The following is a 144,179-nucleotide window of genomic DNA, read 5'->3' as shown; positions in this document are numbered from 1 at the left end:
AAGTAGCCCTTAGTGGGTATAAAAACTGATTTTATTTTTGTGTCAACAGCTAAAAAGGGGGTAGCGCAATCATCCGTTCTTTTTTTCCATTTTGAGTGCCCTATCTCAAGAAGTAATGCTACGTTCTGGTTGAAATTTGGAATATATGTGAATCCATATGTAAACAGGCTTTGGTTCTATTTTGACGCCAATCGCTCCAAGAGGTGTTTATTTTTTTTTTTTTTTTTTTTTATGCGAATAAAAATATTTTTATTAATGCAACAATAAGAAAGATAAATCGTAATAGATTGTCGTCTGCGTATTTTTCGTGATTTTAATTGTATGGAAATGGTAGGAAATATTATCTCAATGATTTAAAATTTTTAACTGTTGCCACCTTATGTTTGTTAACAAATAAAATATTTGTAATTCATTCAAGCAAGGCTTTTAAAATAACTTTCAGTTTTCGCTCTTTTGCTTTGCTTTTAAAATAATTCAGACATTGGGACTTTTTTTAGCAGGGTTAATACTTTCGGCTCACTATTTCTTTCGTGCCAATAGGGTACAATAAAAGAGAATTTATCAATGGCTTGAATATTCCTTTTATTACGTGATTCATACACACAAAGCATTTCGCACATGATGTACAAAGCTATTTGAAAGGTGTCTCAGAATAATCATCTTGACAAGACAAACGGGTTTGTTTACGAAAACAGCAGATAAAGTTCAGTCAACTATCTCGGGCACATTCAAAAACAAAAGATTCATACAGTTCAGGTCCTGATCTTTATTTTCTTTTTCGCCGGGGACTAGAGCTCCGCGGCCCGGGCGAAGTGCCTCAGGTCGTCGTCCGCCAGGCACGCGAGGAGGACGTCGGTGCAGGTGGGGGGCAGGGGCGGGCAGAGGAGGGGGAAGCAGCGCAGGAAGCGATCCTCCAGGGCCCGCCTCTCCCGGACCTCCCCCAGCCGGACGAGGAGGAGGTCGCCGAAGAGCGGGAAGTCCCGCGCCAGGAGGTCCCGGTCCGAGAGCCGCCGGATCGCCTCGTCGGAGAGGCGCCGGGCGAGGCGGGAGGGGTGTCGGCGGGCGAGGTCGCGGAGGGAGAGGCGGGACCCCTCCGTCAGGCCCACCCTCATCTCGGCCTCGCACTTGGAGAGCAGCCGGACGCCGCGCTCCTCGTCCTCCTTCCGGAGCTTCATCTCTTCCCAATGTACCTCGATATTCCTCCAGGCGTACGTCGCCAGAAGCACCCTCGCCACATCGTCTCGTCTCCACCGCAGGGCCAAGGACAGGGGACAGCGTCCACCTATATCTTTAAGCTTCAAACGCGCACCCCTCGACAGCAAAGATTGAACTATCCGCGGGAGACCTCCTCTCGCAGCGTAGTGCAGGGGGGTGCGGCCCCAAGTGTCCGGCCCGTTGCATTCGGGGGCGGCCCCCAGCAGCACCTCCACCGCGGCCTCCTTCCCCGACGACACGGCGTGATGGAGGGGCGTGCTTTCATACCTGTCTTTCGCACTTGCATTCGCCCCTCCCGCGAGCAAGATACGAACGACATTCACACACCCTCTTCTTGCAGCGACATGCAGAGGGGTGCTCTCTTCGTAATCCACGAGATCATTGATGCAGTCGGCGTCCGCCAGCAGCTCCGCCGCGGCCTCCTGCCCACAGTCCAGGGCCAGGTGGAGGGGCGTCCTTCCCCATGGATCCCTCGCCCTCGTGTCCATTGCTCCGTTCAGCAGCTCCCTGATCCTCTCCGTGTCTCCTCTCAATGCTGCATGATGCAACGCGGTCCGCCCGTCCTCGTCCGTCTCCGACGCACCTCCGTTCTCCGGCCGGCGTCTCCTGTAAGAAAGAGAGATTCACGTTCCGTTCATATTGAAAGCGGGAGGAATTTCGATCACTTTCCCACACATGGAATCTAATCTGAATGAAGTCGGAACTAGAAAACCTCTAAACTAAAAGATAACTTAAATCTAAACATATTTAGCTTGATGCAGGTACGGGACATTTGGATTCAATGTCCTAAATTCGTACTCCAACATGAATTTTACTGGATTGGAGTTTGAGAAATAGCACACGATTTCCACCAAACTATATTTATTACTAGTGGTACCCGCGCGGCTTTGCCCGTAATAGAAAAATTGAAAGGTCCTTTGGTTCGCCTGTATATTTACAAATAATGTATGGTGAATTTTCTCGCCAATTGGCTCGTGCCCGTGTTACGGTTCCACGTTATGCTAATTTCGTCATTGACTCGTCCATCTTCTGATAATTTTGTTCTTAAAATTGGATTAGGAAAAGAATCACATCGAATTTTCGAAAAATCGCTTCGAGGTGCACACCCCCATGCTGAAAACTAATTTTGTGTCAAATTTCATGAAAATCGGCTTAACGGTCTAGGCGGTATGCGAGTCACAGGGATCCAAACATCCATACAGAAAGACTTTCAGATTTATTATTACTAAAGAAGAAAAGAAAAGAAGAAAGATAAAGAAGTAAAGAAAAGAAGAAAGATAATTTTCAGAACAAATCCTTTCCCATTTTATTAAATTTCTGTGAAAAATGGGCTTAAAATTAGAATAGAAAAAGAACAAAATCGAATTTTCGAAACATCGCTTCGAGGTGCACACCCCCATGCTACATACTAACTTTGTGCCGAATTTCATGAAAATCGGCCGAACGGTCTAGGCGCTATGCGCGTCACACAGACATCCTACAGACATCCTCGGGACAGAGAGACTTTCAGCTTTATTATTAGTAGAGATGAGCATATTGAAAACATCGTTACAGTTCACAAGTGCTTGTGTGGGAAAGTGAAGCAAAAGTCCCTGACCGCCACAACAGCTTTACACATTGGACAACACTCTGTGGCCACACCAAGAGCAATGGTGGTAAAAAATGCAAACAAGGTTCATTTGCATAAACATCAACGATTTAACGACGTTGGTCACTAAACATGAACACAAAACATGAAGAATATTCTATTTAAATTATCTACTTTCAGTTTCGACAACAACAATGATTTATGAGTTGAAACTAGGGTTGTTTATACGCAGATATATTTTTCGTTAAACGATCTGGGGCTCCTCTCTTTTAGTGTTTCATTGAATGTGCAGAACGACTCGTACACACCCTACATGAAAATAAAAAGGTTTTAAAAATTATTTTTAAATGCATTTAATTTGTTTTTGAGGAAATGATTTGTGAAAAAGCTCGATTCCTTATTCTGAAACAGCATTTCGTAAAAATGAATAAAGATGCAATGTTTTACTAAAAACAACTGTAGAGCCGGATATCCGAATCCGGCAGACAAAGCGCAGGATGTCCGGTATCATCGCTATCCGGCGCATCCCTAGTACGCATGCGAAGAAAACTGCATCGATGAACAGTTTTCCAAACATTACAAGAACACTTCAATATATGAGATCTTCACCTCTTTCTACCCACTAGTGTTCGCTCAGTGGTCGAAATTGGACGTTATTCATAACTGAATATTTGAGAAACCTTGTTTGAATTTAACTGTTCCCAACATTTTTATTTCTACTTTTGCTCTCGTTTACTGCATATCCGGAAACAGACAACTTTTATACGTACACGCAGTAACAAAAGGTAATTTTTTTCCAATTTTGCCTTTTGTCCGTCAATCTCAAAATATATCGATGAGAGGGGATATTTCGGCAATGGGGTCGTTTCCGAAACTCTTAAAAGTGTTTTTTCCGAAAAAGCAAGTTTAGAAACATGGATTTTAAGCATTTTTTAAAAAGTTTTTAAAAATTTAATAATTTTTAACAATTATTTTAGTCGGTGCGCAGATTGAAATTCAGTTTTTACGCTTCTGCACATGGCATCAAAGGCGATGAAATGCCATTCACTGATGCCATTAGCGCATCGCGCAAATGGTCACAGCACAGGAAAGGCGGTCGACAGCAGAGCGTACACATTTAGCACGGCAATGGAGTAGTGCGCCAGTACATCCCTTGTAACGCCATAAAGATCACGCTTTATATCCAAAATCGAACGTTTAAAATATGAATAAAAAATAACCGTCGAGAAAACAAAAGTTTTTTTTCTGGCCCCATGAAATTATTTGATTTTTCACAAAATTAATTCATTTTTCACAAAATTATTTGATTTTTTAAAAAAAATTTAACATTGTCATCCCATTACCAAAGCTGAGAACTTCGAACATGACTTTTGTCCACCCAGCCAGCACTAATCGAAGCTCTGTGATTGTTAGCGTCCTCAAGAGAACAGTGGACGGTTTGTTGTGGGAAGAGAACCAGAAGCCCTTTCGAATCTGTACTGCGTGTGGATTGTAAATAGCAGTTCCCTTAGCTCTTAATCAGAGAATTAAAACTGAACCACCCCATACTCGTTGATTAGTCTCGACAGTATCCGAGAATCGGAAGGAATTCGAGGAGGCCTGCCAACAGAGGAGGAGAAGGGAGAAAGAGAAGAAGAAAGGAAATGGGGTGAAGTTTTTAAAAAAAAAACTTAATGAGAGGAGCAGACACTGCGCAAGTTAGCATAAGAGCTGTTTACCAATAAAGGGCAGGTATCACAAAGATAAAAAACTTCCTCGAAAAACTGATGATCACTGTTCACATTTTGAAAACTAAGCCTTTCTAAACTGGACTTCTGTCATGAATCACAAGTTGTATTGGACCACAAAAAGATATTCACAGATCACAATCAGTACCTGCAGTTCCTTGCCAGTCTCCCCTTTTTGGAGGCCTGCATTCGTGGGCAGGGATCGTAATTTTGCCTCCGATTCCCTGCACCTTGCGCTGGAGAGTTCAAGGTCACGCTGGGCCTGAAAGAGATTTGCAAACAATCAGAGCGAAAATATGGAACACACAGCAGAATTCACGGCTGCACCCCCATCACTGCTATCAATCAAGGAAAGTTAAACACTTAAGTTGCGTTCTTTGAAAGTATATAAAATTTTTGAGTTTCGATAACTAAAAAACGCTTATAACTGTTTTTCTAATGGATTTAGGTTGTCGGACCTTGGGCGCCCTGACAATTTTTTCGTTAGGAGTATTTTTTAAAGACCTTTCCAACCATTAAAATTCGAAAATATTGTACCATCCGTTCGCGTAGAAAGAGCCATTCAGGACGAAAAAGCGTTGTTTATTAATATCAGTTAATTAACGTTCGATTTCCAAAATTTTTACTGATGACACTAAAACTCGGCAATAGCTACCGAACAAAGAAAGAATGAAGGAAATCGGTTCACAAACAGAGGAGGAATCGGTACAGAAAGAAAACGGCTCGCCTATTAATATACAAAGATACCCCCTTTAAGTTTGCATTCGTCCTTCACGGCTTACAAGAACTAAAAGGTGCGGGAACGTTATTGGGGTTGGAAAATACGTCACATGTACGAGTGGCAGTGGCGTGAGTACATACCGCAAGGCCCCACAATCCGGGGGCCCCGGATTCGCAAGGGGCCCAAAAATGTTTGAGGTTTGTTTTCATTTAATTTTTCCGTGAATCAAACCTAGTTTGAAAAGCTTAAACATAAGAGCGTTAAAAAAGTTAAGGAATTCATTAAATTTATGAACCTTAGGGACACAGTGAGGCACCTAGAATCCCAGAACCTATTGATTTAGGACCTCCGATTAAGATATCGGGGGCCTTGGCCAAACGCATTTTCGGGGCCCTCATGTAGCCAAATATTACAATTTTTTGCCATTTTGGGCCCCTAAATAGCAGGGGCTCAAGGTCACTGTTTAGTCGGCCTATTCAGTAAATAGGCCCCGAGAAGAGAGAAGGGGGCCCACGGTCCAACTTCCAAACGCGAAAACCAAACCTTGGCAGGGTACAGAGAGTACCACATGCCCTCCCTAGACCATCATTGGCCACGGAAAGAAGGGAAAATTCCTGAATGAAGAGGAAAGGAAGGAAACAGTCCTGACCGTACCAAAGCCAGTTAAAAGAAGTTTTTGTGTAGGATCTATCTTTGGGGGGTGGAAGGGGGCGAATCGGAAGAGGTCGGAAATTTTTTGAGCTTTGTTTTCATTCAATTTTATTAACTTTTTCTAAAAATCAAACAGTTTTAAATGCTTATATTGATTCTGGGCCCCTGAGCCTATTGGTCTACCCCCCCCCCCCAGTAAGATATCAGAGGTCGTTGGCCAAACACATTCTCCGGGCCCTCTTATAGCCATACGTTTAAATTTTTGCCACTTGCTAAAACAGTTTTCGCCATTTGGGGGCTCCCCGAATGGCCCGGGGCTCTATGTCATAGCCCAGCTGGCCTATTTAGTCAAGAGGGTCCCTGACATTAGAAGGGGAAATCGAACCAACTCTTGACCTCCCAACTTACAGAAAAGAAATGGAATAGCATCTTCGTTTTAAGATTACTTTTTTTTGCAGGCAGTTGTTATTATATTACCTACTAAGTTTTCTCATTTTTTTTTTCCTCAAAACAAATAAAAGATAGGGACTTTACCAAGAAAGTGAGAAGGAAGAGATCCTCTAAATAATTGCCTTTAATTCACCAAAAACAGCCTATTGTGTTTTTAAACTTATATTTTGGAAACATTCCTGAAGAGAGTGCAGAAAACCTCTTTCTTCCCAATATTCAAAAATTGCTTAAAATTACTTTTTTGGAACTTCGATTTTGAAAAATTCCGAAACCTTCCCAAAAATTTGTGATTTTTAAACTTTGATTTTCAAAAAAACTGGAGCAGTCCCGGAGCCTCATCTCTTATCGTCATGTCATCAAAGGTGGCCTACAACTGTGTTTCAGGAGTTTAAATTCGGAAAATTTCCGGGGGAGAGCCTCCGAACCATCCGATCGTTTTTGAATTACCGAAGATCATCTAAAATTGCGTTTTGGGAACTTCAATATCAAAACAGTTTTTCGGAAGTCTCATCTTTGAACAACTTCCCCTTACACCTTACATAACATCCTATAAACGCATTTGTGGACCACATTGGATGAAGTTAGGGGAAGGGATGAGGGAGTTCGGAACTTTTCCTAATAAATCGAAGTTGCAAAAAGGCAATTTGAGAATGGCTTACATTCGCATTTTTAAATCTTCAATTTCGTAAAATTTAGAAAGAAGGCCAACAAAATCGAAAAATTGTGCTTCAGATTTACATGAATACGATTTTTAGTAGGGGGCCCAAAATCAGATTTGCTGGGGGGAGAGGGGCAGAAAATTGAAGTTACACAACTGACCATTGGCATGGCTAACCGATGTTTTTTACTTTCTTCTATATCTAATACATAGAAGAAAGTATTGGATTCGTGCAAATTTTCGAATTTCGACGGATTCGAATGTTTTGAGGTGTGCTGAGTCCATTTCGACTATTTTTGGAAAATGTCTGTCTGTCTGTGTGTGTGTATGTATGTGTGTATGTATGTGTGTGTGTATGTGTGTGTGTGTCACGTCTGTGTGTGACCAGTTTTTTGTGGCCGCGCTACAGCAAAAACTACCGCATGAAATCGAACGAAACTTGGTACACATATGTGCCCCTATGTGAACTTGTGCCCATTGGTTTTTGCCGCGAATTCCTCCAAGGGGGGTGGAGCAATGGGACGTTTTTTGAGTTACGCGTGATTGCTATTCCTCAGGAAGTAACTGGCGGAATCAAACAAAATTTGGTCCATATGTTGCCATTAACAAGAACAGGTGCTGATTCAATTTTGGTGTCAATAACTCAAACGGGGGTTGAGCTATAGAACGTTTTTCGTCGTCAATTGTGCCTTCTGTATCTCAAGAAATAATGAACGGAATGAAAGAAAAATTTATCGGCAAGTACCCCTTAGTGGGTATAAGAGCTGATTTTGTTTTGGTGTCAACAGCTAAAAAGGGGGTAGCGCAATCGCCCGTTCTTTTTTTCCATTTTGAGTGCCCTATCTCAAGAAGTAATGCTACGTTCTGGTTGAAATTTGGAATATATGTGAATCTATATGTAAACAGGCTTTGGTTCAACTTTGGCGCCAATCGCGCCAAGAGGTGCTGATTTATTTTTATTATCATTATTTTTTAGCGAATAAAAATAGTTTTATTAATGCAACAATAAGAAAGATAAATCGTAATTGATTATCGTCTGCGTATTTCTCGTGATTTTAATTGTATGGAAATGATCAGAAATATTATCTCAATGATTTAAAATTTTTAACTTTTGCCATCTTATATTTGTTAACAAATAAAATATTTGTAATTAATTCAAGCAAGGCTTTTAAAATAACTTTCAATTTTCGCTCTTTGCTTTGCTTTTGCAATAATTCAGACATTGGAATGGTCGTCAAGTTTTTGCATGTGTAATTTCGTTTTTGTTGGGAATATTGCTTCCTCGTCAAGCATGGGGAGGGATCAGAAAAAAAAAGAAAAATATAGAAGAAAGTTTCGTGATGGCCACAACATACTAGTTTTTAATTGGGCGGGGGGATTCGGCGGGCATTTAATCTTTCACTTTATATACGTACTAGCTGTACCTTCACGGCAATACCCGTGCAAAGAATTTAAAGCTTAAACTAAGGTTCCATAACGTTAAACTAAGCCAACAGTTGCTCCGAAGCAATAAATAATCCCCCAACTCTATTTTTTAACCTCACTAGAAGGTCGCCCGTCATGGTATGAGGGGTGGAAATTTGCTTCCATGTACATTTGAAAGCAGCGATTGCCTGTTTGGGGATATTTTGGTACTTTTAAGTTTTAACCCAAACTCCAGTGGATTAACCCTTAACTCTGGCAGATAGCAGATAATGAGGATAGACAATGATGCAGTGGCTAGTAAACAATTTTTTTTTTATTTTACAAAATGATGTTTCCGTGTTTCACTTTAAAAAACTAGCACTTCAGCGACTATTCGTTTTGAACAGGGAACATATTAAAAGCATGGATATTCACCGTGGGTGCAAAAATGTCAGTTTATGATTTGACTTACAAGAAAACCCTTAAATATTCAAGTGGAAAGCAAAAATGAAATTGACGCAAGACTGGCTTCGACAGGGAGTGGAGATGAAGCACTAAATAACAAGTTGGATTGAGGAAAGCCTTCGAAATTTCTAAACCATCTGATGATTAAACTAATTAATCCCTTAGAATGTGACACATTAATTGACAAAAATTCAATTTTTCTATTTTCCCCCAAAATTCCAAAGAATTTTTTTTTTCCTTACCCACCACTTTAAAATTTCTATAATTGTTACATCTCCAAATGTGACACAATAGGGAAGACTTCCCTTCCCGTTCTGAATGAACGACAGCACAATGTCACTTCATCCACAGACAACTTACTTGGGAGGTTGTCCTTCGCCATCTGGGGATTGACGCTTGGACGTCGATGGCAGCTCCCCAACTGCTCCTCGGCCACTCCCCTGGAACAGAGAGAACACAGGGTTCTTAGGATGGACAGCAAATCAGGCAATGCATCTACCAGTGTATATTTTACCTTACGTGGACCATTTCGAGCTTTGAGATCAATAATCCTAAATTTTATGAATTCACCCCTTATAGTTATAACGCTTTTAAGATCTGAAAAGCTTCCTTTTTACGCTGACTGACTGACTCATGGCGCGATTTTGAAATGTTTCCTCAAATAAATTGCAACAAAACAGTTTTTCAAACGTTGCAAAAACAAGGCTGCTAATGTTTAAACTCAAATGTGTAATTTTCAAACAGAACGGGACTTGTAGCAATACTAAAAGTTAAATTAAAGTGAAAAATTATCTGTCCAGTAATTTAATTCGCAAATCTAAAGCTTGAATTCGTCACCTTGAGATGATTATAAGACTAATAGTTAAAACATTGAGTTAACTATTTTTTTCAATTGTCCCTAAATTTGTAAACTGCAAAAAAAAATAAAAAAATAAAAAAATAAAAATAAAAAAAAAAAATAAATAAATTTAAAAAATAAAGACCGTTAAGTCAAAATAAAGACTATAGCTTTTGATTAGCTTTCAAAAAACAAATGATCCCAACAAAACAGACATGTGAACAATTTTTTACTTTCCTTCATAATGGATTAAAGACGTGGCAAATTGCTTTATAGTTGGAGTACTCAAAGATTTTGAAAATAGTTTATTCACGACTAAAACTCGCAGGAAGTTTACGATCCGGTATCAAAGAAAGTTAAAAATTGTTTTCAAAATGACGAAACGAAAATAGAACAATCCGGCATTCTGGAAGAAATGCCGTGGAACTCGGTACCCCTTAACTCTTTTATCGGCGACCCCGTCTACCCAGAACCTCACTTTGACTGATCTTGGCTCCTTTTTTCATTTTTATGACCTGTTAGTTTGACCTGTCTGTGGCACTGTAGCGCCTTAACAGATGGACTGAGTTTGAAAAAAAAATTGTTCGAAAGGAGAGTTGATTGAGTGTCCTTAGCTAGGTTATGGATGACACTAATTAGCGAAGATGTTGATTAAAAACGTGCAAAGGAGTTTTTCCCCATTTTTGCATTGAAAACATTTAAAAATTTAGTACCAAAATAAAGTTTTTTTCTTGCGCCTGATAGAACATGTTCGGAACTTCCATGTAGTATATAGAATTACAATTATAAAAATAATATAATGAGTTAAAATTCGCGTATTTCATATAGGTTATTAAATAGGCACTTCCCAAAATATTAACTAAAACAGCTGACTTGAACTTTCACTACTTTTTACGGTGGAAGCATTTTTGTACATTTTGTGTTTTTGATGGGACTACTATTTACGAGTTGAAAAAGGATTTAAAACCATCTTCGGACAACAGAGCTTCCATTCTGCCGTCGTAGGAGTTCGGAGGACTCGATCAGGTGCATTGGCAGCCACGCAGAAACATGCAACACAATTGAGGTCTACACAGAAGGCTGGGAAAGTCCCCAAACACGAAACAGATTGAAAGAGTTTGAAGTCGGCACCACAATTCGGAGAAACGACACTTTCGGTGCAAGAAACGCACAGAGCTCCTTATCCTCTGCTCATTCTTTGTGCCCGAGACCGAATGATGCAGGAAATTCTTGACGTGGAAAGAGTTTCTGTGGAGAATTAATCGCTCCATGCCAAACTCCAACTCCGTGGAGGAACGGAGAACTTTTATCGCTTGGAATTTGGCAACACTTGAGCTTTAGAAGCGTTGCACAGAGTTTCGATTAATGGGAGCTAGGTGGACAAAAGCCAAGTTCAGAATTCATCACTTCATCATACAAAATTAAAGTGTTCCTAAATTCGCATGATTTCACTGTTCAAGATGGATATTATTTACACTGGTAAGTGCTTTTTTTTCTCCAATTCAATGACTCCATCTGATAATCAAACAATATTAAAGTTTTTTAAAAGATAAACCAAGGAGTTCTTGCTCAATTAAATCCTTTAATGTGATGGTAATGATTTTACCCGTTTGTACCCGGCCTAAATTTTCTGTAGATAATAGAAGCATTTTTACAATTATTAATAAGGCGTATTATAGTCAGCTAGGGCTGGGCGATACATCGATACATCGCAAAACACCGGTGTCAAGCAATCATCGCCACGCCGGTGTTTATATTTGCTGTTCTTCCGATACACCGCGATTCCCGGTGAAACGCGATGTATCACGATACATCGTGATGCGCCGCGATGTTTCCAACGGCATCAGAACGTCTGAGCGAACCACGATGCTTGCGAAAGACCGCGTTCGTTGAAACACCGCGATGCGTCGGAAGGAAGAACGGCTTCATAATGATTCGGCGAGATTGCGCTCGCTCGGGGCCTTCGCGATTCTCCCCGGCTCGCTTATACATCGCGATGCGTCGGAAGAACGATACATCGCGGATGACTCGGCGAGACTACTCGCTGATACACCGCGATGCATCACGATGCGTCGGAAGAACTGCCTTTGAGAATACATCGCGGCTTATGATGACTCGGCGACTGAAGTCGAAGCATCGCTTCTCGCAGCCAATGGCGAAGCATCATGATATTATGTCGACGGCAGGGCCGTAGACAGGGTGGGGACCGTCGGGACAAATACCCCCCGAAATTCTAGGACACAAACTTTTTAGTCCTTCCCTTTTTTTAGTTTTTCCTTCTCCACACGAAAGAAAAAAGAAAAGAAACAACCAAGACTCTGAATCCTCTAATCAAAACGTTTCCCCTTCACCTTGACCTTGCTACTTTTTTCTTTCAGTCAGACCCCTTCTCCGACTCCCCCCCCCCCGCACAAAAAATGCGCAGTGGGCTAGGGTCATTGTTTGAAATGGGGAATGACTTCCAAAATATGAAATTAAAATGAATCTTCTGTGTTTTTTGTGACTCATGCTTTTGTAGGCCTTGCGCCTTACCCCACCCCCTCCCCCTTCGTGGACACCCTTGATTTAATGAAAAGAAAATACATCGAAATATCGCGATGTTTACTGGCGATGTTAAAATCTGCAACATCGCCCAGCACTATAGTCAGCACACTCGAGTACAACATTTTTTTCTCTCTAGAGTACTTTCTTTCGAGTAGGGATTTCTTTGAAGAATGATTGAAGCACCCAAAGCTTTGAGTGAAAAAAAAATGTTGTACTCGAGTGTGCTGACTGTAATACGTCTCATTAATAAAGGGAAAGCTGCAGCCACTATATACGGAAAATTTAGCCCGGGTACAAATGGGTACAAGTCATTACCATCACTTGAAAGTTTTGAAACAGGCAAAACATCCTTCGTTCATCTTTAAAAAAAAATTTAACATTGTTTAACTGTCAGATAGATTAATTAAATTAGGAAAGAAAAACACTTACTCGTATAAATAATATCCATCTGGAACAATAAAATCATATGAAATTAAGAACACTTTAATTTTGTGTGATGAAATGATGTCTGAAACTCAACTGATTTATTCTGCTACAAGCGGATATGTACCTTTAAACTTATTACTAGACAAAAATAAATGACTAAGCATCATGTTTTGGTTTACTGTTTGCATCATCCCAATAGCAAAGCTGAGAACTTCGAACATGACTTTTGTCCACCCAGCCAGCACTAATCGAAGCACTGTGATTGTTAGTGTCCTCGAGAGAACAATGGACGGTTTGTTGTCGGAAGAGAACCAGAAGCCCTTTCGAATCTTTCGAATCTGTACTGCGTGTGGATTGTTACTAGTAGTTCCCTTAGCTCTTAGTCAAAGCATTAAAACTGAACCACGTCCAACTCATTAATTAGTCTCCACAGAATCTGAGAATCGGAACGAATTCGGGGGGGCCTGCCAACAGAGAAGGAGAAGGAAGAAAAGAGAAGAAAGAAAATGGGGTGAAGTTTTTTAAAAATATGAGAAAAGCAGACAATGCACAAGTTAGCAATAAGAGCTGTTTACCAATAAAGGGCATGTATCACAAAAATAAAAAACTTTTTCCGGACACCAGGGTTGGCAAAAACCCGGGGTTTTTTTTAAAAAGCCCATGGACCCAGGGTTTTTTTTAAATAAAACCCAACTAAAGCTGGGTTTTTTAAAAGAAATGTAGGTTTTTTTTTATCTTTTTTTAGGGAAAATGTGAGGTGCAGCATATTGTAGCGTAAGTATATGGACAATGCACAAAAATTGTCTTGGGGTAAAAAAAGCTGGAAAATTCAGCGTTTTCTGAAGAAAAGTATAAAAGACAAAAGAACCCAAGAATGGTGAAGTTTCAGATTTTTTAGTTTGTTTCTATGATTACCAACAGTTAAGGCAAAGTTACTTCTTGAGTGATAAAATCTATTGTTCGTTCGTTCGTTTTTAATTACATTTTTTTTGTGCATTTTACTTTATTGTATTTCATTTTGTAAAGCAAAACTACTGTCGAAAAATCAAGCAGTTTAAATCCCTTTTAACTGAATTCCAGCTTAATCAAGACATTTCTTTAAATTTTATGTTGCCCGTTTTTCTATTTCTGTGTACAGAGTAAGAAATATTAAACTTTTTCGTAAGATAATGAAAATACTGTACATCCTATTCTGTTTTCTGTCTGACCATTTGTGAAATCTGTTAATTTCTAAAAAATATACCTTGTTTATTCGAGATTTGTAGCAAGATTTGTGTTGGTTTGCAGAAAATAATTCACATGAAAACCTTTTAGCTAGAGTAGTTTCCTCTGTACAATCTACAAATATTGAGAAAATCTGATGTGACAGGACTTAATCAAGATAATTTGAGTTATTTATTGACCAGTTAAAGAAAAAAGGTAAATATATTTATTTAAAATCTTTGAAGTATTTTTTTAATGCCGTTAAGAGTTAACAAATACTATTAAAGTTCAAAATTAATTTTTATGTCCATTGTCTGTGGTGAAGAACAAATAAAAAAGTTTAAATTCTGAAAGTATTTAAATTAATTAAATTTTCAAAAAATTCTCAGAAAATTATAAAAAAAACCCGAAAGTGGGCTAACTAATGGGTTTTTTCGAAAAAATCCATTGGGTCCAGTCCGGCCAAACCTGCCAGAAACTGATGATCACTGTTCACATTTCGCAATCTAAGCCTTTCTAAACCGGACTTCTGTTATGAATCACAAGTTGTATTGGACCACAAAAAGATATTCACAAATCACAATCAGTACCTGCAGTTCCTTGCCAGTCTCCCCTTCTTGGAGGCCTGCATTCGAGGCCTGGGATCGTAATTTTGCCTCCGATTCCCTGCACCTTGCGTTGGAGATTTCAAGGTCACGCTGGGCCTGAAAGAGTTTTGCAAACAATCAGAACGAGATATGGAACACACAGCAGAATTCACGGCTGCACCCCCATCACTGCTATCAATCAAAGAAAGTTAAACATTTAAGCTGCATTCTACGAAAGTATATAAAATAGCAACGTTTAATCTAACTCGCGAACAGGGTTGAATTAAAACAATGACCAACCTTTGAAGATTTATAAATGGCATCAACACAAATTGGGTTCGTTTTGCGACCCCTTCACAAAATTTTAAATACTAAAAGAGGCTTCTTCACAAAATTTGAAATAGTAAAAGCGGTCTCAAAACCAGAGCCCAATTTAGCTCTATGCCACCTCAAGACATGGATTTTAAATCTGCCCCCCCCCCCCCCCCACTGAAAAGGGAGAAAAACCTTGATTCAAAATCAGGGAGTTTGCAGTGTTTATAAAAATTAAAAACTATTTCAATGTCCAGCAGGGGGTCTAAAATTTACAATTTTCTTCAAAAAAAAAATTGCATTTTTCTATTTATTTTTTGAAAAATGGCTTACAAGTTTAATTAAAATATCAAGTTCAAAAATTATTAGCAAACCCATTTTTACATCAACATTTGGAAATGAATAACACAAAAATGGAATATTAAAAATCAGTACATTTAAGAAAAGTAACAAACTAGTATAAATCCATATCTTTGAGTACTATGTGCAGGGTTCATACCCTTTAGGGAGAAAAAAATTCAAGCACTTTTCAAGTACTTTTCAAGGCAAAAAAAATTTTTTTCAAGGCAATATCATAAATTTGTACTAAAAATATCGTATGCAGATTTTATTTAATGCAAACGTATAAATAATAGGTAATAGTATAAAAAAGTTAAGGAAAACAAAATTGCCAATTCTACAACAAGAGACTCTTTGATAAAAAAAAAAAAAGATCAGCGTCAAAAGTTTTTTCTGCAAATGTCTGAAAAGCTCGATCACAAAGAGAAGCAGGTTCAATGAGGTTTAACTTTGCAATCTTCACATTCAAAGAAGCATATTTTATAGATTATGCAAGTTAATATTTATAAAAAATAATAAGAAATAAATAAATAATAAAAAAAAAACTTTCATGAACGATTTTAACTTTTAACGGAAGAAACCAAAATACCTAAATTCAATGGAATAGTCAGAGAGGAGGTTTTGAAGTCAACCCCCCCTCTCCCCCACCCCAGGTTTCAACATTTAATTCTTATATTGATAGTGGTTTATACCACGGTTGGGTTTTGGACTGTCCGAAACTGGTTTTGGACAGGACAGGTGGTTTTTACCGTCCAAAACTGTCTAAAACTGCTCAAAAGTGTCCGAAACTGTCTTAAACTGCCCAAAACTATGCTAAAGCTAAAGGGGTGAAATCTAATCACTTCATATTTACTACAATATTTGTAATGCATAAATATAGATATTAGTGAGGTTTAATTAATAAGTATTTGATAACATTTTTCTCCAAAATGATCATTAAAAAAATATTTGACTTGAAAAAAAATTGTCAATAACTCTATTGCAAAAACTTCCTTATGTAACAGTTGGTAGTGTTATGAAAGGAAATTCACAACACTACCAGGACAACTAATTTCAGTTCTATTTAAAACTGAAAGGAATGTTATTAAATGTGCAATATTTAGGTGCAAAAAATATTAGGTGCAATTAAGTTTTACATGATGTTTTAACAAAAATTATTTTTTAAATCATAGATTAAAGAACAAGAAATTGATAACTGAACACTTATATTTTAAACTGTGCTATTCTTATTTAGTTCATATTTTTAATATATTACATTTATTGCACCACATTTTGAACACTTTCTTCTGAACACACATGCATAAATGTCAAAAAATTTGATTTATAGAACGAAAAAAAAAAACTCATGCATACAAACTGAAATTTTTAATGAAGAATTTAATTTCTACCTAACTAGATTAAAATCTGCTGTATAAATAAGTTACGTATATATTTATATTCTTGAACATTCACCTTGAATAAATGTATTAAATAGTCAAAAAAAGCATAATTTAACACATTTTGTTCTGTTTTTGATATTTTCTCACAAAATATAGTTTCTCAAAAATAGTTTTGGACACTTTCGGACAGTTTTGGACACATGAGTTTTGAACAGGACGGTGAAAACCTCCACAACTCTGCTTTCATTTGCACACATGCATAAACATAAGGAAATTTGGTTACTATTATTAAAAAAAAACTCATGCATACAAATTGAAATGTGAATCAAGAATTCAACTTCTATGTAACTAGATTAAAATCAGCTGCAACATAAATTGAATGTTCACATTGAATAAATGTTCAATATAAAACATTACTTCGATACATTTTATTCTGTTTTTGATGTTTTCTCATAAAACACAATTTCTCTAAAAATATAGTTTTGGACACTAGGGTTTTGGACAGGACGGTAAAAACCAGGGTTTTTACTGAGGTTTTTACCGTAGTGTCCAAAACCTTGCCAACCCTGGTTTATACACATATATAAGGGCGGTTAGGATTAAAAACAACACCCAGAAGGAAATTTCCAGTAGCACTATTAAGTTCAAAAGTATTAGACATTCGATAATTATTTATAAGTATTCAAATTTTTAATCAATTATTCGTATGTATGTATTAGTTGTTCAGGCAATATAAGGCATTTCAACTGTTCTCAAGTAAATTTAAAAATAAGTAAGAAAGAAAACATTTTATGAAAGTACCCTGTCCAGTCTCCGAACCCCAAAATTCGCAAAAGTTGCTTAAGAAGTGATAAATACTCTGAATGTAAACTTGAGCCTGCTTTTACTGAATAATTTGTAATAGTCAATAAATATACAAGTTCTGATTCACAGAGTCATATTTCCAAATTGAAAAGATTCATAAGAAGTTGACATACATTATGACAAAAGTAGTTTTATTTTGGGAATAAATGGGTTATTATTGAAATTAGAATTTAAATTTAGAGAAGTGATAATTATTCAGGTTTGATTGTGATTTCATAAAAAATCACCCGTAAGTTTTAAAGAGCTAATCGGGGGGAGAGGAGGGGAGATGATTTTTAAAACCAAGACCTCTATTCCTTAAATATACATGTGTACAACAATTATTTTTGATATACATACAATTCATTTCTTATGTTAAAATAACTTATGAAGTCAAAATATTGTACAGATAAATACCAGGCCCAGTGCCTGTTGATAACCAGTAACAGGTAATGGGACTAGCTAGGCTGGTCCTGGTCAATTTATTAGACCACAATGAAGATTAAGGACCCTCCTTAAGTTATCTACCCCTTTGGTGATTACAACCTCTTATGGTAAGCTGTTCGAAATGCCCACAATCCAACAAAAGTAGTAATTTTGAACATTGGGGTAATTTTAAGTTTCAGGGAGAAAATTGGAAGTAGGGAGGTGAAAGCATAACAAACACTACCGGATTTCCAGTGAATAACCAAAACACAATCACTCCTGTTACATACCTTAATTATTTCAGCAGATATAAAGAAAATGACAAACTTATAAATTAAACTTATAAAATTGTATAATTCAACTTATCTTTAAAATACAAACTTTTAAGTTAAAATGTTAGGTGCTCAATTGTTTAAATTTTTTTCAAAAAAAATCTCTAATAACCAAGAATTAGCTAATGATAAATTAAAAAAGTATGTATGTAATTAAACAAAACAAAAGTAATTAATTTTTTAGGTATTAAAAAAATAATGTAAAACAAGCTAAACTGATGTAGCACGTGTCAAAATAATTTCTAATTGACAAAAATATAAAAATATTTACAAGATGCAAAAGAGTTGAAACCTCAAACAAGGGAAGCAAATTTTCGCAAATTAAGTTCAATGTTGGCATGTTTCCCATAAATTCATTTATTTTATACTAAAATTAGACATAAAATATGATAATCTAAGGTAGCATATTTGAAAATAACATCTGATTTGCCAAAATATTTAAATATTTGCAAGATGCAAAAAGATTGAAATTTCAAACACGAGAATTAATTTTCCGCTAAGTCTGAGTAAGTTCAATGTTGGCTTTTTTTCCATGAAATACATTTATTAACTTTTTACTAAAATTAAACATAAAATATGCTAATCTGAGGTAGCATATGCGAAAATAACATTCGATTAGCCAAAATATTTAAATACTTGCAGGATGCAAAAAGATTGAAATTTCAAAAACCAGAGAAATTTTCCCTCGAAATCCGAGTAAGTTCAATGTTGTCATGGTTTCCAAAATTATTCCTTTTTTAGACATCGAAATTAAACAAAAAATAAACTAATCTGAGGTACCATAGGTCAAAATAGCTTCCGATTGTAAAAAACTTCAAAATATTTACAAGATGCAAAAGGATTGAAATCCCAAACACGGAAGCGATTTTTCGCGACGTTGCAAATCGAACGCATGTTCAGAAAATTGCATTAGTGAAATACTTTTTTAAAAGTTTTGAGCACAATCCGATTATTTTTGAAAGAGTTTAAGCACTAAGAAACTTTTTCAAGGTTTTAAAACTTTTTCAAGGTTTTCAAGCACTTGAAAATGAACTTTTTTTTTCCAAGCACTTTTCAAGATTTTTCAAGGGCGTACGAACCCTGCCATGTGGGATGCTTAAATATTGCAGGAGAGCAAAAAGTTTATTTAATGCTCATTACGTACTTTTGGCTTTTTGTATTTTTCAGCTCTAAAATTTCTTAAAATTTACCTTACATTTAAAAAAAAAAATGCAGGAAAAAAATCAGTTAGTTGAAGAATATTATAAGTTTTAGATTCAATGTCAGATACCTAAATGTTTTTTAATTTAAATAAATGTTTTTTGGGTACAAGTACATGTCGAGTTTCTGAAGATAGTTTTGTTCCGATTCGGACAATTGTACAAGTGCTGGTTCACACTTTTAGATGCAATGGCCACAGTTGTTCAAATTATATGAAATTATATATATTTTTATACTATTTGTTTTGACGTAAAAGGGAAAATATAAGAGGGAGTGCGACTCGAATCAAAGTTGCCATGCACCGGCAACTTTGCTATCTACGACGTGTGCCTCTATTCCAAATAACAGATCCATTTATTTAAAAAGTATTATCCATTAAAGATCTTATTTTCTGCCTTTTTTGAGTCATGTCACCATTTTTCTCAAACAACAAAATATTTTTTGACTTTCAATTTAAAGAAAAGTTACTTGTAAGAAAAAATCAAACTTTTATTAAATTTAAAACTTTTTTAACTTTTATTAAATTAACTTTAACTTTTATTAAATTAAAATGTTTCCATATTTTGTGTCTGTGATCATTTTCATGAGTTGCAATATTTTGAACTAAAAATGTTACTCACAAAGCTTAAATTTCTTTACATAATGGAAATTCATTTCTGCAATCGGATTATGAGTACTTTAAAATATCGGGATAATAAGAAAACTGCTGGATATAAGTCAAATAAACATATGTGCTACACATTAACCCAGCACGTTTCAGTTAGGTGGGCCCAACCAGGCAGGACTTTTCAGGGATGGGCACAATTCCCCCCCCCCCCCGGATAAGGATCACGAATGTCATTTTTACACGATAGCCACTCCTCAAACGTGTTGTGTGGTTGCCAGTGAAGTCGAGTCTGTTCACGTGCAGGACACCTGACCCTCCCCCTCATACCCACGATGCCAGAGAGTGGAATCGGGAGAATCCTTACCTTGCCGAGAGCCTTTCTCAGTTCCTCATTCTCGAGAGCCGTATTCTCGGAGAGTTCCCGCAACTGCTCTCGAAGCTCAGCCTAAAAGAAAGCAGGGTTGGTAAAAAAAACCGGTTTTTTTCAAAAAAAAAAAAAACGGTTTTTTTGGTTTAAAACAGTTTTATTTTAATTTAAACCTTTTTTTTTTTGGTTTAAATACTATTTGCGAGAAAAACAATTGATTTTTGAAGGTAATTAAGGTTTCATTTAATTAACAGTTATTCAATAGTCACATTATACCTAATTTCTTGATTAATTAAAGAGATAAGAACAAAATCTTGTAACTAAATTAAATAATTAAAATAGCTTTCTGCGGGGAAATATTGATTGAAATGTTTGACTTGATTAACATATTAGTATGCATGTATATATAGACCCTTTATGATACGAAATACTTCAAGAAGTGGTTGTGATGCAGGTTAAGATAAAATATAATGAAGATCCAAAAAAAAACCTTTATAAAACCAACATAATATGAATAATTATCGAATAAAGGTAAAAGTTATATTTTTAAGCATAATCTTTTCGAAAGAACAATTTTCATATTTTTTCTTTCTAATCTTACATAATGCTGATTTTTATATACACAATGTCGCAAATATTAAAGTCAAGCAAAATGTACAACAGTACATGATTGAACAGTCAAAAAATCGATTGCTGTTGTACTTACTGAGAAAGTTTTAAAACAAAGTGCTGCTCTATATTCGACTCCGTTCTTATTTTGGAAAGACTCGGAAAAAGATATCGACTATCGCTAAAACAAAGAACCGAATCAAAAATACAAAAATTGGTGTAACATGGCTTAAATTACAGCGTATTTACTGGCATACATGTTGCATCCAGCACTGAAGTTTAAAAAATATTAAATGCAAACTCTTTAGAACAAATAAATGTGTAGCAAATTCTATTTTAAGAAATTTTTTTTGCCAAAAACGTTATATACGTGAAGTATAAACTTTTTTTTTTAATTTGATTCAAAAAATATTATTTGTGTTCTGCAGAACAAATCTTAATTTTTAGGTGCAAACAATTAAGTTAGACTGTCGATTACCTTACAAGTCGAAGTTAAAATTCCAGGAAAGTGCAAATAAATGGGCAAAAATGTCACACCCCTGCAACAGGAGTGAGCAATATAATGGATTGAATCTACAATAAAAGATTCAATCCTCAGTAAATCTTAACTAACCATGCAAATTGAGCGTAATGATGGAAGTTGACTGAAATCTGCTTTATGGCACATATATAAAATAAAAAATATATTAATATTTTTTTTCGATTAAAGCTTGTAAAACATTTTGAAGAAGCAACTTTGCATAAATGTAATTTTACATTTTTCAATATGTGTGGGGAAGTCAATGTAAACCTGTAAAATGGATTTTTTTTTTTTTTTGGCTTTTTTTGGCCTTTTTTTAATTTTTTAAAAAACCGCATGGTTTAAAAAAAAAAAACAATTGGTTTAAATCATGGTTTAAACCAAACAACCCTGAAAGAAAGAAGATGGAATTAAAAGACAGGGAAAACACATTCGGAACGAAATGCCTAAGAGATTGATTTCATTCGAATGCACCGGCACATTATACGCAATTTGGAATCGGTAAGGGATTTGGTTCTCCCTCCCGACGACCTCTAATAAACTCACTTTAAGGGGTAACAGTACCTTTCAAAAATTTTTTTTTAAATTTAAGTAAATTTTATTTTTCTTTGAAACCATAGCATGCATACTAGTTTCAAAATTAATAATTTACTATCAAAACTTTAAAATATTGCCTTTTTTTAATTCAAAAAATTTAGGAAAATTTCAATTTTTTAAAATTCTGAAGGCTTTTTTGTTTTTAATTAATGTTAAAAAAACTTTTTGCTAGACGATCACAATCACCATCTCTAAAAATCTGTGCATTCATTTGCTTTTGTGTTTATTAGAAAATTTTCTGTGATTAATTATGTAAAAAATCATATTTTTTTTAAATATGGTTCTTAAAGGTTTAACTAATCTAAACATTTGAGTCATTTATAAAATGCTAATCCCATGCACAGTTTGTTAAATATATTATCCTTATTGCAAAAAGTATTACTTTAAAGCTGCATCGTTAATAGAAAAAAAAAAGCCTTAGGGATTTTTATGACGTGAAAACACAAAAAAATGATCATCGAGAAAAATCAATTTAACGTTTTTCTTTTGCATAAGAAAACATAGCGAGCATGACCTAAAACCACTCATAACTTTTTAAATATTTGAACTAAAGCAATGAAACTTTTCCCCCGTGTTTGGACTGGTTTTTAGTTCTGAAATAAGCAATAAAATTTTTCCCCTCGTTTGATCATTTTTGAGGTACTGTTACCCCCTTAAAAAAAAAACATGATTTTGCAAAAAAAAAAAGTAAAATTAGCGATTTCTTTTTAAATTTTTTAAAGAATCATTCAAACACATTTTGAATGTGTTTTTGAATATGTTCATTTGAACAAAAGAAAAGAGTCCAGATCATGGTCGTGCCCCAGTCCACCCCATCCGCCGGGGCACTAAAGTAGAAAAAGGAGGAACTGGTCTGTTGGATGGGCGACTACGAGATTTCGACAAAAACTCCGATGGGTCCCTTCATCTTCGCGCCCCGGTTTGAAAGAGTGAAAAAGTGAAGAGCAAATGACAAAAACACGAAAGCAAATTGACGAAAAGTGAAGTCGATCGGTGGTTTTCAACAGACACGAGCGGGGAAGAGAGGGATACAACGGGCGTCTTTTTCTGCTTAGAGTCGACAAAATCTCATCTCTGCTCGGGAGGAATTCGGTAGGGCCGCAAGGACAAAGGCAGCAGGAAATTCTTCACCCATCTTTTCTCACAAAGAAAACCTAAGCGTTGTAAATGAAGGCAAGTTTCCTACAAATTACATGAGGCTTCCTAAAGGAAAATGGGGGCAAGTTTTCACCTGGCCACTAAAGTTTACATTCTGTTAGTCCTATGAAGTCTTTGATGACTCATACTGTCGACCAGCGTCATTTTCACCCGGATTGAGAAATATTCCAATCAATAGTTTTTTTTCCTTTTTAAATATTTTTCCAGTCTCTTGATGTAATAGAAAATGGAAGATGAACCCAGTACACTGCCTGTATTTCAAGTATAAGTAGACACGCAGTCCCACACATTTTCGTAAATACTGTTTCTGACTAAGAATAATGGTTTGCAATTCAAATTATTCTCATAATCGCATTTGCAAAAAAAATAATATGCATACAGTATAAGGTAAATAATTAGGAATATGTTTTATTTAAAAAAAGATCTCTTACATATTTTTACACAAAAAAAATTAACTTAAAAACCCTGCAACGATGCACAAAAGCCTTCTCAAAGCACTCGGGCAGAACAGATATGTGAGCACATGTTCAGCTAAAGGGAAAACGAGCAGATAAAAAGTTTCACTCACATTTTCCTGGGCAAGTCTTGACACAGCACTGACAGCTTCTTCAGCCTGAAAAGAAAGATGGAGCCCGTTAACATCGGTCGGCTTGAATAGAAACGAATCGAATGGGCCGCATCGCAGTTTGCGATTCGAAACCTCTGGAAGACGGTGCAATATCGTAGATTGCATCGAAACTTTTGCAATGCAAAGAATAAATAAGTGAATACTTTTGGAAGGAGAAAGACAAAACTAGATGGAGATAGTTGCAGTGAGCTTGATTTTAGATGATCATTTTTATTAAACAGGGAGCAGACAGTTTTTATTCTCGAAATGCTATACATTTACTTTCTGAAAGTCTCATATCCTAAATATTCCTGCATTTGTAGAACCAATCATTTGCCCCACTTCTTTCATTTTGTAAAAGAAAAGTGATAATACCCAGGGTCCGTTGATTTAAATCAGCTTGATTTAAATCAAGTGATTTTTTTTTAAATCATTGATTTAAATCGATTGATTTGAATTAAGTGTAACAAAATCATTAATAAAAATCAGTTTGATTTTACTTTTATAGATTAATTTTGCATTTTTAGAATGTACTGCTCTAAATTTAACGACACTGCATTATAATTTATTAACTTCAACAGGCTAAACGACATAGATCCCTCTTTCTGCGTGTGTAACAGATTTTCACTCTCGATTACTTTTACTCCAAAATTACAGTTTAGAACAAAATAAAAAATTTCATACACCATGACTAATACAGTTCAGAAAAGTAATTGTTCCACATATTATTTTACACTAAAACGTGCACGATAATGGAAACTTGTGGAATGGAATCCGTGGAGGAATGGAGAACTTTTATTGCTTGGAATTTGGCAACACTTGAGCTTTAGAAGCGTTGCACAGTGTTTCGATTAATAGGAGCTAGGTGGACAAAAGTCAAGTTCAGAATTCATCATTTCATCACAAAAAATTATAGTGTTCTTAAATTCACATGATTTAACTGTTCAAGATGGATATTATTTAAAAAGGTAAGTGCTTTTTTTCTCCAATTCAATGGCTCCATCTGATAATCAAACAATATTAAAGTTTTTTAAAAGATAAACAAAGGAATTCTTGCTCAATTAAATCCTTTAATGTGATGGTAATGATTTTACCCGTTTGTACCCGGGCTAAATTTTCTGTACATAATAGCTGCACTTTTCCCATTATTAATAAGGCGTATTACAGTCAGCACACTCGAGTACAACATTTTTTTCTCTCTAGAGTACTTTCTTTCGAGTAGGGATTTCTTTGAAGAATGATTGAAGCACCCAAAGCTTTGAGTGAAAAAAAAAATGTCGTACTCGAGTGTGCTGACTATACTACGTCTCGTTGATAATGGGAAAGCTGCAGCTACTATATACGGAAAATTTAGCCCGGGTACAAATGGGTACAAGTCATTACCATCACTTGAAAGTTTTGAAACAGGCAAAACATCCTTCGTTCATCTATAAAAAAAATTTAACATTGTTTAACTGTCAGATAGATTAATTAAATAAGGAAAGAAAAGCACTTACTCGTATAAATAATATCCATCTTGAGCAATAAAATCATATATAATTAGGAACACTTTAATTTTGTGTGATGAAATGATGTCTGGAAACGTTCGGTTAGAGACCGAAAGATTCTGAAAGCGTCAGGGTGAAATAGTGCAATATCTTCGCTTTTCAGTATGATTTTCTTATCGTTCATGCTGCCATCTAGTGGATAAATGTATGAGTATCGATCAATAATTATTATAAAAAATAAGGTTGCAAAGCCCTATTAATGGAGGTTCTCCTTTCTTTTTTTGGTATTCATTTGTTCTTCATAATTAGCAAAAACATAAATATTCGAATAATTAAAATGGCTAATAATTTTGTTTACGGTGGAAAAAAAAATGAAAAAATACTTTTTCATTTACATGCATGATTATTTACATTAGATAGTGCAATCTTATAAAGGAAAGAGAAGAAGAATGTATTTTTTTGGTTATTCCTGGTATAAATGGGTGAATAAATAAATTTTCAAATTCAGTAATATTTTAACATGATAACATTCAAATCGCCTGCAATTGTTATTAATAGTAAAATTATTCAAATAGACAAGAATAAGGTGGATCATTATTAAAGGTTTTTTTCATTTGTGTTATTCTGAATAAGTATATCGCGCATTCACATGAAATAGACTTAATATATGTAATAGCTGCGATTCATGAAAACAGTAATTTAAAATTGGACGAAAAACTGCAAACATTTGAACGTTCTTGGGAATTGGTATTTGTCACATATGGAGGATGTAAAATTAACCCTCTGAACAAAAAAGTTCTTGTAACCTCAGCTGATGAAAGTATTCAGTCAACTTCGCTAAAAAGTATTTTAGAAATGAAAAAAAAGCATTAATAGAATTATTTTCTTTCTATTCATTTACTTTTTACAATTAACATTCATATGAATAAATGCCAGGTGAAAAATAACTACTTACAATAGAATAAAAGTTATTGAACTAGTTTGTTGATAATCATATTTTTTAAAAATGAAAATGGTGCTGAAAAATGTCTGTTAATTAAAAGTGAACAACGAAAATTTTTGAATGAAAAAAAAAATTCAAATTCGTTTACAGCAAATTTAATGATGAACATATCAGTTAAAAATATGAGTTTCAGTTTTACATCAACTACAGACAACAGCACTCAAATATTTTACTCTGCAAGAATATATGTAAAAAACATATGTGAAAAACATTTTCTATGTTAAAATTCTTTATGCAAATAGTTTGTGATAATGATAAAGGTTAGAAATGACTACTTAACATCAGGGATTGTGATTTTTTAATTTTTTTTAAATAAAAAAATTCGGATTTTTTTATTTAGATTTTTTTAGTCTTGAAACATTTGTAGATATCCATTATCATTATTGATCTTTTAGTGCAAGTCCAGAGGCATAGTTCATAGTAGATTTTTATCATACAATGTTTGGACATTGTGCATAGCAATCTAGAATATTTTCTAAGTCCCTTCTCTCCCCTTTTTCACGCAGTCTTCAAACGGAATTTTCTCTTTTTATAAAAAGAAAACTAACACACATGATGATGGAAGTTTTACAATGACAGTTAGAAATCCTTGTGTACAAATTTCGTTACTACTAGGTTTCAACTCTAGCTGGTCTGCCCCTCTCCCTTTCCCCAGCTACTATATTTCCTGGAATTATAACTTTTACACTTTTTCAAGATAAATTCTTAAAATTTGACAATTTTCTATGTTTATCAGCTCAGAGTCGACTAAAGTTCGGAAATAAATTCAATTGGGGTGAATAAGGCAATTGTTAGTTAATTAATATATTAATACTTAAAATGATTGAATAAGTAAGCGAATTGAACTATGTCACTCTGCCCAGCATGCACTTGTCTAATTTAAGAAAACGTAAAAAAAAAGTTCTTGATTGACAACAAAATATTAAAATATAAGCACTATTTTTTTTATCCTAATTGTTATAATTTTTTGATACTCAATGTGTTTATAATTTGGATTAAATTAAGTAATTTAGAAAAAATAAACCGTTGATTTGAATCAAGAAATTGTTTTGACAAAATCATTGATTAAAATCAGTTGATTTTATTTTTAATTAAATTTGAATTTTTAGAATGTATTGCTCTAAATTTAACTGCACTACATTATACTATCTTAACTTCAACTGGCTAAACTACATAGATTATTCTTGCAATTTTTATTTCAAAATTACAATTCGGAAAAAAGTATACATAAAAAATTGCATTTTTTCTTATACACCATGACTTTAAGTAAAGTAGTTGAGTAAACTTATTAAGTAAAGTAATTGTTTAACACATTATTTTACACTAAAAATGTACGGGTGCCCACCAAGGGAGAGGAAAGGGTCATGCCGCAGGCTGATCCATTGAAATTTTTAGGGGGAAGTGTGTTTTTAGGACTATTTTTCTCAATTTTGGGGAGCTCTTGGGGGGGGGTCACTTTGTGACATTTAGCGGGTGTGTGCTCATTCCCTTTAGGATGAGGGGCACCCCTGATTAAGCAAAACGTTAAACAAAATCGCATCTTATCTAAACGTTATTATCGTATTTATGAATCTTAAGAAATTATTGAATATTTAGAGAACTAATGCTAATTTTAAGAGTAAGCTAAAAAGTTCATCAGTTCAGACTGGTTTATCATCAAGTTTTAACAATTCCTTATTCACCCCAATTAAATCTATTTCAGAACTTTTGTCGACTCTAAGCTGATAAACATAGAAAACTGCCAAATTTTAAGATTTTTACTTCTAAAAAGTATGAAACATATAATAATAGGAAATAGGGGTACCACTGTTTCCAAGAAGTATACAGTTGAAGGATTGGTGGTAGTAGCTGAGGGAAGGGGGGAGGGAGCAGAGCAGCTAGAGTTGCAACCTAGCGGTTGATAGTCAAAATTTGTTTTGAAGGATTTCTAATTGTCATTAAAGGACTTCCATCCTCATGTGTGGCAGTTTTCAATCTAAAAAAAGAGAAAATTATACTTGAAAACTGCTTGAAAAAAGGGGGAGAAGAGACTGGGGGAAAATTGTAGATTACTATGCACAATGTACATGTACAGACATTTTATGATAAAAATTTATTATGGACTATGCCTCTAGACTTGCACCAAAAGTTCAAAATAAAAATTCTAGGATGAACCTTTTTTTAAATTTTAAACGCTAAATTTATTTTGAATCATACATTATTTGCGTTAAAACTGGTCTACTTATTATTCAAACATAGCTACTGCCATGAAATGCTAAATAGCTAAAAAGTTGCTGTTTCACTTATTGTGTGGGAAGTATATTATGTTTTTAAATGTAAAGTAGAGTTGGTTGGGGTAAGTGGGACCCCTTTTGAGAATAGTTCGTTTTTGAAAACTTATGCATAAGTTTTGAAACAAAACATTTTAAACTTATTGTCTTATTTTATCTTATATATTATTAATAAACAAAAGTTCTTTATTATTTTCTAAAATAATGCTTTAAATGTTCTTAACGATTATATTTTTTTAAAAATCGGACGGGGCTCTCGCTTACCCCATAGTAAGGGCAGGGCCGGCTCTAGTAGTTCTGCCGCATTAGGCGATATTGACTAGTGCTGCACTCCAATCACCCCCCCCCCCCATTGAACAATAATAATCATAATATGAAATAATAATATGGGTTTTGCATATCCAAGCTGTGGTACACACTTTAAGTTGTCTTTTTCATTAATAAAGTAGTGCATCTTATATCATTGAAACGGATGTTAATATTTTCAAAAGACTTTTAAACCACGCAAATTGCCGCCTCTAAAATTAAATTGAATTTTCATTTATATTCCGAACTATGCTTTGCATGTCCAAGCACTGATACACACTCTAAATTATTTGTACTTTTAGCCTTGAAGCAGTGAATCTTATGGCGCTGAAACAGATTTTCATACTTCGATATTTGGCGTCCCTAAAATCTGCCACACTAGGCGGCCGCCTACCCCAGAAGCCGGGCGTGAGTAAGGGGTAAATGGGTCACCTCATTAATTTAAATTTAAATGAAGCATATCTAAAAATGCGGTGCAGTACATTTTTAGTGTTTTTTTTTTTTTTTTTTGTAAATGCATCATCCATTTATAAGATATTTACTGTCTTTTAAATCTGTATGACGGAAAATTTTAAAACGAAAAACAAATCAATTTTATTTGTGAAATTTATTGAAAGTCTATAGGAATATATATTTTACTTTTATGTATAAAGGTGTGTTTAATGGACGTTATAGAGTTGATTAAGATCAATTTGAGTAAATTTGCCAAAATTATAAGTTAAAAAAAATAATTGGGAACACTAAATGACTGCGCCTTTGTAAAAAAGAACCATTATCGTTTCATCCTCAGTAATTATCCCAACATCATCTGCACAATGCCAATAAAAACTGTCACTATTTCTATTCGTTCTTGAAAATTCAACACTATTTTTAATTTGTATCATCAATTTCCAACATTAGACCTACTTAAATCGAACGTTTCACAAATACATAATCACCAGCTTTAGCAGTTTTTATCTCAACTATACTAAGTCGTCATAGTTGTCTTGTATTTCGCCAATACCAATACTTAATCAGAGTTGCTCTTTATTTTGAAACCCCCATTATTATAGGGGAACGGTAGATGTAATACCCACTTACTTAGTAGATGGGTATAATACCACACTTACCACGCATAGCAAAAATGTACAGGGTAAGTGGGACCCCTCCTCTTAAACACTTATTAACAATATTTTATTCAGAAATTCTTGTTGCTGTATGAACGTTAAGTTATACTATAAGTGAAAAATTAACTATCATAAAAATAATAAAAACTAACCTTGAAACACTTCTTTGAAAAATGTTGCTTGAACTCGCAAAAAAAAAGAAAAAAATCAGAATTTTTTTTTGACTAAGTGCTATGACTTTGAAAAATTTCACGAATCCCAAATATGTGCTAAACCAATTACTGTGTTGGAATTGAACATGACCTGTGCAAAAGAGTTTGAAGAGTTGTTTATCCCTATTTCAGTTTTAGGGGGGTGACTCACTTACCGCAGTGATCCAATACCTCAACCAACCCTAATCTACAAATGTTTCAAGATTTAAAAAAAAAAACTGAAAAAAAAAAATGAGGGGGAGTTTGAAGAGTTGTTTATCCCTATTTCAGTTTTAGGGGGGTGACTCACTTACCGCAGTGATCCAATACCCCAACCAACCCTAATCTACAAATGTTTCAAGATTTAAAAAAAAAACTGAATAAAAAAATCCGAGTTTTTTTATTCAAATAGAAAATTAAAAAATCAAACCCTGATGTTAAGTGGTCATTTCTAATAACCTTTATCATTATTACAATAAAAATATTTTCATGTAGAAGTTTAACATAGAAAATGTTTCACATATGAGCGTCTTGCAGACTAAAATGTTTGAGGGCTTTTTTTTGTTTTTTTTTGTATTTGATGTAAAACTGAAACTTATATTTTAAACTGATATGTTCATCATTAAATTTGTTGTAAACGAATTTGATTTTTTTTTCAATTAAAAATTTTTGTTGCTCACATTTAAAATTAACTGACATTTTTTCAGCACCTTTTTCACTTTTTAAAGACATGATTATCAACAAACTAGTTTTATAACTTTTATTCTATTGTACATAGTTATTTTCACCTGGCATTAATTAATAATGAATACTAAGTGTAAATAGTAAATGAATAGGAAGAAAATAATTCCATCAATACTTTTTTTATTCATTTCTTAAATATTTTTTACCGAAGTTTATTGAGTACTTTCATCAGTTGAGGTTACATTAATTTTTTTTGTTCAGAGGATTAATTTTACATCCTCCAAATGTAACAAATACCAATTCCAAAGAACGTCCAATGTTTGTCGTCCAATTTTAAATTACTCTTTTAATGAATCGTAGCTCATACATATCCTAAGTCTATTTCATGCAAATGCACAATGTATTTATTCAGAATAACCCAAATGAGAAAACGTTTAATAATGCTACTTTATTCCTGTCTCTTTGAATAATTTTATTATTACTAACAATTATAGGCAATTTGAATTTTATCATGTTTATATGTTACTAAATTTGAAAATTTATTTATTCACCTATTTACACCAAGTGTAACCAAAAATAATACATTCTTCCTCTCTTTTCTTTATAAGATTGCACTAAAGTAAATAATTATGCATGTAAATGTCTATTTTTCATTTTTTTCCATCATAAACGCTAAATGTAACCTTTTTAATTCTTGAAATATTTATATTTTGGCTAATTATAAAAAAATAAATGAATACCGAACAAAAAAGAAGACAACATTAAGGGCTTTCAACCTTATTTTATAATTAATATTGATTGATACTCATACATGTGTTTGCTAGATGGCAGCATGAACGAAAATCAAGTAGAAAAGCGAAGATATTGCACTATTTCACACTGACGCTTTCAGAATCTTTCGGTCCCTAACCGAACGTGTCTGGAACTCAACTCATTTATTCTATTACAAACGGATACGTACCTTTGAACCTTATTACTAGACGAAAACAAATGACTAAGCATCATGTTTTGGTTTACTATTTGCATCATTCCAATACCAAAGTAGAGAACTTCGAACATGACTTTTGTCCACCCAGCCAGCACTAATAGAAGCACTGTGATTGTTAGCGTCCTCGAGAGAACAATGGACGGTTTGTTGTCGGAAGAGAACCAGAAGCCCTTCCGAATCTGTATTGCGTGTGGATTGTAAATAGCGGTTCCCTTAGCTCTTAATCAAAGTATTAAAACTGAACCACCCCAAACGCGTTGATCAGTCTCGACAGTATCCGAGAATCGGAAGGAATTCGAGGGGGCCTGCCAACAAAGGAGGAGAAGGGAAAAAGAGAAGAAAGGAAATGGGGTTTAAAAATATTAATGAGAGGAGCAGACACTGCGCAAGTTAGCATAAGAGTTGTTTGCCAATAAAGGGCAGGTATCACATAAACAAAAAACTTCCACCAGAAACTCGTGATCACTGTTCACATTTCGCAAACTAAGCCTTTTTAAACTGGACTTCTGTCATGAATCACAAGTTGCATTGGACCACAAACAGATATTCACAAATCACAATCAGTACCTGCAGTTCCTTGCCAGTCTCCCCTTTTTGGAGGCCTGCATTCGTGGCCAGGGATGGTAATTTTGCCTCCGATTCCCCGCATCTCGTGCTGGAATTTTCAAGGTCACGCTGGGCCTGAAAGAGATTTGCAAACAATCAGAACGAAATATGGAATACACAGCAGAATTCTAGGCTGCACCCCCATCACTGCTAAACTTAAACATTTAAGCTCCATTCTAAGAAAGTATATAAAATAGCTACGTTTAATCCAACTCGTGAACAGGGTTGAATTAAAACAATGGCGACATTTGAAGATTTATGAACGACATCAGCACTATGGGTCGATACAGAGACAAATTGGGTTCGATTTGCGATCCCTTCAAAATTTTATACAGTAAAAGCAGCATCTTCAGGAAATTTCATGCCTCAAAACGAGAGCCAAATTTAGCTCTATGCCCGCCCCAAGACATGGATTTTAAATCTATCCCCCCCCCCCCACTGAAAAGGGAGAAAAACTTCCTTGACTCAAAATCGAAGAGTTTGCAGTATTTATAAAAATTAAAAACTATTTCAATGTCCAGCAGGGGGTCTAAAATTTAAAAATTAAAATGCTAATTACGTACCTTTGGCTGTTTGTATTTTTCAGCTCTAGAATTTCTTAAAATTTACCTTACATTTAAAAAAAATGCAGAAAAAAATCAGTTAGTTGAAGAATATTTTAAGTTTTAGACTCAATGTCAGATACCCAAATGTTTTTTGGGTACAAGTATATGTCGAGTTTCTAAAGAAAGTTTTTTTCTGATTCGCACAATTGTACATGTGCTGGTTCACACTTTCAGATGCAAATCGGCAATGGGCGCCGTTGTTCAAGTTATATGAAATTATATTATATTTTTATATTTGTTTTGATGTAAAAGGGAAAATATAAGAGGGAGTGCGACTCGAATCAAAGTTGCCATCCGCCGGCAACTTTGCTATCTACGACGTGTGCCTCTATTCCAAATAACAGATCCATTTATTTAAAAAGTATTATCAATTAAAGATCTTATTTTCTGCCTTTTTTGAGTCATGTCACCATTTTTCTCAAACAACAAAATATTTTTTGACTTTCAATTTAAAGAAAAGTTACTTGTGAGAAAAAATCAAACTTTTATTAAATTAAAAAAATGTTTCCTTATTTTGTGTTTGTGATCATTTTCATGAGTTGCAATATTTTGAACTAAAAATGTTACTCACAAAGCTTAAATTTCTTTACATAATGGAAATTCATTTCTGCAATCGGATTATGAGTACTTTAAAATATCGGGATAATAAGAAAACTGCTGGACATAAGTCCCATTCAAATAAACATATATGCTACACACAGGGTTCATACTCTGTTTGGATGAAAAAATTCTATGACTTTTCCAAGACTTTTTCATGACTTCAATAAAAATTTTCATGACCTTGTTCACAAAGAGAATAGCACAATTAAATCTCAAACTTGCTAAGTTTTGGAAATGAGCTTTAGCAAAAAGTATACATGAATGCCACAGCCTCATTGAAGCACTTACTTGTAATGGAAAAAAATATGAATGTACACTAAAAAACTGAACTATTCTTATTTGTCTTCATCATTTAAATTTAAGTAAAGTAAAAATGCGGAGAAACGAAAAGTATGATGCTTAAATGGCTATTTTTTTTTTATAAACAGGCAGAATAATAATGAATGAGACAAAGGTTGAATAATTCATCACTAAGTTCCAATAAATTTGCTTCAAAAGTTGCTTTTTAGTGTCAACAGTGCATTTAATCATCCACATAACTTGAAAGTATTTTGGTTCTCTAAAGTAAAGCCACATAGTTTAGTTCTTTGTGTTTCTAAATCAGATATCTTTTGAAAAAACCATTCAGTAATGAATCAATCTTCTGATTCAAAAGTACTTGTTTTGTTTACTTATTTGCAACATTTTCAAATGCATATAAAAGAACAGATTCAGAAATTCCAGAACATGTTTGATTCCCGACATTGAACGTAGCAGAGGGTCGCATGGATTGGTTTTGCGGGCTGTATGTTGGGCACTACTGTTTTAGAGTATTAGGATTCCTCTCTTTCTGTATTCTATCGCCTGAGTAAAGGTCTTTACTTTTTAAAAACTTCAACAAATGAAGATAAACTCTGATAAATTTAAACACAAAGTTCTTACGAGTGATGGAATCAAACTGTGATGCAATGGAATTGCTTTTTTTGAGTGGGCGTTGCAAAACCAAGAACGTGCAAGTTCGCTACTAGAGAATATAAAACATAAGAAGCGTTGAAAATAACAGTAAATTCAAAATGAGAGATGTCCAAGCCAGTAAAATCACATCACAAAACAGGCAAGCGACTGCGACAGAAGTAGATGCAATGATTTTTCAAAATAACTCAGATTTGATTTTGGGATCGTTCAATTTTCCACTTTTAATAGCTTTTGTGTGCCATACTGTTAAATCACTCAAGATTTCTAATGCTCTTTTAGTTACTGTTACTTTATCTATGTCCAGGACATTTTTCCATGACTTAAAAAAAATTCCAGGACTTTCAATGGAAATTTCAATTTTCCATGACTTTTCCAGGTCTAAAATTCAATTATTTTTTTTCCATGACTTTCCAGGATTTTCATGAGCCGTACGAACCCTGTACGCATTAACCCAGCAGGTTTCAGTAGGTGGGATCAACCAGGGAGGACTTTTCAGGGTTGGGCACAACTGCTTCCCCCCCCCCCCCCCGATAAGGATCAGGAATATCATTTTTGCCACTCCTCAAACGTGTTGTGTGGTCGCTAGTGAAGTCGAGTCTGTTCACGTGCAGGACACCTGACCCTCCCCCTCATACCCACGATGCCAGAGAGTGGAATCGGGAGAATCCTTACCTTGCCCAGAGCCCTTCTCAGTTCCTCCATCTCGAGAGCCGTCTTCTCGGAGAGTGCTCGTAGCTCGGCCTAAAAGGAAGGAGATGGAATTAAAAACCGGGGAAAACACATTCGGAACGAAACACCGAAGATTGATTTCATTCGGATGCACCGGCACATTATACGCAATTTGGATTCGGTAAGGAATGTGGTTCTCCCTCCCGACGACCTCTAATAAACTCACTTTAAGGGGTCACAGTACCTTTCAAACACTTTTTTTTTAATTTAAATAAATTTTATTTTTCTTTGAAACCATAACATTCATACTTGTTTCATTATCAATAATTTACTATCAAATTTTTAAAATATTGCCTACTTTGTTTGAATTCAAAAAATGTAGAAAAATTTCATTTTTTGAAAATTCCTAAGGTTTTTTTGTTTTTAAACTAATACGGTAGAACCTCTCAATAAGGGAGACTGAGGGGAACGGCCAGTCTGTCCCTTAAACAGAGGTGTCCCTTCTTCGGAGGTATTTTAGTTTGTGCATGCGATGTGTTAACTCAGTATATTTTTTTTTATAAATTTAAACCATTAACATTTAAGATTAAATACGATACATTTTTCATATTTTCTTAATAAAATTCACACCTAATGAATTTTTTAAGTTTTTTAAATTTTATTCTTTATAATTTAGTTTAAAATTTGGTAATTACAAAGTTTTGCAGCATAAAACAATTATTTTGAAGTATATCGCTGCATGAATTTGCTTATGTCATGTAATTTACAATGCAAGATAATATGAATTACAATTAGTGTTCACAGTTCAATTTTATTTGAAAAGCTAGTCAGTTTCTGTGTCCTCTCCTTTGGCACTGATCCTACTTGAATAAATATCTGGGTGGGCAAATCAGCAAGACTTTTACAATATATACTTGTTTCTTTAACGCATGTTAATGCTAAACTCTCCTCGATGTTTAGAGGAAAAGTGAAACTTGAATTCCAGTAAATAAACTCTTTCTTATTCTCTTGCACATATTTTTTTTCCTTCATGACTGTCCCTTGAATAGAGTGTCCCTTAATTAGGGACAAACACATGGAGGTCCCTATTCAAAGGGATGGGACCAGAAAAACTGTCCCTTACTCGGAGGTGTCCCTTAAGAGAGGTTCTACTGTATTAAAAAAACTTTTTGCTAAACGATCACAATCATCATCTCTAAAAATCTGTGCATTCATTTGCTTTTGTGTTTATTAGAAAATTATGTAAAAAATCGTAATTTTCTTTTTTTAAATATGGTTTTTAAAGGTTTAACATGCTCTAAACATTTGAGTCATTTATAAAATGCTAATCCCATGCACAGTTTTGTTAAGTATATTGTCCTAATTGCAAAAAGTATTACTTTAAAGCTGCAGCATCGTTAATAGAAAAAAAGCCTTAGGGATTTTTATGACATGAAAACACAAAAAAAAACGACCATCGAAAAAAATCAATTTCAAGTTTTTCTTTTGCATAAGAAAACATAGTGAGCATGACCTAAAACCACTCATAACTTTTAAAATATTTGAACTAAAGCAATGAAACTTTTTCCCCCGTGTTTGGACTGGTTTTTAGTTTTGAAATAAGCAATAAAATTTTTTTCCATCGTTTGATCATTTTCGAGGTACTGTAACCCCCTTAAAAAAAAACATGATTTTGCAAAAAAAAAATTAGTGATTTCTTTTTAAATTTTTAAAGAATCATTCAAACACATTTTGAATATGTTCATTTGAACAAAAGAAAAGAGTCCAGATCATGGTCGTGCCCCAGTCCACCTCATCGTCAGGGGCAGAAACGTAGAAAAAGGAGAAACTGGTCCTTTGGACGGGCGATTACGAGATTTCGACGAAAACTCCGATGGGTCCCTTCATCTTCGCGCCCTGGTTTCAAAGAGTGAAAAAGTGAAGAGCAAATGACAAAAACACGAAAGCAAAATGATGAAAAGTGAAGTCAAACGGTGGTTTTCAACGGACACGAGCGGGGAAGAGAGGGATACAACGGGCGTCTTTCTGCTTAGAGTCGACAAAATCTCATCTGTGCTCGGGAGGAATTCGGTAGGGTCGCAAGGACAAAGGCAGCAGGAAATGTCTTCACCCATCTTTTCTCACAAAGAAAACGAAGCGTTGTAAATGAAGGCAAGTTTCCTACGAATTACATGAGGCTTCCTAAAGGAAAATGGGGACAAGACTTCACCTAACCCCACTAAAGTTTACATTCTGCGTGTCAATGACATCTTTGACGACTCATACAGGCGACCAGCGTCCATTTTCATCCCGGATTGGGAAATATTCCAATCCACATTTTCTTTCCTTTTTAAATATTTTTCTAGTCTCATAATGCAATAAAAAAAATGGAAGATGAACCCAGTACACTTCCTGCATTTCAAGTATAAGTAGACACGCAGCCCCAGACATTTTCGTAAATACTGTTTCTGACTAAGAATAATGGTTTGCAATTCAAATTATTCTCATAATCGCATGTGTAAAAAAATAATATGCATACAGTATAAGGTAAATAATGAGGAATACGTTTTATTTAAAAAAGATCTTTTATATTTTTGTAGACAAAAAAAATTAACTTAAAGACCCTGCAACGATGCACCTCAGCCTTCTCAAAGTACTCGGGCAGAACAGATACGTGAGCACATGTTCAGCTAAAGGGAAAACGAGCAGATAAAAAGTTTCACTCACAATTTTCTGGGCAAGTCTTGACACAGCACTGACAGCTTCTTCAGCCTGAAAAGAAAGATGGAGCAGGTTAGCATCGGTCGGCTTGAATGAGAAACGAATCCAATGGGCCGCATCGCAGTTTGCGATTCGAAACCTCTGGAAGACGGTGCAATATCGTAGATTGCATCGAAACTTTTGTGATGCAAAAAATAAACAACCGATTGCTTTTGGAATGAGAAAGACAAAACTAGATGGAGATAGATGCAGTGAGCTTGATTTTAGATGACCATTTTTATTAAACAGGGAGCAGATAGTTTTCATTCTTGTAATGCTATACATTTAATTTCTGAAAGTGTCCTATCCTAAATATTCCTGCATTTGTAGAACCACTCATTTGCACCACTTCTTTTATTTTGTAAAAGAAAAGTGATAATAACTGAAGTCATTGTTGAAAACGTTTTACACCTTGTTTGTTTACTTGTTAAAAATGTAATGTACCAAATGTCGTGAAACTGCTCCTCAATTTTACAGAATGCCGCTCAAAGTCAAAATTTGAAAAAAGTTGAGCAGTATTGCTCCTCAACTTTTTTTCCACACTGCAAAGGAACCTAGATTTCGACACCAAAATTTTCCCCGACGCTTCTCGATGTAAGGAAATTTTCAGGGATTGACCCAATTTTTTATCTTTTGGTTGCATTTTGTGAGAAAAGGAAATTTTGTGCACGTTTTTCTTTCGGTGAGAAAAAACAACAACTAATTTTTGGGCATTTTTCAAAAAAAAAAAAAAAAAATGCTGTTGGATCGTATACGGCTTATTTTAATTGTCACAACTCTAATCTGAAATCCCTTCCATCTGAAAGACTTGCACTCGGAATGACTTGAAAGCCGGAGGTTTTCTTTCAACCGCAGTGATGGAGCTCAAAAGTGATGAAAGAACTGTTTTTACAAGCAAAATTTTGTAAAAGGTTTAGTTTTGAGAATTTAAAAGTGGCCGCTGGTACAATACAGAATTTTATGAAGAGTCGGCAAGGCCAAGGCAAACCCAATCTGTGTCTTGATCTGTTAAAAAAATAGTTTTTCTTGTTCTTGGAGACAACTCCTAAAGTTTTTAAAATGTTTTAAAAGTAATGGAAATTACATTTTCGATTCGAACTCTGCGAAAAAGTCATCCTGTCAGCTAGCCTGCACGCAAAATCAAGGTTGGCAAAAACCCGTTTTTTTTTTTTTTTTAAAGCCCATGGACCCAGGTTTTTTTTAAATAAAATCCCTTCAAAAAAAACTATAGCTGGGTTTTTAAAAAGAAATGTGGGGGTTTTTTTTTTCTTTTTTTCCGGAAAAATGTGGTGTACTTGTACATGTTTGAGCCTAAGTATATGGACAAAGCAAAAAAATTGTCTTGGGGGAAAAAAAGCTGGAAAACTAGTTAAAATTCAGCATTTTCTGAAGAAAAGTATAAAAGATGACAAAACGAAGAATGGTGAGGTTTCAGATTTGTTAATTTCCATGATTACCAACAGTTAAGGCAAAGTTACTTCTCGAGTGATAAAATCTATTGTTTGTTTTTAATTGCTACATTTTTTTTTTTTTTTTTGCATTTTACTTTATTGTACAGTGAAATCCCGTTACAACGAATACCGATACAACGAAATATCCGTTACAACGAACAAAACGTTCGGTCCCGTTTAAAACCCCATTAAGATAATGTAAAAAAAATCTTGTTATAGCAAAAAGAATTTTTACAAAAATCCGTTACAACGAAAGGTTTTTCTTGGCGTCAGTTTGAATATTTTTCATTTAATGCTGTTTTTGGAAATAAAAAAACAACTTTCGTTAGTCGTAACGTGAAAACTCCGTTTGTACTTCTGAAACAGAGCCATTCAAGGTGGAAATCCACTCATGCTGAAACGTAAGCCAAACAAAAGCCAGTGTCTAGCCATGCGCTATTGTATGGTACCCCACGAATTTGTCAGGGGGGAATCCGCAAGATTTCAACTTTCTTGTGGCCAGTGACTCACGTCTGTAATATGCGAAGAGAGAAATCGGACAAAGTGGCTCCTGATTCGTCAGCGCGATGAGAAGACAAGCATACGTCATTCTTATTGCCAACGGGTGGTCTAGTTTAGAATCACTAAAATTCTGACCAAGGGTCACGGAGTGTTTTTTTGGTGAAAATGGCGACTCTCAAAAGAAAGCAGTTTTCTCTTAAAGAAAAGATGGCTATTATCATAGAAGTGGATAATGGATTAAAGAAATCGGAGGCAGCGAAAAAGCACGGCATATCCCCGTCGACTTTATCTACGTTTTTAAAAGATCGAAAGAAAATTGAAGCACAACTGCAATCATCGTTGCTTGGACCGAGTTGGAAGCGAATGCGGCCAGCTCGATTTCAAGATGTTGACTCTGCTGTGTTTCAGTGGTTCCTGGATGCGCAACATTCCCATCAACGGCCCACTGCTACGAGAGAAAGCTTGCCATTTTGCAGCAATGCTTGAAGTGGAAAATTTTCAAGGAAGCATTGGTTGGTTGAATCGCTTCAGAGACAGATATGGTGTAGTTGCGAAAGTAATTTGCGGAGAAGCAAGTGATGCACCTGCCCAATCAATAAGTGAATGGAGGTCTGGCGAAATAGCCGCTTTAATAGAAAACTACAGTCCAGACAATGCAGATGAAGCTGGTATCTTTTATCAGCTTGAGCCGCAAAAAACATCGACATTCAAAGCAGATAAATGTGTCGGCGGTAAATCTTTGAAGCAAAGATTAACGGCTCTCTTCTGCTGTAATGAATCAGGAACGGAGAAACGAAAAATTTTAATCATCGGTAAGTCAGCAAAGCCTCGATGTTTTAAAAACTCATTCTTTACCTTGCAAATACAGGGCAAATAAGAAATCTTGGATGACGCAAAGCCTTTTTAATGATTGGTTACTTAATTTCGACAAGGATTTGAAAAAACAAAACAGAACAGTACTCCTTCTTATCGATAACTGCACCGCCCACAATGATCTTCCTAATTTAGATTTTGTTCGTGCGGAGTACTTCCCGCCTAACTGCACCTCCGTTCTTTAACCACTTGATCAAGGCATTATCAGAGCTGTCAAGGCTCGCTACCGATCACTTTTGTTAAGGCACATTCTTTTGGGCATCGAAAATGACAGTGGAAGAAAGCCGAACGTCAAAGAAGCCATGGAGATGATTGCTGGATCGTGGAACGAAATTAGCGAAAATACAGTTGTCAATTGTTGGCGTCATGCGCAGCTATGCGAGGGAGATGAGAATTCCGTAGAAGCTGACTAATCCGATTTAAAGGATCTATGGAGCACTGTCAAGGCTCGTACTTCTGTCCCCCGATGACGTCCGACTGGACGATTTTATAACAGCAGATGATGGTTTAATGACCTGTGCCGAAATTACTGACCAGGAAATCATCGATTCCATTAAAAACTCTAAATTAAATGGTGAACTAAGTGAAGAAAGTGAGAATGAAGATACAGCGTGTGCTGACCCAAACGTCACCGCAACTCAGGCTATTGAATTCCTTTCAAAAGTAAAGCAATTTGTTTCGTCTCAGAGCGATGTACCAGACTTAATTGTTTCCCACATTCATAAACTGGAATCTTTTGTAGTGTCCTCTGGGACGAAATCTCTCGTGCAAAAAAAAAAAAAAAAAAAAAAAAAAAATAGATTTTTTGTAAAGACAACCGATAAATAAAAGGTCAGTGTTCAAAAATATTTTACTCTTTGTTTTTTCAGAATAAATAATGTGTTTGATAAAATTTGCGATCGTTAGTTACGATAAATATTGCAGATTTAATTATATTAGAGTACAGAGTTGCAAAACTAACACTTTTACAAAAATAAAGAAAATTTTAAGTAAATTCCGTTACAACGAATATTTCGTTACAACGAAATATTTTGTCGGTCCCTCGGAGTTCGTTGTAACGGGATTTCACTGTATTTCATTTTGTTAAGCAAAACTACTGTAGAACCTCAAGTAGTTTAAATTCCTTTTTACTGCATTCCAGCTTAATCAAGACATTTCTTTGAATTTTATGTTGTCTGTTTTTCTATTTCTGTGTACAGAGTAAGAAATATTAAACCTTTTTGTAAGATAATGAAAATTCTGTTCATCCTAATTGTTTTCTGTCCAACCGCTGGTAAAACCTGTTAATTTGTAAAAAATATACCTGGTTTATTCGAGATTTGTAACGTGTTGGTTTGCAGAAAATAATTCACATGAAAGCCTTTTAGATAGAGTAGTTTCCTCTGTACAATCTACAAATATTGAGAAAATCCGACGCGACAGGACTTAGTCAAGACAATTTGAGTTATTTATTGACCAGTTAAATAAAAAAGTTAAGTGTATTTATTTAAAATCTTTGAAGTAATTTTTAATGCCGTTAAGAGTTAAGAAATACTACTAAAGTTCAAAATTCATTTTTTCTGTTTATTGTCTGTGGTGAAAAACAAATAAAAAAGAAGTTTTAACTGTGAAAGTATTTAAATTAAATAAGTTTTTAAAAATCTTCTCAGAAAATTTTTCAAAAAAACCCAAACGTGGACTAAATAATGGTTTTTTTAAAAAAAAACCCATTGGGTCCAACCTGGGCAACCCTGCACGAAATCCCCCGTTGCGAAAGTCTATGATTCATGTTATTTTCCTACCGCAATGGTGCGGCGCAATGAGCAGAAGTTGAGTAACACTTGGCTGATGCATAGCGAAAATAATTCCAAGAAGAGTTCATTTCAAACTTTATCACGTTATTCTGTCTTGCTGAGAGCATTGAGACCCCTCCCCCAAGATGAAAATACACCCCTGAAAATTTCATTCGCATAGCCTTCATTAAGCTCTACAAAACAGTATTTCAAAACATTAGGTTGTGTTCAATTTAGTTTTTCTTTGAAACAGAAATAGTCAAAGAAAAATACTCGAACTTACAGAGTTCATCTTGTCAAGTTCTTAATTCCCTTCTGTTTTCTGTTTAACTGAATCCTGCAATTAAAACCAAAAGATACAAAACAACATTCAAACATAGTCCTCATTACATACATTAAAAAAATTAATTTATCACAATTCAAACATTTTAATTCCTCAGAATGTTTCAAAAGCATCAAAAGAGTCAAGGATTTAAATAAGCAATCGTCAACCCCGCCCCCCTCCCCCCCCGGAAATCCCGCCTTCATTACTTTTTCTAACTGATTCTGAAAAGTGAAAACAGGGTTGGGTTTTGGACGGTCCAAAACTGGTTCAGGACAGGACAGGTGGTTTTTATTGTCAAAAGTGTCTGAAACTGTCTAAAACTATGCTAAAGCTAAAGGGGTGTAATCTATCAATTCTTGAGTATTTACTGCAACACTCATAAGGCATAAATATAGATATTAATGAGGTTTAAGTAATGAATATTTGATAATATTTTTCTGAAATGTTCATTTAAAAAAACGTTTTACTTAAAAAAATTGCCAATAACTGTTACATAAAAACTTCCTTGTGTAACAGTTGGTAGAGTTGTGTAAGAGACACCGACAATTCTGATGAAACCAGATAGGATGAGGAAAGGATGACTCATGGACAGAATTCTTCATTTCCTCTTGAAAAAGTTCTTATTTTTCGATCAAAAACCCTATTAAGTTCAAATGAACGTACAATGACCTCGTGGTTTATGTTCATATCCTTCCACCACTGCCTCGGAAATACACCAACTGCTCATAAATTTCACTCCGATAACACCTCCCTATTCACGGGCCACAGCAACATCAGTTTTTTTTTGCCGAGAATTCTTATTATTTAAATCCAAACGTACAACAGTCAGTTATTATTGGACACTTGTCTCCCCTGGTCTGTTACTGGTGCATGGGCGCCCAAATGCAAAACTGTAAGGGGGGGCTCAGATATTTTAACCATGGTTTAGCATGATATTTTCCCCATGAAAACCAATTTCAGGACAGATTAGAATCCAGGGTTCATACCCTTTAGGCAGAAAAAAATTCAAGCACTTTTCAAGTACTTTTCAAGGTAAAAAATTTTGTTTTCAAGGCAATATCATAAATTTGTACTAAAAATATTGTATGCAGATTTCATTTACTACAAACACATAGAAATAAGGCAATAATACAAAAAAGTATAGGGAAACAAAATTGCTTTTTCTACAACGAGAGACGCTTTGATGAAAGATCTACTGCGTTGAAAGTTTTTCTGAAAATGTTTGAAAAGTTTGGTCTTAAAGAGAAGCAGATACCAAGAGGTTTAATTTTGAGGTTTTTCAAAGCTTGCAGCAGTCGGAGGTTTGTATATTTTCTAGAATCAGCAAATTAATGCTTTAAAGAAAAACCTTTCATAAGTGCTTTTAACTTTTATGGGAAGAAACTAAAATACCCAAGTTCAATGGCATTGCCAGAGAGGAGTTTTTTAAGTCACTCCCCCCCCCCCCCCCCCCATTTCAACATTTATTTCCAATATCTATACAGTGGTTTATTACAATAGAAGGGCGGTTAGGACAAAAACACTACCCAGCAAGTTATTTCAGTTTGCACTATTAAGTTCTAAAAATATTACGTTTGCAAATCATTTATAAGTATGCAAATCAATTATTCGTATGTATTTATTAGCTGTTCAGCCAATAAGGCATTTCAACTGTCCTCGAGTAAATTTAAAAATTAGGAAGTAAGAAAAGTTTATGAAAGTCCACAGTCCAGTCTCTACACCTCAAAATATACAAAAGCAGCTTAAGCAGTGATAAATACTCTGAATGCAAACTTGAGCCTATTCAGCTTTCATTGATTAACTTGTGATAGACAATAAATGTGCAAGTTCAGATTTATAGAGCCATGTTTCGAAATTGAAAAGATTCACAAGAAGTTGACATATATTATGACAAAAGTAGTTTTATTTTGGGAAAAAAATGGGTTATTGTTGAAATTAGAATTTAAACTTAGAAAGGCAATAATATTCAGGTGTAATTGTAATTTGTGAGTTCATAAAAAATTACCTGAAAGTTTCAAAGAGCAAAATGGGGTGAGGAGGGGGGGGGGGAATAATTTTTAAAACTAAGACCCTATTACTTGAATATACATATGTACAACAATAACTTTTGCTATGCATACAATTCATAAAATAGTTTATAAGTCAAAATATTCTGCATAGAAATACCATGCCCAGTGCCTGTTGATAATCAGCAACAGGCACTGGGTGTAGCTAGGCTGGTACTGGTCAATTTGTTAAATCCAAATGAAGATGAATGACCGAGACCCACGTGATAACAGGCCAGACAACTCCCCTCCCCCCCCGCTTCGTTACGCCACCAGTAGTCGATCTTTGAACTTGGCGCGAAACTTAAAAACAGTGCAGTTTACCAGTAGTGTTGCTTGCTCTGGTTGATATAGATGAAATAGGAAATATGTAACTTCGGATGCACATTTTTGAATACAATTCTGTTGAATTTATCTCTTCCTTCCCACGTACCGGAATGTAGAGGCAATTAAAAAATATATGTATAATATAAGTCTCAAGTGTCTGCTGAGTGAAAAGTGATTCAGCGAGTTCCGCTGTAAAGGTCAAGATTTACGGTCGCCACTCGCCACGTGGCGACTCAGTTTTCAAAATTGGCGACCCCAAAAAATCTCTACAGTCGCCAACTTTTTTGGGGGGGGGGGGGGGGTATTTTTATTTTACATCCCAAGAAAAGAATTCCACACCACAGATGCATCAGTACAATAAGGATTCACCGATAGAGACCGTACTCCGACTGAATGTTGTTTATTTTAAAGCTTGCACGTCCTTTCTCACTGCCTGCCTGAATGTTGGTTATTTTACGTTGCTTGAATGTTCCTCTTACGCGATTCAGGCAATGTAAAATAAGCAAAAATACAGTGAATTAGGAAGCCATTTGCACAAGATCAGAGCGTTTGCTCCTTTGTCTTGACTCTGTTTTTCAAGTAATTAGCGTACTATAATCATGATTTCAGGAAGAAATCATTATATTTTAGATAAATTTTGATTATGCCTTCAAAGTAATTACCTTTTCACGTTTTTAGTTTAGTTGCTCAAATAGTATATTAAATTCAAACTTTAATTTTTTACCCAGGCATCATACACCTGGGATTATACGAAGCTTTTTTTTTTCTTCAGTCCCATTTTAGAAACTGCAGATTATAGGCCTGCCGCCGATAATACACAGGAAAATATGGTTATTAAATTACAGGGTTCGTACGCTCCAGGAAAACCTGGAATTGTCTGGGAAAAATCAGGAAAATTTCAAATTTTGCCTCAAAAAATTTTTTTTCCAGGGAATTTTGTACCTTGAGTTCTAATCTTCGTTTTTATCGATGTTTCCTGAAAAAAAAAATGTAAAAAGTCTTGAGGCAAAACGACGCTGGCAATAAAATAAAAAAGGCGAACCAAAAAAAAAAACTTCCGCGGACGCCATTTTTGCCCCTCAATAGTTCCAAAGAAAAAATTTCCTAGGGTGAACAGGAATTATGCACAAATTTAACGGGAGAAGAACATTTTCCTTCTTCTAAAGCACAAGCCTGCGGATGGTAGATTCAATTGCGAAAATCGTTTTTTAATCGAAAAGTCTTTTCAGCTACGAATGAAACGTAGTCGCCATGTTTGGTCATTCATAAGATGGAAGTAGACACGATGCTTAAATGCCTAAGATTCCAAAAACAAAGCAGAATTGGATGTTTTTTTTAACTGTAAACTAATGAAAACAACGCAAAATGTGCTGCAACTTGTTTTTTTTTTTTAATTTTATTTTAAATATGTAATTTTCTTGAGAAATAAATTTTTGTTCTTAAAACTTAATTTTGTCCTCATTGCCTTGGACGCAAATGTGCTAAAAACTTTTCAACTGAAGTGTAATTTCATGAAGATTTATTATTTTTAAAATGTTTTCATGCTACAAATTCAAAAAATTATTTCTTAAGTTTTGTCGTAGCCGCCATATTTGGTCATTCTAAAGATGGCAGTACACAAAACTTTTAAGTGCCTAAGTTTCCGAAAATGGCATTGGATATTTATTGCAATGCAAACTATTGATAACAACGCAAAATGTGCACTTTTTTTCCGGGTAATTCGTAATTATTTTCTGGAAAAATGCGAATTTTTATCTCCAGAACATTTTTTTTTTATTCTAATTGATTTAGACGCTTATGTGCTGACTTAAAACTGACTATTTTGTCTTATAATTGTACTTTTTGAAGGATAAATTATTATTTATAACTACTTTTATGCTACAAATTCAAAAATCTACTCATTATCTTAAATTTTTTACTTAGTCGCATATTTGGTCGTTTGCGAGATGGAAGTAGACAAAAATTTACAAAAACATAAAATTAGATGTTTATCTCAATGCCTATTGAAAGCAATGTCTATTGAAAGTAAATGTGCAAAAAAGAAAATTTTTAATTTTAATGCAAGCATCCTTTATATGCAAAAGGAAAAAAAACAAAAAAAAAACTGATTATTGGCATTGGCTTATGATCGACGGATGTTGACTTTTGTTAGAATGCATTATATGGTATGCACATCGATGCAACAAGTTAATCATATTCATACTGAAAAATAGCTTTGTACTTTGCTCAATATGTTTTGTGTTACATACTAATAGGAAAATAAAAAGAATCGTAAACCAAAAGCGGAGAAAGATTGCTGCTCATTACAGCAAAACGCTAATAAGCATGACATATGGCATCAAAGGAACGTTAAAATAAGTTGAAAGTACATTGTTTTTAACAAATGGTAAACAAATGAAAACAATTTTTAACAAAAATTTTTTTTTTTTAACTTGTGACAGAAATTTTTTTTTAAGAATCCAAGTTGTATTTTTTTTACAAGTGGAAAAGTTTCAGTTCTTATGCTACTTTGAACAATTTTGACTATTTTGAAAATTTTGTTACTTAAATTTAATTTTGAGTGAAGCGAGTAACCTGGAATTTTCTAAAAAAATAACCTGGAAAAAAGTAAGGGAATTTTTTTTAACCGAAAGTGTGTGAACCATGTACTTTTTTCAAATTCTTTTTTTAAAACAATTTTATGTTTTGCTTTAAATCTTGTTCTGAAAGTATGGAAATATTATGCAAATTTTGGCTCTTAAAAAAAAAACACCATTATGTATGTTTTTTTACATAAATCCTCGAAGGTCGTTCCGATCCTATTTGATTCCCAATTAACTCAAACAGCCGTTATTCTGAAAATCGTCAAAATGGGGGAAAAAAATTAATTAATTAAAAACTTAGGCAACTTGTTTTTGACTGTACAAAGCCCCCCCCCCCTCGCACCCTGTTTTATCATTCCTTTGCCATAGTCAAAGTTCCATGTTTTCCCAAAAATCCTGTATTTCATTATAAATCCAACATCATTAAAAAAAGAAAGGAAAAAAAATATATTTCTATAAACTATATCTTATATTTCTGCTATGATGTGGACGGTAATACTCGCGATGGATTAGGAATACATTCCATTGAAAATCGTTTAAACAACGGGGGCTAGTTTCTATTTATTCGAATAACAGTTGTAATTTTTTAATCTTCAATCGCATCAGATTAAAATGTAAGCCAAATAGCCAGTCCGTTGACTGTTTTTCCCTTTATAGTCATCCTAACATGGCGACCCTGCGTATGTAAAGTAGTCAGTCGCCATGTTTGGTCATAGTTCAAATAATGCAAAAAGTGATTTTTTTTTGGAAGATATTCTTGGTAAATGCCAAATTGTATATTACTGGAGGAGGTTTAAAGTTAAATATTTTTATGCCAAAATTTCTTTTTTCACTGTGGGACCACGGTACTGTGTACACTATTTTATTTTTGGCTTAATGATTTTTTTTTTCTTATAAAACTTTAAAATGGGTGGAATGAACCATTTGCTTCAGGAGCTCCCAACCTTCACCCTATGCCTCTTATATTTCCATGATTAATATAATTTATATTTCTTGTTAGCATTCCTTTAGCATCACTTTCATAATATTTGTTTCAAAAAATACAAATCGAAATCCCCCCTTCCCCACCCCCATTCTTGTACTACAGCGCTGTTTTCGAAACCCGGTAAAACTGGTGGCCACCAAGCTTTTTGGGCCTAGTGGCCATTGGCCACTTGAAAATTTTCTGAACCTTGAGGTCTATTCCGCTGCCGAACAACCTGCATGTAAAGCAAAAAGCTGGGCGCCTCATGGAATAAATTTTAAAGTTCGGAGGTAAGTACTCTTTTCTCAGATAAACAAATTTACATTTTATGCAGTTAAGATTTCTTAAGTTTTCCTCCATTACACAAACAATTGTCAGTTTCCTTTCCGATATCTTTGTCTGTAATTTGTAATTTCAGCATACTGCTTTAATATTTGAAACGGTTAACTTGCAACTTTTTATTTCTTTATTTTTTCAACTTTGAACACGCATTTATTCGAAATGGATTTTCCAAACTAACAATATACATATGTCAAAATTTTCTGCGAATATACTTGTTGCTATCAGAAGCGTAACTTGGTGTTGATATTCAGTAAAAATGTAAACAAGTTTATTGAAACAGGCTTTTAACTGAACTAATCTTATATTTTCGGTTTCGATTAAATTGTTTTATACGCTAGCATGTGTTATTTTGATCAAAAAACATTCCTTGATGGGTTTCCGTAGTTCTGAGATAAAAGATTAGATTTGAACGCCGGAGGTCGTGGGTTTGATACTTAAACATTTCCCCCCAACTACGCCCCTGCAATGTTATTCAAACAAGCTGGTTCTGTGCGTAAATTAAAAAATATATATATGGTTTTTTTTTCACTGTTGTCTTTAGGTTTTATGATATTTATGCACACATTGTGGTTAAGTTAACGGTATTCATAATTTCTGGGCTTGCGAAAGATTAATTTTGAGCAGTGGATACACAACGTGTTTTTGCCAAATGCTCTATGCTTGTTTGTTTATGCTTGAAAAGGGCAAAATGTCTTGAACTACATATTTTTTGAACTCCTTGGGTTTTCTGTTAATAAGCTTTCAGGAACTCTGAAACTGTAACATAAATTGAATTAAAGGGCTGTCTATAAAGTATGTTACAAACTTTTGAACAAATCTCCCCCCCCCCTCCTCCTTGTTACATGTAACGCTGTTCAACATGAGCATATTGTTATAAACAACGCGTGATGTCACACTTCTTGTTATCCTCTCCCTTCCCCCTGTCACAAAACTGTCACATTGATTTCCTAAAAGAGCATACTTAGCAAAATGTTGATCTAAATTTAACATATATGAGGTTTTAAGTATTAAAGAAAGTTGCTAAAATGGTCATTCTATGAAAAGTTTTTTGAAAAAGATTACTTTGTCATCAATTAATGCTTTTTAAAATAATTTTTCAAAAGCCTAAAATGATGAACAATTAAAGCCCCCCCCCCCCACACACACAAGAATCATTAGCAGCAGAAAAAGCTAAAAATGGGAAAGTAGCCGAATTCCAAAAAAAAAGGCTGTTTAGATATTGAATACATTTTTTGATATACAACATACAGTATTCATGATGTATAATTCATTCTTTAACGTTTTTCAAGTTGAATTCCTGTGTAATTTTTCGAGAGTGCCCACCGAAGGGAGGGGGGGGGGGGGTTGGAATCATAGTCTCATAGTAATGATAGCTTTTCAACGGCTATAGTTATAAATAACTGTGCCCTTGAAATTTCAAGGGAGATAAAGATGTTTTGGTTTTTTTTTTTTTTTTTGAAGGTTTCATAATTGAAGGGGGTAGGGCACCGTCTACTTTGGGGATGGCACCCAAGCATTCACGTCTTTTTAAAAGCATAAATTTGCTCAGCTAAGTTAACATTAATAATCTGGTATTATGTACTTTAATTTGATGTTATGTCTTTGAAACATATTGCAGTCCTGTTTCCCGTTTACTTAAGTAAAAATGTTTATTTTTTAAAATTTCATTTAATTCTTATTCAAATACAATAGTAATATTATTTTTTGTTTTGATGTAATTGTAAAATGAAAGTTCATTTATTTATTTGAATGCTTCTTAAGACTTAATGTTTCAATACAATATACGAGTACTTAAAATGCGATTAGTTAAAAAACAATTTCTAATGAAAAATAAAACTGTGTTTATTTATCACTTTGTTTTAACATGATTGTAAAATAAAATCGTGTTTAGTTATTTGAATACTTTGTAAGACTATGAATTAAGCTCAGTGTATTTTTTAATGTATGATTATCGGTTCCTTTTTATGTTTTCAAATGAAAAAGTAGAACTTGTAATGCTACTTGAATAACAGAAGACAATAATAAATAAACCAAATAGTTTTATTTAACCAAAATATTAATCGAAGTGCTCCCTTCCCAATATCATTGTGGATCGACAAACGATGACGTCATTTGCTAGTTGGATGGCCTTCCTATCTCGAAGGCCTCGGAATGATCCTCCTTAAGCTATCTACCCCTTTGCTGATTAAAGCCTCTTTCAGTAAGCTCCAAGTACCCACAACCTTAATAAAGTAGTAATTTTGAACATTTGAGGAAAAGGGGAAAATTGGAGATATAGGGAGGTAAAAGCATAAAAACGAGCACTACTGGATTTCATGTGAATAATCATAACACAACCACCCCTGTTATACACCTTATTTATTTTAGCAGACATAAAAAAATGATGTACTTATAAATAAAATTATATAAATCAACTTTATATTTAAAATACAAACTTTAAGTTAATTTGTTAGGTGCTCAACTGCTGAAATTTAATTTTTTATTTTTAATCTGTTATGTCCAAAAATTACGTAAAGATAATCATTCAAAATTGCGAAAATAAATAAGCAAATAATTAAACAAGACCAAGGTAATAAATTCTTTAACTCTTTAGTTATTAAAATAAAAAATAAAATAAGCTAATCTGATGTAGCAGTGTCAAAATAACTACTAATTGCCAAAAACATAAAAATATTTACAAAATGCAAAAGGATTGAAATCTCAAACAAGGGAAGCAAATTTTCGCGAATTAAGTTTAATGTTGTCATGTTTCCCATAAAATAAACTTATATTTTACTGAAATTAAACATAAAATATACTAATCTACGGTAGCAAATATGAAAATAACAACCGATTAGTGAATATATTTAAATATTTGCAAGATGCAAAAAGATTGAAATTTCAAACACGAGAAGCAATTTTTCGCAAAGTCTGAGCTCGTTCGACGTGGCATGTTTCCCATGAAATAAATTTATTTGTTTTTTTTATTAAAATTAAACAAAAAATATACTAATCTAAGGTAGCATATGCGAAACTAACATTTGATTAGCCAAAATATTTAAATATTTGCAGGATGCAAAAAGATTGAAATTTCAAACACAAGAGCAATTTTCCGCGAAACCCGATTAAGTTCAATGTTGTCATGGTTTCCAAATTAATTTCTTTGTTAATTAATGAAATTAAACAAAAAATAAACTAATCTAAGGTACCATATGTCAAAATATCTTTCGGTTGTAAAAAACATCAAAATATTTACAAGATGCAAAAGGATTGAAATCCCAAACACGGAAGCAATTTTTTGCGCTGTTGCATACTGAACACATGTTCAGAAAACTGCATTGGTGAAATACTTTTTTAAAACTTCTAAGCACAATTCGTTGATTTTTGAGAGAATTTAAGCATTAAGAAACTTTTTCAAGGTTTTCAAGCACTTGAAAATGAACTTTTTTTTTCAAGCACTTTTCAAGGTTTTTCAAGGGCGTACGAACCCTGGAATCATTCAACTGGACATTTTTAATTACTTATTCATTTAATTGCTGAAGAAGAAATATTTTTACGTTTCTGCAAAGAAAAAATACTAAACACAAGGAAGTTCTAATTTCTAAGAGGGGGGCTCGAGCCCCCCTTGCCCCCTATAGGGGCGCCCTTGTACTGGTGCCCTCACCTTATTCACTAAAAAAAGGGAAATGAGTAATTTTATGGAAAAGTCGGGTAATATTGAAAATGTCTGTTTCTGGACCCTCGTCTGTTACTGTTGCTTTAGTTTCTCAAAAAACAGTTTTAGACACTCTTGGACACTATTGTTTTGAACAAGACAGTAAAAACCTTGCCAACTCTGCTTTCATTTAAAAACATGCATAAACATAGGGAAGTTCAGTTACTATTATCAAAAAAATGAATAAATAAACTCACGCAATACCAATTGAAATTTTAATCAAGAATTCAACTTCTGTGTAACCGGATTAAAATCGGCTGCATGAACAAGTTGAATGCTCTCATTGAATAAATGTTCAATTTAAAACATGACATGAACATACGTTTTATTCTGATTTTAATGTTTTCTCGCAGAATCCAATTTTTCCAAAATGTAGATTTGGACACTTTCGGACAAGAGGGTAAAAACCGGGGTTTTTACCTTCCCACTCTACATCACTAATGGCGTGTATTAAAAATAGTTTGAATAAAGTTTCATCAAGAAGTACCGGGGAGCAAATGCAAATGAGCAAGGCAACAGAAAACAATATTTTGATTTCTTTTTGCTGTTTAATGTGAAAACTGTTTCTATACTTGCCACGTTATCACTTAAACAGCAATAAAACAAATAAATAACATCATATTCTTAATAACTTCTGGGTTTATTCTTGAAAACATCCCTCCTGCTTCCTTTTTTTTTCATTTCGGATATGACTAACCTAGATCGAGATTTTGAAATCCTGAAGTTAATCACTGAATTGCTTATACTTCTCCAATTATGACATTGAAAAGAAAGATTCTTTGGTTCACGATATGTTTCTTTCATAATTTCATCAAGTCTTTCAACAAAAATATATTATAAACTGTGTAACACATATGTATGTATCAGTTTTACCAATTATTTTATATTTAGATTTAAAAAGAATTTCCCATTCACTTTCTTTATTCTTTTGTAACATACCCAGTTTTAGGGTATTTACCCAGGCCTTGGGTAAATACCCAAAAAATATTTACCTACCCACTGGGTATTTACCCAATCCACATCACCAGATCCATGGCACAGAAAACGAATCATACAACCTCGAAGTCACACATTTACCAGCAATAAGTAACAGAGTAAGTGAATACGGTCGGACGGCGATTTAACGAACCCTTTTTAACGAATTCCGCGTTTTAGCGAATTTTTCTCATTCCCCGACTAAAACGAAGGCAAAAACCCCTATTTACCGAATAATAAACCCTGAATTAACTAATTATTTTAACAGCCGGAAAAAGTTTTGTTTTGTTGATTTGAGTTTAAAATAATGGAATGTTTTTCAATTGATATATCCATCTCGTGCGAAGCAGAAAATACTTTTGTTAAAACGACGGGCAAGTGGGCTTCAATAAATAGCTATTCTGTTGCAGAAAGCGATAATGAAACTCTCCTCAAAACTTTCTTTTTGCTTCACATGGAATGGAAACCGTAAAAATATATCTCATGCAGTTCGCTGTAATTGACACAGTATTTTCTTTTCTCCATAATGTCGAAGGAGAACTATTTCGAGTCTAGTATCGAGGAAATTTTTAAATTGTCAGAGTCTATTACTCAGTACAAGATTTCAAATTAACTAGCGTGAAATAAGTGGCGGAATCCTGTGTAAAGAGTGTACACTTTCTAATTATGGATATTTTTGTGCAGTTGCTCATTGGGGCTTTCAGATAAAATAAAAGCAATTTTTTTAAAAAAATTTCGCACCCTGATGTTACGAATAACCCTGACTTAACGTAAAAAAGTTTTGGTCCCGATGAATTCGTTGAATCGGGGTCCCACTGAAATAAAAATGGCGTCACTTGTTCTGATATTTCATTTCAAAGTAAACGAGACACGGAAGGGACGGAAATCATGAGTCAAGTCACTTTTGCAAAAGAGGAAAATAAATTTTATACTCCTTTGAAAGAGAACGGATTAAAATCTTACCTTTAGAACTCTTGAATTCGAACTTAACGGCTTTCTAGAGAGAACGCAAGTACACTATTATATTATATTAGGTGGTGCGGGAAAAAGAGAGAAAGGAGATTTTTGCAATTGTGGCTTCTCCTCTCTAACAATTATGGAACCAGAGGTTTTTTTTTTTTTTTTCAGTGTAAACACTGAACGCATGAAATTAATTTTTACCATAGGCTAAAAAGAAACTGCAATCATTGTTCAAACAAAGCACAATAAAAAAATCAAGTTAACGCCAGTGCTTCATATTGGAGAGGAAGAGCCCCCTGCAAAAACCTCTCTACCTTACCTCCGCACTGTAATTCTGTTTCTGTCCTGCATAAAACAAAAGCATTTATAGGTTTGTGCAGCAGAGGCTTCAATAACCGAAGAAAGAGTAACTAGATCAAAAATAGTTTGTTTTCATAAAGTAGATAATGTGAATTCGTTTGCATTCTGTGAAATTCATATAGGCGCTCCTTACAAAGTTTGCTCATGAGTTCGGGTTTTTTCGTGTTCCTCGCGTTGATCTCAGTAAGTGAAGTTTGGAAAAATATCATATTTTAATGAAACTTTTAATGCCGGTGAATGATATGAGCTTTTTTTTCTTTTTTGTTGGTTGTTTTTTGTCTTTTTCCTTGGCTATTACTGTCTTTTTATTTACTTGAAGGATTATTGCAAGGGGATTTTCCCTTTTAAATTTGTCGCACTTTTTGATTTTCACTCGGATAATTTTCAATTTTAATGGCACTTTTTTTCTTGTTTGATGACTTGTTATGTATAGAGAAGCAAAAAAGGTTCCTTTGGCCAAACGATAAATAAAATGAACAGTAGGTCATTGTCAAGATTAAAAGTGGAACCCATAACGAGATAATATCTATTCCCCCCCCCCCCCCTTCAATTCCACTGATCGAAAAGAATATGAGAACGCTCAAAACTACTCTCGGGAGAAAATTCCTTCCATATGGAATGCGTTCATCGGTAATCGATCTCCTAATTAGTCGTGTGCAAAAACAAAAGCAGAGAATATTCTTTCGACCTTTGAGAATGTGAGACACTGAGGTAAAAGAAGACTGTGGATAATGAAAAAAAAATCTATCTGTCTCGAGACAAAAAACGTTTTGCTGAGGAATAGTAAAATTAATGAATTAATTTCGTTGAAAAACTCACAATCAATATCAACCCCTGGCTGTTTTCGTTAATGTTTTTTTCCAATATTCTTTAATGGAAAAATTGAATTTTTGAGCAGTTCAATTTGAAATGTTCAAACATGATAGCAATGATTGCAGAAAAATTGTTACAGAGTTTAAATATGTCTCTTTTGGTTTTCATTTCAGAAAACATTTTGAAACAGCCTGCTTCGGAAGAACTTCTCGAAATAGCTCAATCAGTGATTACATGAGTGAACTATTTGGGAAAAACACGACTGACTTGTGTGTGATTTGGGATAAATTACATAAGGAAGGTGACGTGATCGAAGTCAAAGAACGTGGAGTTGAAAACTTTGCTGAAAGCAGCCATAAAACACTCACGTGTCAAATGAAGCGAGAAAACTTATGTTGTTATCCATCACCATCCCACGAACTGTTAAACTTTCGCATCTTTTCAAATGTTTTAGCCATGCTGAGCGTATTATTTTAGGTGGATATACAATATACTGTTTGTACCTTTTCATGCCTAGTTATGCCAAACTTTACATTTATAAACATAATGGAGTTCATTGCAATAGATGAATCCATTCAGCTTACTTTTAAATTAAGATAAGTTCTCTGTTCAGTACATTTTTAAAAATTTATAAAAGCGAGATACAGCTTAGATATGATGTGATTTTGCTTCATGCTTTGTTTTTCATGTTTTTAGTTTAAAATAATATGATGAACAAATATTTTTCTTAACTATATTAGGCATGGTGTAAAAGAAAAACTGCAAATTTTTATTTTGTTCTGAACTGTGATTGTGGATTAAAAGCAATATTGCAAGAGTGAAAATCTGTTACGCACACAGAAAGAGGGACTTATGTAGTTTTGCCTGTTGAAATTGGGATAGTATAATGCAGTGCAGTCAAATTTAGAGCAATTCGTTTGAAAACTGGAAAATTAATTTATAAAAATAAAATCAACTGATTTTATTTGATGGTTTTCTTTAATAAAAATCGCTTAGTTAAAATCAACTGATTTTAATTGATGGTTTTCTTTTAAAATAATCGCTTAATTCAAATCAATTGATTTAAAGCAATGATTTAAAAAAAAATCACTCGATTTCAATCATGATTTAAATCAATGAACCCTTATTAAGAGATTTCTTGAAGAAAATAACTCGACACACAAAATTGACATTGGCTCGCCAGAAAAGAACTTGTTGAAATACATCCCTTTTGGAATATCCGATTGTAATTCAAACGGGGTGTGCAGTGTGCACAACTCGACGCCGCATGAGTTGCACATAAGAAGTTTGAGCCTTCTACAACTAACCATTTTTGTGTTATGAAAGATACGTACACACGGAAAACAAATAAATTCGTCGAAATGGACTGGGACGCAGTAAAAATGCACGTTTTAGTTGCGTACAAATGTACACACATATAAAAATGCGTGCGAGCAAAGTGAAAAACTAAAATCAAAATTCGTTTAGAAGCAATTAAAATGGAAATTCATGCTGAAATTTCAGTGATAAGTTTTTTGTGAAGCCAATATTTCCTTTTCTTTGTACGAGGAAGAAAAAAGTGCTTCTGTATAGTGTAGGGTTGACTGTGGCACGTTTGCGCGAATTTTTTTCAATGAATCTTCTAATTTTTTTTTCTTTTAACTTAAGAAATTTTAGACATTGTAGTTTTATAAAGCAGTTACTAAAGTAAAAAATTGTGTATTCAATGGGGTTGTTTCCTTCAGTCAAAAGTAATACTTTTAGTCACTGAAATTAATAGAATAAGCATATATATATATATATATATATATATATATATACACAATATATATATATATATATATATATATATATATATATATATATATATATATATATATATATATATATATATATATATATATAGATATATACACAATATATATATATATATATATATATATATATATATATATATATATATACATATATACAATATACATATATATATATATATAAAATAAAATGACATGGAGCCAGAAAATACTTTTATTTCCCCAACAGTTAATTTTTAATTAATTTTTTTAAATGTCCGATTTTTCAAACAGGGCGTGGTCTTGATGACGTCACAAATGATGCTCTTTGGCGCATTTTTCTACCGCGTTTCCACCTTACAATGATAATCAAGAAGCGAATTAAAATTGCGCTCTACGCTTGCTATCAACCCTATCGTTGCCAATACACGTGAACAAAGATCCGATTTAAATATTGTGCTTTGTGAATGGCATTTCATCATTTGTGATGTCATCGGCAGAAGCGTAAACAATGAAAATATTTTTTTTTAAATATTAAACTTAGTCAATTTTTTAAAAAAATGGTAAGATTCTATGTTTTTAACCATGAAAAAAACATTGTTAAAATTTTGGAAACGACCCCATTGTTGCCCCATGCGTGTTTTTAACCTTAAAAAAAGTGTTTCTGGATCCAAGTCCGTTGCGTAAACGTGCCCCGGTAACGGGGCAAACTTACGCATGAAGTGGGGCACGCTTAACGCATATTATAAGTGATTATTTTTGGGAGTAAATCCATAGTAACGGACTCTTCCGCTGTAGAAAAGTCAATTGAGTTTGATGAGATTCAGCTATTTCGTGTGAAATTATTTTAACTGGTTCAGTTTGAATTTCATTGATGATGAAGTCAAAGAAGAGGTGAAACGTTTCCTCAAAGGTTTCGCGGCGGAGTTCTGTTATATTGGGAGACAGAAATTGGAGAACCGTCTAACAAAATGTGTAGAAAAAGATGGCGATCATGTAGAAAAATGGAGGAAAGTTTCATGCTTCCAACGATGTAAACTTCTATAGGAATAAAAAATTTTGTCTCTTTGTAAAACTGATGGGAACGTTTTTCTGGCTCGACCCTCGTATTTTTCTGATTTTTGGTATTCTCATTCGAGTTTTCAGTTTTAATACGTTCAGCAATTGAGAAAATGCACAAAAGGGAGAAACGATTTCGAAAACCATCACTAAAATTAGAAACCCAGTAAAGTGCGCTTCAAAAAAAAAAAAAAAAGAAAGAAAGAAAGAAAGTTTATTACTGTTGCAAAACCCGCTGGAGTAGCTCGAATGCAATTATGAGCTTGAAGAATGCACTCAAAATCTTGAACTGACTAAAAGTGTTTCTATCCGAAGAAGAAAGGCGAGAACAGCTTGGCATTGCTTATGATCTCCAACCGGTACAAAGTGAGTGCCGATATCCCTGTCACCGTGAGGCGAACACTATAAACAGAGCTGCCAACCGCTACGAAAAAATCCCGCGAATTTCAGCTTTAAACTACGACGCTACGGAAGCGGGTCCAAAAATTACGATTTTCTGGTTTTTTAATTAAAATCCCAAAAAAAGCAAAGAAAAAAAAAAAGCATGAAAAATAAACCGGTAAGTTCAGAAAATCAAACTTCTACACGTGCGCGGACGGTCTCTGCGCAACAAGCATCGCGCTTCGAAAGTAGCATGGCGTAAAGATGGATCGGTTTCTAGATCGCAACGCTGATCCAGTCACTGAATCTTCGGCAAAAAAATGGAAAAACTGCCAAAAATTCCGTTTTAATATTTTCTGAAACATATTTGAAATTCGTAAAGTATCTGTTTTTTACTTTCTTCTATATCTACTACATAGAAGAAAGTATTGGATTCGTGCAAATTTTCGAATTTCGAAGGATTCGAACGTTTTGAGGTGTGCTGAGTCCATTTCGACTATTTTTTGGAAAATGTCTGTCTGTGTGTAACCAGTTTTTTGTGGCCGCTCTACAGCAAAAACTACCGCATGAAATCGAACGAAATTTGGTACACATATGTGCCCCTATGTGAACTTGTGCCCATTGGTTTTTGGCGCGAATTCCTCCAAGGGGGGTGGAGCAATGGGACGTTTTTTGAGTTAAGCGTGTTTCCTACTCCTCAGGAAGTAACTGGCGGAATCAAACAAAATTTGGTCCATATGTTGGCATTAACAGGAACAGGTGTTGATTCAATTTTGGTGTTAATAACTCAAACGGGGGTTGAGCTATAGAACGTTTTTTGTGGTCAATTGTAACTGCTGTATCAAGAAATAATGACGGAATCAAAGAAAAATTTATCGACAAGTAGCCCCTAGAAGGTATAAGTGCTGATTCTATTTTGGTGTCAATAGCTGAAAAAAGGGTGGCGTCATCTATTGTTTTTTTTTTTTTTTTTTGATTGTGAGTGCCGTATCTCAAGAAGTAATGCTACGTTCTATATGAAATTTGGAATAAATATGAATCCATATGTAAACAGGCGTTGGTTCAATTTTGGCGCCAATCGCTCCATGGGGGGCTATTTTTTTTTTTTTTTTTTATTTGTGTGACTAAAAATAGCTTTAAAATTGCAACAATGAGAAAGATAAATCGTAATATACTGTCGTCTGCGTTTATCTCGTGATTTTAATTGTATGGAAGTGATCGGAAATATTATCTCAATGATTTAAAATTGTTAACTGTTGCCATCTTGTGTTTATTAACAACTAAATGTTTGTAATTATTTCAAACAAGGCTTTTAAACTAATTTTAAATTTTCATTCTTTGCTTTGCTTTTGAGATAACTCAGGGATTGCGATGGTCGTCAAGTTTTGGCATATGTAATTTTGTGTTTGTTGGGAATATTGCTTCATCGTTAAGCATGGGGAGGGATCAGAATTATAAGAAAGATATAGAAGAAAGTTTCGTGATGGCCACAACATACTAGTTTTTTTCTGTTGACAATTGACCACTTAAAATCTGCGGCAGTGGCCACGCCCCTCCCCCCCCCCCCCCCTTTCACTGCAAAATTCTGCTACGAGTTTGGAATTCCAAAAGTTGGCAGCTCTGACTATGAATGCAGGTGGTACTTCGAAAATGATGCTGGATGAAATAGACGAGGGATCTGCAAAACATTCGGCACGACTCTGAAGGAGGCGATGGAAACACGTGATGACTCCTGCAGTACGTTTAAGCTGCTGAAGTTTTTGAGTCGAGAGGTACGATTAGGCGAAATTATCCAAAAACGTTTACTGGGACTGCGACTTCCTGAAACCAATCGGCGTCAGCTGCTGCAATTTATCAAATTAACTGATTCAATGGCCGACGCTAATGAAGCAACAAGAATATTCGCGATGCGAGCTAAATTGGACACAGCAATGCAAAAATCATATACAAATCGTATTTGCAGTTCTTGAGCAAAAAAAAAAAAAAAAACCAAGCATATGACTTCCATAAGAAAAGAAAAAGCTATGTATTACTCTTATTCTTTCCATGTAAATTGGTTAATTTTTTATAAATTGCAATTCTTAAAACATTAATATTTCCCATAAGATATTTGGACATTGGATAATTTTTAACGTTCAATATACAGTGAAACCTGTGTATAACGATACTGTCTATAACGATAACCTGTCTATAACAATATTTTTTTAGGTCCCAACAGTATCGTTGTAGACAGGTTTTACTGTATAAGGGGACATAAAATTTATCTCTCATGTGTAATATTTCCAACATTTTTGTCTTCACCTATACATTATCAAATACTAAAATTAGTCGGAGACTGTTAGATGTTCGAATTTGAAGTAATAAGTGAACAAATTTCAGAGGTTTCCTGAAGATTGTGAACAAAAGAGCAAGTTTCTGCTCTTAAATAACTACAGAACATGTTCGGCTGAACAAAACGAAGTTTTACATTACAAAACAAATACCACTCATTGAGTTTAAACGCAAGCCACTATCGCAATGTGCACTTCAGATAAAGATTTTAAAGAAAGTGCATGAAAACGAAGAGAAATTAACTTGAAATAAGTAAAAATGAATAATAGCGTATTGCAGTATCATTTGATTTTCATAACATTCCGCTGTAACGAATCTCTTCTGCCAGAACATGATTTAACATGTTTAAAATAACAAAAGCACATGGTGTACAATTATCTTTTTGCAATTAAGAGATGAAAAACGCTCGAAACATGCAATGCGGAGTCAATCGCTACATCGGTAACATTATGCATTCATACCGATGACGCAAACACAACAACGAAGCTGTGTTAGTACAACAGTCGGATCCCGACTTACGCGAGGGATGCGTTCCAAGACTCCTCGCGTAAGTCGAAATTTCGCGTTGTGGAACAGTGTTGTGTATATGATTTTTTAATTAGCACCCCAATCATCTTAGACATTTTTAAGCACTTTTTAAACTATTTTAGACCATTTTGCAACAATATATTAATGCTTCTTACATAAAGAGCTGAATTTTTACCGTATTGAAAAAAAAGCTACATTATTCAACATAAAATACTGTTACGATGCACAAAATCAATGATCAATGAGAGACGTAAAAATAAAACAGTACGGTGCGTGCAGTATAATAAAGCACTGCACTGTAAGAGTACTATGCAGTAGGTACAATAAGTTACATTTATAACTTAAAAATTGAAGATGATTATTTATGCTGCGCAATCTGATCGTTATTCTAATATATTTTTTAACACAGTAGCTTCGCATTTACTTTTATAACAATTACATCTATGGTAACACCCCTCTTTCAGGGTCTTAATAATATACAATACAAGAGCAGATTCCAATTTCATATTGTTTGTATTTCGCTTAAACACTACTCTGCGAGCTTCATACTAAAACTTAAGGTTTTGTTTCCCTCTTCAAACTTCAGATGAAACAGCGTGCCTAGATGCCATTATATTTCACCACCTTTCATATTTAGAATAAATAAATTAAAAATATATATGAGCAGTGGTAATACACTAATAAAGCTATGTTTATAGTGCGGTGTGTGGGAACTTGCCCAGTCAGTGATGCTGAAAGGATGAAAGTACATTCACGAAGTCAATGTTTAGTAGTCAATAACAAAGCCGAAACTTAGCATCACGATACCTTTACAAATATTAGCGTGTTGAAAGCGAGAAAGTCGCTTTAGCTTTAAAATTCGTTACTTCTGAAAAACTCGCGTTATAGCCATTTCGCGTAAGTCGGATCGCGTTGTAGCGGGATCCGAATGTACTTGACATTAATGACAGCTGTACAGATATTATACTACCAACACTGGACGCTAAACACAATACCCCTTTAACAATGAAGTTTATAAAAATACTGCACAAATAAGAGATTATTACGTAAAAGGAAATGCGAAATAGACTACAGCTCGCAACAAATTCGAAAATCAACAAAGCTTGCTATGAAAAATGTGATTATGGCCAAGGTTAGTTACAGGTTTCGGTCCGACATTGAGCATCCGGGCAACGCCCACTTTTTTTCATTGGAATCGCCGAGCGTCTGCGATATGGCTTGTCTAGTACTATATTAATAAACAAATGCAGTTATCAGTCTTTCATAAGTAATTCCTAAAACAATACTATTCCACACTAATAACTAAGCAACCAACTTAGTGAAACCTAAAGAATGCAACGCCGCGTGCAGCTCTATCGAAGGTCGATGGAGGAAGATAACATGCCAGCAATGCAAGGGACGCTGGCTATAAAGAAATGTGCGCATGCGCAAGTATCAACAAAGGTCCGACTACTCTATTGTGTACTAATTACCTTGACGGCGACAGCATGAAATCAATACCATCCTTGACGGCGTCAACATGTATGGAATATGGAATGCTGATATTGTAAGGTAATATCAATATTGGTATTTTAAGATGAATGCAATGTTGTATACGTGTTGTTGTTACAATATTGCTTTTTAATCTTTATGCAACCTTTATGCAGTATAAAACGCGTCAATTTTGACGCTGTCAGTATAATATCAAGATCTGTCAAGGTTGATGCAAGATATTTTGCTAGTAGGAATAAAACATCATTTTAAATTTATTTTAAATGTATTGAAAAGTTTCAAACAAAAATTTATTAAAATAAAATTAAATCCTTCCCCCTCCTCCAAAACCAGGCGGAGCAAAGCCCGAAATGGGAAGATTGGGCACCGAGCATTTTGGGTGCTTAGAACATTGAGCACAATGTGCTCGGCGCCCAATCTTCCTAGACCATGACTTAGTATACTGAAATAGTATCGACTCTGTAATGCATATATTTTAATATCAAACAGATGATGGGACTTGGTATTAACTCTTTCGAAACTAGTTTAAAAGCTACACTATTGCATGATTAAAACACGTTGCCTTGGGTATCACTAGCATTTTCAATCGATATGAATGAAACATATGGAGATTTGTAAGGCTTTTTTAGATAAAATTTAGAACAACACATATCATGGGACAATTATTTCTTGCCTAAAATTAAATTAAACAAATTTTATTAACTGCTAAATTTTATTAATGTTTTCCTCTATGCGAATGGGATAGTAGTGACAAGAATAATAATAATAAACTAGTATGTTGTGGCCATCACGAAACTTTCTTCTATATTTTTCCTTTTCTGATCCCTCCGCATGCTTGACGAGGAAGCAATATTCCTAGTCTGCAATATGAGTCTGAATTATTGCAAAAGCAAAGCAAAGAGCGAAAATTGAAAGTTATTTTAAAAGCCTTGCTTGAATTAATTACAAATATTTTATTTGTTAACAAACATAAGATGGCAAGAGTTAAAAATTTTAAATCATTGAGATAATATTTCCGATCATTTCCATACAATTAAAATCACGAGAAATACGTAGACGACAATCTATTACGATTTATTTTTCTTATTGTTGCATTAATAAAGCTATTTTTATTCGCAAAAAAAAAAAAAAAAAAAAAAAAAAAAAAAAAAAAAAAAAAAAAACCTTCTTGGAGCGATTGGAGTCAAAATTGAACCAAAGCTTGTTTACGTATGGATTCACATATATTCCAAATTTCAACCAGAATGTAGCATTAGTTCTTGAGATAGGGCACTCACAATGGAAAAAAAGAACGGGCGATTGCACTACCCCCTTTTTAGCTGTTGACACCAAAATGAAATCAGCTCTTATACCCACTAAGGGCTACTTGCCGATAAATTTTTCTTTCATTTCATTCATTATTTCTTGAGATACAGCAGTCACAATTGGCGACAAAAAACGTTCTATAGCTCAGCACCCGTTTTAGTTATTGACACCAAAATTGAATCAGCACCTGTATTTTAATATCAAACAGATGATGAGACTTGGTATTAGTTGAAACTAGTTTAAAAGCTACACTATTGCATGATTAAAACTCGTTGCCTTGGGTATCACTAGCATTTTCAATCGATATGACTGAAACATATGGAGATTTGTAAGTCTTTTTTTAGATAAAAATTTAGGGCAACACATATCATGGGACAATTATTTCTTGCCTAAAATTAAATTAAACAAATTTTATTAAATGCTAAATTTTATTAATGTTTTCCTCTATGCGAATGGGATAGTAATGACGAGAATAATAATAATGAAAAAAGAGTGGATTTGTGTGTTATTCTACTGGCCTTTCATATTAAATTTGGTGTTTTTAAGTACATTGTAACACTAGTGGTTAATTTGAATACTTAAAACCAGAATTTCTACGTATCCCTACTAGCAAAATTTCTTGCATCAACCTTGACAGATCTTGATATTATACTGACGGCGTCAATATTGACTTGCTTCATACTGCATAAAGCTTGCATAAAGATTAAAAAGCAATATTACAATAACAACACGTATGCAACATTGCATTCATCTTAAAATATCAATATTGATATTACCTTACAAAAACAACATTGCATACATGTTGACGCCGTCAAGATGTATTGATTTCATGCTGTCGCCGTCAAGGTAATTAGTGCACAATAGAACAGGTGGACCTTTGTTGATACTTGCGCATGCGCACAGTTCTTTCTACCCAGTGTCCCTTGCATTGCTGGCACATCTTCCTCCTTTGACCTACGATTCAGTGGGTTCAAAGGAGCTGCACGTGGCGTTGCGTTCTTTAGGCTTCGTTAAGTTGGTTGCTTAGTTATTAGTGTGGAATAGTATTGTTTTAGGAATAACTTATGAATGACTGATAACTGCATTTGTTTATTAATATAGTACTAAACAAGTCATATCGCAGACGATGTGCGATCAATGTTAGAAATGGCCGAAAATAACTTTTTTCGTCCCTAGACTTTGAAACAAAGGACATGAAGCCCAGAATTTCGTATTATCACTTCAATCTCATGAGTAAGATTAATTTTATTCAATGGTTATTTATGTTATTCTTTAAGATAAATTCGTTTGTTTTGTCCATGGGATATTTTCAATGCTGACATTCATTTGGAAATGCACTACATTGTATTTATTTACTTATTTGAGGAGCAAATATTCAAACCATGTTTTCTCCTTCGGATACAGTTTTTCAGGAAACACAAAAAACTAATATATTTAAAAAAAACTTGTATTAGACCCCAATTATCATTTTTTTAGTTGTATTACTGATTACTAGTAAGACTTGTAGGCGTACTTTACCTAATAAACTTAAAATGAATTAGAAAAATGCATTTGAAATTTGGAGAAATCATGTTTTGACCGAACTCAAAGGAGGAAACGTGTTTTGAATGTTTTCAATGTGGATAAAACACTTTATGAATGAAAAAGATAGTAACTTAAATTGCTACGATTACATTTTTTAATGGAATAAAACTAATTAATGACATAATAAAACTGATTGTTATAAAATAAAGCTAGAAATTCATATGTGAAAAAAAAATTGTCCTGCATAATCCTCATCCAAACAATCGCACACTACTTCCTCCGTTTCATCATTGCGTGCAGGTAAATAATAAATAATGTCTTTGTACCAATTAAAATCAGGTTGATTTTGCCCCTCTTCGCCATACATTAAGTTTAAAAGTTTGTCTACGTCTCTTTTCTTTTCAACTGATATTCCATGGCTAAGAGGAAGAGATTGTAAGACAACACTTCACAATGTGCATCTATTATTTCTTCCATCCCTAAATTAATAATAAAAATTTAGGTAAAAGCACACCGCTCTAAAATAAACAAACAAACCCCCCCCCCCAACATAGTACCAAGCAAACAATAACATAACCTCTGAAACACTAGACACATTGGGAAATAGCTGGGTCACGTGATCAGTAAGAACAGCTCTGATTGGTTGACTGGAGGGATCTCTGTTTGACTGGAAACTGGTTCTGGAGGAAACACTTTTTGAATGATACCTGAATTTTATAAATAGGTTTATAATGTGAAAAAATATGTTTTGGTTGAAAACAATAGCATATTTTTGTACCATTTAATGTTGAGTTCAAAGAAAAATCACTAACTCATATTTTTTCATTTTTGGAGAAAACACTGTTTGAATGTTTGCTCTTCATTTATTATTTTGCTTTCTTTACTCTTAATAAATGTGTTATAAAAACTTCCGCAATTATTCCTAACTAGGCATTTTATGTCTTTATAATACAATTAGAAGCATGAATTTAAAAATAAATCAAGTATTACGCAAAACGAAGAAACTTTAATTTTTAAATTAAATTTCGAGTACTATTAATACCTTTATATGAATTTCCGATCAGATGTCAGCTTTAAGGAAATATTCTTAGGCTAGAAAATTATCTTGAAGAATAACAGAAATAATTAAAGAATGAAATTTAATTCTCGAGTTTAAAGTGAAAATAATACAAATAAATAAATAGATAAAACACCTTGCAAACGTGCTGATTTCATACTGTCATGTCAATGTATCCTGACATTTTCCTGTCATATCAATACGTATGCAATATTACAAAAGCAAGATCATCTTGCCTAGACCTTAATTTCATGCTATCATGACAACATCTTGATATTATCCTGTCATATCAATACGTATGCAAGATTACAAAAGCAAGATCATCTTGCCTAGACCTTGATTTCATGCTGTCATGATAACATCTTGATATTATCCTGTCATATCAATACGTATGCAATATTACAAAAGCAACCTACCTTGATATTTTCCTGATATTATGCTGCATACACCTTGTCAGTCAATATTGTGGCAGCCTGCTGACAGCATAAATGGAGTAACATAACAACATTGAGGCAGCATTAATGCAAGATGATTTTTCTTGCATGTCAACCTTTATGCAATACTGAGGCAAGATATTTTGCTTACTGGGATACTATTAAAGTAAAGCTAAAAACCGCATCTTTGGTGAGCATTCTCAAAGTGAATTAACTCTTGCTGATTAATTCTAGACACTTAAGAGGAATGTTCCTGATGCCTAATATGCAGAAAGAAAAGAACAATGGTTAAGCTTTTGATCATTATTTTAGTGTTAATCATGCATGTGAATTCGCGCATTTCTTTCAAACTTCTGCCTAGTGTTACCCAAAATCTGTGGGTGATGGCGAAAAACTGCTTGCATATTTGAATTCAGCGCATCATTTTACGTGAAGATCAGGTCCGTATAACAAAAAAAAAAGTTTTTTTTTTTTTAGACTAGTGTTATTAATTTTCAATTTTCTGTTTTATATATCTACGATAAATCTTTACTTTTGATACTGAAACGAACATTGCTTATTTGTTTTAATTGTATTTGTGGAATAAAATCTGCTGACAAAACTATTCTTTATGTACCGTCTCGTCCCATGGAAAGGACTTTTAATCAGTGATATTCCCATCGATTTTTCTGAGGGTATACTTCCAGAAATCCATTACGCTAAATTTGTGTATGTGATCATATACATAGTATGTCATAATATGAAAATTTATGAAGCTTGAGGGTATACGCCATGTGTCTAAAAAATGTTTCAGGGTATACAGCGTATATGGAGAACGAAACGGGAAGATTGGGCGCCGGGAAAATAGGGCGCCGTGCATTTTGGGCGCCGGGAACTTTGGGCGCCGGGAACTTTTGGCGGCGAGCACTTTGGGCGCCGAGCATTTTGGGCGCCGGGAACCTTGGGCGACGAGCATTTTGGGCGCCGGGAACTTTGGGCGCCGAGCATATTGTGCCCATTATTCCCGGGCCTAAAATGCTCGGCGTCCAATGTTTCCGGCGTCCAAAATGCTCGGCGCCCAATGCTCCCGGCGGCGAATTTTGAAACGCTCTCAATGCTTGCGTTACGGTAGCTACCGGTTAGTTAACCACGTGACAGCTAATGATCACGTGCTCCAATCAACTGCTTAGAACGGTAACCGGTTGATCATAGAACGCTGCGGTTAGTAACCGGTCGACCGGTGAGGTTCTCGAACGCAAGGAGTGCTTGCGTTCGCCGAGCTCAACTGGTAGCTACCGGTTAATCAATCACGTGACATCTAATGATCACGCAGCGGTTAGCAACCGGTTATTCAGTGGTCGACCGGTTAGGATCGCCGAGCAAAACCAATTACAGTACATTGGCGAAATGAGAAATATAAACGAGCGCGTTCTATTAAACAGCATGGTGACCTGGATACATTAAAGCAACCCCGAGTAAAATGTAAACAGAGCCGCCCCGTTAAATTGTGAGGTAGAAATTGCAATGCGAAATATTGCTGTTTAAAGTTTTAGTTCGTTTTAATTTCACGATTTACTGTTTTTTGTGTTGTGAAATATTTCCGTTTTCGTAGGGTTTCTTCTGAATCTTAATTTACGTCTGTATTGTTGTTATGTTTGGAAAATTCTGCTTGCTGTAAACATTCGCAATAAACTCACATTGAAAGAGACGCAGAACAGATTTTAACATGGTAGATGATACATGCTGTTTCAAAATGAGTTTCTTTGACTGTTGATTTTTTTAATATTCTTGAGAACAGTAACTGAAATACAATCTGAGTGCGCTTCTCTTATGTTGTTGATGTTTTAATTTATTGGTTTTCTCTGAACAATATGTTGAAGATTTTGGTTATTTCATAAAGTTTTTTAACAATAAAAATGTCGTGAGAAAATCTGTAAAAAATACTACGATTTAATGATCTAAGAAATACATTTTATCTCAGGAAAGAATGTAATCCTTTTCATTTAATTTAATTTCACCTTCATCTGCCTCACTTTTTAGTTTTATGAAAAAAAATAAAAAGGGGAAGGAAGGGTGGGAAGATGAGTCACTGTTCCTATGCTCTGTGGGGCTCGTGAGAATTTGAGCTACCAGTGTCAGCCTTTGCACAATCCCCCCCCCTCCCATTTCCTAGAAAAAATTAAAATGACACGTTTGGCTACCACCAACTACTCGCAATCAGTAGTCATTGGCCCCAGGAACTGTAAGCTTTTCCATTTCGATTGTTTTATGCTCCGAGCTTGTGTCACTCCTTAACTGTACTAAAACATTATAGTCTAATAGGTGTGAGTTCATTTGTATGCTAACGATAATAATATATTCAGAGCTCTAAAAAAAATTTTTTTTTTTGGCCTTGTTAATTTTGCCTGAATGAACTGATAATTGATAACAATTTGCATATTGCACCAAAATCTTAATTATATTAAAATGTTCCCTATCAAAGAATTTTACAGCAAATATTGTATAATTGACTTTGAATTTATAGCACCTGTGATAGTTAAGTTAGAGGGGGGAGGGGAGCCAAAGTGAGTGAGTGCCCTTGGCTAGTGCATTCTTGCACCCTTTGAACTTGTTCGTTTCCGTTTTTTTCCCTTACATTCATGGCATGCGAAAAATCCGGAAAACTTGCAGAAGGGGTTGCTATTCATATTGTATTGTAATTACCTCTGAATTTGGAGCACTTCAGAAGTGATTGGTAGTTGGGGGAAAGGGTTCCAAACATAACAACAATACAGACGTAAATTAAGATTCAGAAGAAACCCTACGAAAACGGAAATATTTCACAACACAAAAAACAGTAAATCGTGAAATTAAAACGAACTAAAACTTTAAACAGCAATATTTCGCATTGCAATTTCTACCTCACAATTAAAAGGGGCAGCTCTGTTTACATTTTACTCGGGGTTGCTTTAATGTATCCAGGTCACCATGCTGTTTAATAGAACGCGCTCGTTTTTATTTCTCATTTCTCCAATGTACTGTAATTGGTTTTGTTCGGCGATCCTAACCGGTCGACCACTGAGTACCCGGTGGCTAACCGCTGCGTTCTATCATCAACCGGTCGCCGTATTAATATGAAGCACGTGATCATTAGATGTCACGTGATCGATTAACCGGTAGCTACCAGTTGAGCTCGGCGAACGCAAGCATTCCTTGCGTTCGACGAACCTCACCGGTCGACCGGTTACTAACCGCAGCGTTCTATGATCAACCGGTTACCATTCTAAGCAGCTGATTGGAGCACGTGATCATTAGCTGTCACGTGGTTAACTAACCGGTAGCTACCGTAACGTAAGCATTAAGAGCGTTTCAAAATTCGCCGCCGGGAACATTGGGCGCCGAGCATTTTAGGCCCCGGGAATACGGGACACAATATGCTCGGCGCCCAAAGTTCCCGGCGCCCTAAATGCTCGGCGCTCAAAGTTCCCGGCGCCCAAAGTGCTCGGCGCCCAAAGTTCCCGGCGCCCAATTGTCTACGCCCAATCTTCCATTTCGAAATTGCGTAGGTTATGAGCTTGATGGGATTAGTGGCACATTTCTAGTACCTGTGTTGTAGAGGATATCCTACAAGACTGATATGATTCAATGTTTGACTGTATTACCTTCACGCAATAGGTAGCTCGACAGGAGACTTAAGCCTCCATTCATTTGGGATTTTTCCAGTAATAAATGATCACTTTGCTTTCATTTTGTAATCGCTTTCTGATAACAATGTTGCCATCACGTGTATGAAATTTCATTTCACTCTGACCGCAACCCTTCTTGGCGTTGCTGCATTTCGTGTGGCCAGCAGTGTAGCTAGCTGTTACAGTTTAACCAGGATTGAAATTGTTAGGATCTTTCAACAATTTCAACGAAAAGGAAGAAGGAATTAAAAGTCCCTTTTCTGGAAGCTTCGACCACTTAAACACTGAAGATGACTGCCGCAGAAGCAGTTGAAACGTTTAGGACTCGACCGATGCATCGGCGCCGATGGTTGAACAATTTAGCCATCGGCATCGGCGGCCGATGCTAACTTGCTGGAAACATCGGCCCATCGGCCTTAAAATATGTCGAAAAGCCGATGGAATTGGCCGATGTTTTTGAAAAAAAAGGACCTTTGCTGTTTTACTTTTTAATACAAAGTAAAGGGAGTTTTTGTTTTCACATAAAATTGTTTATTTAAATTTCAATATTATCTATTTTAGTCATTCTTGAAAGAACTGTAAACACTTGTTTCCTTCCAAAAGTCAAAAGTAATGTAATTCACAAAACGCTGCGCTTCATATCTCGGTGAATATTGGTCGTACTAATTTCAAACTTTTTATGTTGGAATTATTTTTCAATGGAGATTATTTCCCTAAGCATGAGTTAGGGGACCTGGGACCCGTATAAAAAGTTAAATTTTGTAACTTTCGACTTATTTGTATTTTCACTTCAAACTTTCAATATCTTAACTCCTATCTCTAATCTTGAACATTTTTGCAATTGGAAGTATACATCTACAACTAACGGTTGTGAAAATAAAGGTCTTGCAGGTCAAAAGAGAACACCGTGTATATAGCTGCTCTAGGCCGGCTCATCAGCTTAAGTTTAGCCAATTCGGATCGTATTTTTCAGTTGCAAAGCAAGCATTACAGCAAAGTTACGGGTTTTGCCAAATTGGTCAACAATACTATTTTATTTAATTAACAATTCACGTGCCGCTCATAATTGCTCGCAATGAACAATCACCAAACGCGATAACTTGCCAGAAAAGACAACCACTAAAACACGCGCTCCGATCCAAAATGGCTGAATAACTTGCTTTTATGCGGCTTATAAACTCTTCTTTCTATGTATAAAAATGCGATCTTTTGGAAGTTTTTAACGTTGGTAAAGAATGATGGACAAATCATTTTTTTTAGTACGAAACTTACTCTTTAGTATCAGAGCCTGATTACCGCACGGGCACAGGTCCCTCCTCTTAGATTTCACGGGGGTCCAAAATCCAACTTACAAAATAACCCAAATGTTTATATGATGCTGCAAAATTTTTTAAAAGCGATTATGCCAAAGATGTAGAGCCATATTTCCTTAATGGTTTATTGCAATTCGGTAACTTTATTGAAATGAAAGATGAAGCTACGGACATTTTGAAACAATCACTAGTTAATTCTCTCTTTAGGGTTTCCAAATGTTGAGACTATTATACGCATTTTTTTTAGCATTGCCAATATCCAATTGCACTGCTGAACGATGATTTTCATTGTTAAAAAGAATGAAATCTCCTTTGCGAGCTTTTTTGCAGCAAGGAAAACTGTCATCCATGGGTGCCACTCTAAAAATTGGCCAGGACTGAAAAGCGCGTGGCTCCATTTCGCGACACCAAAACGTTAGCGCTTAGTTTGTTTGATGTTTTAGATATATATAATGCTAATTTTTGATGCTGTAACTACATAGGAAAACCAAATTGGAAGATTAAGTAAAAATTAAAACCTAAAATAAAAAAAAATAACATATCATTGTCCAAGATTTTTTGGAGGTAAAAGCAGAAAAAGAACTTAATAATAAAATACACTAAAAAACTTACTATTTGCTACTGCAGAAAAAAAGTTTCAGATTTTATAGTTCATATTTCATACAAAAAAATAGTAATTAAAAAAAAATCAGGTATGAGATTCTTGGCTATGAGATGCATTGTGATAAAAACTTTAATAAAATTTTCCAGATTAAGATAAGAATGGTTGGAATCAACAGATTGAGTGACTTATTTAATTATTTTTTGGAAAAAAAAACAGCTTATCTTATTAACTTTAGCACATGGGCCAGTTTTTTGTCCTCAGAAGAATAAGACTTTTTTTGAGAGTGAAAGATTTAAAAGTAAAGATTTGTTTCATCTATAAAAACGATTTTGAACACGGAAAAAAAAAATCCGATGTCCGAAATATTTGAAAAGACGGAATTCCGTCCCTTGGACGGAAGTGTGGCAACCATGCGTGTCATCCTCTTATCATTATTATGCTTAAATAATGATTTCAATGAGTAGAATGTTGTCATTGATATTTTTGCACATGAAAAGACCAAGAAAAAATAACTCTTTATTTGATGATAAAACTTTCCCTTAAAAATTTGATCTCTTTTGCAAATCCCAAAACAACTCGTTTAGTCTGTTTTTGCGGTTAGTTCAAAATTCTCATTAACTGTTGGATCCGGTGATGGTGCTGCCATCTATCGGTATATAAAATAATGGAGGCAAGGCACATAGTATGCAGCCCTCGACATAAATACAGTTGTAGTCAGTTGTGACTCTTGAATAGAATAGAATAGAAAAGTTACATCATCGAAAACTTTGTTATTTACGGTTTAACCACAGCTATTATAATTATCGTATACAATATCTCTTCTTTTTAATTGTATATACTACAGTCAACTCTCGACAACTCGAAGTTCCAAGGGACCGGCTAAAACATTCGAGTTATGAGAAGTTCCCACAACGTTCTCAAGAGTTTGAAACCCGATAGAAAATTCGAGTTATCTAGATTCGGCTGTATATTGTGATATGAGGCTTCACAAAATTTAGCACGACTCTGTTAATACGTTAGTATCGACATATTTTATTGCTTCCTTATATAGAATGAGCGGGAGTGGGTGCAAAAGGATTTTTGTGGCCCAGTTTCTTCAAAAATCTTAGGGGAGGGGTTCCTGAAATAGAAATTTTCCCCCACGTCCAATATCAGAATGATCGGGCTGTGTTTGTTGATAGTTTGATGTCGGCAAAATGACTTTTATCCCCTTATGCAGTAAACTTTGTACTTAAAATTTGGTATTTTCTGAAAGTCCAAGTCCCATTATCTGTGTCATTTGGCACTTGTCCCTTGCCGTAACACCAAAACTTACTATGTTTCTAAAACTGGTCATTTTTAACATGCTTTTATTAACTTCACCTGTATGTATGTATGTATGTATGTATCTTGTAACGGAATCTTGCAGCTCAAATTTCGCCCACTTCCTGCGATCGGATTCTTTTGAAATTTGGCACGCGACCTCAGACCCGATGACAATGCAATATTCTATAATCAATTCAATTAATTAACTCTTTTAATTGTTAGTTTCCTCCAATTTTAATCAATATTTTGGCATAAATCCAACAATGTGAAAAAGGAAAAATTTAATAAAATTAATTAAAAAATGCTCGCAAAAATTATTTAAAAATATCTACAAAAACCTTTCATTTTTCTGCATCAGACAAAATTTGTTCCAATGTTCCGAGGGAATTCGAACATGAAATATAATTGTTTTTAACTAATTTCATGCCAAAATTTAGGTGAGCCTTCAATTGGAAATTCATTGCTGATCAGACCATCGTTGAACAAAACTTTTATTCAAATGCATCTCAAATTTTCAAATTAATGAAGATATGATTTCCGCACACATACATCGATGACTGAGATGGATTAGCTTTTTTTGGGCAAATTTTATGAATATAAAAGATTTTGAATAATGTTGAAATGAATATTTTTTCATAAAACAAGTTGAACTAAAAAGAAGAAAATAAAATAATAGTTTAAAAAACTAAAAAAACACGCTTTCGTAGCAAAATGAACTAAAAAGTGAAAAATAATCTTCGGATGATAGTAGTTGACGAATCACTTAATTTCAATGTAATACAAAAAAGCGTGGGGGGCTTCTTATCAGTTGTCATGAATTTCTTCCATTTGTTGTCCAAGCAAAAATGTAAATAGACAGTCCCCCACGCTTTTTTGTATTACATAGAAATTAAGTGATTGGTCAACTACTATCATCCAAAGATTATTTTTCACTTTTTAGTTCATTTTGCTACGAAAGCGTGTTTTTTTAGTTTTTTTTTCTATTATTTTATTTACTGTTTGAATTCACATTTATTACTTGATATGTAGCTACACAATTATTTTGTTTCGTTGAACTTTGTAGATTTCATTACTTGGAAAGAATTGTCACTTTGTGCAAGTCCTTCACGGAAATGTAAGGTTTTTTTTTTTAATTATTATATTTCAATTTTCTGTATTTTACCTACGATAAATCTTTACTTTTGATACTGAAACGAACATTCCTTATTTGTTTTGATTTGTATTTGTGGAATAAAACCCGCTGACAAAATTATTCTGAATGTACCATTTCGTCCCATGGAAAGGACTTTTAATCAGTGATGTTCCCACCAATTTTTCTGAAGGTATACTTCCAGAAATCCATTACGCACAATTTGTGTATGTGATCATATACATAGTATGTCATAATATGAAAGTTTATGAAGTTTCAGGGTGTACGCCGTGTCTAAAAAATGTTTGAGAGTATACAGCGTATATGGAGATGGGAACACCACTGCTTTTAATATCAATTTGTGAGCAAAATTTTGAAAAGATCGTAAGGTATGACTTTTTCCCAGGACCCCAGATAAAACGACTTGCCGATCAGAGTTCATAGACGAATGAATGATGCCCTCAAAGATTCATCTTAATTCATAGGGTATAGCACTGTTCAGAAAAAAATTTAAGACCTTACTTATTTTATTTTTACTTCTGATTGTAAAATAAAATCAAAGGCTACAAAGTTAAAAAAGTGGATTCATTTTCATTTAAAAAAATCAACTCTTCTATTTAGCATTTTTGTGCTTCACAGTAATGTTAAAAGAGCTCTTTTTTACATGCACCGTCCGATTTTTTAGTGCAAAACTGAAAGGAAAAGTATATGACTCAAATAAAAAATTTTTTTTTTCTATGGGGGCTTCAAAAAACTGACACAGGTTTTACATGAAATGTCATGTTTTTTGTCACAGTGAATTTTTAAATTGATAGATAAACGAATAAAAACATTTGAGCTAAGTATAAACATAAACAATGTTGGAAAATGTAAATGACTGCTCACATGTGAATGAACGTACATCGTTGCATTGTGTGGAGGCGAAAGGAAACCGTTTCCCAATGCATAAAAATGCGAGCCTATGGACGAAGAGACACCCTACAAACGCTCTCTTCTGTGCCGTCAAGTCTTCACAGCCATTTACCCACATTTTTGCATTGAACAGATTCTTCGCAGCTCCGAAACAGTTTCCTTTTCGGCTAAATGGACGCATGCTTTTCAACATCATTGTTTACATACATTAGTAAGATAACTAATGCATTAAATTAAAAGCTCGTTTTTTTTTGTCATTTCATGCACTGCCCAATAATAAACAGACTTCGATTGCAAAAGCTGCAAGTACAAATACCCAAAATATAAAAGTAGTAATTTTAAATCTTTACCTCAGAGCAAGACCGACGTAAGTCCAAAAAATGCGATTTTCCATTTTTTTGGTGAATTGCACGCAGAAGCATATTCCGGGGAAGATTTCAACACTTGGGGATCTGACGATCTTTCTGCATTGGCGTCCATTTTTTGGCTCCAGTGCCAGAGGTATGTTACAAAAATAAAAATATTTACCCCAAAAATGAGACGGCCGAGTCAGATTCCCAATTATCGAAATATTCCCCGATGACGCATCGAGCCATGTGAACGTCATTCTCAGTTTTTTAGCAGGGTCAATATTTTCGGCTCACTCTATTTCTTTCGTGCCAATAGGGTACAGGAAAAGAGATTTTATCAATGGCTTGAATATTCCTTTTATTACGTGATTGATACACACAAAGCATTTTGCACAAGATAGACAAAGCCATTTGAAAGGTGTCTCAGAATAATTCTTGACAAAACAAACGGGTTTGTTTACGAAAACAGCAGATAAAGTTCAGTCAACTATCTCGGGCACATTCAAAAACAAAAGATTCATACAGTTCAAGTCCTGATCTTTATTTTCTTTTTCGCCGGGGACTAGAGCTCCGCCGCTCGGGCGAAGTGCCTCAGGTCGTCGTCCGCCAGGCACGCGAGGAGGACGTCGGTGCAGGTGGGGGGCAGGGGCGGGCAGAGGAGGGGGAAGCAGCGCAGGAAGCGGTCCTCCAGGGCCCTCCTCTCCCGGACCTCCCTCAGCCGGACGAGGAGGAGGTCGCCGAAGAGCGGGAAGGCCCGCGCCAGGAGGTCCCGGTCCGAGAGCCGCCGGATCGCCTCGTCGGAGAGGCGCCGGGCCAGGCGGGAGGGGGGTCGGCGGGCGATGTCGCGGAGGGAGAGGCGGGACCCTTCCACCCGGGCCTCCCTCATCTCGGCCTCGCACTCGGAGAGCAGCCGGACGCCGCGCTCCTCCTTATCCTTCGGGAGTTCCATCTCCTCCCAATGTATCTCGATGGAACTCCAGGCGTAAGCCGCCAGGAGCACTCTCGCCACATCGTCGTGCCCTTCCGCTAGGGCTAAGTCCAGGGGACAGTGTCCACCTCCATCTTTAAGCTTCAAACGCGCACCCCTCGACAGCAAAGATTGAACTATCCGCGGGAGACCTTTGCTCGCAGCATAATGCAGGGGGGTGCGGTCAACACTGTCCGGCCCGTCGCATTCGGGGGCGGCCTCCAGCAGCGCCTCCGCCGCGGCCTCCTGCCCCCTGATCACGGCAAGATGGAGGGGCGTGCTTTCCCTTCTGTCTTTCGCACTTGCATCCGCTCTCCCCGCGAGCAGCATACGGATGACATTCACGCACCCACTCTGGGCAGCGCGATGCAGAGGGGTGCTCCCGTCGTCATCCGCGACATCCGTGACGCAGTCGGCCTCCACGAGCAGCTCCGCCGCGGCCTCCTTGTCCCACACCAGAGCCAGGTGGAGGGGCGTCATTCCAAACATATCCCTCGCCCTCGTGTTCCATCCTCCTTCCAGCAGCTCCCTGATCCTCTCCGTGTCTCCGTCTATTGCTGCACGATGCAACGCGGTCCGCCCGCACTTGTCCGTCTCCGACGCACCTCCGTCCTCCGGCCGGCGTCTCCTGGAAGAGAGAGAGAGAGAGAGATTCACGTTCTGTTCGAACTGAAAGCGGAAGGGTTCTCGATCACTTTCCCGCTCCTGTTCACGTGGAATCTTATCTGAATGAAGTCTGGACTAGAAAACCTCCAAAATAAATGAAAGATAATTATTAAATCTAAACATATTTAACTTGATGCAGGTACGGGACATTTTGATTCAATGTCCTAAATTCTTACTCCATCATGAATTTTACTGGATTGGAGTTTGAGAGACAGCACACGATTTCCACCAAACTATATTTATTACTAGTGGTACCCGCACGGCTTTGCCCGTAATAGAAAAATTAGAAGGTCCTTTGGTTCGCCTGTATATTTACAAACAATGTATGGTGAATTTTCTCGCCCATTGGCTCGTGCCCGTGTTACGGTTCCACGTTATGACCATTTCGCATCTCGCCCATTGGCTTGTGCCCATGTGACGGTTCCACGTTATGCTAATTTCGTCATTGACTCGTCCATCTTCTGATAATTTTGTTCTCAAAATTGGAATAGGAAAAGAATCACGTCGAATTTTCGAAAAATCGCTTCGAGGTGCACACCCCCATGCTGCAAACTAATTTTGTGTCAAATTCATGAAAATCGGCTTAACGGTCTAGGCGCTATGCGAGTCACAGGGATCCAAACATCCATACAGAAAGACTTTCAGCTTTATTATTAGTAAAGAAGAAAAGAAAAGAAGAAAGATAAAGAAGTAAAGAAGAGAAGAAAGATAAAGAAGCAAAGAAGAGAAAGATAATTTTCAGAACAAATTCTTTCCCATTTTATTAAATTTCTGTGAAAAATGGGCTTAAAATTAGAATAGAAAAAGAACAAAATCGAATTTTCGAAACATCGCTTCGAGGTGCACATCCCCATGCTACATACTAACTTTGTGCCAAATTTCATGAAAATCGGCCGAACGGTCTAGGCGCTATGCGCGTCACAGACATCCTACAGACATCCAGACATCCTCCGGACAGAGAGACTTTCAGCTTTATTATTAGTAAAGATGAGCATATTGAAAACATCGTTACAGTTCACAAGTGCTTGTGTGGGAAAGTGAAGCAAAAGTCCCTGACCGCCACAACAGCTTTACACATTGGACAACACTCTGTGGCCACACCAAGAGCAAAGGGGGTAAAAAAATGGAAACAAGGTTCATTTGCATAAACATCAACGATTTAACGACGTCGGTCACTAAACATGAACACAAAACATGGAGAATATTCTATTTAAATTATCTACTTTCAGTTTCAACAACAACAATGGTTTATAAGTTGAAACTAGGGTTGTTTATACGCAGATATATTTTTTGTTTAATGTTTGTGCCCTACGATACGATCTGGGGCTCTGCTCTTTTAGTGTTTCATTGAATGTGCAGAACGACTCGTACACACCCTACATGAAAATAAAAAGGTTTTAAAAATTATTTTTAAATGCATTTAATTTGTTTTTTGAGGAAATGAGTTGTGAAAAAGCTCGATTCCTTATTCTGAAACAGCATTTCATAAAAATGAATAAAGATGCAATGTTAATAAAAAGAAATGTAGAGCCGGATATCCGAATCCGGCAGACAAAGCGCGGGATATCCGGAATCATCCCTATCCGGCGCATCCCTAGTACGCATGCTAAGAAAACTGCATCGATGAACAGTTTTCCAAATATTATAGGAACACTTTAATGTATTAGATCTTCACCTCTTTCGACCCACTAGTGTTCGCCCAGTGGTCGAAATTCGACCCTATTCATAAATGAATATTTGAGAAACCTTGTATGAATTTAACTGTTCCCAACATTTTTATTTCTACTTTTGCTCTGGTTTACTGCATATCCGGAAACAGACAATTTTTATACGTACACACAGTAACAAAAGGTAATTTTTTTCCAATTTTGCTTTTTGTCCGTTAATCTCAAAATATATCGATGAGAAGGGATTTTTCGGTAATGTTGTCGTTTCCGAAAATTTTAAAGTTTTTTTTAAGAAAAAGCAAGTTTAAAAACATGGATTTTAACGATTTTTTAAATAATTTTAAAAAATTTAATATTTTTTAACACTTATTTTAATCGGTGCGCAGATTGAAATTCAGTTTTTACACTTCTGCACATGGCATCAAAGGCGATGAAATGCCATTCACTGATTAGCGCACGGCGCAAATGGTCACAGCGTGGAAAGGCGGTCGACAGCAGAGCGTAAATATTTAGTACGGTAATGGAGTAGCGCGCCAAAGTACATCACTTGTAACGTCATAAAGATCACGCTTTATTTCCAAAATCGAACGTTTGAAATATTAATAAAAAATAACCGTCGAGAAAACAAAAGTTCTTTCTGGCCCCATGTTATTTCTTTTACTTACTCTATCAATTTCAGTGACTAAAAGTAGTACTTTTGACTGAAGAAAACAGCCCCATTGAGAAGTGGTCGTCCAATTCCTGGCTTGATTCATTTTATTTTGGATACCGGGTTGCTTTGTGCTAACCCTATGCAAATAGATTCTTCCTGACTCTTTGTTTACGTATGCAAAGAAAAAAAAATTTTGCGCTGGCATTGGAAACAAAAAAATGGACGCCAATGGGTAAAAATCGTCAATGATACAATTTTGGAAATATTCCAGTATGAAATGAAGCATCGAAACTCAGTTTATATAAAAAACTTCTGTGTGAACAATATTACATATAAAACGTCTACTATTACTGAGTAAGTAGCTTCTTTGTCGTTAGAAATATAAATTTCCAAGTATCAAATGAGCGAACTCTACTCGTGGCAACTGTCCATTCGAAAACACTGGACGTCGCAATAACAGTACAATTTTTAAAAAAGGACGTCTTTGTGATTTGTTTATGTTTAGGGGTGGTGCATAGCTGATGTCAAACTTTTCAACATTTTCAACCCTATCGCCCTCTTTGTCAAAGATTCGCAGTTCACCATACCCCTCTTTCCTTTTGTCAGATGTCACGCTGTTTTTCATAAACGTTCCTATTAAAAAAAGGCTTGATGTCACATTTTCTCCATTGTATGTCCCTCTTGTCATTTATTTCCTCCCCCTTGTCACGAACGGTTAAAATTTAATGAACCCCACCTTAAAAAGGGTCTTTGTTCGTAGTCAGTTCCTTGCTAATAGACATTTCTCTACTCTTTTTTTTACGAATGAAAGAGAAAAATATTTTTCGCGCTGGCATTTTGGTGCCAAAAATTTTACACCAATGGATAAAGTTCGCCCATTTCACGATTATGGAAGTCTTCCTGAATGAAATGATGCCGTAAAACTCCTTTAATACGTAAAACTTCTGTATAAGCAATATTCTTTGTAAAAGTAGACATGACCGTTGCCGTTAGAAATACAAAATTTTCAACAGTCAAATGAACGAATTCTACTCGCGGCAACAGAATTGTCCATGCGAAAGCACTGTACGTCGTAATAATACACCAATTTTATCAAAAGTTTCACCTTGAGATTTGTTGCTGGCGATAGCAAATGCAGGTATTATTTTGAGAAGATAATTTCGTCGAAACTGAAAGTCCTCCCTCCCTCACTCCGTAAAATGATTTATTTAAATATTTAAATCCCGAAAACAAAATCAAAAAGAAAATATTTTTAATGCCCATAGTTACACAAAAAGCCTCAATAATTTTTTTAAAAAATGCAAGAATTGCATTTCTTTATGGTCAAGCGAGAAATGGCAACACATAATATTATCTAGCAATTTCTTCACGCTAAGTCGCGTGAAAAATCAAATAAAAATGAATGTTCACTAACTTTTAATTGCTTCTAGTTTATTTTCTAGTCATCTTGGCGGGTTTTCGTTTTTTGCCGTAAACGGGGGATAAACGTTTTTAGAAGTAGTTTTCACGAGCTTTTCAACCATACCAAGCTCAAAGCACTAAAATTATTTTTTCGTGTAAAAAAAGCGGTTTAAAAAATGAATTAAAACTTAACGTTTCACGCTTCTGACAATGAATTTCAACAATGGAAAAGAGATAAAAAAATTAATATTTTTGAGTTTCGCTAACTAAAAAACGCTTATAACTTTTTTCTAATGGATTTAGGTTGTTGGACCTTGGGCGCCCTGACAATTTTTTCGTTAGGAGTATTTTTTAAAGACCTTTCCAACCATATCAAATTTGAAAATATTGTACCATCCGTTCGCGTAGAAAGAGCCAGTTAGGACGAAAAAGCGTTGTTTATTAATATCTCAGTTAATTAGCGTTCGATTTCAAAATTTGTTACTGATGACACTAAAACTCGGCAATAGCTACCGAACAAAGAAAGAATGAAGGAAATCGGTTCACAAACAGAGGAGGAATCGGTACCGAAAGAAAACGGCTTGCCTATTAATATACAAAGATACCCCCTTTAAGTTTGCATTCGTCCTTCACTTCTTATGAGAACTAAAAGGTGTGGGAACGTTATTGGGGTTGGAAAATACGTCACGTGTACGAGTGGCAGTGGCGTGAGTACGTACCGCAAGGCCCCACAATCCGGGGACCCCAAATTCGCAAGGGGCCCAAAAATGTATGAGCTTTGTTTTCATTCAATGTTATTTAATTTTTCCGTGAATCAAACTTGGTTTGAAAAGCTTAAACATAAGAGCGTTAAAAAAAAAGTTAAGGAATTCATTAAATTTATGAACCTTAGGGACACAGTGAGGCACTTAGAATCCCAGAACCTATTGATTTAGGGCCTCCGATTAAGATATCGGGGGCCCTTGGCCGAACGCATTTTCGGGGCCCTCATGTAGCCAAATATTACAAATTTTTGCCACTTTGGGCCCCTAAATAGCAGGGGCTCAAGGTCACTGTTTATTCGGCCAATTCAGTAAATAGGCCCAGAGTAGAGAGAAGGGGGCCCACGGTCCAACTTCCAAGCGCGAAAACCAAACCTTGGCTCGGTACAAAGTACCACATGCCCTCCCTAGACCATCACTGGCCACGGAAAGAAGGGAAAATTCCTGAATGAAGAGGAAAGGAAGGAAACAGTCCTGACCGTACCAAAGCCAGTTAAAAGAAGTTTTTGTGTAGGATCTATCTTTGGGGGGTGGAAGGGGGATCTTTGGGGGGTGGAAGGGGGCGAATCGGAAGAGGTCGGAAATTTTTTTGAGCTTTGTTTTCATTCAATTTTATTAACTTTTTCTAAATATCAAACAGTTTTAAATGCTTATATTGATTCTGGGTCCCTGAGCCTATTGGTCTAGCCCCCCCCCCCCCCCGAGTAAGATATCAGAGGTCGTTGGCCAAACACTTTCTCCGGGCCCTTTTATAGCCATACGTTGCAATTTTTGCCACTTGCTAAAACAGTTTTCGCCATTTGGGGGCCCCCTGAATGGCCGGGGTTGTAGGTCATGGCCCAGCTGGCCTATTCAGTAAAGAGTGTCCCTGACATTAGGTGGGGAAATCGAATCAACTCCTGACCTCCCAACTTAAAGAAAAGAAATGGAATAGCTACTTTGTTTTAAGATTACTTTTTTTTTTTTGCGGGCAATTGTTAATATATTACCTACTAAGTTTTCTCATTTTTTTCCTTAAAACAAATAAAAGATAGGGACTTTACCAAGAAAGTGAGAAGGAAGAGATCCTCTAAATAATTGCCTTTAAAACTGCCTTTTGTGTTTTGAAACTTATATTTTGGAAACATTCCTGAAGAGAGTCCAAAAAACCACTTTCTTCCCAATATTCAAAAATCGCTTAAAATTCCTTTTTTGGAACTTTGATTTTGAAAAATTCCGGGGCAAAGTTCCGAAACCTTCCCCAAAATTTGTGATTTTTATACTTTGATTTAAAAAAAAAAAAGCTGGGACAGTCCCGGAACCTTATCTCTTATCGTCAGGTCATCAAAGGTGGCCTACAATTGCGTTTCAGGAGTTTAAATTCGGAAAATTTCCGGGGGAGAACCTCCGAACCCCCAATCTTTTTTGAATTACCGAAGATCATCTAAAATTGCGTTTTAAGAACTTCAATATCAAAACAGTTTTCCGGAAGTCTCATCTTTGAACAATTTCCCCTTACATCTTACATACATACTATAAACGCATTTGTGGACCACTTTGGATGAAGTTAGGGGAAGGGATGAGGGGGTTTGGAACTTTTCCTTATAAATCGAAGTTGCAAAAAGTCAATTTGAGAACGGCTTACAATCGCATTTTTAAATCTTCAATTTCGTAAAATTTACAAAGAAGACCAACAAAATCGAAAAATTGTGCTTCAAATTTACATGAATACGATTTTTAGTAGGGGGCCCAAAATCAGATTTGCTGGGGGGAGGGGGGCAGAAAATTTGAAGTTACACAACTGATCAGTGGCGTGGCTAGCGGATGGTTTTTTTTAATTGGGGGGGGGGATTCGGCGGGCACTAAATTTTTCACCTTATGTATACATAATAGCTGTACCTTCACGGCTATACCCTTGCAAAGAATTTAAAGCTTAAACTAATGCTCCATAACATTAAACTATGTCAACAGTTGCGCTGAAGCATAAAATAATCCCCCAATTGTATTATTTAACTTCACTAGAAAGTCGCTCGTCATGGTATGAGGGGTGAAAATTTGCTTCCATGTACATTTGAAAGCAGCGATTGCATGTTTGGGGATATTTTGGCAGTTTTAAGTTTTAACCCAATAACCAGTGGATTGACCCATAACACTGGTAGATAGCAGATAATGTTGATAGATGATGATGCAGTGGCTAATAAACAGTTTTTTTTTTTTTTTTTTTTTTACAAAATGATGTTTCCGTGTTTCACTTTAAAAAACGTAGCACTTCAGCGACTATTCGTTTTGAACAGGGAACATATTAAAAGCCTGGATATTCACCGTGGGGTGCAAAAATGTCAGTTTATGATTTGACTTATAAGAAAACCCTTAAATATTCAAATGGAAAGCAAAAATGAAATTGACGCAAGACTGGCTTTCGACAGGGAGTGGAGATGAAGCACTAAATAACAATTTGGATTGAGGAAAGCCATCGAAATTTCTAAACCATCTGATGATTAAACTAATTAATCCCTTAGAATGTGACACATTAATTGACAAAAAATTCAATTTTTCTATTTTTCCCTCCATTTTTTTTTTTTTTTTTTTGCTGTAACCACCACTTTAAAATTTCCATAATTTTTACATCTCCAAATGTGACACAATAGGGAAGACATCCCTTCCCGTTCTGAATGAACGACAGCACAGTGTCACTTCATCCACGGACAACTCACCAGGGAGGTTGTCCTTCGCCATCTTGGGATTGACGCTTGGACGTTGATGGCAGCTCCCCGTCTGCTCCACGGCCACTCCCCTGAAACAGCAAACACAGGGTTCTTAGGATGGACAGCGGAATCGTGACTTACTAACACATCAAACAGTAAGATAAATAAATACCTTTGTGCTGAATAGTAAAGTCAGACCAAACAACGTAAGTAGAAGCACAAATTTGTAAATTACAGCAGACATGTGTTTCGGCGTTACAGGGAACGCCTTTTTCAATGCAAAAAATAATGAGCTTATGGATGAAAAGACATCCGACAAAAGCCAAGAGCAGATAAGCATGCAGCTTAAAAGATAAAAACAGCGGATTAACCAAACACCAATGACAAAGTTATAAACCGATCAGGAACCAATAGGAATGCAAGCAAAGGCTAGGAGCTTTCTCTTAGGTACGACCCAGAAAGAAAGAATTCAATTGGACAAGGATTAAGCCGAAGCTTCAACAAAAGGAAAAGAAATTGTCAGTAACCGTGAACCGCAAGAAAGGAAAAGCAGAATGGAAAACCATGAAATAAAATAAACAGAAACAAAAATATTCGAAAAAAGGAAAAATAAAGATAAATAGAAGAAAATTGGGGGGGGGGTGTCAATCAAGACAAAAAGGTAAAAATAAACAAAGGAAGATAAAAAAAAAAAAAGGGGGGGGGGGGGGAATGGGGAAAGGACAGTATTAAAGATATGGGAGCCAAATGTTAGAAAAATATGGAACTGCACTAAGATCGTTAACTAAGTTAGAACTGTTCCTCAAAATATGAAAGGATTCCCAAAAGTCAAGATCTGATGAATTGGGGCATTTTTGGATAATCTGATAAGAGTTAAAATCAAAAGAGTAATTTACAAATTTGTGCTTCTACTTACGTTGTTTGGTCTGACTTTATCAAACAGTAGTCCACAAGACAGCCGAAAAGGATGGTTCCTTTTCCAGTGACGATTTTACAAAAAAAAGAAAAAAAAGTCGAAGGCGAAGAGCAGTCCTTTCTACTTAAAGAGTTAACTTTCAAACCGGATTATATCCTGTTTTAAAATTTTTTGGAAAAAAGAAATAACATGTTTTACGCAGAAATAATAACTGTTAGAATTTCGAATTTCCCACAATGTTTTGGTAGTGGCTATTCGCAACAAGTGACTATTGGCGTAAGTCTAGGAATTTTTCCTTCACTTTATCAGACCTAAATTACCAATTTTGTTTTGGACTACGAATCAGAATACTTGGTGATGTTCTGCTACGTAAAATCATTTAACCAAAATTGTTCTGCAAGTACTACCAGCGCTGTATACACAAGAAACCAACCTGACCTTTTCCACAAATCGGGTGCCCTAAAGCAAAATCGTTTTATGCAGGAGGTTTCCTTTCTTTTATTTCTCAGTTTTTAAAACTCTACTGCTGCTATGCATTTCTGTGGAACCTTAACCGATATTGGCTCTAATAAAATATTTTATATGCCTTCTAAAACGCAGAGAAAGAGCAAAGATACAAAAACCGAACCTAGTTCTAGAACCGAGGTTTTTTTTTTTTTTTTTTTTGGTTCATTTTACATAGCATGAAGGAGCACTTAAAGTAACGTTAATAAATAAACAAAATAACTAAATTAATAAATAAATTGAGTCAAATTAGGGCAGCACATAAAAAAACACTTCAAAATTTTCTAAATAATTGAAATATTTTCAGGATGTAAGAAGGTTAAAATCTCAAACAAGACACGCAATTTTCGGCAATGGACGTGTTTCAATGTTGGCATGTTTCCAAAACATACTTCAATGGAGGAAATTGCAGTGGATGAAGATCGATTGGGAAAAATAAGGAAAAGGGGAACCAAAAACGCTAGAAAAATCAGAATCTTTTCAGATTTAGAATAATATGAGATCTCTGCAGAAGCTGCAGAAATTTCACAGAAATCTGCAGAAAATTTGTCTAAGTTTTCCTCACACATTTGAACAGAATTGTTCTGCAGCTCAAGCATCTGTTCTGCGAGGCACGTCACAAATTTTATATTATTCTGGATTGGGGGTTTGAATATATTCTTCTAGTATAAAACAGTAAATATCATCTCTTTTGCAAAAAAAAAAAAAAAAAAAACACGCATTTTGTTCAGAAATAACTTTAAAAATTGAAACAAAATGTTTAAAATTTTGTAATATATATATATATATATATATATATATATATATATATATATATATATATATATATATATATATATATATATATATATATATATTTGCTCTACTTTACTCCTTCCTACTTACTTTATTCTTTTGACAGAAAATTTTAAAAAAAAAGGACCTTCAATCCAACTAAGTATGACCAATAAAACCACCCAAGCCGATTCGAATAAAAACATTGTTGGTATTAATAGAGATCACAACTTTCATCACAACTTTTATCAAATCTTATCACAATAGTAATATTCATTATGCAATATTAATTTAGTAATCATAATTTGAGGTTGCACTTGCCTAACATAGTGTTACAAATCTTGTAAATAGTAATTGTGTCTATGATTAATTTTTTGCAGTCTGGCTAATTTTGGCGGTTGTTCCATCAATTTTCATCTGAAATTAACGTAGTAACTTAACCGGTAAATAGTTTCTTGTAATGAGTATACAACCCTCTTACATTCGAAATGACGTATATGGTCCCCTGATCAGATTTCTGAAGGGAATAAAAAGGAAATATTGGTAGAACGTAATCGAAATTTCTCAATGGAATATTGTGGAAACTTTCCGGGGATTTATAAATAGCCATGGCGGCGGGTTCAGAGATAGTCTTGACTGAGCCGTCGCGCTGTTGAGTGTGTAGGGTATTGGGGTGATTTGCCAGTGGTTGACCACCTGCCAGTGGTTGACCACCGGCCAGTAGTTGACCACTCGAGCACTAATATGTGCAAAACAAGAATAAATAAGTAGATACTTTTGATCTGATTGCCGGAACTAATTTATAGCACCCCATGAAGTGTTCTCTTATAATTTATAGTTGTAACTAAAGTTTTGAATGGAGGTTAGGACGATACAATTTACAGAGACGCATGAAAAATTTCAAGAAAATCACTTTTCTTACTAGGGAGAATTGTCATGAGATAAAATGTTTAATCGTATTCCTTGACGCTAAATTTTATTCTTCAGGTTCATTTGCTGATATATGCTGATCATCCATGTTTATACTAGGTAAATAAAAAAAATTGCATCATTTTACTAATCATTTATGCTGGGATTGAGGGGTGGTCAACTACTGGTTGTCTAAAATGCAATTAATGCCAGTAGTTGACCAGAACGGTCAAGTAATGAACTTTGTTGGTTTTAAAGCTCTTTTCTCGAAAACAAAATAATTAAAACATTTTTTAGCTTAAGATAAACTATAATGCTACTTTTGTTCCAAAAAAAAAGGTATTTTTGCAAGTAATTAACTAGCTGCCTGTCCACTGAACGAATAGATCCAAAATTTGTGTTACGGTTATTTGAACAGATGCTCTCCTAATTGCGAAAACTTAAAACAACGTAGTTTCAACACAGAATTTATTACAGTGAACTAATTTCGGAAATTTCGAATCGCAACATCCACATTTTTCTTGCGCAAATTGATATGCGTATTGAAAGACCTCATATTGCGTCGTAACGAGTGGCGAGTGACCAAAAACTGCAAAGATGAAAATTGTTTATTCTAGTGACAGTATAAAAGATAAGCATGTCGCATAACTCACAGGGTAGGACAGTAGTAGAAGCACCAACCACTAAACACCATGAGCAAAGCTTAAGGCAAAAAATCTGTAAAATGCAGAGTGGAAAGCGTGTTTCTTCAGTCGACGCTTAAATTTTCAAACAAACTATTTTCGTCACACGTCGATGGATCGAACGCCATTTCTGGCTCATCAATACACTGATCAATTCGCGCAAGGAAGACGTGGGTGTTCTCCTTTGAAAATTTTGAGATTCTATCACTGTAACCGTGGCCATGAGATCACTGCTGTTTAAAATCATAAACCCCTAACACATTCCTTTAAATAACTGTTCTAAAATTTTGGATCGATAGGTTCAGTGAATATGCCGCTAGGACTCCGTACATAAGGAAATTTACTCTTGACACCTCTACAAACTATTAAGCAATTTTCATTCAAGTGTTACCCAACAGTAATGTTATCATGTTTAGGCATTATTCTGGCAGCTATGCAGACTAGATTCGGGTCGACAGTACAACGTTCGGGTACTGCGGCGACTTACACCATGGTGATGTCGTATCTGCTTGGAGTGGCTGCTGTGGACTCGGCGAGAAATTAAAGAGATATCGCTAAGTTGGCATCCTTTTTGGCAACTTATTTTTGGTGCCAAATTTGGCGAAAAATTGCTAAATGTCGCCAAATGTGGCGACTTTTTAAAATTTAATAGGTCATCGCTGGCAGAGTTTAAAAGTATGTGAGAGCGTTGATTTTAATTTAGTTTGCAGATTATCCGCGGTTACCATGTCACCCTATTCTGCAGATAATTGGGAGTTTACTGCACTTACACTGATCACTCATAATATCAACGCATGATTTTTAGTAAATACTTAAGCATGATACGAGCGGTCTAGGATGGCTCGATTCTCTGCCTTCGGCGTCTCATATATCAATGACGTCACATGCTTTTCTAGTCTATAGACTCGGCAACAAATTGAAGACGTAATATAAAGTTGGCACCATTTTTTGGTGACTTAGTTTTGGCACCAAATGTCACGACATTTTAACCTATTAGTCATCACTGTCGTGTAACCATCATTAAAGTGACGTGACATGTCATCCACCCAACAACCAATCAGGAGCGACCTTTAAGGGAACATAAGTGCACACAAGCATGCATGCGGTCCGATTTTAATTTAGTAGCTTTCAGATTTTACATTGCTTAAAAAGTGGTCAACTACTGGCACACGCTGGTGAACTACTGGAAGTGAGTGGTCAACTACTGGCAAAATCTCCCTTTTTAACTTCTATTCGAAATAACTTGAAAAATAGTACGGAAAACAGAAAAATGACTAGTAACCGTTGATCCTGATAGTTTTATACACACGTAGAAAAATTTACAATTTTTCTTCAGTTTTTTTTTCCTGTGAAATTAAATAGAACTTGTAGAGATTTCCACTAAATGGCCAACTACTGGCAAATCACTCTAGCTCTGTTTTGCGAAGCCTTTGCGCTGTGTGTTTTGCGTATTTCCATGTAAATACGTGTGTTACCGCTGAGTTTACGGTGTTAGTTGACATTTGCTTTATTGCTGAGAATAATTTAGCAGTTGTTAAGAACATTTCTTGCACATAGTTGTAAATAAATCTCGTTTTTCTCAAGAACTGCGTCGTCATTAAAGAATTTCTTGAAGTGGCTGGACTGGTAACAATATAAGAGGCTTGCACAAGGCGCAAGGTACTGCAATCTCTTAATATCACGCTTGATTCGAAATGCTCAATCGGTGCTTCGCTCCGCTACTTTATTTGTGAACTGCATTTGAATTGGAAGCGGCAAATTCAAATTTGGATATGTGCCCTTTTGATATGAAAGTGAATGGAGTGGGTACTGGCAAATAAGGGATAAGTTCCACTTTGCTGTACAAGACCTGGAGAGAAATAAGGGGATGGATAAACACCGTTTAGGTGATAAAGACAATGTTTACGCATTTCTTAGCAGTAGATATAAACCACTTCGAGAAGAAAGAAATTCGTGGGTCGTTAGGTTATTAAAGATTCTGAAAACGGAAAAGAAAAAAAACATTTTTTTCCAGAAGTGGATATAATCTGTTTTGAAAGTAAACCCCTCATTTTATCCAATATATAAAAAAGAGTATTGGTTTGTGCAAATTTTCGGATTTCGAATTTTGACAGATTCGAACGCTTTGAGGTATGCTGAGTCATTTGGACCATTTTTCAAAATGTCTCTCTGTCTCCTTGTGAGTGTGTTCGTGTGTCTGTACGTGTGTGGTCGGTTTTTTTTGGCCGCTCTACAGCAAAAACTACTGCAAGAAATTGAACTAAATTTGATATCCCTATGTAAATTTGTACCCATTCGCTTTTGGCACGAATTAATCCAAGGGGGTCGATCAACTCAGAATGTTTTTTGAGTTATGCGTTCCTGCTAGAAAGTCGTTCTTTTTAACGATCTGTTCATCAGAGGTTCGTTCATTCTTTTGACCCGTTCATTTGAACGACTTCGTTCATTTAAAAAACTGGCAGGTAATCTCTCTACACGACATACTCGCAAACAGTTGAAATGTTTCATCGGATCAGTAATACTCTTTGAAGGAAAAATAACTAAATTTATCTGAAAGTAAGAAATAATGGCTGTGAAAAATGAATAAAAGGAAGCTTTATTCAGGTTTTGATGCAAAAAGCAATTACAGTTGATTTTTTCAGACACTTCTCAGTTGCTGAACGGTAAGATTTGTTTTCCATTCCAAAAATCAGATTCTATTTCAGCATGTCAAAAAATTAAAATATTAAACATTTCCAGCTACAGCACTGCATATATGATTACAGTGTTATCAATAGACCATGCAACGAAAAAAGTAACAACAAATGTATCGGTAGCTCAGCCGGCGGGTTTGAGTTTTGGACTCTACGAAACTGGTTTAGGACAGGACAGGTGGTTTTTACCGTCCAAAAGTGTTTTAAACTGGCCAAAAGTATACTAAAGGTAAAGAGAAGTAATCTAATCAATCAGTATTTGATGCAATATTCGTAATGCATAAATATAAATACCTTGTAATTAATGAGTATTTGATAATATTTTTCTTTGAAATGATCATTAAAAATATTTTGCTCAAAAAAATTGCCAATAACTCGATTACACAAAAACTTTCTTTTGTAACAGTTGGTATAGTAATGAAAAAAAAATCCAAACACTACCTAGACAACTAACTCATTTCAGTTCCATACATAACTCTAAGGAATGTTATAAAATGTGCAATATTTAGGCGCCGAGAAAGAAAAAAGCTTAATTTTTGTGATGGTTTCTGCATGTAAGTTTTACATGATGTTTTAACGAAATTTTTTTTTTTTGAATCTTTGTAGATTAAAGAACAATAAATTGATGTTTAAATAGATGCACTAAAATTTTAAGAATTTTTTAATTCATATTTTCAATATAATATATTCTATAACTACATATTAAAAAAACAATGGTAGCTTGAAAATTTTTAGAAACAAATTATTGGCATTTTCCTAAAGTAGTTAGGTGGTAATTCAGTTTTAGATCACAAAATGGCACCATAGCCAAGAGAAGAAAATCTTCACAAAGCTGTGCCAAAACTTTCAAATATATCTGTATTTTTCCTCCCTTCAGTTCCAAATTGTCACTTATTGCATTTTAGTGATTTACTGCATTATATTTTGAACATTTTCATTTTCACATGCATAAAAATGTCGATAAATTTGGTTACTATTTTATTGGGGGGAAAAACCATGCGTACCAGGGTTGACCGGATTGGACCTAATTGGGTTGTACCTAACGGGTTTTTTTGAAACTTTTTTACTTTTACAACAGGGTTGGCAAGGTTTTGGACAAGGGTTTTGGTTCCTGCCCAAAACCCTTGTGTCCAAAACTGTATTTTTAGAAAAATTGCATTCTGTGAGAAAGCATCAAAAAACAGAATAAAATGAATCAAAGTAATTTTTTATATTGAACATTTATTCAATGGAGAACATTCAACTTATTTATGCAGCTAATTTGAATCTAGAGTCACTGAAGTTGAATTCTTGATCAAAATTTAAATTTCTTCGCACTAGGTTTTTTTTTTCTTTTGATAATAGCAACCGAATTTCCCTATGTTTATGCATGTGTGCAAATGAAAGCAGGGTTGGCAAGTTTTTATCATCCTGTTCAAAGCCCTTGTGTCCGAAAGCGTCCAAAACTATTTCTTGAGAAACTATATTTTGTGAGAAAATATCAAATACAGAACAAAATGTGTCAAAATCATTTTTTTGACTATTTAATATATTTATTCAATGTGAACATTCAAGTAGAAATATATATGTAGTTTATTTATGCAGCTGATTTTAATCTAGTTATGTAGAAATTAAATTCTTCATTAAAAATTTCAATTTGTATGGAGGAGTTTTTTTTTCCTCCGCAAACCAAATTTTTCGACATTTATGCATGTGTGCAAACAAAAGTGTTCAAAATACAGTGCAATAATTGACTTAAATGCAGTAAGTTACAATTTTTTGTTGTTTCAGAACGTATTAAAAAATATGAACTAAAAAAAAGAATAACACAAGTTTTACAATATTAGTGTTTAATCATCAATTTCTTGTTCTTTAATCTATGATTTAAAAAATAATTTTCGAAAAAACATGATGCAAAACTTATTTGCAAAAATCATTTAAAAAATTAGGCTTTTTTTTTCACCTAAATATTGCACATTTAATAATATTCCTTTCAATTACAAATGGAACTGGAATTAGTTGTCTTGGTAGTGGTAGTGTTGTGAATTTCCTTTCATAACTCTACCAACTGTTACATAAAGAAGCTTTTATTTAGTAGTTACTGCCAATTTATTAAGTAAAATATTTTTTTAAATAACATTTTAGAAAAAAATATTAGAAAAACTCATTAATCAAACATCGGTTATGTCTATCTTTGTGCATTACAAAAATTGCAGTCAATACGACTTGATTAGATTACATCCCTTTAACTTTATCATAGTTTTGGACGGTAAAAACCACCTGTCCTCTCCTGCACCAGTTTTTGACAGTCCAAAACCGAACCCTGTTTTACAATTTAAACTTCTTTTTCATTTGTTCTTCACCATAGACAATGGACATAAAAAATGAATTTTGAACTTTAATAGCATTTCTTAACTCTTAACGGCATTAAAAAATACTTCAAAGATTTCAAGAAATATATTTAACTTTTTTCTTTCACTGGTCAATAAATAACTCAAATTATCTTGACCAAGTCCTGTCACGTCTGATTTTCTCAATATTCGTAGATTGTACAGAGGAAACTGCTCTAGCTTAAAGGCTTTCATGTGAACTATTTTCTGCAAACCAACACGTCACAAATCTCGAACAAACACAAGGTACATTTTTTTAGAAAATAACAGGTTTTCCTAACGGTCGGACAGAAAACAGAATAGGATGTACAGTATTTTCATTATCTTACGAAAAAGTTTAATATTTCTTACTCTGTACACAGAAATAGAAAAACAGGCAACATAAAAGCTGTAATTCAGTAAAAAGAGATTTCAACTACTTGAGATTCTACAGTAGTTTTGCATAACAGAATGAAAGACAATAAAGTAAAATGAAAAAAAAAAGGTAATTAAAAACGGGCAATAGACTCAAGAAGTAACTTTCCCTCAACTGTTGGTAATCGTGGAAACTAAAAAATCGGAAACTTCACCATTCTCGGGTTTTGTCGTCTTTTATACTTTTCTTCAGAAAAACGCTGAATTTTAACTAGTTTTCCAGCTTTTTTTACCCCAGACAATTTTTGCACTTTGTCCATATACTTACGCTACAATATGCTACAAGTACCCCACGTTTTCCCTAAAAAAAGATAAAAACCCACATTTCTTTAAAAAACCCAGCTTTAGTTGGGTTTTTTGGGGGGGTTTTATTTAAAAAACCCAAAAAACCCTGGGTCCATGGGTTTTTTTAAAAAAACAACGGGTTTTTGCTAACCCTGGTGCGTACAAATTGAAATTTTTAATGAAGAATTCATATCCCTCGTAACTAGATTAGAATCATCTATAAGTAGCAATAGGTAATAATATAAGAATCAATAAGTTACGTATATATTTATGGTTGAATGTTCACCCCCCCCCCCCCATCGAGCAACTCTGTCAGCCGGAGTACCAGATAACTTAATTACAAAAAAAAAAAAAAAGACTCGCCAAAAAATACTCCACAGTACAGATGAGAACAGAAAATAAGTGCAACTTTTTTTTAATAGGGAACAACATTAGACAGTAAAAAAAAGAAGCACAATCAGTACAGATGATAGGGATGTTATAGAAAACAAAAGGTTTGCCAGAAAAGTGATAAAAGATGTTTTTAGAAATAATTTTGGTGACAGAAAGCGTGAGGAGAATTTTAGCAGGTGCGTGGGACAGGAAGTCCAATGTCAAAATATTTTGCTTGTAGCCCAAACAAGTTTCATAAAACATTACGCATGGATGCATTGGAAAACTGCAAATGAACTGCGAAGATTAAAGAAAAATGACAAATAAAGCCGAAAGTAAAAAAGTTCGAATGAATATATCGTACTGCAACGGAGAAAAAGGAAATTTGAGGTTCATTGAGAGTTAAAAATTTGAAGATGAATGCAATTACTACAGACGTACCGAGTACTCGGCCAAGAAGTAGTTGTAAAAAATTGAATATTGTTCAGAGAAGATTTTACAATTAATAAAAAAGTGCAAGCATATAATATACTGCAATCATTTACAATTCAAATTTAAAAGTGAAATTCAAATTTTGAGACCAATGAAAGTTGTTATGCTTTTTTATATTATTGAATGGTTTTTTGAAGCACAAAAATACCTTTTCTTAAAAAATAAAATGACGTTAAGTGCACAAATATGCAGGAACACTGCAGACACGTGTTTTGGCATTACAAGGAATGCTTTTTCAATGCACAAAACGTGAGCTTGTGGATTTAAAGATATCCGACAAAAGTCGGATTTTTTTACATTCATTAGCTCACATTTTATGCACTGAAAAGGATGTTCCTTGTGATGCAGAAAACCAATCTAGCAATTAATAAAAAAAAAAAGAGGGGAGATTTCATCACAAGTGCATCAATACAATGTTCCAAACTACTCACCGCTAAAAAGAAAAGTTGTTCTTTATTTTAAGTGAACGAACGGCTCGGTTCATCTTGAGGATTCGTTCTTTTTCACCCGTTCATTCAGGAATGACCCATCCCTGGCGCCTGCTATTGCCCAGGAAGTAACAGGCAGAATCAAATAAAATTTAGTTCATATGTTGCCCCTAACAAGTGCAGGCGGTGCAATCAAACGTTCTTTCTTTTTCAATGAGAGTGCCATATCACTAGAAGTAATGCTACGTTCTGGATGAAATTTGGAATGAATGTGAACATGTGTACACCAGGTGTGTTAAATTTGGCGCCAAACGCCTCAAGGTTGTGTGTGTGTGTGTTTTTTTTTTGTGAACAAAAATAGTTTTATTAATGCAGCAATATGAACGATTAATCATAACAAACTGTCGTCAGCGTACAATCGCGTGATTTTCATTGTTGGAAAATGACCGGAAAATCTCCGTGATTTCGAAAATTTTAACTGTTGCTATCTTGTATTTAAAAAAATAAAATATATTAACAATTAATAAAAACAAGGCTTTTAAAACAATTTTCAATTTTCACTCTTTGCTTTGCTTTTCAGGGTTCGTACTCTATTTGGATCATGAAAAAATTCCATGACTTTTCAAAGAATTTTTCCTGACTTCATAAAAATTTACCTGACCTTGTTACATGAAGAGAATGACTCTTTGACATTAAACTTGTCAATTTGTGGAAATGGGCACTGGCAAGACTTTTATGTAAGTGCCACTACCCCATGGAAGCACTCATCCCCCCAGTCATTGAGAAAGTATCAAAAACTAAACTATTCACATTTGTGAAACAGTCCAAATGACAATGATTGGGGCAAAGGTTTAATGCGTCATTACTAAGTTTCGATAAATTTGCTTCCAAAGTTGCAGTTTAGTACCAACAGTGTGTTTAACTATGACGTGCCAGCATTTTGATTACTTAGAGTAAAGCTACATTTTTTGGTAAATTCATGTTTCTAAACCACATATTTTTTTTTTTTAAATTAGTGATGAATAAATCTTCTGAGTCAAATGCACTTGTTAGTTTATTTGCACATTTTCAAATGCATGTAAATTAATAAGTTCGGAAATTCCAGAACTGAGTTTGATTCCTGACATTGAACGTAGCAGAGGGACGCATGGATTAGTCTTAAGGGTGTGCTGGGCACTATTTATTTTAGAGTATTGAAATCCCCCTATTCCTGTGTTTTATCACCTGAATTAAGATCTAAATTTTCTAAAACTTTCGACAAATTAAGACAAACTCGGATGAGTTCAGCAATGAAGGCTTTACGGGTGATGGAAACAAACTTGCATGGAATTGTTTCATTTTTTGAGCGGGCGGGACAAAATCAAGATCGTGGAAGATCGCTATTACAGAACATAAATTATATGAAGTGTTGAAAATAATGGTAAATTCAAAATGAGCGATGTCCAAGCAGTAAAATCACATTGCAAAGAAAATATTTGTGGCTGATACAGAAGTGGATGCAATCAGATTTCAAAATTCAGATTTCTTTTTGGGTTCCTTCAATTTCCCAGTTTTAACGGCTTTTATGTGCAAAACTGATAAATCACTCAAGATTTCTAAGGCTTTTTTGGCTACTGTTACTTTTTCCAAGCCCAGGACATTTTTCCATGACTTTAAATAAATTTCCATGACTTTTCCAGGTCTGACATTTGCTTATTTTTTTTTTCCATAGGCCGTACAAACCCTGGTTCTATTTATTCAGTCGTTACAATTCGGGGGGCTTCGATGGACCGACAGTAGTTGTTATCATTGCTCTAAGCTTATTTTATGAATGCATGCTTTTCAGTCGCCATTTCATGAATGGTTGGCCCCACGTTCGTGACACTCGACGTGCCTCTTCATTCGTGACAGCGAACGAAACACTGTGTCACGAGGATCTGGCACCACCCATTTTCAGCGTTTGAACTTATTTCGCAGAAACATTTCGGTCGAAGATTTTACGGCGCGGATCGTCGAAGTATAGCGTTTCGGGGAACAGATGGAATACAAAAACAAATTTGGAACGTGAAGTGGGAAAGGAATGGGAATCGGAAGTGTTTGCATTCAAACACAAACTGTGAGGAAGGATGTCGTTAAAGAAAGTACGACAACCTGAAATTCAGTTTTGAGTGCGAGTCATTCCGACGCACGCAACAAAACTCAGCAGTGAAAACAAAAGTGCGTTTAGAAATTCATCACCTTATTCGTTCTGCTACGAGAAGTCCGTTTGCAAAGCTTTGAGTACACAACGCTGTCGCAAAACATTCATGGAATTAAGTTTCATTTCGGGAGAGTGATAACAAAACACACAAAATCTCACTTACCGAGTTCATTTCGACTTCAGTTTTTCTTTTCTTGACTCTCGTGAAAATACTCAATTTTTTTCTTTTTCCTTTTGAGGATATCCTGAAAATAAAAACAAATGAAACATTATAAATTTGAGCATATTTTTCGATTGAAGACTTAAAAACAAGGGATTTAAATCATTTATTAACATGAACACCAAAGAATCCCCCCCCCCTGCCTCAATTATTTGTTCTCACTAGTGATGCGACTAGTGATTTGGCGGAATACAGAATACCAAACATTTGGCCACCATACTTTACAAATGGTTTCCTTGTTTTTGTCTAAAAACAGTACAATGTACATAATTAAAGGTTTGAAAAAAAAATGATTTTCAGCATATTTTTTAAAAAAAGTATAACATTTTAAACATTAAAAGAATTTGGCCAAAAAACTACTGAAATGCAGAATATGCAATTAAACTATAATTTTACATTTTTTAAAAATCAGGTACAGTGTATCTGCTCAACAACAGTTCTTAAAAATCATATTTCTTCAAAAAAAAGGGGGGAAATTCTCTTCTCTTAAGAGACATTTTTTCATGAAGCTACTGAAATAAATAAGAAAAGAAGATGAATTAAACGGAAGTGATTCAGCACGATACTACATCACATAAATTTCTATCCCATACACGTGTATTGAAATTAACAGTAACAAACAAATTTCTCAATAAGCAAATTCAATTTCTACTGTCGTTCGAATAGAAAGAATATCATTTATACCTAGAAAAACCCAATTTATTGGGATAACCCATTAAACCCATATTATTTCAATGATTACCTCGAAAGGTACTAGCGAACAAAATTTTGAGAAGCGATGTTTATCAGTTCTAGACCACAAACACTATATTACGCCTCAACAGTTTCCGATAGGTTTAAATAGTTTCCTTCAACGAAGTTCGAGTCTTCGTCAACACAGAAGTAAAATGCAAATTAATAACCCCGGTAAAAGCATTAACAGGAAACCAGCAGAAGAGTCCTGCCGACCCCTTCTTACGCCACTGTTCCCCACACAAGGCTTGTTGATGGATAATGTGGTCAACATCCGCGGGCCGTAGGTTGGAGAGAGCCTAGCAGTAGACATTTTTTTGCAGCCAATTATTAAAGAAAACCCTTAAAAATGTCAATGTACTAAAACACCCATCAAGCATGATGAACGTTTCAATGCATGAAAATAAATGTATTTTTTGCACTCTAGGTATTCTGACAGCACCGAATATTTGTCGCATCACAAATTCTTACATCTGGTTCCGCAGAGGTTGGAAGAATGTCTTTGGCTTTTCGTTTTTGCTCTCATTTAATAAGAAAATCAATAACCGCTTCACGCGTTTAATGTTGTTTGAGTTATTTGCAGTCTATACAGTCGAGCTATTTATTTATTTTTTTTTCTGATCCAAAGCGCAAAAAAAACTAATGATACGACCTTAAAGTCACACATTTAACAGCAATAAAAAAGAGAAAGTTAATAATGAGAAGAGCGCCGCTTGTTTTGATCCTCCCAAGTGAACGGGGCGGAAATAATAAAAGTCAACTTTTGTGAACAGTAGAAACAGCTCTAACTTCATGGGATACGAACGAATCAGAAAAAAAAGTTTCCACTTTTTTGAAAAAAGAATGGATTGAAACACTTACTTTGGAGCTCTGAATTCGTTCTTTCTTTCTAGAGACAACAGACAAGACACTTCTAAACAGAAAAAATGGATGCCAGCACAAGCAAACTACACTATATTACATTAGGCGGGGCAGTCAAAGAGAAGAGAGAGGATTTTTGCACAGAGGGCTTTTCCTCTTCAATAATTACGACATATGGGAGTCGGCAAAGATAGGGTCAATCTAGGAAGATTGGGCGCCGGGAACTTTGGGCGCCGAGCATTTTGAGCGCCGGGAACTTTGGGCGCCGAGCATTTTGGGCACCGGGAACTTTGTGCGCCGGGAACTTTGGGCACTAAGCATATTGTGCCCAATATTCCCGGGGCCCAAAATGCTCGACGCCCAATGTTTCCGGCGTCCAAAATGCTCGGCGCCCAATGTTCCCGGCGGCGAATTTTGAAACGCTCTTAATGCTTACGTTCGACGAGCAACATCGGTAGCTACCGGTTAGTTAATCACGTGATAGCTAATGATCACTTGCTCCAATCAACCAATCAACTGTTTAGAATGGTAATCGGTTGATCATAGAATGCTGCGGTCAGTAACCGGTCGACCGATGAGGTTCAACCGATAACTACCGGTTAATCGATCACGTGACATCGAATGATCACTAGCTTCAATCAACTAATCAACAGATTAATACGGTAACCGGTAGATGATGGAACGCAGCGGTTAGCCACCGGTTACTCAGTGGTCGACCGGTTAGGATGGCGAAACGAGAAATAAAAACGAGCGCATTCTATTAAACAGCATGGTAACCTGGATACCTTAAAGCAACCCCGAGTAAAATGTAAACAGAGCCGCCCCTTTAAATTGTGAGGTAGAAATTGCAATGCGAAATATTGCTGTTTAAAGTTTTAGTTCGTTTTAATTTCACGATTTACTGTTTTTTGTGTTGTGAAATATTTCCGTTTTCGTAGGGTTTCTTCTGAATCTTAATTTACGTCTGTATTGTTGTTATGTTTGGAAAATTCTACTCGCTGTAAGTATTCGCAATAAACTCACATTGAAAGAGATGCAGAACAGATTTTAACATGGTAGATAATACATGCAGTTTCAAAATGAGTTTCTTTGACTTTGATTTTTTTTATATTCTTAAGAATAGTAACTGAAATACGATCTGAGTGTGCTTCTCTTATGTTGTTGATGTTTTAATTTATTGGTTTTCTTTGAACAATGTTGAAGATTTTGGTTACTTCATAAAGTTTTTTAACGATAAAAATATCGTGAGAAAATCTGTAAAAAATACTACCATTTAATGATCTAAGAAATACATTTTATCTCAGGAAAGAATATAATCCTTTTCATTTAATTTGTAATTTCACCTTTATCTGTCTCAGTTTTTAGTTTTATATTTAAAAAAAATAATAAAAAGGGGAAGGGATGGGTGGGAAGATATTGAGTCACTGCTCCTATACTCTGTGGTGCTCATGAGAATTTGAGCGACCTGTGTCAGGCAGGAACCACAGTACTTGGAAATTTCTCACAGCCACACCACCATGCTCAGTTTTTAGAATGAAGCTAAACTAATCATTCCCTGCCCATTAAGCACATGTCACGATAATAAAAAGAGCAGCTCTAAAGCATTTGACCTTATTTGTCATTTAAATTTTTAACACCGAGCGTACATTTTAAGCACAGGGATGTTTTTAATATCGTTAGCCTCTGTGAGTCCGGGCACCTATGTATTTGCCTCCTCTGCCCCCCTTGTCGTCCGCCCTGCCAATGAATGATGAAGTAAAAATATTTACGAATAATGTCATGTTATTTAACAAGAAAAATAGTGTATAATAACAAATAATTTTATTAAAATGAAATGTAGACTAAGTAAGCAAACATTTAAGCAGTAAGTGACGCCCCTAAACCAGTGCAAAAGAATTTGCCATAGCTATTCAATAAATAAAAATTAAACTTATTTTTCTAAAAGGAACCTAAAAAAATGTATTTAAAAAAATTATGAAAAAATCGCAGTAACAATGATTGCTTCTGAATTGATCACTTTGTTGACAAATAATTAAATGGATTAATAAAACCTACCATAAATAACAAGCACATATTATATGCATAACTTTTTTTTTTTTTGAAAGAAGGTTACTTTCGGTATTTTTTTTCCTTTGTTTTGTTGCATGCTGGTCAACCTTGCTTTTTTCTTGCATGCCGGATAATGCGGGTTGATACAGTAATTATACAAACCCTTTGCACACTCCCCCCCCCATTTCCTGGAAAAAATTTAAATGACACGTTTGGCTACCACCAACTACTCGCAATCAGTAGTCATTGGCCCGGGGAACTGTAAGCTGTTCCATTTCGATTGTTTCATGCTCGGAGCTTGTGTCGCTCCTTAACTGTACTAAATCATTATAGTCTAATAGGTGTGGGTTCATTTGTATGCTAATGATAATAATATATTCAGAGCTCTAAAAAAAAATTTTTTTTGGCATTGTTAATCTTGCCTGAATGAACTGATAATTGATAACAATTTGCAGATTGCACTAAAATCTTAATTATATTAAAATGTTTCCTACTTGTGGCTAACGGACCTATCGGCCCACGAGCCTGTGCACCTTCATTTAAAAAAAATATATACGTTCAAAGTGTATTGAGCAGCCTTAACCAAAAGGAGTTTACAGCAAATATTGTATAATTGACTTTAAATTCATAGCACCTGTGATAGTTAAGTTAGAGAGGGGAGGGGAGCCAAAGTGAGCACCCTCGGTTAGTGCATTCTTCCACCCTTTGAACTTGCTTGCCTCCGTTTTTTCCTCTTACATTCTGGCGTGTGAAGCAATCCGGAGAACTTGCAGAAGGGGTTGCTATTCATATTGTATTGTAATTAACTCTGAAATTAGAGCACTTCAGAAGCGATTGGTAGTTGAGGGAAGGAGGGAGGGGAGGCTCTTGAACCAAAGTAAGCACCCTACAACTTGTGAGCCACCTTGTTTTCTTTTTTAGGTTCAAAGAAATCCATATAAGTTTGCAGAAGGAGATTGCAGTCTCGGCGTCCAAAGTTCCTGGCGCCCAAAATGCTCGGCGCCCAAAGTGCTCGACGCCCAAAATGCTCGGCGCCCAAAGTTTCCGACGCCCAAAGTGCTCGCCGCCCAAAGTTCCCGGCGCCCAAAATGCTCGGCGCCCAAAGTTCCCGTTGCCCAAAGTTCCCGGCGCCCAAAGTTCCCAGCGCCCAAAGTGCTCGGCGCCCAATCTTCCCATTTCGTGTTTCATAGGACCCTTGAGAACCGGTAAATCTATCCGAACAAATCCTTGTTGTATGGACTGGGAAGTGGTTAAAATGCCTTCTCGCCAAGCACCGAATTTGAACTGAAGGTTGGTAATTTGGCGTGATTTCCATCGAAGGTTCGAAATATTGTAGGTTTGCTGTATGAAACGAAGCACGTTGTTGCATTCTGGCATGTGTGCATAAAAATGTACATTTTGTAGTGGTAAATATTAGTGTTTTTATGTAATTAAATTGAATGCATGTGTCTATGTGCAAAGGGCAAAAGATTTATTCTTCTCTGAACTACCGGAGGAAGCATAAAATAATATTCTAAGAAGTTGAAAGTTTATTTGTATAGCAGTAAGTGGTTTTCGTATGCTTTATTAAAAGTGTTATTCAGGGTTTACTTGCTTATGAATTATGAAAATACTGAATCAGTTCATGAAATTCTGTGTGTTTAATTTGCATCTGTTTCTTTTTCTACTATTTTGCTAAATATTCTTAGTAATAATGCTAAATGAACTCGAGAAACATGCAATCCTTACACGTTTATTGAATCCACATTGGATCTAAAACTCATGCAAGAATGTCAGAACCACACACTAAAACTAATCTGCGACGGACTCTCACGAATTTCATCAAATAAAAAGTATTCTATATGAGTAAACAGTATGAAAAGAGAACTGCCACGAAATATTCACCGACTGCTAAATATGGATTGAGAGATGATTTGCATCTCATAACTTGATACGTAAAACTGACATTGATTAACCACAAAGAACGTATAAACATGCCTTTAGGAACACCCGGTAGGACTAAAAAAAAAGAATTTTCACAACTTGACACTGCACAAGTCGTATGTTCAATAACTTAAACCTTACAAGTGACCGATAATGTCTCATGCGACAGATATACAAGTACATATAGACGTAATGACAAAACTTATAGAAATGGATTTGGGAACTGTCAAAATGCAGGCTTGTTAACATACACATTTGCATACATAAATACATACACAGAATTTTCTTTTTTTTTTCGAAATTCGTTTAAAGGTAATTAAAAGAAATTTATTCTGAAATTTTAGTGATAATAGTTTTTGTGAAGACAATGGTTCCTCTTTACATGAGGAAGTAAAAGTGCTCCTTACGACATCAAAAAGTCTGAAATTTTAATCTGGAAATATTTCTGGATAATCCAAGTTTTCAATAATCCGAGGTGGCGTTAGCCCCAATTACCTCAGATTTTCGAGATTCTACTATATTTATAGTTTTTTGGTATGATTATCTGTGTGCACGAATGTTTGCTTGCTTACTAATGAAATGGATATGTATATAATTTTAATACAAATATGTATTTTATACAACTAATGACAACATTTTTTCTTTTCTTTATGTTTGTTTTAGGACCGTGCTTCGCAATCACTTGCTGTTGGTGCAATTTCTCAGAAGAAGATTTGAAGAATTGCTGTTTCTTCTGCATGTGTTAATACCGAATGGTTTCATGACAGTGAGATTTGGTGTGTTGTATTTCATCAATTCTTCTGTTGTGGCTTTTCAGTGGACACATAGTAGTTGTGTAGAGCCGCTTCTTTTATTTGGTTTGATGTTATATTTTCACTTACCTCTGCATTAGATGACATTCCTTCTATAAGCATTTCGTAAGTATATTAGGGTAGTAATAGTTGACTCGATAACTTAAAGCTAAGGGGCCTTGAACAAGAGTTTGATTTTTTTGTAGTTCTTCTAATTTACAACAGATGTATGTATTAAGCTGTCCATTGTTTCTTGCAAGAGAGTCTCTCTGTATGCAGGTATAATTGCTTACTTATAAAATGTATCTGCACATTATTTCGGTACAAATACGTATTTTAAACGAATAATGACTGCATTTTTTTCTTTTCTTGATGTTTGGTTTAGGACCGTGCTGTTGGTGCAATTTCTCAGAAGAAGACTTGAAGAATTGCTGTTTCTTCTGCATGTGTTAATACCGAATGGTTTCATGACAGTGAGATTTGGTGTGTTGTACTCCATCAATTCATCTGTTGTGGCTTTTCAGTGGACACATATTAGTTGCTTAGAGCTACTTCTTTTGTTTGGTTTGGTTTGTTTACCACTACATTAGATAAACTTGCTTTTGTATGCATATTCACAAGTGTATAAGATTACCACAGTCTACTCTTGATAATTCAAAACTAGGGAAATTGAAAGAAAATTTGAACTATTTGGAGTTTGTTTTATTTGTAGCTCTTAATTCTAAGATATGTAAATATTAAGCTATTTATTATTTTTTGCAAGACAGCCTCTTTGTTTGCTTACTAATAAAATGTATTTTTGCATAATTTTGATAAAAATACATGTTTTATGTGCAACTAATTTCTATATTTTTTCTTTTCCTGATGTCCATTTTAGGATTGATTAGCAATCAATTGCTGTTGGTGCGATTTTGCAGAAGAAGCCTTGAAGAATTGCTGTTTTTTTTACATGTTTTAATACCGAATTGTTATACAATAGAGAGATTTGTACTTGTGTATGCTCCATCAATTCCTCTGTTGTAGCTTTTCAGTGGACATACTTATTACTTTGTTTAGTATTGCTTCTTTTGTTTGATTTGTTGTTTTATATTACCTTTTACTACTAATTAGATGAACTTCCTTTTTTATTTTTATGTACACATGTTGACTTTCTCAATATGTGAACTTCTGCCAATGGCAAGTAGGAGAAATTAGTATTATAATTATCGTATGGTTTTCAATTTTCATTTAAAAGTTATCAACAATGAAAGAGTAAAAAAAAAAAGAATCAGTTAGTATAATACTTGTTTACAATTCGATAAAATGTATAACAATATTAATAACATCAAGAATTTTGAAGAAATGTTTATTTTTCCTTAAAAATGTTTAGCTTTGTGCAAACATTATTGTATTACTTGTGTTTTTATAGTACCTAATAGGGCCATATTTTGTGAATAAACATATAGTATTTTAAATGAAATCTTTTTTGTTGTTTTTAATAGTAATTTTTGTGTGCTGGGACAGCAATTGCAAATAGGCAGATAAATAATGATAAACTAAAAATGTATTTACGCAATTTTACTTTCTTTCAAAGTATCATTATTTTACATAATACATATTATTTCCTGAAATTTCAGAATATATTTTGCTTCTTTTATTGAATTGTCTATGACACGCAATTGGGAATAAATTGTCCTTGATGTGTGTGGTAATGCTGTTTGTTTTGTGCTTGTAGCCTCCTATATGCCTCTAAATTTTTTGCACTGGTAGAATTTTGATTCTTTACTTTCATTTTATCCCTAATGGGTCGTCTACAAATGATGTCATGCTTTAAAGGAAAGAGGGGTTTTAATTCTGAATATTTGACAAGGGGAAAGGAGGGGATAACATACAAGAAGAGTCATTGCATATCATGGTTTGAAATAAAGGTATTTTTGTTATGTAGTGTGACACTGGAGAGGGGATCAAATATTTAAAAAAAATGACATCATTTATGGACAGCCTTTTGTATTTATGTAGCATATCTGGAGTCAAGAAATTGAATTAAGTAACTAAAACTGAAACTATAATCCTGCATCTAATAAATGCTTTGTTAGAGTTTATAACCTAATTTTTACTTTTTCTAAGTTGCAATAAAAAAAGTATGCAAGTATACACTAAAAGCTAATGCACTTAAAAATAGAAACTAAATAAGAATTTAAAACAAAATTCAGATTTTAATGTATTGTGAAAGCATAACTTAGATAAAACAATAAAGTTATAGCTTATTCAAAATTGAGGAAGAATGGCACTTCCATTTAAAAAATGCACAGAAAAAAAAACTTGTTACTTCTGAAAAACATTGTTTAAACTATTCAGTTTCACTCTACATGTTCTCAACATTAAAACACTTTTTAGAAGACAAAATATTCTTAACTGCTTTAGCAATGTTAAGTAGAACATTTCAGCAAATATTAAATAGCAGTGGTCTTGAAAGTATTAATTAAAAATTCATTTGAATTAACATTCAACAAATTAGTATTCTTTAATAAAAATTCTTAGGGTTATTAAGGATTTAACCATGTTCTCATTGCCAAATAAACAACCCTTCTTATTTTGTTACCTATTGTTCAAAATTTGATAAAAAGAACTAAATTACATTACCTAATTCATCAAATAAACTGACAGTTTTATCAAAAACTTAAAATAATTACTTTCTGATGAAACTGCCCTTCGAAAAGGGATTGTAATTACAAAACAATACTGTTGGCCCAACTGATGAAAAACTTTTTTTTTAATTTAACTATTCACATTTCTTGAAGGAATGTTATTGCAATTTGTGCACATCATAACAATGTTACTATTTTTTGGAAGATAATTAAAGGGCTATTATTGCATTCAATAAAATCATGTTCACATTATATAAGATGAAAAACAGGAGGGGGGGGGGGGTGTTTCTCAAACCATAGAAGCCTTGAAACGTTAATTAAACGTTGTTATTTTGCAGAGAGGATTGATTTTTGTACCATGGACGTTATTTAGTTTTCAACTAACCCCAGTTATAGAGTTTTTTTTTTTTTTTTTTTTGACTCTTTTATACTTGGGTCAGCATTTACATTAAATTGAGCACTGGCGGAGCCGAAAGCCAGAACTCCAGAGGATTTTTAATCAACCAATAAAAGGGAAAAAAACTGTTTAAATTTTTTCAAATGAGACAGATTCTGCTTCTGCTGCTCTCCTCTCTCCACTGCAACACGACTGGATTTGGGAAAATATTTAGCGAAAAATTATATATATATTTATACATTTTCATTGCAACTACAAAACTAATCCCGTCTTGGAAACTTTCCGAAATTGGAAATTTTAAAACTAAATTTTAGGTTGTCTTTGGTCATAAAAGTGGAAGTGGTGGAAGAAAAAAGAATTAAAAATATTTTGAAAATTTACGAAACATAGCAATTTTAAAATGTTTGTTTCCTTTTTCAACGATACCAAAAAGGTTTTTAAATGTTTAAAATGCTATACACAGACCCGTCATTTAGGTGATTGGAGGGCATGGGCGCCCAAATGCAAAATTGTAAGGGGGCTCAGATATTTTAACCATGGTTTAGCAGGATATTTTCCCCCATAGAAGCGGATTTCAGGACAGATTAGAGTCATTAAAATTTGATATTTTTAATTATTTATTCATTAACGGCTGGAGAAGAAATGTTTTTACATTTTTGCAAAGAAAAAGTATTGAAAGCAAGGAAGTTCTAGTTTCTAAGGGGAGGGGGGTTCGAGCTCCCTATATGGGCGCCCTTGTTCGAGACGTGTCTGGATTTTAGAAACATCATAAAATTAGGCATTTTTATAAGTATTTTGTATTTCCTCTATGAAACGTATTGAACACAAACCCTTCCCCCCCCCCCTCTCCCATGAAGACTTTGAAATGACGAGCTTGATCATACACAAATTTGAATTAAATATTATCTATTTCTCAAGGAGGGGGGGGATGGATATTAGATCACACATTCAGGGACGCCTTGAACTAAAATTTTCGGAAGCCGGAACATTCTCATTTTGCTGAAAATTTCAGTTTTATCGAATGATAAAATACGAATATCAGAATCGTCATAAAATAATTCCGAAAATGATTGCTGGGTCTCCGTTAAAACTTATAAAATTTACATTGCTTTGATTCTCAGAAGGGCCCCCTCAATGAACGGAACCCTAGTTTCTGGGGCTTCTAGCTGACGTGGCCTTGACTGATGGGAATCTAATCCATGTCCTCCTGCCCCACACATAGAAAAGCACGATCACTTGGCTTTTGGCCCTGATTAAAACTTAGCAAGTACACTATAAGGAAGAAATAACGTTGGTACATGTATTAATTTCCATTTGCACACGCATATAAACGAAATGAGCGTTTGTATTTGTGAATCTAGCTTTGCCTTTACAGTTCATAAGAATTTACCTTATTTGAAAATATTTTGGCAACTGCAGTTCAGAAGAAAATTTTTCATTTTTCAGAGAAACAATTTAGTTGCCAAGTGCGCGATAAACCACGCCAAATAGAGACCTGGCGAGATATCTTTCTATTGTTCGTGAAGGCAGTTTAACAACGTCCTAACTGTTTTTAACTAATTTCATGGCAAAGTTTAGGTGAGCCTTTAATTGGAAATTTATTGCTGATGAGACCATTGTTGAACAAAGCTTTTATTGAAATGCATCTCAAATTTTCAAAGTAATATAAATATGATTTTCGCAAACATACATCGATGACTCACAGTAGCTTTTCCTCGGGGTGCCCTTGTCTTAACTTTAAGATATTACCTCGCACTCGTTTCATAAATAATTTCGTCAATTAAGTCCCAATCTAATTCAAATTTTCATATACCGCACAAAAAAAAAACTTTGCCTGATAATTCTCCAACAAAAGACTAAAAAACAGAAAAATAAAATAATAGTTTAAAAAACTAAAAAAAACACGCTTTCGTAGCAAAATGAACTGAAAAGTGAAAAATAATCTTTGGATGATAGTAGTTGACCAATCACTTAATTTTAATGGAAAAGCGTGGGAGGCTTTTCTTCCATTTGTTGTCCAAGCAAAAATGTAAATAGACAGCACCCCACGCTTTTTTGTATTCCATTAAAATTAAGTGATTGGTCAACTACTATCATCCAAAGATTATTTTTCACTTCTTAGTTCATTTTGCTACGAAAGCGTGTTTTTTTTTTTTTTTAGTTTTTTAAACTATTATTTTTTAACATTTTGTTCCAAACCGTTTTAATTCGTCAACTACTCGTTGAACAGTCCCATTTTACCACGGCGGCACGCGAACAGTTCACAAACTCAGCCGCTTCGGAAATGCTTCCACCCTTGGCCCGAAAGCCAACGATCGTGCCCTTTTGGGCATCGGATAAATCGCTTCGTTTCTGTATTACGCCAACGATTGAAACGTTTTCCGAAGCCCTCACACACCCTTTATATACGCTCAACTGCACCGTGCTGCCACCTGCCTTCTGTGATTGGTAATTTAACTCTGACGTGGAAAGTACGTGGTGGTCACATTAATGTGACTGGACTGTGTATTTAGATAAATAATGCAAGATGATTGATTATGGTTTGTTTTACATTTCTTTTTAATAATTTATTATTTGGTTTTCATTTGAAATTTGATAATTATCTAAGCGGTCAAAACTGGATAAAACTGACTTTATCCCGGCCGGTTTTATCCATGGTTGAAACCACCACTGGCCGAAACTCTTACTACCCTGCTTTAGGCACTGCCAAATAATAAACAGATTTCAGTTGCAAAAGCTGCAAGAACAAACCCCAAAATAAAATAAAATATATTTTGAAATCTGTAAAAACCTCAGAGCAAGACCGGCGAAGTCCAAAAAATGCGATTTTCAATTTTTCTGGGGAAGATTTCGATCATTGGGAATCTGGCGATATGTCTGTCTTCATTGGCGTCCATTTTTAGTTCCAGTGCCAGCGCGAGAGGTATCTTACCCGAAAAAAAAAAAAAAAAAAATTACCCTGAAAATGAGACGACCGCACCAGATCCTCAATCATCGAGGCATGTGAACGTCATTCTCAGTTTTTAGCCAGGATAATATTTTCGGCTCACTCCATTTCTTTCGTGCCAATAGGGTACAATAAAAGAGAATTTATCAATGGCTAGAATATTCCTTTTATTACGTGGTTGATACACAAAAAGCATTTAGCCCATGATGTACAAAGCTATTTGAAAGGTGTCTCAAGAATAATTCACAAAAAGAAAAGCAGATAAAGTTCAGTCACAAGAGGTTCATACAGTTTGAGCAAAGTCCTGTGATCTTTATTTTTTTTCATCCCATTGCGAGGCACCCGAACGGAATCTCGCCGACTACAGCTCCGCCGCCCGGGCGAAGTGCCTCAGGTCGTCGTCGTCCGCCAGGCACGCGAGGAGAACGTCGGTGCAGGGGGTGGGCAGCGGCCGGCAGAGCAGGGGGAAGCAGCGCAGGAAGCGGTCCTCCAGGGCCCTCCTCTCCCGGACCTCCCCCAGCCGGACGAGGAGGAGGTCGCCGAAGAGCGGGAAGTCCCGCGCCAGGAGGTCCCGGTCCGAGAGCCTTCGGATCGCCTCGTCGGAAAGGCGCCGGGCCAGACGGGAGGGGGGTCGGCGGGCGAGGTCGCGGAGGGAGAGGTGGGACCCCTGCACCCGGGCCTCCCTCATCTCGGCCTCGCATTCGGAGAGCAGCCGGACGCCGCGCTCCTCTTCATCCTTCGAGAGCCCCATCTGCTCCCAATGTATCTCGATGTCCCTCCACGCGTAGGTCGAAAGGAGCACCCTCGCCACACAGTCGTATCCACGCATCAGGGCATAGGACAGGGGACAGTGGTCATCTTCATCTTCAGCCTGCAGACGCGCCCCCCTCGACACCAAGGCTCTCGCTACATGAGCGACACCCCATCTCGCAGCGTAGTGCAGGGAGGTGCCGCCCCAACGGTCCGGCCCGTCGCATTCCGGGGCGGTCTCCAGCAGCAATTCCGCCGCGGCCTCCTCCCCCTGGTACATGGCGTGATGGAGGGGCGTCCAATCCTCTTCGTCTTTCGCACTTGCGTCTGCTCCCCCCGCGAGCAGCATACGGACCACATTCACGAACCCCCTCTGTGCGGCGTAATGCAGAGGGGTGCCCCTGTAGTCATCCACAACATCCGCGATGCAGTCCGCATCCACCAGTAGCTCCGCCGCGGCCTCCTCCCCAAACAACAGAGCCAGGTGAAGGGGCGTCCTTCCGTCATAATCCCTCGCCCTCGTGTTCCATCCTCCGTCCAGCAGCGCCCTGATCCTCTCCGTGTCTCCGCTCACTGCTGCATCATGCAACGCGTACTCGTCCGTCTCCGAAGCACTTCCGTCCTCCGGCCGGCGTCTCCTGGAAGAGAGAGAGAGAGAGAGATTCACGTTCCGTTCAAACTGAGAGCGGAGGGGTTGTCGATCACTTTCCCACTCATGTTCACATGAAATCTTATCTGAATGATCTCTGCACTAGAAGACCTTCAGAGTGAAAGATAACTGTCAAATCTAAACATATTTAACGTGATGCAGGTAAGGGACATTTGGATTCAATGTCCTAAATTCTTACTTCATCATGAATTTTACTGGATTGGAGGTTGAGAGACAGCACACGATTTCAACCAAACTATATTTATTAAGAGCAGATTAAAAACACCGTCACGGTTTACACGTGCTTGAGTGGAAAAGTGAAGCAAAAGTCCGTGACCGAAACAACACCGGCAGCTTTGCACATTGGACAACACTCTGTGGCCACACCAAAAGCATAGGTAGTAAAAAATGGAAAAAAGTTTCATTTGCATAAACATTAATAATTTAACAACGTCAATCATTAAACATGAACACAAGACATGGAGAATATTCTATGTAAATTATCTATTTTCAGTTTCGGCAATAACAATGTTTTATAAGTTGAAACTAAGGTTTATACACAGAAATATTTTTCGTTTAAAATTTGTCCCCTACGATGCGATCTGGGGCTTTTCTCCTTTAGTGTTTCATTGAATGTGCAAAACGACTCGTATACACCCTACATGAAAATAGAAAGGTTAAAAAAATTATTTTAAATATATTTAATTTGTTTTAGAGGAAAAGATTTGAAAAAACTCGATTCATTATTCTGAAACAGCATTTCATAAAAATGAATAAAGCTGCAGTGTTACTAAAAAGAACTGTACAGCCGGATATCCGAATCCGGCAGACAAAGCGCAAGAAACCAAGCGCGAAACCAAACCTTGCCTCGGTACATAGAGACTACCTAGACCATCACCTGCCACGGAAAGAAGGGAAAATTCCTGAATGAAGAGGAAAGGAAGGAAGCAGTCCTGACCGTACCGAAGCCAGATAAGAGACAGCCAAAAGAAGTTTTATGGGTAGGATCTATATCTGGGGGGGGGGCGAATCGGAAGGGGTCTGAAAAATTTGAGCTTTGTTTTCATTCAATTTTATTAACTTTTTCCGAAAATCAAACTTAGTTTTAAATGCTTATATTGATTCTGGGCCCCTGAACCTATTGGTCTAGGGGCCCCCGAGTAAGATATCAGAGGTCGTTGGCCAAATACTTTCTCGGGGCGCTTTTATAGCCATGCATTAAAATTTTTGCTTCTTGCTAAAACAGTTTTCGCCATTTGGGGGTCCCCCGAATGGCCGGGGCTCTAGGTTATGGCCCAGCTGACATATTCAGTAAAGAGTGTCCCTGACATTAGGTGGGGAAATCGAACCAACTCTTGATAACCCAACTTAAAGAAAATAAATGGAATAGCTACTTTGTTTTAAGATTACTTTTTTTGCAGCTAATTGTTAATATATTACATACCAAGATTACTCAATTTTGTTTTCTTCAAAACAAATAAAAGATAGGGACTTTACCAAGAAAGTGAGAAGGAAGAGATCCTCTAAATAATTGCCTTTAACTCACCAAAGACAGCCTATAGTGTTTTTAAACGTCAATTTCGGAAACATTCCAGAAGAGTCCAAAAAACCCCTTTCTTCCTAATATGTTAAAAAATTGCTTAAAATTACTTTTCTGCAACTTCCATTTTGAAAAATTCCGGGGCAAAGTTCTGAAACCTTCCCAAAAATTTGTGATTTTTAAACTTTGATTTTCAAAAAAACTGGAGCAGTCACGGAACCTTATCTTTTATCGTCAGCTCATCAAAGGTGAACTACAATTGCGTTTCAGGAGTTTAAATTCGGAAAATTTCCGGGGGCGAGCCTCCGAACCCTCAATCCTTTTTTAATTAAAAATGATGATCTAAAATTGCGTTTTGGGAACTTCAATATCAAAACCGTTTTCCGGATAGTCTCATCCTTGAACAACTTCCCCTAACATCTTATATAACATCCTATAAACGTAGTTGTGGACCACTTTGGTTGAAGTTAGGGGAAGGGATGAGGAGGTTTGGAACTTTTCCTTAGAAATCGAAGTTGACAAAGGCAATTTAAAAATAGCTTACAATCGCATTTTTAAAACTTCAATTTCGCAAAATTTACAAAGAAGGCCAACAAAATCGAAAAATTGCACTTCAAATATACAGTAATACGATTTTTAGTAGGGGGCCCAAAATTGCTGGGGATCAGAAAATTTGAAGTTACGCATCTAACCAGTGGCATGGCTAACCGATGTTTTTTTTAATTGCGGCGGGGGGATTCAGTGGGCATTTAATTTTTCACTTCATATACAAACTAGCTGTACCTTCACAGTGATACCCGTGCAAGGAATTTAAAGCTTAAACTAATGCTCCATAACGTTAAACTATGTCAACAGTTTTTCCGAAGCATAAAATAATCCCCGCCCCAACTCTATTATTTAACCTCACTAGAAAGTCGCCTGTCATGGTATGAGGGGTGAAAATTTGCTTCCACGTAAATTTGAGAGTAGCGATTGCCTGTTTGGGGATATTTTGGTACTTTTAAGTTTTAATCCAAACTGCAGTGGATTAACCCTTAACTCTGGCAGATAGCAGATAATGAGGATAGACAATGATGCAGTGGCTAAAAAACAATTTTTTTTTTAATTTTACAAAATGATGTTTCTGTGTTTCACTTTAAAAAGCGTAGCACTTCAGCGACTATTTGTTTCGAACAAGGAACAGATTAAAAGCCTGGATATTCACCGTGGGGTGCAAAAGTGTCAGTTTATGATTTGACTTATAAGAAAACCCTTAAATATTCAAATGGAAAGCAAAAATGAAATGGACACAAGAATGGCATCGACAGGGAGTGGAGATGAAGCACTAAATAACCATGGGTGCAAGTTTATTGATGTGTTCAAGGCGGAAAATATTTTGAGCTCCCGCCCCCCTCCCCACATGCGTGCTTAGGGAATTTTTTATGAGTATAGGTGTTTTAGATTTTAACAATGGCAGTTTTGGGATCTGTGTTTAATCTGAATTTTAAGCTTGTGTCTTTTTCTAACAACATGGACCCAGTTTAAATTTTAAGCATTTTGATATCGTAGTCCATAAATCTGAAAACCACCAATAACGGGGGGTCTGGGAGATCTCCCCCAGAAATAACTTTAAATTGAAGTCCAAAAAACGCAATGGTAGGCCATTTTTGCCAAGTTTAGGGAAAGGAGGGGTTCAGGGACTCTCTTAAATCAAATTTTTCAAACTGATAGTCCCAAAATCACAATATTGGGCGATCTTCAAAAACATTGGAGAAAAAGTGAGGGGGGGGGGGGGGGTGTGGCTCTCCCAGAAATTGAAGCTTTTAAGATTTTGAAAGTGTAGCTTTAAAAACGAAATTTTACTCTAACTTTCATAACATTTACACGCTTTTTGAATGCATTTGAAGGGATGGAGTTCAAGAACTCTCCTTCGGCAATATTTCGAAACTGAAGTTCCAGAAACGCAATTTTAGACGATATTGGATGATGTTAAGGGTAAAAGCGTTCGGAGCTCCCCGCCATTAGTTATTTGCCGATCGTAAACATTTTTATTGCAGCAATAAAATCGCTTGGGACATAAGATTTTCATTTTTGCAACATAAATCACTTCTGATCGGAATGTCTACCCAAGATAGCGTGAACAAACCAGAAAAGAAGAAAAGGTGGGGGGGGGCGATTATGGTAATAAGAATTCTTTCATAAGATAGCACGTGGTAAATTTAGCTATAAAAAAACAGCTGCAGGGAAGAAGATATATTTTTTAAACGAGAAACACTATATAATATTCATTAATTTAAAAAAAAATAGGGGAGCTTATTCTTCACTCCAGGGAGGATCCATGAATCATACCCCTCAAAAGGCTACAGCGTAAAGAAGTGTTTTAAATATTTCAGCATCAAAAACATTTTAGGAGAGAACTCCCGAACCCCTTCCTCTAAGTTCAACACAAACGTCCTTAATTTGAGTTTTTTAAGGCTTCAGTTTCTAAATTTCTTTTAAGGAACAGTACCCCCCTTTACCTATATACATGACTTATGACCGCCTAAAATTTTTAATGCTTTAATTTCGGAAACTTTTTGACAGAAGCTTCCGACTCATCCCTTCCCACTTATGTCGTCCAATAATAGCGCAAAACAGAATTCTTAAAACTTCAGCAACGAAAATTTTTCGGGCTGGGTAGCGGAATAGCCCCCACTCCTTGTCTGAAGCAAAACACACTAAAGGTTGTGTATTTTTTTTAAAGATTTATTTTTCTATTGAACGAGCAACTCCCCTTCCACATCGCCAAAGACAACCCAAAGTTTTAAGACTTCAATTTCGAAAATGTTTCGAGAAAGACCCCCCCCCCCCGAGTTCCCTAACTCTTAACTCACTTAAAAATAGCCAAAATAGTATTTCAATACTTCAGCATGGAGAAATTTTCAGGGGAGAGAGACCCCCCCCCCCAACTCTTTCCCCTAAGTTCACTAATTTGACTTAAATTTGCGGTTTCCCCTTTTCATCGCCGAAGTTTTAAGAATTTAATTTCCAAAATTTATTGTGACAAAGTCTTCGAATTCCCTCTTTTCACGTCCCCCAAAGATTACCTAAATCAGAGTTCTGAGTACTTCAGTTTTGAAGGGGGAGGGGGACCCGAACCCCTCTGCCACTATGTTCGTTACCTCTCCACCCTCTGCCTCTATGCTCATTAAAGATGGTCCAAAGTTGCGTTTTTAAAACTTCAGTTTCGGATTTCGACTAGAGAGCCCCCCCCCCCCCTCTTGACATTGGCAAAGACAGCCTATAAGTTTTAAGATTTCAATTACAAACATTTTTCGGGAGAGCGTCCCAAATACCCTTTGTCTTGAGTCATTTAAGTATAGCCTCGAATAGTTATTAATACAACAGCTACAAAATATTTTCAGGTTAGAACACCGAAACCATCTCTCATAAATTCACCAAAGATTGCCTTAGTGTTTTTCAGACTCCAGTTTCCAATTTTTTTTAAACCTAACCCTTCCCATTTGACATCATTAAAGACAGCCTAAAGATTTTTGACCTTTTCTTTTCAGAGTTTGCAGAGGAGAAATCCCGATCCAGTCTTAGCTTCAAAAATGGCTTACAATTAAGTTTTTCGATTTTTTTTCTAGGGCCCTTGAGTAGCTCACCCCCTCCCCCCTTTCTTAGATTCTCCAAAATATAAATGTTTTAAGATCTCAGTATCGTGGGAATTTGCGGATTTACCCTCTTTGCAAGAGCAGCGTTTTTGTCGCAAACTCATGCTGCCGTTAATTTTTTCGCTTCCTTTCTCTCTCTCTCTCCCCCTCCCCTATTTCCAATCCAGCGAGTGTTAGATTGAAAATTGGAATTCAGTGATTCCTCAAGTCTCAGGATATTTTACCACAAACATTGTCAAAACATATGCCCATCGGTGTTTCAAACCAGCTTGAAATTTGCTCCCGATTCTTTCCAGAATTCCCATTTTCATTGAAATCTTCAAAATCCCCAGCAGTTAAAAGTTTTACCTGGTATATGGACGCCCTTTGATGTGGCGTAAACATTTCATCCCGTCAGCAATCACTCTCAACCTGTGATTCAGATTCAACTCTAAGACAATTTAAAGAGCAATTAATTTCAAGAGCGCGCATAATTTTCATTTATGCGTGTAAAGTTTGCGAAAAAAACAAAAACCGCAAATGAAAAAAAAAATGAAACGATGATAAAAATAGCAAGTGAAAAATAGAAACAAAAGGCGATCAATTTGAAAAATTAGCCAGAATAGCGTGCAACTCCGCGGTCTGCAATGCAGTGAGTCGGAAATAACAGAGCTACTTAAAAAAAAGTCAAACGGCGCAAGTCTAAAAGCCACCCCTCCAAAAGCACGTTGCCAAAAAAACAAGCCTATGGCGGGAAATCGAGAGAATGTTGATGTAAATTCGTGGTTATGGAAAGGTCCAATTATTGAAACATATTTTCAAACACTCATTTTTTTTTAGTAAAAACTGAAGGATAGCCATCAAATTTCTTTCCGTCCCGACCTCCGTCTCGGAATTTTTGTCCAAGACGGAAATCCGTCCTGAGACGGAAGGTCTTGCACCCATGTAAATAACAAGTTGGATTGAGGAAAGCCTTCGAAATTTCTAAACCATCTGATGATTAAACTAATTAATCCATTAGAATGGGGCATATTAATTGACAAAAAATTCAATTTTTCTATTTTCCCCCAAATTTCCCCAGAATTTTTTTTTGCTTTATCCTCCAGTTCAAAATTAAAATAATTTTTACATCTCCAAATGTGACACAATAGGGAAGACTTCCCTTCCCGTTCTGAATGAACGACAGCACAATGTCACTTCGTATACGGACAACTTACCTGGGAAGTTGTCCTTCGCCATCTTGGGATTGACTCTTGGACGTCGATGGCAGCTCCCCATCTGCTCCTCGGCCACTCCCCTGAAACAGAGAGAACACAGGGTTCTTAGGATGGACAGCAAATCAGGCAACGCATCTACCAGTGTGTATTTTACTTTACGTGGACCGTTTCGAGCTTTGAGATCAATATACCTAAATTTTATGAATTCACCCCTGATAGTTATAACGCTATTAAGATCTGAAAAGTGTCCTTTTTACGCTGACCGACTAACGCATGGTGCGATTTTGAAATGTTTCCTCAAATAAATCGAAACGAAACTGTTTTGTCAAGCGCTGCAAACACAAGCTTGCTAATGTTTAAATTTAAATGGGTAATTTTTAAACAGAACGAGACTTGTAGCAATACTTAAAGTTCCATTAAAGTGAAAAATGATCCGTCAAGTAATTTAATTCACAAATATTAAGCTTGAATTCGCCACCTTGAGATGATCATAAGACAAAGAGTCGAAACATTGAGTTCCCTATTTTTTTTAAGTTGTCCCTAACATTGTGCACTGCAAAAAAAAAAAAATAAATAAATAAATAAATAAATAAAATAAATAAATAAAGACAGTTAAGTCAAAATAAAGACTATAGCTTTTGATTAGCTTTCAGAAAACAGACACGCAAACAATTTTTTTACTTTCTTTTATAATGTATTACAGTTCATCCTTTCATCACACAAAATTAAAGTGTTCCTAAATTTACATGATTTAACTGTTCAAGATGGATATTATTTATACTGGTAAGTGTTTTTTTTTCCTAATTTAATGACTCTATCTGATAATTAAACAATATGAAAATCTTTTTGAATATAAACAGAGGAGTTTTTGCACATTTAAAACCTTTCAAGTGATGGTAATGGTTTTACTCGTTTGCACCCGGGCCAAATTTTCTGCATATAATGTCTGCACTTTTCCCTTTATTAATAAGGGGTATTATAGTCAGCACACTGGAGTACAACATATTTTTTTTCTCTACAATTACTTCTTTCGAGTAGGGATATTTTTGAAGAATGATTGAAGCTTTCAAAGCTTTGGGTAAAAAAAAATATGTTGTACTTGAGTGTGCTGACTATAATACGTCTTATTATTAATGGGAAAGCTGTAGCTACTATATACAGAAAATTTAGCACGGGTACAAATGGGTACAAGTCATTACCATCACTTGAAAGTTTTGAAACAGGCAAAACATCCTTCGTTCATCTTTAAAAAAATTTTTAACATTGTTTAACTATCGGATAGATTAATTAAATCAGGAAAGAAAAGCACTTACCAGTATAAATGATATCCATCTTGAACAATAAAATCTTACGAAATTTGGAACACTTTAATTTTGTGTGATGAAATGATGTCTGAAACTCAACTGATTTATTCTGCTACAAACGGATACGTGCCTCTGAACCTTATTACTCCAGGTGACGGAAGGGAGTAAGGTAAAAACAAATAACTAAGTATCATGTTTTGGTTTACTGTTTGCATCATCCCAATACCAAAGTTGAGAACTTCGAACATGACTTTTGTCCACCCAGCCAGCACTAATCGAAGCACTGTGATTGTTAGCGTCCTCGAGAGAACAATGGACAGTTTGTTGTCGGAAGAGAACCAGAAGCCCTTCTGAATCTTTCGAATCTGTATTGTATGTAGACTGTAAATAATTGTTCCCTTAGCTCTTAATTAAAACATTAAAACTGAATCACCCTGAACGCGTTGATTAGTCTCGACAGTATCCGAGAATCAGAAGGAATTCGAGGGGGCCTGCCAACAGAGGAGGAGAAGGAAAAAAGAGAAGAAGAAAGGAAAGGGGGTTTAAAAAAATTAATGGGAAAAGCAGACACTGTGCAAGTTAGCATAAGAGCTGTTTCCCAATAAAGGGCAGGTATCACAAAGACAAAAAACTTCCTCCAGAAACTCATGATCACTGTTCACATTTCGCAATCTAAGCCTTTGTACACTGGACTTCTGTCATGAATCACAAGTTGCATTGGACCACAAACAGACATTCACAAATCGCAATCAGTACCTGCAGTTCCTTGCCAGTCTCCCCTTTTTGGAGGCCTGCATTCGTGGCCTGGGATCGTAATTTTACCTCAGATTCCTCGCATCTTGGGCAGGGGATTTCAAGGTCACGCTGGGCCTGAAGAGATTTGTAAAGAATCAGAATGAAATATGGAACACACAGCAGAATTCAACGCTGCATTCTACGAAAGTATATAAAATAGCTACGTTTAATCCAACTCGTGAACAGGGTTGAATTAAAAGAATGGCCAACCTTTGAAGATTTATAAATGGCATCAACACCATGGGTCGATACAGATACAAATTGAGTTCGTTTTGTGGCCCCTTCACAAAACTTTAAATAGTAAAAGCGGCTGCAAAACCAAAGCCGAATTTAGCTCTATGCCACCCCAAGACATGGATTTTAAATCTGTCCCCCCCCCCCCCCCACTGAAAAGGGAGAAAAACTTCCTTGACTCAAAATCGGGGAGTTTGCAGTGTTTATAAAAACTAAGAACCATTTCAATGTCCAGCAGGGGGTCTAAAATTTAAAATTTTCTTCAAAAAAATTGTATTTTTCTATTTTTTTTTCTTTTTGAAAATTGGCTTTTCAAGTTTAAACATCAAGTTCAAAAATTATAAGCAAACACATTTTCACATCAACATTTGAAAATAAATAACTTCAAAGATGGTACATTAAAAAAAAAGTAACTTAAACTAGTATAAATCTATATCTTAGAGTACTATGTGGGATGCTTAAATATTGCAGGAGAGCAAAAAATTTTATTTAATTCTAATTACGTACTTTTGGCTGTTTGTATTTTTCAGCTCTAGAATTTCTTAAAATTTACCTCACATTAAAAAACAAAGTGCAGAAAAAAATCAGTTAGTTAAAGAATATTATAAGTTTTAGACTCAATGTCAGATACCTAAATGTTTTTTAATTTAAATAAATGTGTTTTTTGGGTACCAGTACATTTCAAGTTTCTAAAGATAGCTTTGTTCTGATTCGGACAATTGTACAAGTGCTGGTTCACACTTTCCGATGCAAATCGGCAACGGCCGCCGTTGTTCAAATTATGTGAAATATTTTCCCATTGTTTTGATTGTTTTGATATAAAAGGGAAAATATAAGAGGGAGTGCGATTGGAATCAAAGTTGCCATCCACCGGCAACTTTGCTATCTACGACGTGTGCCTCTATTCCAAAGAACAGAACCATTTATTTAACAAGAAGTTCCGTCTAGAACTATTCGAGCCTACTTTCCCGTATACCCATATACTACTTTCTAGTACCTGATGAATATTCTCAAAAATAGCTAAAATCGAAAATTGTTTCAAGTACATTTTTTTAATATTTTTAGCTAATTTCTTGGAAAAAAATATTCCTCACTCATCTAAAAAAATTAAATGAATAAAAAAACCGAATAAAATAGCAGCACCTTTTAAACAAAGCAGCTAATACACTTTTTCCATAAAAAAAATTCTTTAACAGCTTTGAAAACGAAAAAATAATAATTAAAATTAATAAGCTTATTAAAATAAATACATCATATTTATTTTAATAGTTTCTTTTTCTCCTGTTGCCAAAAATATTTTTTTAAATGAATTAATGCACTTACCAAAATAAATAAAAACAATAAAATGTAAACTTAAAAAAATACTTTTCATTGTCAAAAAAAAAAAAAATCGTCTGCGCATATCTTTATGTAGAAACATAAATGACTTCGAGTTTATCCGCAGAAAACTGAAAACCTAAATTAAAACTTTAGCTTGAAAATAAAAACAAGTCATATCAACAATAATTATTTCACAGTTAAAAACATAGCTGCGGAGTCGGAGTCGAATATTTAAGAATCGGAGTCCGTCATTTGTCCTCCGTGTATAAATTTTTGCCAAAGCTATGAAGTCAGAGTCAAAGTCGGGGCATCGGAGTCTGATTAATTGTCGAACAAAGGAGTCGGATTCGGAGTCAGGTGCCCCTAAATTCTCGGAGTCGGAGTCTGGCATCAAGAGCTATTTCCAACAAAATTTGTTTGAAAAAAAATTCGCTTTCAAGCAAGGAATCTACATTGACTTTCAGTTTCCCCGTAGGTGCTAATGTTAAGGGATTTGAAGTGTTCAAAGTTGAACGGAAAATTGTTCAAATCAAAAAGATATTTTATATAAAAGTTTTTCATCAAAAGCTTTTTCTCACAAAGTTTGTTTGAAGCAAATTCGCCTCACAGTTCGGAATTGCCTTGAATTTCCCTGTAGGCGCAAATGTTAAGTTTTTTTGAACTGTTCAAAATTGAACAAAAAATAGTTCAAATCAAAAAGTGAAATATGGGAATGAGCTGTCCTCTCCGAGACCTTTCGAACAAAAAAAGTTTGTTCGAATTGGACTATTCATTCATAAGTTATTAGGGAGGGACAGAAAGACAGACATTTTTTCCGATCTCAATCACTGCCTGTCTCAATACCCTTCTTTCCAATTTTTAATTTTTCGATATTTATTTACTTATTTTATTTATTTTTGACTTTTTTTTGTTTTTCACGATATTTTAAAGATGCCTTCTTTCATGCTTTTTTCTTCTTGTTCTGACTTTTACTGGGAAAGTAGGCTAAAAAGTATTTTCAATTACAAATCTTATTTTCTTTTCTTTTTTGAGTCATGTCATTTTTTTGACTTTCAATTTAAAGAAAAGTTACTTGCGAGAAAAAAACCCAAACATTTATTAAATTTAAAAACTTTCCATATTTTGTGTTTGTGATCATTTTCATGAGATGCAACATTTTGAACTAAAAATGCTACTATGCTTATATTTCTTTACATAATGGAAATTCATTTCTGCAATCAGATTACCAGTACTTTAAAATATGGGGATAATAAGAAAACTGCTGGATATAAGTCCAGTTCAAATAAATAAATACGGTACGCATTAACCCAGCAGGTTTCAGTAGGTGGGACCAACCAGGGAGGACTTTTCAGGGTTGGGCACAATTTCCCCCCCCCCCCCCCCAATAAGGATCAGGAATGTCATTTTTGCCACTCCTCAAACAAGTTGTGTGGTCGCGAGTGAAGTCGAGTCTGTTCATGTGCAGGACACCTGACCCTCCCCATCATATCCACGATGCCAGAGAGTGGAATCGGGAGAATCCTTACCTTGCCGAGAGCCCTTCTCAGTTCCTCCATCTCGAGCGCAGTCTTCTCGGAGAGTGCTCGTAGCTCGGCCTAAAAGAAAGGAGATGGAATTAAAGACGGGGAAAACACATTCGGAACGAAACACCGAAGATTGAATTTATGCGAATGCACTGCCACATTGTACGCAATTTTGATTCAGTTAGGAATTTGCTTCTCCCATCCAACGACCTCTATTAAACTCACTTTTAAAAAAAAATGATTTACCGAAAAAAGTAAAATTAGTGATTTCCTTTTAATTTTTTTAAAAATCATTCACACACATTGGACAATGCACAATAATGAATTGACATAACAGGCAGACAAAATTCAAAAAAAAAAAAAAAAGTAGTGTTTTTTAATTATTATCAGCTTTAATTTAATTTTTCCGTGGTCATTCTCTTAAATAAAATTTTCGCATACTTTATTTCGTAAACTGTACAGCTAGCACATATCACACCACCTACAAAACTGCCCCATTTGCAAAAACTATTTTTCGAGAAAAATCAACTGAAATGTGATGAGCCTTAGCTTAAATTCTTATAGTAACACACTGACACATCTCAAAAATAAGGCTAAAAGTTTTGCACTAGGCAATAAAAATGCACCAGGACATGTATATAACTCAAAATCGACATTTTTTGACTTGCAGCGGTGTTGTATTAGGTGTGCGATACATAGTTACGTAAAATTTCATTCAAAAATTAAAATAAAAAAAAAAAACACATACACAGTATGTCATTTTCTTCCGAGTCATAACGAGAACTGGCCGAGTGTCATCACAGTTGCAGGAGGACGGACATAAAATCAATTCTCTGACGAAAGTTAAATCCTATTAAGCTTAAAAGGACACATATGTCAGAAATGTTAAAGCTTAACTATAGTGAATGCCTTAAAACGAGTTCAAAGCAACACCAGTTCTATTTCTGATGCTACAGCATGGTAGAAAAATTACCAATTTACGTTTGGAAAAAAAAAAAAGCATTATTCTCCTATCCTTAAGAGTAAACCTTGACTTGTGATAATTCTTGAGCACTTTTATTGAATTAACAACTGAAGACATTTGGCAGGTTGAACTAGGGCAACTTGCTTTTTACTACAGAGCTTTTTTTTTTCTAAGTTCACCAAAAGGTCTTAGGGTCCTTTCGGCTTACATAAATGGAAATTCAGTTATAATAATCTTCCAAAAGAAAAACTTTGTTTTGTAATTTCACCCAGTCCTAAGTTCACTAACCTTTTAGGTAGAGAATAATATTGTATCATGAATTTTATTTTGTTGTTATAAAAGTAATTTCTCTTTCTTACCAAAAATATCTTTTGATTATATTTATTTTTAATGTTCCTATAATTCCCTTTTTACTGCAATAAGTAATTTTACAATAATGATTGATCCATTTATGAGTTGAACGAAAAATGAGTGCAAATGCTTTATGAAAAAGCAAAAAAATCAAAAATAATAAACAAATAAAAAAAGAATGCTGTTAAGAAAATGTTGGAAATAGCTTTTTCAAGATCAGTCATCAATGTATGAAAAAAAAAAAAAAAAAGACCCTCGACCCACCCAACAAAACAATTCTAATTCTTTAATCGCAACTGTATGACATTTTTTTTCTCATTTAATTCAAATCATTTCAAACTGCACATGAGACTCACTGCTGGGAGAACTTCAAAACTTTTTATTATTTCAAAAGTAGTTAAAACAGGGTTGCCACAGGAAAAATGCAATAAAAAAAAGGTAGCACGAAACTCTCAAGAAAGTAGCACTCGTGCGGTGAGAAAGCATCTAATAAATAGGTTGTAAAAATTTGACATTTTTTTTTTTTTGGATTTAAAAAGAATGAAAATACAAAAACGAAGCGTTGTTGTCCCTCAAATTTTAGAACTAATTTCACGAAAATAATCATACTTTAAAAACTTTTATTTTAGACTGAACTATTTTAGTATGTTTGGCAGCAAGCTACCGCCCTTAAGCCAGAGCTAAGGCAGAAAAAACTACCTGCAAAATACGAGACAGCCCGGCCATCCCATCCAGAGACCAGCAGTCTCGTTCTTTTCGGAACTCATCTGTCGGGAACAGGGAATGACCGAGCCGGAGGCCGATGAAGACGGGAAGACATCCGAGACTCGAATGGTGGCAGGATGTTGCTTCATCGTCACACTAGGGTCTCATTAACGAAGAATATGTTCATATGAACAAAAGAAAAGAGTCCAGATCATGGTCGTGCCCCAGTCCACCCCATCGGCAGAAAAGTAGAAAAAGGAGGAACTGGTCCTTTGGAAAGGCGATTACGAGATTTCGACAAAAACTCCGATGGGTCCCTTCATCTTCGCGCCCTGGTTTCAAAGAGTGAAAAAGTGAAGAGCAGATGACAAAAACACGAAAGCAAAATGATGAAAAGTGAAGTCGATCGGTGGTTTTCAACAGACACGAGCGGGGAAGAGAAGGATACAACGGGAGTCTTTCTGCTTAGAGTCGACAAAATCTCATCCGTGCTCGGGAGGAATTCGGTAGGGTCGCAAGGACAAAGGCAGCAGGAAATTTTTCACCCATCTTTTAACAAAGAAAATCTAAGCGTTGTAAATGAAGGCAAGTTTCCTACAAATTACATGAGGCTTCCTAAAGGAAAATAGGGGCAAGTTTTCACCTGGCCACTGAAGTTTACATTCTGTTAGTCCAATGACATCTTTGATGACTCAGACCGGCGACCAGCGTCCATTTTCATCCCGGATTGAGAAATATTCCAACCGATGGTTTTTTTCTTTTCAAATATTTTCCTAGTCTCTTGATGTAATAGAAAATGGAAGATGAACCCAGTACACTGCCTGTATTTCAAGTATAAGTAGACACGCAGTCCCAGACATTTTCGTAAATACTGTTTCTGACTAAGAATAATGGTTTGCAATTCAAATTATTCTCATAATCGCAAGTGTAAAAAAAATAATATGCATACAGTATAAGGTAAATAATGAGGAATATGTCTTATTTCAAAAAGATCTTTTATATTTTTCAGCAAAAAAAAAAAAAAAAACTTAAAAACCCTGCAATGATGCACCTCAGCCTTCTCAAAGCACTCGGGCAGAACAGATAGGTAAGCACATGTTCAGCTACAGGAGAAACGAGCGGATAAAAAGTTTCACTTACATTTTCCTGGGCAAGTCTTGACACAGCACTGACAGCTTCTTCAGCCTGAAAAGAAAGATGGAGCCCGTTAGCATCGGTCGGCTTGAATAAGAAACGAATCGAATGGGCCGCATCGCATCGCAGTTTGCGATTCCAAACGTATGGAAGACGGTGCAATATCGTAGATTGCATCGAAACTTTTGCGATGCAAAGAATAAATAACTGACTACTTTTGGAAGGAGAAAGACAAAACTAGATAGAGATAGTTGCAGTGAGCTCGATTTTGGATGATCATTTTTATTAAACAGGGAGCAGACAGTTTTTATTCTCGAAATGCGATACATTTACTTTCTGAAAGTGTCATATCCTAAATATTCCTGCATTTGTAGAACCACTCATTTGCCCCACTTCTTTCATTTTGTAAAAGAAAAGTGATAATACCCAGGGTCCGTTGATTTAAATCAGCTTGATTTAAATCAAGTGATTTTTTTTTAAATCATTGATTTAAATCGATTGATTTGAATTAAGTGTAACAAAATCATTAATAAAAATCAGTTTGATTTTACTTTTATATATTAATTTTGCATTTTTAGAATGTACTGCTCTAAATTTAACGACACTGCATTATAATTTATTAACTTCAACAGGCTAAACTACATAGATCCCTCTTTCTGCGAGTGTAACAGATTTTCACTCTCTATTACTTTTACTCCAAAATTACAGTTTAGAACAAAATAAAAATTTCATACACCATGACTAATATAGTTCAGAAAAGTAATTGTTCCGCACATTATTTTACACTAAAACGTGCACGATAATGGAAACTTGTGGAATGGAATCCGTGGAGGAATGGAGAACTTTTATCGCTTGGAATTTGGCAACACTTGAGCTTTAGAATCGTTGCACAGTGTTTCGATTAATAGGAGCTAGGTGGACAAAAGTCAAGTTCAGAATTCATCATTTTATCACAAAAAATAACAGTGTTCCTAAATTCACATGATTTAACTGTTCAAGATGGATATTATTTACACAGGTAAGTGCTTTTTTTCTCCAATTCAATGGCTCCATCTGATAATCAAGCAATATTAAAGATTTTTAAAAGATAAACAAAGGAATTCTTGCTCAATTAAATCCTTTAATGTGATGGTAATGATTTTACCCGTTTGTACCCGGGCTAAATTTTCTGTACATAATAGCTGCACTTTTCCCATTATTAATAAGGCATATTACAGTCAGCACACTCGAGTACAACATATTTCTTTCTCTAGAGCATTTTCTTTCGAGTAGGGATTTCTTTGAAGAATGATTGAAGCATTTAAGGGAGTAAGATAAAAACAAGTAACTAAGTATCATGTTTTGGTTTACAGTTTGTTACACCACCCCGAACTCGTTGATTAGTCTCGACAGTATCCGAGAATCGGAAGGAATTCGAGGGGGCCTGCCAACAGAGGAGGAGAAGGGAGAAAGAGAAGAAGAAAGGAAATGGGGTGAAGTTTTTAAAAAAATATTAATGAGAGGAGCAGACACTGCGCAAGTTAGCATAAGAGCTGTTTACCAATAAAGGGCAGGTATCACAAAGACAAAAAACTTCCTCCAGAAACTCATGATCACTGTTCACATTTCGCAAACTAAGCCTTTCCAAACTGGACTTCTGTCATGAATCACAAATTGCATTGGACCACAAACAGACATTCACAAATCACAATCAGTACCTGCTGTTCCTTGCCAGTCTCCCCTTTTTGGAGGCCTGCAATCGTGGCCTGGGATGGTAATTTTGCCTCCGATTCCCCGCATCTCGTGCTGGAATTTTCAAGGTCACGCTGGGCCTGAAAGAGATTTGCAAACAATCAGAACGAAATATGGAACACACAGCAGAATTCTAGGCTGCACCCCCATCACTGCTAAACTTAAACATTTACGCTGCATTCTACGTAAGTATATAAAATAGCTACGTTTAATCCAACTCGTGAACAGGGTTGAATTAAAACAATGGCCAACCTTTGACGATTTATAAATGGCATCAGCACCATGGGTCGATACAGAGACAAATTGGGTTCGTTTTGTGGCCCCTTCACAAAATTTGAAATAGTAAGAGCGGCCACTTCAGGAAATAAAATGCCTCAAAACGAGAGCCAAACTTAGCTCTATGCCACCCCAAGACATGGATTTTAAATCTGCCCCCCCCCCCCCACTGAAAAGGGAGAAAAACTTCCTTGATTCCAAATCGGGGAGTTTGCAGTATTTATAAAAAATTAAAAGCTATTTCAATGTCCAGCAGGGGGTCTAAAAATTACAATTTTCTTCAAAAAAAATTGCATTTTTTTATTTATCTTTTGAAAAATGGCTTACAAGTTTAATTAAAATATCAAGTTCAAAAATTATTAGTGAACACATTTTCACATCAACATTTGGAAATGAATAATGCAAAGATGGAATATTTAAAAAGTGTACCTTAAACTAGTACAAATCCATATCTTTGAGTACTACGTGGGATGCCTAAATGTTGCAGGAGAGCAAAAATTTTTATTTAATGCTCATTACGTACTTTTGGCTGTTTGTATTTTTCAGCTCTAGAATTTCTTAAAATTTACCTTACATTAAAAAAAATATAGAAAAAAATCCGTTAGTTGAAGAATATTTTAAGTTTTAGACTCAATGTCAGATACCTAAATGTTTTTTTGAGTACAAGTATATGTCGAGTTTCTAAAGAAAGTTTTGTTCTGATTCGGACAATTGTACAAGCGCTGGTTCACACTTTAAGATGCAAATCGGCAACGGTCCCCATTGTTCAAATTATATTATATTTTTATACTTGTTTTGACATAAAAGGGAAAATATAAGAGGGAGTGCGACTCGAATCAAAGTTGCCATCCGCCGGCAACTTTGCTATCTATGACGTGTGCCTCTATTCCAAATAACAGATCCATTTATTTAAAAAGTATTATCAATTAAAGATCTTATTTTCTGCCTTTTTTGAGTCATGTCACCATTTTTCTCAAACAACAAAATATTTTTTGACTTTCAATTTAAAGAAAAGTTACTTGTGAGAAAAAATCAAACGTTTATTAAATTAAAAAAATGTTTCCATATTTTGTGTTTGTGATCATTTTCATGAGTTGTAATATTTTGAACTAAAAATGTTACTCACAAAGCTTAAATTTCTTCACATAATGGAAATTCATTCCTGCAATCGGATTATGAGTACTTTAAAATATCGGGATAATAAGAAAACTGCTGGATATAAGTCCCATTCAAATAAACATATATGCTACACACAGGGTTCATACTCTGTTTGGATGAAAAAATTCTATGACTTTTCCAAGACTTTTTCATGACTTCAATAAAAATTTTCATGACCTTGTTCACAAGGAGAATAGCACAATTAAATCTCAAACTCGCTAAGTTTTGGAAATGAGCTTTAGCAAAAAGTATTCATGAATGCCACAGCCTCATTGAAGCACTTACTTGTAATGGAAAAAAATATGAATGTACACTAAAAAACTGAACTATTCTTATTTGTCTTCATCAATTAAATGTAAGTAAAGTAAAAATGTCGTAAAACAAAAAGTATGATGCTTAAATGTCTAATATATTTTTTTTATAAACAGGCAGAATAATAATGAATGAGACAAAGGTTGAATAAGTCATCACTAAGTTTCAATAAATTTGCTTCAAAAGTTACTTTTCAGTGTCAACAGTGCATTTAATCATCCACATAACTTGACAGTATTTTGATTCTTTAAAGTAAAGCCACATATTTTAGTTCTTTGTGTTTCTAAATCAGATATCTTTTGAAAAAAACCATTCAGTAATGAATCAATCTTCTGATTCAAAAGTACTTGTTTTGTTTACTTATTTGCAACATTTTCAAATGCATATAAAAGAACAGATTCAGAAATTCCAGAACATGTTTGATTCCCGACATTGAACGTAGCAGAGGGTCGCATGGATTGGTTTTGCGGGCTGTATGTTGGGCACTACTGTTTTAGAGTATTAGGATTCCTCTCTTTCTGTATTCTATCGCCTGAGTAAAGGTCTTTACTTTTAAAAAACTTCAACAAATGAAGATAAACTCTGATAAATTTAAACACGAAGTTCTTACGAGTGATGGAATCGAACTGTGATGCAATGGAATTGCTTTTTTTGAGTGGGCGTGGCAAAACCAAGAATGTGCAAGTTCGCTACTAGAGAATATAAAACATAAGAAGCGTTGAAAATAACAGTAAATTCAAAATAAGAGATGTCCAAGCCAGTAAAATCACATCACAAAACAGGCAAGCGGCTGCGACAGAAGTGGATGCAATGATTTTTCAAAATAACTCGGATTTGATTTTGGCATCGTTCAATTTTCCACTTTTAATAGCTTTTGTGTGCTGTATACTGTTAAATCACTCAAGATTTCTAATGCTCTTTTAATTACTGTTACTTTATCTCTGTCCAGGACATTTTTCCACGACTTAAAAAAAATTCCATGACTTTCAATGGAAATTTCAATTTTTCATGACTTTTCCAGGTCTGAAATTCAAATATTTTTTTTTTCCATGACTTTCCAGGATTTCCATGACCCGTACGAACCCTGTACGCATTAACCCAGCAGGTTTCAGTAGGTGGGATCAACCAGGGAGGACTTTTCAGGGTTGGGCACAATTTGCCCCCCCCCCCCCAATAAGGATCAGGAATGTCATTTTTGCCACTCCTCAAACGTGTTGTGTGGTCGCCAGTGAAGTCGAGTCTGTTCACCTGCAGGACACCTGACCCTCCCCATCATACCCACGATGCCAGAGAGTGGAATCGGGAGAATCCTTACCTTGCCGAGAGCCGTTTTCAGTTCCTCTATCTCGAGCGCAGTCTTTTCGGAGAGTTCCCTCAACTGCTCTCGAAGCTCGGCCTAAAAGAAAGCAGGGTTGGTAAAAAAACCGGTTTTTTTCAAAAAAAAAAAAAAAACGTTTTTTTTGGTTTAAAACAGTTTTATTTTAATTTAAACCGTTTTTTTTTTGGTTTAAATACTATTTGCGAGAAAAACAATTAATTTTCGAAGGTAATTAAGGTTTCATTTAATTAACAGTTATTCAATAGTCACATTATACCTAATTTCTTGATTAATTAGAGAGATAAGAACAAAATCTTGTAACTAAATTAAATAATTAAAAAAGCTTTCTGCGGGGAAATATTGATTGAAATGTTTGACTTGATTAACATATTAGTATGCATGTATATATAGACCCTTTATGATAAGAAATACTTCAAGAAGTGGTTGTGATGCAGGTTAAGATAAAATATAATGAAGATCCAAGAAAAAAACTTTATAAAACCAACATAATATGAATAATTATCGAATAAAGGTAAAAGTTATATTTTTAAGCATATCTTACATAATGCTGATTTTTATATACACAATGTCGCAAATATTAAAGTGAAGCAAAATGTACAACAGTACATGATTGAACAGTCAAAAAATCGATTGCTGTTGTACTGAGAAAGTTTTAAAACAAAGTGCTGCTCTATATTCGACTCCGTTCTTATTTTGGAAAGACTCGGAAAAAGATATCGACTATCGCTAAAACAAAGAACTGAATCAAAAATACAAAAATTGGTGTAACATGGCTTAAATTACAGCGTATTTACTGGCATACATGTTGCATCCAGCATTGAAGTTTAAAAAATATTAAATGCAAACTCTTTAGAACAAATAAATGTGTAGCAAATTCTATTTCAAGAAATTTTTTTTGCCAAAAACGTTATATACGTGAAGTATAAACTTTTTTTTTAAATTTGATTCAAAAAATATTATTTGTGTTCTGCAGAACAAATCTTAATTTTTAGGTGCAAACAATTAAGTTAGACTGTCGATTTCCTTGCAAGTCGAAGTTAAAATTCCAGGAAAGTGCAAATAAATGGGCAAAAATGTCACACCCCTGCAACAGGAGTGAGCAATATAATGGATTGAATCTACAATAAAAGATTCAATCCTCAGTAAATCTTAACTAATCATGCAAATTAAGCGTAATGATGGAAGTTGACTGAAATCTGCTTTATGGCACATATATGAAATAAAAAATATATTAATATTTTTTTTCGATGAAAGCTTGTAATACATTTTGAAGAAGCAACTTTGCAATTTTAGTATTTATCTCTGCAACTTAGCTAGGAACTAAGCATAAATGGAATTTTACATTTTTCAATATGTGTGGGGAAATCAATGTAAACCTGTAAAATGGATTTTTTTTTTTGGCTTTTTTTTTTTTAATTTTTTAAAAAACCGCATGGTTTAAAAAAAAAACAAACAATTGGTTTAAATCATGGTTTAAACCAAACAACCCTAAAAGAAAGAAGATGGAATTAAAAGACAGGGAAAACACATTCGGATCGAAATGCCTAAGAGATTGTGCATTCATTTGCTTTTGTGTTCATTAGAAAATTTTCTGTGAACAATTATGTAAAAAATTGTATTTTTTTTTTTTAAATGGTTTTTAAAGGTTTAACATGCTTTAAACATTTGAGTAATTTATAAAATGCTATTCCCATGCACAGTTTTGTTAAATATATTGTCCTAATTGCAAAAAGTATTACTTTAAAGCTGCATCGTGAATAGAAAAAAAGCCTTAGGGGTTTTTATGACATGAAAACACAAAAAAAGGATCATCGAGAAAAATCAATTTCAAGTTTTTCTTTTGCATAAGAATACGTAGCGAGCATGACCTAAAACCACTCATAACTTTTTAAATATTTGAACTAAAGCAATGAAACTTTTCCCCCGGTGTTTGGACTGGTTTTTAGTTCTGAAATAAGCAATAAAATGTTTCCCCTCGTTTGATCATTTTTGAGGTAGTTACCCCCTTAAAAGAAAAAACATGATTTTGCAAAAAAAAAAAAGTTAAATTAGTGATTCCTTTTTAAATTTTTAAAGAATCATTCAAACACATTTTGAATATGTTTTTGAATATGTTCATTTGAACAAATGGAAAGAGTCCAGATCATGGTCGTGCCCCAGTCCACCCCATCGGCAGGGGCAGAAACGCAGAAAAAGGAGGAACTTGTCCTTTGGACGGGCGACTACGAGATTTCGACAAAAACCCCCGATGGGTCCCTTCATTTTCGCGCCCTGGTTTCAACGAGTGAAAAAGTAAAGAGCAAATGACAAAAACACAAAAGCAAATTGATGAAAAGTGAAGTCAATCGGTGGTTTTCAACAGACACGAGCGGGGAAGAGAAGGATAGAACGGGCGTCTTTCTGCTCAGAGTCGACAAAATCTCATCCGTGCTCGGGAGGAATTCGGTAGGGTCGCAAGGACAAAGGCAGCAGGAAATTTTTCACCCATCTTTTCTCACAAAGAAAACCTAAGCATTGTAATTGAAGGCAAGTTTCCTACAAATTACATGAGGCTTTCGGAAGGAAAATGGGAGCAAGACTTCACCTAACCCCACTAAAGTTTACATTCTGCGTGTCAATGACATCTTTGACGACTCATACAGGCGACCAGCGTCCATTTTCATCCTGGATTGGGAAATATTCCAATCCACATTTTCTTTCCTTTTTAAATATTTTTCTAGTCTCTTAATGCAATAAAAAAAAATGGAAGATGAACCCAGTACACTTCCTGCATTTCAAGTATAAGTAGACACGCAGCCCCAGAAATTTTCGTAAATACTGTTTCTGACTAAGAATAATGGTTGCAATTCAAATTAGTATTATTCTCATAATCGCATGTGTAAAAAAAATAATATGCATACAGTATAAGGTAAATAATGAGGAATATGTCTTATTTCAAAAAGATCTTTTATATTTTTCAGCAAAAAAAAAATAACTTAAAAACCCTGCAATGATGCACCTCAGAATTCTCAAAGCACTCGGGCAGAACAGATAGGTAAGCACATGTTCAGCTACAGGAGAAACGAGCAGATAAAAAGTTTCACTCACATTTTCCTGGGCAAGTCTTGACACAGCACTGACAGCTTCTTCAGCCTGAAAAGAAAGATGGAGCCCGTTAGCATCGGTCGGCTTGAATGAGAAACGAATCCAATGGGCCGCATCGCATCGCAGTTTGCGATTCGAAACCTCTGGAAGACGGTGCAATATCGTAGATTGCATCGAAACTTTTGCGATGCAAAGAATAAATAACTGACTACTTTTGGAAGGAGAAAGACAATACTAGATGGAGACAGTTGCAGTGAGCTGGATTTTAGATGATCACTTTTATTAAACAGGGAGCAGACAGTTGTCTGCTCCCTGTTTAATAAATGTGATCTTGTAATGCTATACATTCTTGTAATGCTATACATTTAATTTCTGAAAGTGTCATATCCTAAATATTCCTGCATTTGTAGAACCACTCGTTTGCACCACTTCTTTTATTTTGTAAAAGAAAAGTGATCTTGATTTAAATCAAGTGATTTTTTAAAAAATCATTAATTTAAATCAATTGATTGGAATTAAGTGATTTTTTAACAAAATCATTAAGAAAAATCAGTTTGATTTTATTTTTATAAATTAATTTTGCAGTTTTTGAATGAATTTCTCTAAATTTGACTGCACTGCGTTATACTATCCCAATTTCAACAGGCTAAATTACGTAGATCCCTCTTTCTGTGTGTGTAACAGATTTTCACTCTCTATTGCTTTTACTCCAAAATACAGTTTAAAAGAAAAAAATTTTATACACCATGACGAATATAGTTCAGAAAAGTAATTGTTCAATATATTATTTTACACTAAAACGTGCACGATAATGGAAACTTTATCTTTAAGCAACGCATAAAACAAAATCACATCTTATCTACGCTTTATAACGTATCTATAAATCTTAAAAATGTATTGAATAGTAATCTTAACTTTAAAAGTAAGTTGAATGGATTCATCTATTGTATGAAATCTATTATGTTCATAAATCTAAAGTAATTAATATCTACAAATTTTTGAACAGTTTAAAAAAATCTGATTTAAATCAAAAAAATTGCGATTTAAATAAAAAAATCCCACTTTTTTGATTATTTTATAATAAAAAAAAACACAAACCCTGATAATAACTGAAGTCATTGTTGAAAATTTTTTACATCGTGTTTGTTTACTTGTTAAAAATGTAATTTACCAAATGTTGTAAAACTGCTCTTCAATTTTACAGAAATGCTATTTAAATTCCAAATTTGAGGAGCAATATTGCTCCTCAACTTATTTCCCACACTGCAAAGGAACCTAGATTTCCACACCAAAATTTTCCCCGACGCTTCTCGATGTAAGGAAGTTTTCAGGGGTGGATTCAATTTTTTATTTTTTGGTTCGCATTTTGTGAGAAAAGGAAATTTTGTGAAAGTTTTTCCTTCGGTGAAGAAAAACATCAATTTTTGGGCATTTTTCAAAAAAAAATACTGTCATATCGTATACGGTATGTTTTAGTTGTCACAACTCTAATCTGAAATCCCTTCGATCTGAAAGACCCTCACTCGGAATGACTTGAAAGCTGGAGGTTTTCTTTCAACCGCAATGATTGAGCTAAAAAGTGACGAAAGAACTGTTTTTACAAGCATAATTTTGTAAAAGGGCTAGTTTTAAGGACTTAAAAGTGGGCGCTTGTACAAGACAGAATTTTATGAAGGTCAGCAAGGCAAACTCAATCTGTGTCTGAATCTGTTAGAAAAATAGTTCATTTTTGCTCTTGGAGACAATTCCTTAAGTTTTAAAAATGTTTTTAAAACATTTTTATGTAACGTAAATTACATTTTCAATTCAATCTCTGCCAAAAAGTCATCCCATCAGCTAACCTGCATGCAAAATCAGGGTTGGCAAAAACCCGTTTTTTTTTTTTTTTTTTAAAGGCCCATGGACCCACTGTTTTTTTAAATAAAACCCAACTAAAGCTAGGTTTTTAAAAAGAAATGGTTTTTGTTTTTTTTTTTGTCTTTTTTTAGGAAAAGTGTGGGGTATTTATAGCATGTTCTAGCGTAAATATGTGGACAAAGAGCAAAAATTGTCTTGAGGTAAAAAAAAAAACTAGTTAAAATTCAGCATTTTCTGAAGAAAAGTATAAAAGACGACAAACCCCAAGAATAGTGAAGTTTCAGATTTTTTAGTTTCCGTGATTACCAACAGTTAAGGCAAAGTTACTTCTCGAGCGATAAAATCTATTGTTTGTTTTTTATTACTACACTTTTTTTTTGCATTTTACTTTATTGAATTTCATTTTGTTAAGCAAAACTTCTATGGAACCTCAAGTAGTTTAAATCCCTTTTTACTGTATTCTAGCTTAATCAAGACATTTCTTTGAATTTTATGTTGCCTGTTTTTCTATTTCTGTGCACAGAGTAAGAAATGTTAAACTTTTTCGTAAGATAATGAAAATTCTGTTCATCCTATTCCGTTTTCTGTCCGACCGCTTGTGAAACCTGTTAATTTCTAAAAAATATACCTCGTTTATTCGAGATTTGTGACGTGTTGGTTTGTAGAAAATAATTCACATAAAAGCCTTTTAACAAGAGTAGTTTCATCTGTACAATCTACAAATATTGAGAAAATCCGACGCGACAGGACTTGGTCAAGATAATTTGAGTTATTTATTGACCAGTGAAAGAAAAAAGTTAAATGTATTTATTTAAAATCTTTGAAGTATTTTTTTAATGCCATTAAGAGTTAAGAAATACTAATAAAGTTCAAAATTCAATTTTTATGTTCATTGTCTGTGGTGATGAACAAATAAAAAATAAGTTTAAATTGTGAAAGTATTTAAATTAAATATTTTTTTAAAATCTTCTCAGAAAATTTAAAAAAAAAATCCCAAAAGAGGGCAAATTTTTTTTTTTTTTTAAACCCATTGGGTAATGGGGTTTTTTCAAAAAAAAAAAAAAAAAAGACCATTGGGTCCAACCCGGTCAACCCTGCGCGAAATTCCCCGATGTGAAAGTCTATGATTCATGTTATTTTCCTTCCGCGATGGTGTGGCGCAATGAACAGAAGTTGAGTAACACTTGGCTGATGCACGGCGAAAATAATTCCAAGAAGAGTTCATTTCAAACTTTATCACATTATTCTGTCTAGCTGAGAACATTGAGAGCCCCTCCCCAAGACGAAAATACCCCCCCCCCCTGAAAATTTCATTGGCATAGTCAATGTGGGCACCCCTGCAAAACAGTATTTCAAAACATTAGGTTGTGTTAAATTTAGTTTTTCTTTGAAACAGAAATAGTCAGAGAAAAATATTCGAACTTACAGAGTTCATCTTGCCAAGTTCTTAATTTCCTTCTATTCAAGTGAATCCTGCAATTGAAACCAAAAGATACAAAACAACATTTAAACAGAGTCATCATTACAGACATTAAAAAAATTAATCTATCACAATTCAAAAACCGGTTCCGGTTACACAAAACTTCTGTGTAACCAGATTAAAATCGGCTGCATGAACAAGTTGAATGCTCTCATTGAATAAATGTTCAATTTAAAACATGACATGAACATACATTTTATTCTGATTTTAAATGTTTTCTCACAGAATGTAATTTTTCCAAAACATAGTTTTAGACACTTTCGGAGGTTTTCACCGTCGTGTGCAAAACTTTGCCGACCCCGGGTTAAAAGGATGTACTTGCAAATGGGGGAATAAATAATTGCTTCATGGGTTCAATGATTCGATGGCTTAAAAGTCGAGTTCCATCCCTTTCCGATCCGTGGCACAGAAAACGAATCGTACAACCACAAAGTCACACATTTACCAGAGTAAGCGAATACGGTCGGACGCCGATTTAACGAACCCCTTTTTAACGAATTCCCCGTTTTAGTGAATTTTTCTCATTCCCCGACTAAAACGAAGGCAAAAAACCCTATTTACCGAATAATAAACCCTGAATTAACCAGTTATTTTAACAGCCAAAAAAATTTTGTTTTGTTGATTTCAGTTTAAAATATTGGAATGTTTTTCAAACGATATATCTATCTTGTGCGAAGCAGAAAAAACTTTTGTTAAGACGACAGGCAAGTGGGCTTCAATGAATAGCTATTCTGTTGCAGAAAGCGAGAATGAAACTCTCCTCAAAACTGTTGTTTTTTGCTTCACATGGAATGGAAACCGTAAAAAACATATCTCATGCAGTTCGCTGTAATTGACACAGTATTTTCTTTTCTCCATAAAGTGGAAGGAGAACTATTTCGAGTCAAGTACCGAGGAAATTGTGAAATTGTCAGAATCTATTACTCAGTACAACAAAATTTCAAATTAACTAGCGTGAAATAAGTGGCGGATTCCTGTGTAAAGAGTGCACACTTTCTAATTATGGATATTTTTGTGCAGTAGCTCATTGGGGCTTTCAGATAAAATAAGTGCAATTTTTTTTAAACATATTCGCACCCTGATGTTACGAATAACCCTGACTTAACGTAAAAAAGTTTTGGTCCCGATGAATTCGCCGAATCGGGGTCCGACTGTAATAAAAATGGCGTCACTTGTTCCGATATTTCAAACTAAACGAGACACGAAAGGAACAGAAATCATGAGTCAAGTCACTTTTGCAAAAGAGGAAAATAAATTTTAAACTTCTTTGAAAGAGAACGGATTAAAATCGTACCTTTGAAACTCCTGAATTCGAATTTAATGGCTTTCTAGAGAGAACGCTAGATCGCAAGATACACTATTATATTATATTAGGTGATGCGGGAAAAAGAGAGAAAGGAGATTTTCGCAATTGGCTTCTCCTCTCTAACAGTTATGGAACCAGAGCTTTTTTTTTTTCTTCAACAGTGTCCACACTGAGCACATGAAATCAATTTTTACCACAGGCTAAAAAAAAATGCAATCATTGTTTAAACAAAGCACAATAAAGAAATCAAGTTAACACCAGTGCTTTATATTGGAGAGGAAGAGCCCCTGCGAAAACCTCTCTACATTAACTCCGCACTGGAATTCTGTTCCTGTTCTGCATAAAACCTTTTATTAGCCTCCCTGCATAAACCAAAAGCGTTTAAAGGTTTATGCAGCAGAGACCTCAATCACCGAAGAAAGAGTAACTAGATCAAAAATAGTTTGTTTTCATAAAGTAGATATAATGTGAATTCGTTTGCATTCTGTGAAATTCATATAGGCGCTCTTTACAAAGTTTGCTCATGAGTTTCGGTTGTTTCGTGTTCTCCGCGTTGATCTAAAAAAGTGAAGTTGGGGAAAATATCATATTTTAATGAAACTTTTAATGCCTGTTAATGATATGACTTTTTTTTTTTTTTTTTTTTTTGTTGGTTGTTATTTGTCTTTTTCCTTGGCTATTACTGTCTTTTTATTTACTTGAAAGATTATTGCAACGGGATTTTCCCTTTTAAATTTGTCGGACCTCTTGATTTTCACTCGGATGATTTTCAATTTTAATGGCACTTTTTTTTTTCTTGTTTGATGACTTGTTTTGTAAAGAGAAGCAAAATAACCCAGCTAGCACACGAACATTCGGCCAACGTTAGCTTATTACGTTAGACTTATGTCGGCCTCTTACGTTAGAACATACGTTAAAGTGCACCGTCGGAAAACGGTTATCCAACGATTGGTTTCCAATGTTATCTCAACATTTTTCCAGCGCTGTTCCTACGTAAAATGCAACGGTGAACCAACCAATTCCAAACGTTATTCCAATGTAAATTACAACAGTTAAACAACACTTCTTAACATTATCCCAATATAAATTTCGACGCTTATCCAACAATTTTCCAACGTTAGCTGCAACGTTAGACTGATTATTTTCCTACGCTATTCTGATGAAAAATCAACATTTAAGTAACTATTTCCCAATGTTATTGAAATTTAATATGCGCAACCTTAATAGTGTGCTACCTCAGATTGCTTTCCAGCCTATTTCATTTGAATTTTTTATTATTTTCCCTCATCAAATCAATATACTTTACCAAATATATATCAAATCATTATTATTTTACAAGCGTAGAAATAGAAATACTAAAAATTAAAAAAATATGCTGAAGCATGGAAATTCTTATATGCTAAAATAAATTAAAATATAGTAGAGAAATAGTTGCATCATGTATAGTACCTATAATTTATGTGACTTTTTGCCCTTTGTGACATCATAACCTTTATTGCTACCTCTGATTGCTCTCAAACCTGTTTCATTTAAAGTTTTTACTATTTTCACTCATTACATCAATATATTGTTTCAAAGAGTAAAAATGCTAAAAAAAAAAAAAAAAAAATGCAATTTATCATTTCCCTATCATTTACAAACGTTTCAATAAAATATGAACAAAAATTAAGATATTTATAATTCTTACCTTTTATTTTCTGAATAATTACTCGAAAATTATCTTCATAAGCTTACATTAGTTTCTTTTTTCTTTTTCAGGAAATATTAATTACCAGCAAGGTTATTCTTAAGACAGAATAAAATCTTTGACTTTAAAATTCTGCCATGAAAAATAACCTAGCTTGTTTGAAGGTTCAATTTTGCTTTGACCTGAAATAAGAGTTAAAAAAAATGAATAAATAAATAAAAAAAAAACATACGCATACACATTCAGTTAGAATCTTCATAACAATTAAAATGACGTGGGTTAAACTTGAATATCATGAAAACTACTTATTTTATTGTTTTGTCGAACTATTATACTCTCCCATTTCATTAAAAAAAATCATGTTCATTGACTTTTTTTTTTCATTTTAGTATTAGGGAAGGAATTTTAATGTATTTTATCCATCAACGAGAAAAGTTCATGCAAAGACACAATTTTATTTCTATGGTAAATTGCACATGTATTGTGCGTTTAAAATTACCAAAGCTAAACAAAGGAACAACATGAAATTCTAAAACGAATTCAAAGCATTCATAAAATTCTCTAAAAAAAAATAGTTAAAAGCATCCATCAAAAAAAGAAAATCAGTTCGAATGAGCAAAAATTTCAAGAATTTCGATTCATCGGAGACCCCTCCCCCCCCCCCCCAAAAAAAAAAGATAAAATTCCCCTAGAAACAACCTCTTCCTAAAACCTCCTGCCAAAATGAATTTGTAGGAAAAATTCTAGCAGTTTGAAACAAGAAAAATCTGGGCCTGCACAGCCACAATCATTTGAAGTGCTTGGAAAACAAATAAAAGTAGAATGCATTTAATAATCAAACACACACATACCAAAAAAAAACAATGTTTTATCTTAGTTTTAAATTTATTAAAAGAAAGAAAAATAGTTGGAAAAATGAATTGAATTACTTTGGAAGACTTTAGTACTTGTGAGATTGAACGACACTCGCCGTGAGCAAGTACGACACGTGTGAATGTGTATGTGACCCTGGAATGAAAAAGAAAATGGCTATGCCCCTGGCGCACTCACTCCTCCCTCACCCCTTTTTCAAGTCATGGGTCTCAGCAAGAGTGCAGAGGCGGGGGGGGGGGGAGAGGGCTTATGGAACGCATTACGCACGCTTCGCAGAACGCGCAAATCAGCAACCAGCTTACAATAAATGGGCGTAAATGTGAAACAGGTTTGAAGGTTAGAAATAAGTTGGGAATACGTTTAGTCGGATATAGGTTGGTTTTAAACCATCCTCCGATGCTTCAAATGATCGGATGAGCGTATGAAAAAACCAATATCTAACCAAAACATATTTCCAACCATTACGATGCATTTTCAACCTTTCTCCAACGTAAATCCGATGGTTTGTGCTACCTGGGAAGTTTCCTTTGGCCGAACAATAAATAAAATGAAAAGTAGGTCATTGTCAAGATTAAAAGTGGAACCCATAACGAGATAATATCTATTCCCCCCTCCCCATTAGTTTCCTATTCCACTGATCGGAAAAAATATGAGAACGCTCAAAACTACTCTCGGGAGAAAATTCCTTCAATATGGAATGCGTTCATTGGTAATCGATCTCTTAATTGGCCGTGTGCAAAAACAAAAGCAGAGAATATTCTTTCGACCTTTGAGAATGTGAGACACTGAGGTAAAAGAAGACTGGATAATGAAAAAGAAATCTATCTGTCTCGAGACAAAAACATTTTGCAGAGGAATATTAAAATTAATAAATTAATTTCGTTGAAAAACTCAAAATCAATATCAACCCCTGGCTGTTTTCGTTAATGTTTATCTTCCCAATATTCTTTAGTGGAAAAATTGAATTTTTGAGCAGTTGAATTTGAAATGTTCAAACATGATAGCAATGATTGCAGAAAAATTGTTACAGAGTTAAATATGTCACTTGGTTTTCATTTCAGAAAACATTTTGAAACAGGCTGCTTCGGAAGAACTTCTCGAAAACGGTGACATACCGATCGGAGGAGAGACGGACTCCGTAAGTTTGATTGATTTTCAAGTGATTCTGTTTCACTTCTCTCAAGAAATCTAAATTTAAAGATCTGAGACTGCCGTGAAATGCAAGATGAAAAAATATTTGAAATGAAAGATCTCTCGCGATCTCTGAATTTCGAAAGGTTATAGGACTCTTGCACTGTTAGCTAAGAGGTTTGACCTCGGAATGGCAGATTGACGTGGGACTTAAAGTGCAGTTTTTGAAACCAACTATAAACATTTTGTTAAGTGACTAGAAAAAACAACTACAGGGTCACCACTGTAATTAGTTCATAAAAATAAATTATTTCATTTTTCTTGTCTTTCTTAATTATTTTATTGAGTTATATTCCAAATTTGAATTTCATTCAAATG

General features: G+C 35.1%; 1 protein-coding gene and 1 long non-coding RNA gene across 2 annotated transcripts; both read right to left on the bottom strand.

Annotated features, from left to right (window-relative positions):
- Nucleotides 1-14,507: 14,507 nt before the first annotated feature.
- LOC129232396 (uncharacterized) lies at nucleotides 14,508-23,782 on the bottom strand. The gene is made up of 3 exons (XR_008581351.1): nucleotides 23,735-23,782; nucleotides 20,280-20,360; nucleotides 14,508-14,594 (listed from the first exon to the last, which is right to left on the bottom strand). It is a non-coding gene; the product is annotated as an uncharacterized LOC129232396 (long non-coding RNA).
- Nucleotides 23,783-77,091: 53,309 nt separating this feature from the next.
- Nucleotides 77,092-138,799, bottom strand: LOC129232415 (poly [ADP-ribose] polymerase tankyrase-like). The gene is made up of 8 exons (XM_054866559.1): nucleotides 138,751-138,799; nucleotides 135,471-135,515; nucleotides 132,360-132,440; nucleotides 121,268-121,411; nucleotides 119,238-119,317; nucleotides 111,830-112,855; nucleotides 85,912-86,038; nucleotides 77,092-78,812 (listed from the first exon to the last, which is right to left on the bottom strand). Exons 1-8 carry the CDS (start codon nucleotides 138,757-138,759, stop codon nucleotides 77,667-77,669), a joined length of 2,658 nt encoding a protein of 885 aa, XP_054722534.1. The 5' UTR covers nucleotides 138,760-138,799; the 3' UTR covers nucleotides 77,092-77,666.
- Between the last annotated feature and the right edge of the window lie 5,380 nt (nucleotides 138,800-144,179).

This window comes from Uloborus diversus, unplaced genomic scaffold (genome assembly GCF_026930045.1).
Source record: "Uloborus diversus isolate 005 unplaced genomic scaffold, Udiv.v.3.1 scaffold_12, whole genome shotgun sequence".
Taxonomy (NCBI): domain Eukaryota; kingdom Metazoa; phylum Arthropoda; class Arachnida; order Araneae; family Uloboridae; genus Uloborus; species Uloborus diversus.
Note: the sequence above shows the minus strand (reverse complement) of the source record. Positions and strands in the feature narration are given on the sequence as shown.

What these genes read in the sequence shown, in the direction of transcription:
- LOC129232415 (XM_054866559.1), bottom strand. An exon ending in CAAGACTTGCCCAGGAAAAT is followed by an intron (nt 132,441 to 135,470) that starts GTGAGTGAAACT and finishes GCTTTCTTTTAG; the next exon opens with GCCGAGCTTCGAGAGCAGTT. An exon ending in TGAAAACGGCTCTCGGCAAG is followed by an intron (nt 121,412 to 132,359) that starts GTAAGGATTCTC and finishes AAATCTCTTCAG; the next exon opens with GCCCAGCGTGACCTTGAAAT.